This window comes from Ahaetulla prasina, chromosome 4, assembly GCF_028640845.1.
Source record: "Ahaetulla prasina isolate Xishuangbanna chromosome 4, ASM2864084v1, whole genome shotgun sequence".
NCBI classification, from domain to species: Eukaryota; Metazoa; Chordata; class Lepidosauria; order Squamata; family Colubridae; genus Ahaetulla; species Ahaetulla prasina.
The window spans coordinates 26,950,209-27,070,701 of record NC_080542.1 but is presented as its reverse complement, the minus strand read 5'-3'; the positions used below and the strand labels follow the sequence as shown (position 1 = coordinate 27,070,701).

Sequence of the window (120,493 nt, the reverse complement as noted above, 5' to 3'; positions counted from 1 at the left end):
TCAGGTCTTCAATGTTTTGCATAAGATCGACAGGATGTGCCATCCAAATCTCCAGGGAATGCTGTTTCACAGAGCTGGCATGGCAGCAGACATCCATTCTCCCTAAAGTTGGGGAAAAAAACTAACGACAAGTAGTCCTCAACTTAGGATCACAATTGGGACCAGAATTTCTATCGCTGAGCAAAGCAGCTGAGCCACACCTGATTTTACAATCTTTTTTGCCACGGTTGTTAAGTGAATCACTGCAAGTTGTTAAGTGAATCAGGTGGCCATAAAGTGAATTCAGATTTCCCCATTAACTTTGCTTGTTGGAAGCCAGCTGGGAAGATTGCGATTGGCAATTATGTGATCCCAGGATGCTGCTATTGTCATAAATGCATGCCTGTTGCTAAGTGCCCAAATTCTGATCACATGACCTTAAGGATGCTGCGATGCTTTTTAATGCTAGCACCCATCATAAATCACCTTTTTCAATGCTGTTTGAATGGTTGCTAAATGAATGGCTGCAATTTGAGAACTACCTGTAATCATTCGTGACACCTTATGATTTGCTGTGAGCTGCACTAACATAACTTCCTAGGATGAATTGGGACATCCGCACACATGGTCTTGCCCTGAACCTGCAGCATCAGCTCCTGACCTGAGTAATGCCACCTGTGTTATGCCACCTGTGTTCAGCAGCTGAGCTGAGTTAATTTCAGCTCAGCTATGATCAGTGGTAGAATTCAGCTGGTTTGTACCAGTTTGGCAGAACTGGTAGCTAATTTTTTTGTAGAGTTCGTTGAACTGACGCCTAAATGGCCAGACTAGCATGCATTCACATGGCGGCAGCGGAATAAGCAGTATCGGATCTGTGTGTGTGTGTGTAAAGTTACTAAATTAAGTAGGAAAATATAAAGGGGGGGAAGGTAGGGAAAAGGTAGGTCAACAGAGGGACTTTGCCAACTTCCTTTGTAAACACTTTGAGAAGCAGGCCACGGAGTTTTTCCGGTTAGCAAGCAATGCTCAGTTCAGCAAGTGCTCTCGAGCATGCGCCAGAAACCCAAGCAATGTTGCAGAGGACCCTCTTCGCTTGGGGTTTGAAGTTGAGCATTGGGTCAGGTCTTCCCAGGTCCTGGTCCTCCCCATGCCTTCCCATGCCACTGATTTCTGGTTGGCCTGAAGTAGGACTCATGCCTGCCGCTTCTCCTAAAATGGTGGATGAAGGTGACAGCATGGGAAGGATGGCTGGAATGGGCGATGGAACTAGCTGGCGGGAGATTCGGCTCCCGCCTGAGAGTTCATCCCTTGTATTTGGCCAACGGCCACAGCAACATGCATTCCTAAAGGGTCCAAGCAGCTGTGCTCAATAAAAGGACTGTAACCCAGAAATGCCCAGGCTCCAATGCTTTTATTAGCCTACTTTGTTCACACAATAGAGGCTGCTCCTTTATCTTTCTCTAGTTCCTGCTTCTGTTGCCTGCGGTGCCCCCCCCCAAGGGTTTCTTGTCAAATGGGACTGCACAGTTGTGCACTACACAGTGTCATACATTCATGCTGCACAAAGCCCACTTAGACAGGCAAAGAGTTAGGATTTTGAGGAGGGTCAAAGTGGATCCTGGGCGCCGTGCTGCAAAGGAGAAACGGGACATGGAGCGGCTGGTGTGAGGAAAGGAGGAAGAGCTGGGAGAAGAAAGAGGAAAGCAACCTCCTTCTTCCCTCATGCTGGCAGCTCCATTTCCCGTTTCTCCATTGCAATGCAGCGCCCAGGATCAACTTTTTTTTTAGAACAAGTTTTTAATTGATTTTTAGTTCCCCCCCCCATACACATACATAATTTATGAACAGAGTATTGGCCATATCATATCTTAAACAATTCAATATATTCAAATATATTTTACTTAGTTTATCTTAGTAAGATAAACTAAGATAAAGTTTATCTAAAGTTTAGATAAACTAAGATAAACTTTATCCATTATTTTATCAAACTTGGATATGTTTTACAGTTTATCTCAATGGCTAGATTATAGTCTGGTGAAAGAGGGGGGGGGGGAAGAGAATTTTTGTAAGTATAGTACCTATCTCTTTGTGTCCCAGATTTATATAAGCGTAGTTACCTGATTTTGTTTTTTTTTAAAGAAAATAAAAACAGAAAACGGGGGGGGGGATTTCCCAGCTCTTCTCCACTGATTCATATAATAATTTCTGCTGTCAAGTTAATCTCTCTGTCTTGATGGCAAGAGACATATCACACCCACAATGGCTCTATTTGTTTAAGGGCTTCAAGGAAAATCAGACAAACAGGCTTCAAGGAAAATCCACAAACATGGAACCCCACAAGTGCTAACCAAACATTAAGGAGATCTGCTTTCTGACTGACCAAGTTCTCACCTGACAACCAAGGAGATTCAAAGCTATCAAAGTTCACTACTCATTAATCAGAGTGGCAAAGCATTTTTGCTCAGGTGCTCTTAGCCAATTGAAACATGAGCCCCAATAATTACATAGAATAGAGGCGGTAAACCCCAGCTGTCCTAACCAGTCAGGATCTACAACCCACATTCCTGGGCCCTATGGGCGAGGCAATAATGTTACTCCCCAGCCAGTGCAAATATACAACTTCTCCATCCCCAAGAAAAATAATCCAGGTGCAGTCAGGATACACGGAAGGAATTCCTGCTGAAAACTGAACTGAAGGAAACTGAAGGTCTGAACCGACGGAAGATGGGAGGCAGAATCTGGATCATAATGCTGCTGGCAATTGGGATTGAAGGGCAAATCCGGTGAGATAATGCAAGATGGTTATTGAACTCTGGGCTGCAGAGGAGTACCTAGGAATTTAGATCCTCATAGGAGATAGGATAGCCTCTTTTAGTTTCAGATGCTATAGCTGGGCTGGACCATTTACAGTAGTTCCCAACTTCCTGGCTAGCGTGGTGAATTCTGTAAACTGTAGTTCTCACCTTTTGGAGATTATCAGCTTAGGGGGGATTTAGAAACATGTGGCTTTAGGGACCCTGGATTCAGAAAGAAGAATATGATTGCAAAGAATTTGAAGAATTGAGGCTATAGGGGCACACAGCTTGCATTTCAAGGAAGAGGTCCATGGAAGCTACCAACTGTGAACACAGAATATGGGATCTGGGATAGCTAGAGATAATTTGAAAAATAAAGTGCCCTAGCGATTAGAAAGGTGGTCTCTGTGAAGTTAATGTAATGATCTAGTTTTTCCTTTTCTTTGTGCTGGGCTACAGAGGGAGATCCTGGCTGGAAATTGTGGAATTTGTAGTTTCGATAAATCGGGAGATCACCTGATTGTGGAAACTTAGATTAAAATAATAGTTGTCACTCAAAGTTCTCTCTCATGAAGGGTGCTGACAGCTTAACATATGAATCTGTGGCTGTCCATATGTGGTTAGACTCTGACTCCCAACAGCTTTAACCACCATGTTGAGAGTTGTACCTTAGTAATATCTGGAAAAGCAGAAGTTCTGCCACATCTGAATTTCAGTTGTGAGATAGAAAAAAAGGGACTTTCCATCATATGCAGGAAAGGAGGCAAGAGAAATAAAAATGCAGAGATTCCAAATAAAAAATAAAAAGTATATATTGCAGTGTTTCTCACCCTTGGCAGCTGGAAAACGGGTAGACCTCAACTCCCAGAATTCCACAGCCAGCTAGTCTTCAGCTAAGCTGGCTAGGAAATTCTGGGAGTTGAAATACTTCCATCTTCCACTGCCAAGGTTGAGAAACACTGATATACTGAATAACCAGTAGTTGGTAGTAAAAGCACACCCTGCCTTAACAAAGATTTTTTTAAAATGGGAACTCTCAAACACTTGAAAAGAAATGAAATTAAACAGGTTAGAAGAGTAAGATTTTAGCTATAGGACTGGGTTTAAAAATATAAATAAATTCTTTACTTTCCTGAAGTCTATAAAAAGAACAAAACTTGAGAAAACCAGGTTCTTTGGTTCTTTAAAAAAACAAGGGAGGATTAAATTGAATTTTAGGCTTGCAGTTGGCCAGAAAACAAACTGTTGGATTAGGATGCTAATGGCCCCAACTGAGAGTCCCCTCTTAACTGAAAATCCCTCTAACACGTGTCCAGTTTCAAGATGAAACAATGGCCTTGAAATTACCCATCCATATTAAGCAGCTGACTAGCTAAGCAGAAACCTATGGTTCCAAACTCAACTGAGACAGATCACATTTTTACTTAAATTATTGTACAGGCCAATTTGCAAATCCAAATTTACATAAATATACATTTGTCCTCTTTCAGGTTTGTCCATTTTTTTTGATGATAGGTAAGAGTTTTCCTTAGGTTTAATGGAGATTTCTCCCTCTTTTGAAAGAGGTGTGAAATTTCGGATTCCATAGGGTTAGGGTTAGAATTAGGGTTAGAATTCTGGGAGTTAAAGTCCATACAGTTTAAAATTGCCAACAATAAGAAACACTACAGTAGCATGATTACAAAATAAACAAGAGTTGATCTTGACTCAAAAGAGGTGTTGCAACTTTTAATAGCATGTAAATAAATGTGAACTTAATGCAAAGTTGCTACTGTAAGGTACCTTTAGAGCAGGGGTGTCAAACTCAAGGCCCAATGGCCAGATCTGGCCCATAGGGTGCTTAGATCTGGCCCGCAGGGCCACTCTGGAAACAGCGGACTGGCCCGTGATGCCTCTGTCAGCGAAAACGGGACTTGGGGCTGGCGCACGTAGCTGTCCCAGGCTCCGTTTTCAGCTGTGAAGGCTTCCTGCAGCCCTCTACCAGCAAAAATAGAGTGTCCCTCCTGCCCCTCAAGCTCCATTTTCGCTGGCAAGCAAAACAAACAAAAAACAAAACAAAAGGAGAAATGTTTCCCCTTTTGCATTTGAGCATCCAAGAAGAGCCAGGAAAGGAGAAAGGGAAAGAAGAAAGACAAAGAAAAAGAAGGAAAGAGGGAAGGGAGAAGAAAAGAGAAGGAAGAGAGAAGGAAAAAGAAGAAGGAAAGGAAGGAAGGAAGGAAGGAAGGAAGGAAGGAAGGAAGGAAGGAAGGAAGGAAGGAAGGAAGGAAGGAAGGAAGGAAGGAAGGTCCTGCCTTAACACTTGGCCACCAGCAGCCCTGCTGCCCTTTCGCCATCCCCTTGTCTCCTCTTCCTGACCTCTCCTGGTGGTCCCCCATCCTATCGCTGAGGATGCTTTGATTACAAAGCCAGGTCTACTTGTGTTGAGGGGGAGTGGGCTTCCCTCTGACCCACATACTTTGCCCTCCTGCACACACCATGAGCAACATGGCCAAGGAGAACGAAAACAGCAGCATCAGCGTCGAGGAGGAGGTAAGCGCCGCCGGGCACCCCCTCTGGGAAGCGGGGCTGGGTTGGGCTGGGCTGTGAGGTCCCAATGCCCTGGAGCTTGAGGGCTGGACCAGGTGCTTGCTCTCCGCTGCCTAGGGCTCTGGACAGCCTGCGCCACTGTCCAGGGGTCCTCCATGTGGCCTGAGATGGACAACGAAGCTCCTCTAAAGGACAAGGGTTTGATGCTCTCTATGGTCTCACCTTCTTCCACTGGATCTCTCCAGCCCCACCTGGGCCTGAATCAAAATCAAACACAACCCTGATGTGGCCCTCAATGAAATAGAGTTTGACACCCCTGCTTTAGAGGATATTGAAAATCCTCATTATCCCATTTATGATAGGTCTGGAGTCTCTTGGATATCAACAATACATTATTTTACTGGATATTAGGAATAGAAAGAGAAATACTAGTGGTTGTTCTTGTTGTTGTTTTTTAATTTGGTGAATTTTGTGCATTTTTCCGTGTCTCCATCCATCCATCAGACAAATTAGGAAAACAAGTTCTAAAGTAACAATTAACAGAAATCCATTGTAGTATCAACTCTGGAAAAAAATGGTTAAATATATTTTGTTCTTTAACCTAAATAAAAACAAAGAAGCTATGAAATAAATACACAGGGTACCCATAGACTAGTTCGCAAATACTGTAAAGTATTCTGCTGAATAGAAGCTAGAATATCAGGATTAGGCGGAGATTTAGTGTGATTTGCAAATGCTATGCAGAATTTTCTTGATGTCTTGAGCATGAAACTAATACATCCAGAAATGTCTTAAAATGAAAAAAACAAAACATTTCTTTATAAAATAATAATTAAAAAGAAAAGAATTAAACTCAGAAATTTCTGCCCCTAAAGACATTCAAGGAAAACTAGTAACAGAGCTTGATTTTTACAATGATCACACTTCGCAACGCTTGTCCTCATTTGCACATTAGAAATGCCTGCCATATCTGGTTCATATTAGGGACCTAATCAGAAGCATTAGATCCAACTGACTATATTTGAAATCAACTCACTATTGTACTAAAACAGGAGTAGGAAATAATTTCCCTCTCAAAAATTGCAGGAGGAAAACAAACAAAACACAACAATAACACAACTTGTTATTGAGGGCCTGCCTTAACAAGGGGTCTTGGGACCCGGAGAGGTGGCATGCGATGAAGAAGAACCTCTGGGGATTTGTAAATAGGTTTTTTAAAAAAGGTCTTTTAAAGGGGGGGAGGGAAGAGACGGGTGGGGGGAAAACCCGTCGGGGAGGGAATGTCCAGTCCTGGGGTTTGTTCACGGTGTTTCTTCATCTGGTCCGAGGACGGGGGGGGGGAGGGCTGTGTTCCAGGTGTTGAGGGCCGTTCCATCTGTACGGTAAGTGGGAGGGGCAGATATGGCGGAAGCAAGGGGCTGTATCATTTGTTGGGAGCACGTGCTCGCTGTTTAAAAGCGATCACGTGCTCCGGCCCCTTAGTCCTTACCCGTTCCCTGGAAGGTCAAGATCCTCAGAGCTTGGGCCTCCAGTTGATATTGTGCAATGCCCGGTCCGTGGTCAATAAGGCCCCCCTGATCTGCGATCTTATTCAGGGGGAGTCCGCGGACTTTATGGGCATTAAGGAGACCTGGCTTGGCACAGAAGGGGGTGTACCCCTGGTCGAACTGTGCCCTCCGGGATTCCGAGCATTCCATCAACCGAGGGCCCAGGGTAGGGGTGGAGGGATGGTGGTTGTGATGAGGGAAGGTCTGGAGCTGAGAGAGTCCACTGTGCCTCAGATAGCCGGTTGTAAATCCCTCCTTGTGAAGTGGGGCCATAGGAATCAGATGGGTCTGTTGATCACGTACCTGGCTCCTTGCTGCATGACTACAGCCCTGCCTGAGCTACTGGAGGTGCTTGCCGGAGTGGCGGTTGAGATTCCCAGACTTTTGGTCATGGGGGATTTCAACTTGCCATCGGCCGTCTTGTCCTCAACGGTGGTCCAGGAGTTCCAGGCTTCCATGACGGCCTTGGACCTGATTCAAGTAACTGATGGCCCTACACACACTGGGGGGTCCACACTGGATATGATTTATATCTCTGGACAGTGGTTTAATGATCTGGTATTAGGAGATTTAGTGACGGAACCTGTGTCATGGTCAGATCATTTTCTCCTCTGCCTAGACTTTCAGACCGCCGCTCACCACCGCAGGGAGACGGAACCAATGCGTTGGTTCCGTCCCAGGCGCCTGATGGACCCCGGGAAGTTCCTGACGGAGCTTGGGTTGTTCCCTGAGGATCTTGCCCACGGCATGACCGAAGAACTAGTTGCGGCCTGGGAACAGGCCGCAGCTGGGGCTTTGGACCATGTCGTGCCTTTGCGGCCTCTGACCCGGCGCAGATCTCAATTGGCTCCTTGGTTCTTTGAGGAGCTGAGAGAGATGAAACACCGGAGAAGACGCCTAGAGAGTACCTGGAGGTCCAGCCGTTCCGAGGCTGATCGGACACTAGTTAGGTCTTTCTCAAAGACCTACCTAGTGGCACTGAGGGAGGTGAAACATTTCTACGTTTCCACCCTCATTGCGTCGGCAGATAACCGCCCGGCCGCCCTGTTTCGGGTGACCCGCTCTCTCCTACATCAGGAGGGGCAGGATGACCCCTTGCAGGGACATGCCGAGGAGTTTAGTGGTTATCTATATGATAAAATCGCTCAGCTCCGGGATAGTTTGGACCAAAATTGTGATGATCCAGGTGAGATGATGGAGACGCGTCTTGTCGATGTTGTTTGGGATGAGTTTGATTCTGTGGCTCTCGAGGATGTAGACAGGCTACTGGGGAGGTTACATGCCACCACATGTTTACTGGACCCTCCTGGCTGGTGCTGGCCACTCAGGAGGTGACACGAGGCTGGCTCCGGGGAATTATAAATGCTTCATTGTTGGAAGGGGTTTTCCCCGCTGCCTTGAAAGAGGCGGTGGTGAGACCCCTCCTCAAGAAGCCTTCCCTGGACCCAGCTATTTTGGGAAATTATCGTCCAGTCTCCAACCTTCGCTTTGTGGCAAAGGTTGTAGAGAGTGTGGTGGCATGGCAGCTTCCCCAGTACCTGGATGAAGCTGTCTATCTAGACCCGTTCCAGTCCGGCTTCCGGTCCAGATATAGTACGGAGACAGCTTTGGTCGCGTTGGTGGATGACCTCTGGAGGGCCAGGGATAGGGGTTGTTCCTCTGCCCTGGTCCTGTTAGATCTCTCAGCGGCTTTTGATACCATCGACCATGGTATCCTGCTGCACCGGTTGGAGAGTTTGGGAGTTGGAGGCACCGTTTATTGGTGGTTCTCCTCCTATCTCTCTGACCGGTCGCAGACGGTGTTGACAGGAGGGCAGAGATCGAACGCGAGGCGCCTTACTTGTGGGGTGCCTCAGGGGTCGATTCTCTCGCCTCTCCTGTTCAACATCTATATGAAGCCGTTGGGTGATGTCATCAGTGGCTTTGGGGTGAGTTACCAGCTGTACGCTGACGATACGCAGCTGTACTTTTCCACCCCGGGCCACCCCAACGAAGCTGTCGAAGTGCTTTCCCGGTGCCTGGAAGCCGTACGGGTCTGGATGGAGAGAAACAGACTCAAGCTCATTCCCTCCAAGACGGAGTGGCTGTGGATGCCGGCACCCCGGTACAGTCAGCTGCAACCGCAGCTGACTGTTGGGGGCGAGTCATTGGCCCCAACAGAAAGGGTGCGCAACTTGGACATTCTCCTGGGTGGACGACTGTCGTTTGAAGATCATTTGGCAGCCGTCTCCAGGAGAGCTTTTTACCAGGTCCACCTGGTTCGCCAGTTGCGCCCCTTCCTTGACCAGGATGCCTTATGCACGGTCACTCATGCTCTTGTCATTTCTCGTCTGGATTATTGCAATGCTCTCTACATGGGGCTACCCCTGAAGTGCACTCGGAGGTTTCAGTTAGTTCAGAATGCAGCTGCGCGGGTGATTGAGGGAGCCACACGTTGCTTCCGTGTAACACCGCTCCTGCGTAGTCTGCACTGGCTACCTGTGGTCTTTCGGGTGTGCTTCAAGGTGTTGGTTACCACCTTTAAAGTGCTCCATGGCTTAGGGCCTGGGTACTTACGGGACCGCCTGCTGTTACCTTATGCCTCCCACCGACCCATACGCTCACACAGAGAGGGTCTTCTCAGGGTGCCGTCCGCCAAGCAATGTCGGCTGGTGGCCCCCAGGGGAAGGGCCTTCTCTGTTGGAGCACCTACCCTCTGGAACAAACTTCCCCCTGGTTTGCATCAATTACCTGACCTTCGGACCTTTCGCCGTGAATTGAAAACGCACTTGTTTATCCAAGCGGGACTGGCTTAATTTTTTAAACTTTTGAATTTTAATAATTTTAATTGGGGTATTTTATGAATTTTATGGGTCAAATTTGACGGTTTTAAATTTTCGGCCATTTATAGAATATGTCATTTAAATTTTTGTTTTAATTTGTATATTGTACTGTTTTTTAATCGGGCTGTACACCGCCCTGAGTCCTTCGGGAGAAGGGCGGTATAAAAATCTAAATAATAAATAAATAATAAAATAAATAAATTGACCAATTTATTATGTAATTATATTAGTTATTTGTAAGGTAGGTGCTATTTGTTGGAAAACCTGAAGGACCAAGCTGAGGACAAATTCTCCTATGTGGTCACTGAGAGTGACACTGATCTGATGACACATAATCAAATCAATCAAGTCTTTATTGTTAGGTGAGGGACAAGAGAAGAGGTTGCCAAGCTTTCAGATTTTGATCATGTGTCTATGGGGATGCTGTGAGAGACACAAGTGTGAGGACCAGGCATAAGTCACTTTTTCAGTGCCGTTGTAACTTTGAACGGCCTCTAAATGAATATTTGTAAGTTGAAGACTTTGTTTATTGCTATATGCTTAAACAGTGATACTGAGTAGCCATTAGCGTTCATATCGACAATGGATGGGAAATCTTTTGTAGACTGGATGCTGCACCTGACATTTGAACACAGGCAGACCGGGGATGTAAAGTCAGTGGGGTCATGACTCATATATCAGGGGTGTGTGTGTGTCCAGAACTGATGTGGGGTCTTTTCAGTTTGGGAAATGAATATTTGAAATTGGTGGGGGGCTTTTTTCAGAATGTGATTAACCCACTTTTAGGTTTTGCTACAGCAGTTACAAGCATCTATAGCTGGCCTTTGCTCAATATGGGGAAAAAAACTATGTAGGATCAGACGAAGTTAGTATTTATAGGGTGACTAACTAAAAAAATTCCCAAATAAGACAATATCATTTTTGCACCATTGCCAAGAAAAGTTCACAGTCACATTCACGAAGATGTGTTTACTTCAAGGGAGACTTACTTTTAAAGTTTAATTTTAAATGTTACGGTTTACAATACTTGTCCTGTGATTTTCCTACCTCAAAAAGCCAGTCAGTGTAAAACAACATTTTTTTTGTAGTTGTAGTCTGATCTTTGGAAGTTGCAATCAAATCTGGTAGCTTCATGTAGTGGTAGGGGCCTTAAGATACCTATAACTGCATAAGTAATCACTGTCTTATCCATGGCTTAGATCACACAACATACTAAACCAAAACAGTCATCTTATGTCTTAATGCAGTATGTGAAGCCAACCTACAACTAACCCTGGAATGGGAGGAAGCTCAAGAAACTCACCTGCTCTTTCTCTCAGGGAATAAGAAAGATATGGGGTGCTGCTTGCGTATGACAACTACCCTGTTTCCCCAAAAATAAGACCCAACTGGAAAACAAGCCCTAATATGTTTTTTTCAGGATACCCATAATATAAATTCTAACCCAAAAATAAGCCCCAGTTAAGATTGTCAGCCAGATGGATGCATTTAGTACCGTACTTCTCCAAAAATAAGACTTAACCAGAAAATAAGCCCTAACATGTCTTTTGTAGAAAAAATTAATATAAGACCCAGTCTTATTTTAGGGGAAACATAGTAAGTGTTAGAAATTCTGTTTATATAAAGCACCACAGAGCAAACAAAGAATACTGTCACCATGTGCTTTACTACTCAACTATTTAACTATAACAGGAAACAGGAAACTCTACTTAAAACAAAAGAGCATTGAGTATACACCATAGATCCAAACTTGTAAATACTGCCATCTACTGGCTGAATACTACTGTAGGTGTTGCATAGAAATACATTCCAACAATGAATTCCAATACTAAGCAATACTGGTAGTCCTTGTTTAGTGATCATTGAAAGCAACAATGACACTGAAGAAGTAACTTATGACTGGTTCTCACACTTTTGTAACTTTTCACCATCACAGCATTCCCACGGTCATGTGATCAAAATTTGGGCCCTTGACAACTGGCATGTATTTACTACGGTTACTTGTTGCTAGTTGCAACTTCCCCAGCTAGCTTCTGACAAGCAAAGTCAATGGGAGAAGCTGCACTCGCAGAACAACTGCAGTGATTTGCTTAACAATGGTGGCAAAAAAAGGCTGTAAAATTGGGTGTGACTCACTTAACAACCATCTTGTTTAATAACAGAAATTCTGATGCCAATTGTGGTTGTAAATCAAGGACTACTCATACTTGGAACTGGAGCATTTTCAGGGTTATCATCGAATCAATCTGTCTTTTTTTTGGGGGGGGGGGACATTCCCTTTTGGGAAACAAGCACCATGGATTTGCCCAAGCTGGATGCCATTAAGCATGGGATGTAACTGACTCCCTGATTGAAGATTCCCCCTCCTGCTCTAAAATAATAAAAATCAAATATTTCTGAGATCTATGATTCAGGGATGTTGTAGATGTACAGTGAGGCAGCAATCTAGTTCTGCCAGCCAATTCCTGGTAAGATATATGAACAAAGCAAAGAGTACCAGTTCAATACACGTTCCTGTATGTTGAAGAGATAACTTGATAACACAACCCAATTCTTCCAGAATAACCCTATTTGCATCTACCAGTTCTGGCTCATCTTCCTCCCTAAAAATCAGTTGCAAATGATAAAAAACAAGAGATTGACTAGCGTTTGATTCCTCCCAGCTGGTTATGAGAAGACACCTGGTGTCTTATGAAGTGTCAACCTAGTACCAGAACACACCAGTCTATGGCTTACTCAACACTGATTAGGGATACTAGGTAGCTACAATTAGTTCATCTGCCCATCCCTGTTGCTGCCTACAGGTGGGTGATGCCCAAGTATCAGTGTTAATTAAAAAATCTCTCACTACAAGTGTAAGGATTTATCTCCCTCCTTTTATGGCTAATATTCTCTCATGTGGGTTGGTGAGAGATGGTTGAGGAATGTTGGATGAAAAATGCCAAGCTAACTCTACAGAGTTCTGAACACAGTAATGCCAGATGGACAAGAAATTTATGACTCTAATTCAATGATTTAAAATCCCAATCCAAGAAAATAAGAAACTCTAGAGTTTGATTTGCCTGTTTTTCTTTTGAAATATTCTTGTATCTTAAACATCTGTCCAAACAGCACACATTACAAGAAAGCAAACCTTGCTTGAATCTATTTCATCCTACAGCAGAATCTTGTTTCATTTTTCATAGCTCAGCAGGTAGTGTGAATCTGATCAACTATGGGTTTTTTCTAATAAATTTTAGGACCATTTTTAGGACCATTTGACCAAATAAAATAATTTTAGTTTGTAGAAAGGTGTCTGTACACCTTTCATCATCCAGAGAACTGTATTTCATAAGGAGAGAGGCTGCAAATAATCCAGTTTAAAGTGAGGAAGAATGCTAAGTGGTAAAAGGGTTACCTTAAATCCCACCCCCTCCATAAGAAAAGAATCCATATCTTCAGTTGTACCTAATTTGGGGGGGCCGCTGGGAAATCATGTGAATCTACTAGGATTTATATTTTTCATTTCTGTCCTAGATTTTTGTCAATCATTAGGCCCATTGACTTTTTATTTATTTTGTCACAACAGTATATATAAGCATAAGCATGAAGTAACTGAATAATATATAAGCATATATATGAGTATAAGTATGAAATAACCATGTAAATTGGATATAATTATAATGGTGGTGACTGATGGCAAGAATATCACACCCTCCATTACTTTTAACTCCCCCCTCTTCTATCTGCTTTCTATTCCCTGGCAGGATCCCTCTGCAGAAATTTCCATCTGTCCGAAACCGGTTTGGCCAGTCAGGGCTTCCCATCGCTGAAGTATTAAGGCGAGGTGGATTCAGGACCGGAAACCCACCAGCTACAGCTTCTGTCACTCACCAGCGTCTCCACAACTACATGGATGTATGTTTTCTTAATAGAGGGCATAAACTTATGATTAAATTTCAAAGTGTTGCAGTGGTAAATGAAGAGCCTCTGAACCCAAGTATGATGATGCCAAAATACCAAAACCTGGGGGGTGAAATCATTGGATAAATTTGAGGAGATTCAAGCCCATCCTCAACTATGGAAATGTCAACTCTTCCAGCCCAACCTACTCTGTGGAGCTATTGTTGTGGAATAAATTGAAGAGAGACCCTATGTAAACTACCATGAGCTTTTGGAAGAAAAGCAAGTTACAAATCTATCAAATAAATTAATGGGTCTATGAGGGAAGGAAACTTAGCTGCTGGATAGAGTCTCAAGAACTGTGTCTTTTTTCAAGCCATACAGAGATAACCCACAGTGGTTTTATTGTGGTTAGGTGTATTATTGGAATTCAGTCACTGTAGTTAGTGAATTGCTTGGCTTCTTCTTGCCCCTTATAATACTCAACAGATGACACTTCAACAAACAGTAATGTTGTGAGATGTACTGTATAAACCAGCTAACTAACCAAATGTAAGTGTTGCTGGGTTAAACATAGGAACCTTACAGATAGTTCTCAACTTACAACTTCAGTTGGGATTGAAATCCAATCATAAATTATTACACTTGTAAGTCAAGATACGCATATGACCTGATCCATTGTTTTTATAGCGGTCCTCAAGCAAATCACCACAGTTAAGTGAAGTTAAGTAAAGTGAACCCTGGCAAAAATGTTGCAAACATGGTCATGTGATGACCATGGGATGCTGCGATTAGTCATAAAAATGAACCAGTTGCTAAGCACTCAAAATGCAGGACCACAGGGAGGAGGAGATATTTTTCAATGGCCAGAAGTTCTTTACTGCCATAAAGTATCCATTCCAAACCCTAAACCTAACCCTCACTCTTAATGACCACAGAGATAGAACTTCTCTAGGATGATCTATCCCCAACATGGTTCTTCAGGTCTCCCAATGGTGCACCTAGTGCCATTGTAACTGAGTCCATCCTCCTTGCTCTTGGTCACACTTTTTGTTTTTTCTTCCACTTTTGTTGGAAGGCTTCCTGTGAGAACTAAGTCTTTGCATAATGTGTCCAAAATATGATAACTTGAACTCGATCAAGTACTTGTGCCTTGGGTAAAAACTTTGTTTTCTTTTTGTTTTCTTCTTGTTTATGGTATTCTGAGGTGTCTTCTCCCAACACCAAAGTTCAAAATAATCAATAATCTCTCTATCCTGCATCTTCAAAGTCTAACTTTAATTTCCATAACATGTCACAGAGAAAATCATTTCAAGCACAATTCTGATCTTTGTACATATAGACACATCCCAGCATACAGTATGAATATATTTTTCTGGTCTTCATTGATATCCTAACAAAATGCTAGCCTGTGAAATATTTCTTGAGTGTTACTTTTCTATTGTTTGCTCACTGTAGAAAAGCAGAAACCATCTGCTACATCAATAGCAGCATTGTTCATAAAGGTCATAAAACAGGGCAAAACTCACAATAAATGTTTTGCTTAGCAACAGATATTTTGGGCTCAATTGCGGTTCTAAATTGAAGACTACCTGTATACACTCATGTTCTTCCAATCCAGCTTCACTGAATATATGTTTGCTATAAATCCAGTTCCCTTTGCTATGTTCTGTACAGACTGTGGCTTCCAGTCCTGTATATAAATTTTGCATGGGACCAGTAAATTGTTCTAGGATTTCTGCTTTTCTCAAGAAATACCACAATTGGACATGGTTGACACAATCAAAAGGTCTTTCTATAATCAATTAAGCACATACTGACTTTTTTTCTAGTAAGCAACAGCAATAAACTTTCTTGGTCCTCAGATTTTTGTAAACCTAGACTCTGTCCATGCAGGCCTCTAATCTGAATGATCTGGGTGATCCTAAATACTATTTTGCTAGTATGTGCAATCAAGGATATTGTACAATAGTTTGCATGCCCTCTCAGGTCTCCTTTCTTTGATATTGGTAATAGATTAATCTTTTCCAATCTCTTTACCATTTTGTCTTTCTCCAGATTTGCTGGCATATTTTGGTTAGAACCTTTACAGATTCTTCAAAGTGTTGATTTAATTCCATATTTTAGTACTAGAGATTCTTGGAAATACCTTGAAAAATTTATTTGTTGTTGAGATCCCTAAATTCCTCTCATCTTTCTCTAATCTTCTTTGAATCAGTTACTGTATGTACATTGACATCCTTTACCATATTAATTTAAGCCTCCTTCTGAGTTTGGAAATATTTTGAAAGATTTTCCTTGGGTTTCTTTGTCAGCTTCTATCTTCAATGTCTTTGTAGATATACAGGTAGTCCTTGAGTTATGAATGTGTTGGAATCTGCCCATTCCATTCCATTACCTGGATCCGTGGGAGTGAATCTCATACCTTGAATGAGATCACTCCCTGCTTTCGCCCACACATTCGCTAATTTAATGCGTGGGCGAATGCATGGTTCATTAAGTGCACATGTGGTATCTCAGGGTGGGGAAGACCGGGGAGTGGGGGGGGGGGCTAGTGATGGAACAGGCCCTAAGGCCTCCCCAACCCACTAATATACCTCATGCTTCCCCCTTTCTGCTGCACCGGACTCACTTACCTTGCAAAGATCTGTCTCCTCTCTGCTACGGTTTCTTTCCCTTTGAGGGAGAGGAGAGCACCTGGACACGAAAAGTGTTTGCGGCACCTGTCTCCTACTCCTCTCCCCTCCTTCAACTCCTTTCTGCCACCACTGGGACAATTTTTGCCCATGGAGCCTTTGAAAACAGAGGGATTCACTCTGTTTTGAAACACCCTATAGACACCTATGAGGCCTTTGAAAATGAAGGGATTTGCGTGGTTCAGCTGCGATCGTCAGAGCCTTTTTTTTAACCTTTTAAAAGCATTTTTTTTTACAACCCCTTTGGCCAAAGAGGTGTTTTCTTCTTTTTTTTTTGCTACTGGTTCTCCGAACCACCTGCCGCTATCGCTACCGGATCGGCCAATCCAGTCCGAAATGGGAGTATTTCACCTCTGCCTTGGGGGCATTTCAAAAGGGAGTGAATCCCTCTGTTTTCAAAAGCCCCATTTGCACGCTGATGAAGCTTCCAGTCTCCATCAGATCTCTGTCTGGATAAAAGTGTCCTAGTGCAGGGGTGAAATTCTACTGGTTTGAAGCGGTTTGGCTGAACTGGTAGCAATGGCGGGTGATGGTTTGGAGAACCGGTAGCAACGGCAGCGCAAGGGTCTGCCCACCCCCCTGGTTTTAACCAGGAAGTAACCTGTTTTTTACCCTCTGCGCATGAGCAGAAAGGTTTGCACATGTGCAGAGGGTCTGCGTGTGCACATGCACTTCCAAATTGGTAGGGAAGGTAAGTAGATTTTCACCCCTATCCCAGTGGTGGCGGAAAGGAGTTGGGTGGGGGGGAGCAGGAGACAGGCACCGCAAACACTTTTCATGCTGAGAATGAAAGTTTCTGGGGTCCGTGATTTCATGCAAAAGAGGGCGGGTGCCTAGGCTCGTGCGATATTATGGCATCCAGGAACTTCCATCAACTCTCATCTCCCTCAAAAGCAAAGAAACCACGGCAAAGAGGAGACAGATATTGTAGGGTAAATCAGTCCGGCGCCGAAGGATGGGAGGGGAAGAAGTTGTGGGGAGCGGGGACTGGGGCAATAGGGTGAATGTTGGAGACCCCTGCAGTCATTCGTAAGGGTGACTAATAGCTGTGGTGCTGCAACATTTGTAATTTTGGGACTTGCTTGTAAACACTAGGGGGGGGCTTATCTTGTACCTTTGAATGGGCACTAAATGAATGCTCGTAATCCGGGGATTAGTTGTAATGACAAATACTGTTTTTTGTCTCCTTAACAGTTCTCTGAATATCTTTGTTACGTTCCTTCCTAAAATATTTATCTTTCTTGGCTTTGCTTCTTGGTAATTTTCATCCTTTGTTCTGAAATCCAACAGTTTTATTCTGTTTCTTCATCTTTGGCAATCTCTTTTTATATAATCCTTCTTTAAATTTATTCCACAGTTTCTCTAGCTATTTTATCAATGAGGTTCAGGATTATGGAAAGTGGCTGGCTTTGTTTTTCTAATGTGTTTGGCTTGGAATTTGCACAATATTGGTTGGTTGAAGAGTGGGCTAGCAATGAAGAGATTATAGGATTGGCAGACAGAGATTAGTCATTTTCCTGCTTAATGTTTGTTTCCTGGATTATACAAACCAGTTGTGGTTTTTTCCTACTCTCTGCAGCTTCCAACCACAGTCAGCATATCTAGTTTGCATGTTCTATAAATCTCAAACTAAACTTAACCTTAAAACTTGTCTTCTTTTTCTGCATCAGTGATTGGAGCATGAATTTAGATAATAATCACAATATTAAACTGTTGTCCATGTTGTCCTATTAAATTTACCTGGTTATTAATTATATTGTTCCCAAGTACAGGTAGTCCTTAATTTACAACCGGTCACTTAATGACCATTCAAAGCTCTGACACACCTGTTTGTTAGATTACTTATAATTAGATTCGAGATTCCAACAGTCAGGCCCCTTATTCAGTCATAATTGGAGGACTGCTTGTACTATTCCTTTCTATAAAAGCAAGGGCATTCCTTCTTTGCTTTTCATGTCCTGAATAGTTAAAAGTAAGATCTTCTGATTCTCCAATTCTTTCCAATTTACTGATGCCTAGTATGTTATTTATATGCAGTTCATTTCATATCTCTGTATCAAACTTTTCTATGTTCATGATTCTTGCATTCCATATTCCTATTGTCAATTCTTTTTTGCTGCTTCAGATTTTCTTTTCCTGCATGACATCAGCAACTAAACATCTGGAAGGCAACTTCCAATCTAACACTATCATAAACATCATTAGTGTTCAGAAATATCCTCACTAGTATATCAGGTACAATTTGACCTCGGGTGCTCATCATTCAGGCACTACGACATCAATCACTTCTATCTTATTTATCCATGTAGTTTTTCATAGTAAAATGCAGAAGTCGCTGACCACTGCCTTCTCTAACACAGCTTAAAATGATGCCCTTCCTGTTGTGGTTAAGGTGATCACCCATCTCCAGCATCTTCTTGTATTGCTGCAATTGAATTTAGGTGCCTGCTATTTTTAGTTGGGTAGCTGGAGTGACCTAAGGTGACCTTAATGAAAGAATACACTTGGCATACATTCCTCCAAAGAACATCACTTACCCTGCCATAATGAGGCAGGATTCAAAGATATCTACTACTAGAAAGAGGGTAAATCCTTGGTTCTAGATAATTTTAAAATAACCTTAATATTCCACCCTCCCAATCAAGCAAATTCAGATAAAAACCTTTAATTCCCATTTTGATTGCCATCTGAAAAACAAAAGACCAATATGCTAAAAAATCTGTCAATTAAATGTTGCAGTATGGGAGAATCAGCTGTGCTCTGTTCTCCTCAAGAATTTTGTATTTATTTCTTCTCCTTCTCATGCTAACGGGTTTTTTTCTGTTGACTTTGTCATGTAATTACTGAGCATGCTTGTTCCTCATTTGCTGTTCTTCTCCTTTTCCTCTTCTTTAAGATTAATGTTTCTGAAGTGCTTGAATTCTTCTGCAAATGTCAGTTTTTCTGTGTCTGGTGCTATATCTCTGTTTTGCCTTTGGCGATTGCCATATTGGATACAAAAAGATTGGCACTCAGAATGAGTTTGTTATTGGTGTAGTTACTTAATTTACAATTACATTTCCCCCCCCCCAGACCAGTGTTTCTCTTTTTTTTTTTTTTTTTTAATTCAAAAAGTTTTACAAAAATTTTTCCCCTTCCCCCCTCCTCCCTCCTTCGCAACCCTCCCCCGACTTCCCGGAACAAGCACAAGGTATAGTTAAAAGTAAAACAAACATATGCTAAAAATTTTCGTCCCAACTTAATTATACCCTACAATCATCAATTCCTAACTTCCCCAAAGCAATCAAACATAATACATCATAATCATTCAAAACAGTCTGATAACTCTTAGTCTGATATCTACGTTGAATATAGTCAATCCATTTTTCCATTCCTTTAAGTATCTTTCTTGCGTATTGTCTTTCAAAAGGCTGATATCTTCGCCATCTCAGCCAAATTGGCAACTTTCAATATCCATTCTTGTATTGTTGGTACTTCTTTTTTCTTCCAATATTGTCCTATTAGTAATCTTGCTGCAGTTATTAGATTTAAAATCAATTTAGTCTCAATTACTGTACAATCCGTAATAATTCCCAACAAGAAAAATTATGCAGGAACTTTATCTTCTTTTCAGAACATTTTGTAAAATCCACCAAATTTTTATCCAAAAGGCCTTTATGTCCTTACAAGTCCACCAAATGTGAAAATATGTAGCGTCATCACAATTACATCTCCAACATTTTGCTTGCATTTCTGGATACATACACGATAATTTTTTAGGATCTAGATGCCATCTATAAAACATTTTATAAAAATTTTCCCTCAGATTCTGTGCCTGCGTGAATTTAACATTTCTAACCCAAATTCTTTCCCACGTTTCCAATAATATTGGCTCCTGAAAATTTTGTGCCCACTTTATCATACAGTCCTTTACCAAGTCCCTTTCAGAATCTATTTCAAGTAACACATTATACAATCTCTTTATGTGCTCCTGAGACAGAGATTTTAACTGCAAATTACCTCTTTCAGTATACAAAAGATCTTTATATGTAATCATTTCCTGCTTCTGTTCTATGTTTATATTTTCTACTGTATGTCTAGGACATGCCCATATAGGAACCTTATAATTTAGTTTATAAAAGTATTTTTTCCAAACACGCAGAAGGGCATTTCTTAGCACATGATTTTTAAAGGCCTTATCCACTTTTTTGTCATAAATTAAATATGCATGCCATCCATATAACAAATCATAACCTTCTATATTCAAAATTCTGTCCTCTGTTAAATTAAACCAATCACTTATTGCAGAGAGAGCAGCTGCTTCATAATATAATTTAAAATTAGGCATTTTAAACCTCCCTTTCCGAGAATCTTGAATTATTTTCATTTTAACCCTAGCTTTTTTACCTTCCCATATAAATTTGTTAATTCCCTTCTGCCATTCCTCAAGATTCTTATCTTTCTTAATTATTGGTATCATCTGAAAGAGGAATAAAAATCTAGGTAAAACATTCATTTTAATAGCAGCAATTCTCCCAGCAAAGATAATTGCAATTTTTCCAAACAATCAACTCCTTCTGAACTTTTTGCCATAAAACCTCATAGTTATTCTTATACAATTTCACATTTGATGACGTAATATAAACCCCTAAGTACTTAACCTACTTTACAATTTCAAATCCTGTTACTTCCTCTAGTTTTTCTTTCTGTTGTCTGGCCATATTTTTATTATCACTTTTGTCTTTTCTGATTTACCTTAAACCCTGAGACATTCCCATATTGATCAATTATTTCCAACAAAGATTTACTAGAATTTATAGGGTTTGTTAAAGTAATCACCAAATCATCTGCAAAAGCTCTTAACTTATATTCATACTGTCTAACTCTAATTCCTCTATCTCCTTTACTTCGTATTTTATCCAATAATGGTTCTAGAGTTAAAATAAACAATAATGGTGATAAAGGACATCCCTGTCTTGTTCCTTTCGCAATCTTAAAAGGTTCTGTTAAGCTACCATTGATTATAATCTGTGCTGTTTGCTCTCCATAAATTGCCCTAATTATTCTTAAAAAACCATCTCCAAATTGCATCTTTTCTATTAATTTAAATAAAAAATCCCAATGCAATCGATCAAAAGCTTTCTCTGCATCGAGAAAATAAATGCTGCTGGAATAAAATTTTTCTTTTCTAAGTACTCCAGTAAATTAACAATCTGCCTAACATTATTCCTCATCTGTCTCCCTTTTATAAATCCAGATTGATCATTATGAATTCTTCGCTGCAGAATCAACATTAATCTATTAGCTATTATTTTAACAAAATCTTATAATCATTATTTAAAAGTGAGATTGGCCTATAATTCCCAGGTTTAGAACAATCCTGTTCCTCTTTGGTATCAATGAAATAAAAGAGGTTCTCCATGAGGGGAATTCTCCTAGTTGTATCTGATTAAATAATTCCTTAAGTGGACCTAACATCTCATCCTGTAAATTCCTATAATAACTAACTGTAAGCCCATCCGTACCAGGAGTTTTCTCCATTTTTAATTGTTTAATTACCAAAATAATTTCTTCCGAGGTTATAGGCCGATTCAATTCATCCGTTTGTTCTAAAGTTAAATTTTTAACCTTATATTCCTTCAAATATTTATCAATATCCCTATTCAATATATTATCTTTAAGATATAAATTTGTATAATATTCTAAAAAAGCTTTTTTAATTTTATCCTGTTGATATCTCTCTTTACCTTTGTATTCTATTTTTTCTATAGTACGTTGTTTTTGTCTTTTCCTTAAAGTGTATGCTAACCACCTACCAGGTCTATTTGCGTTACAAAAAGTATTATGTTTGGCATATTGTATATTTGTTGCCACCTGATCAGCCATTATCATATTAAATTGATTCTGTAGTAACTTTATTGCATCTTTAAGTTTTTGATCATGTGGGTTATGTATTAATAATTGTTGTTTCTTATAAATTTCCTCTTCTAAATACCTCGCTGTCTTTGTTGCTTATTTCTCTGTCTATTATTAAGATATATTAATACACCTCTCATAAAAGCTTTACTGCAGTCCCAAACCATTTCTATCGATGTTTCATTATTCAAATTATAATCAAAAAATTCTTTCATCTGCTTTTTACATTGATTTACATTATCCTGATATCTAAACAAATTTTCATTTAATCTCCAAGTTCTTCTACCCTCTTTTCCATATTGCAATTCCATCCAAACAGGACTATGATCAGACAAACATCTTGGAAATATCTTAGTTTTCTTCACCCTAAAAAGCAAATCATTAGAAATTAAAATAAAATCAATACGTGAGAAGGATTGATGCCTATCAGAGAAAAAAGTATAGTCTCTTTCCTCCAAATTCCAGTCTCCATACATCTCTTAACTCAAAATCTTCTATCATATCAAAAAAGGATTTAGGCAGCTTTGCATGTGCAGGTATCTTCTTGGAAGAAGTTCTCTTGTCCTTTCGTGTATCTATTACTCCATTCCAATCTCCCAATATAATACACGATTTATAATCCCATAGAGTCAACTTATCATATAACATTCTATAAAATTTTTCTTGTTGCTGGTTGGGTGCATATATACCAAGCAAGAGAGTCCTTTTTGTTTCTATTGTAAGTTCAATAGCAATATATCTTCCATAAATATCTGCCTCTATTAACTTGGCTGGTATATCTTTTCTCAAATAAACCACTATGCCATGTTTTTCTCCAAAGCTGAAGCAACAAAATGTTTACCTAACTTTGAGTTTATTAGGTACTTTTGATCTGATAATTTAATATGCTTTCTTGTAAGCAAATAACATCATTTTAAATTGTTTCAAATAATGAAATTTTTTTCTTCTCTTCTGAGCTAAGTTCAAACCATTGACATTCCAAGTCAAGATTTTATTTGCCATTACTGGGCTGCTGAAGCCTTTGGGCAATCAACTGAAGATCGCCCTCCCGTATCTTCGGCCGTGCACCTCCGACCGCTTCTGTAGCAGAGTCCTGAACTTTACTTTGAGTTTGTTGCTCCTTTCCTTTACGCTTAAGGGCTCCTCGTCAGTCTTTGTTCTTGTGGTTGTTCCTCTGATGGTAACATCACTGGAATCACCTCAGCTTCCACACCCATTTGAGTCTCTTGAATTCTTTTTCTATTATTTCTATTTCAAATTTCAGCACTGTAGAAAGAAAATCTTTGGCCTTAAGCACTGTGTCAATACGATATCTTCTTCCTGATAATACACTGTCAAGCCAACTGGAACCTCCCATCTAAATTGAATCTGGTATTTCTTAAGTTCTTGTGTAAAAATGTAAAGTCCTTTCTATCCCTTAACATCTTGGGAGGAATCTCTTTCAAAACCTTCAACTCCTGTTCCCTATTTTCAAGTTTTTCTGAAAAGCAACTTGCAAAATTTGATTCCTCACTGTTCTTTTCAAAAAATAAACCACAATGTCTCTAGGAAGTTTCTTTTGCCTAGCAATCCAAGAATTAACTCTATAAATTTTGTCAATTTGATAAGCAACCTCTTGTGGATCAAGTTCAATAAATTCAGCCAGAGCTTCTGATAAAATTTTTTAAATCTTCCCCTTTTTCCTCATTCAAACCCCTAATTCTCAGAGCTCCTTCCATCATTCTATACTGCATCACCACCACTTGATCTTCATTTTTATCCAATTTGATTTGCATTCCCCATTCTATTTTCTATTTGTTGATTTGACTGAACAATTTCTTGCACCTCCTCCTCCACCACCTCCAGTCTTTTGCCAAACCTTGAAAAGCCATCAAGATATCTTCTTATTTTTTATTATTCTCTTATTTCTTCTCTTATTTTCTCATTATTATCCATAATCTCCTTAAACCTTTCTTCAGACACTTTCCTTGCTCTTTAATCAGATCTTCTAAAGCTGGTTCAGAACCCTTCTGCCCCCAGTCTTAGGTGGTTTAGTAGCCATTTCAGTTTTAAAATTCACAAAATATAAGTCTAGAAACTTCTCTTTCCCTTTAAGTATAGGAGAGCTCAGTTCACTTCATTAAAATCCACACATAACATTTCTTATCTTCTTATTCGCCATTTTCACCCCTGCTCAGGCGCCATCTTTAAGAGTCAATTAAAACAAAGGAGAAAAAAAAATTTCTCTTTTTTAAAAGGTAGAAGTCCGGAAATCAAAAATACTTGCAATCCAATAATCGTCCGCTTGCACTCATTCCGTCTGCTTAAAGAGATCCATAAAGATAAGACAATTAGCAGAGATGGACACCTTCTTCTTTTCCTGTTTTTGCAGACACGCACTGAAGTCGGAGATGGCAGGAATATTTATGGGACCCGTCGACCCTTCGAGGCTCTGCTTAATTAAAACAAAGCCTCTGGGGAGGTCTACCAACATTTCCTGCGCTCTTATCTTCCCCCTTTCATCCAGGCCAGTGTTTCTCACCCTTGACAATTTTAAGATGTGTGAACTTCAACTCCCAGAATACCCTACCTAGCCCCTGTGGAATTCCCCACCTAGCAGTTATGGACTTGAACTCCCAGAATGCCCCACGTAGCATATGTGGACTTGAACACCTAGAATGCCTCAACTAGCACATGCAGACTTCGTCCACGAGTTGAAGTCCACACATCTTAAAGTTGCCAAGGTTGAATGATACTGCGTTAGACAATCAAGGTAGCCTACATGGCAATTAGGGGAGGGAACTTTTTTGAGATAGGTTGGGCTAGGAGAGAATGTCTACTCCAAAATCATTCAAGGATCTGAACTTAGATCCCCCAATTCTGTTTCAGCACCAAACTCTCTATTTAAGAATGATAAACAAATAAATAAGGACAATAACTTGATAAAACAATGTAGATAAAGACATTGGTTCAAGTCATTATAAAATGTTGACCCTTTTGTTTTCTTCTTCTTTTCTTGCTATATACCAGGCTCAATACTATGGGCAAATTTGTCTTGGAACCCCCAAACAATGCTTCAACGTCGTCTTTGATACTGGCTCATCCAACCTGTGGGTGCCTTCTTCCAAATGTTGCCTGCTACATTTGGCATGCTGTAAGACATCATACCCTCATCTGATTCTTGAGAATAGAGTGGAGGTGCATGGGGAGGAGTTGCTCAAGAGAAATGTGCATGCTAATGCACCCAAAATGTTATGCAGGCTTTTCTTAAAATCACAAACTGATATGACAGTAGAATGAACCAGATGAAAAAATTATAAATATAACTATTGTTACAGTAATCTATTCCTCTCATAGAGAAATAGAAGGATTACTTGGTCAGCCAAATTCTCTCCAATTGTCAACTTAATGGTAAAAGAACAGTTTCATCATGGGAGACTTTGGCCTGGTTCACAGGCAACATCAAACTAAAGAAGCCACTGTAATGTATAAATCCAACAGCAGGGAAGATTTGGAAGGGCAGAATGCCTTTCTCTCCTGGAAAAATAGGCCACTTTGAATCAGAACAAAACCATCCATGATTTGATCATGGATGAATCCCAGCTGGTGTCAAAACTGAGACCCAAAAAAGAAAACTAGTGTCACTGTGTGGGTTCCATTTCTCCCATCAAAATTCTCCCTGGTGGGACAGATAAGGTTAGGTATGGGTGGCCTTGTTGTGGCCCATAACAATTACAGCCTTCATCAAGATGCCTATGAAAAAATAATAATTATATTGAATATATAATGTTGGGAGCTCTCAATCCTCTCAGGTTGATAGGAGTTAGCATACCATCCACCCCGCTATGTACTTGTTTGCCCAGTTGAGTCAATATAACTACTGTTGAAATCACAGAGGTTTTTGATAGTGAGTAATCTCAGTAACTCTTGGGACTTGCTTTTCCCTTATAACCTAAGAATTCATAGCATCCATGAAAACTGCAAGCTTTTCCGAGGAGTGTTAGAACTGTGAAGCATATTGCTGATCACATGCTAGGTTTGGTCTTATTCTCAAATTAGGGGAAAGTTCTGTGAAAATAAAATCTTTTGCATCCAAGCTGACTGAGTTATTTTGGGGTGGGAGGGGGGGGAATGGTGATCATATCACAACTACCTATAGTATTCTTTTCATGTGCCAGTATAGTATAGATCATGGGTATCAAACTTGCATCATCACGTTGCCATCCTGTGACGTATCATGACTTTTTTCCCTTCGCAGAGTTGGGGTGGGCATGGCCTGTATGTGACACATCCAGCCTGCAGGCCGCCAGTTTGACACCCCTGCTATAGACTATATGTTAGGAAACATCAGTGGTATAAACCATAAAGTAGATTAGCATGGAGGGAAGGGAAGGGAATACCTAGCCCAGTCTGTTCTCTGTACACAATTAACTGCTTTTTCTCCATCAGGGGTACACAAACATTACCGTTCCCTGTTTTCCTGCACCCACAAAGCCGATAAAAGCAAATTTGAAATTCATTATGGAAGTGGTAGCCTTAAAGGATTCTTAAGCCAGGATGTCCTCAGGGTGAGTATTGGAAGCTGACAGAATCTGGTTCTCAGAAATAAATAGGTTTAATGCTGGATGGGAGGGGTTAAGAAGGAAATATAAGGGCATATTTTTCCTTTCCTGAAAATAAAATTCAGTTTTCTCCTGAATGAGATTTCTATACATTTATTTTATATTCTCTTTCTCATGCAAAGTCTCAGATCGGTAACATGCAATCTAAGACAGAATGAAATTCTTCAGTTCTTAGATAACTTTTAACTTTTAACTAAGGCGTATGAAGCTTGGGAGCAGGACAAAGAAGCAGCTTTGAAATATTTGCAGTTTTTTTTTTCCATTACATTAGATAAATAACATCAGCCTACAAATTCATGCATCCTTAAGATACCAGCTATTGTGAGGCACTGGTGTTTGGCCAAAATGTGGACTCCAGCATCATTTGGAGCTTATCATTTGGACCTTAACAAAGTCTGCCATTTTGACTTTTTGACCACCCCCTTTGAATATCCCTGCTAGTTTTCTAAAACACTGAAAACCATAACTCCTCATTGATGAACGATCAGATTGGTTATACTTAAGTAATAATAATATAATTATCTGTTATGTGATAAAAGGCAGGGATATCTACCATGTGTGGTGAAAATAAGTCAAAATGGTGGTCATGAAGACTTGATTGAGACTTTTTCCATTTTTATATGCATTGCAGTAAACTTTGACAAGTCTTATACCTGGTTAACTGATCATACGATGCACATAAAAATAAGGCAGAACCACAACAATTGTACTTGTTGTGGTTCATATCTTATGCACACCCTTTGATAAATGATACAGAAGACAAAATGCTGTGTATTTTCTTTCTCTTCAGATTGGCAACCTCACCGTTAAGAACCAGACCTTTGCTGAGGCTACCGATTTGCCAGGCTTGGTTTTTGTGGCTGCCAAATTTGACGGTATCATGGGATTGGGTTATCCCTCCATCTCAGTAAACAACATCACCCCACCCTTTGATAACATGATGAAGGCGAAACTTCTGAAAAACAATGTCTTCTCATTCCATCTTTGCAAGTATGAATCTCTCTACTATCGACATCATCTCCTCCTGATATTGTCCAAAGCAGAAGACTTCCCAAGCCACATCCCCTGGGTTTCATTTCTTATGAGAGTTTGGGGACGGGAGTCCCTTCCTCATACTCAGCAATTGGCATCCAACCTATATAGCCTTGTGCTATAGTAGCAGCACTGTCAAACTCCTGGCCCACAGGCTGGATGCGTCACACACTGGCCATTCCCACCTCAGGTTTAGCAAAGGGGAAAAAGTCCCGATACATCATGTGACACCGCCGTGATGATATAAGTTTGACACCCCTGTGATATAGGAAACATTCTCTGCTCTTTCTGAAGATCCTCAACCTTAAGTTGAGTAGGGTGTAAAATGACTGATTAAGATAAATTAGACTTAAAGTCACATCAAACTAGTAGCTCAGAACTGGTTCTCTCTTTCTCCCTCTGCCGCTGCCTCTACCTCCCCTTCCATCTTCCTTCCTTCCTTCCTTCCTTCCTTCCTTCCTTCCTTCCTTCCTTCCTTCCTTCCTTCCTTCCTTCCTTCCTTCCTTCCTTCCTTTCTTCCTTCCTTCCTCCCTCTCTCTCCCTTTCCCCTCCCATCTCCCTTCCTTCCCTCCTGCATAAAGATGAAGATCAAGCTCCTGACCTAGTGCCTTCCAGATGTGTTGGAATACACCACCTATCACTCCCATCCAGGAGGATAAGTTTGTTTTGTAATTGGTTTAATAGTCTACTTCCAACTGACTCACCAAGAGCAATATCTTGCAGTATACAATTATCAGCTGGTGAATACAACGTGAGCATTACCATATTATATAGAGTAGCGGACAACATTTTTTACATATAAGTGGGATGTTGAGCATCTCACTTGTATGTGAGCATGCACAGGTACAGTATATGTGGTACCTTGCTCAATAGTAGTACCTGTGAGAGGGATCTTGGAATCTAATGGACAATCATTTAGATATGAGCCATCAGTGTGCAGCAGCTGCTAAAAAAGCCAACACAGTTCTGGGCTGCATAAACAGAGGGATAGAATCAAAATCACATGAAGTGTTAATAACACTTTATAATGCCTTGGTAAGGCCACACTTGGAATACTGCATTCCATTTTGGTGGCCATGATGTAAAAAAGATGCTGAGACTCTAGAAAGAATGCAGAGAAGAGCAACAAAGATGATTAGGGGACTGGAGGCTAAAACATATGAAGAACGATTGCAGGATCTGGGTATGTCTAGTTTAACGAAAAGAAGGACTAGGGGAGACATGATAGCTGTGTTCCAATATCTCAGGGGTTGCCACAAAGAAGAGGGAGTCGGGCTGTTCTCCAAAGCACCTGAGGGTAGAACAAGAAGCAATGGGTGGAAACTGATCAAGGAAAGAAGCAACTTAGAACTAAGGAGAAATTTCCTGACAGTTAGAATAATTAATAAGTAGAACGACTCGCCTGCAGAAGTTGTGAATGCTCCAACACTGGAAATTTTAAAGAAAATGTTGGATAAACATCTGTCTGAGATGGTGTAGGGTTTCCTGCCTGGGCAGGGGGTTGGACTAGAAGGCCTCCAAGGTCCCTTCCAACTCTGTTGTTATATATATATATATATATATATTCTGAGGTTTTTGCGGGTGTTTGTATGTAGGTCTTTGGTTATTCGGGTTTTCTCCCGTGTAAAATTGGAAGTGTCTTGGCGACGTTTCGACGAAGTCTCATTCGTCATCTTCAGGCTTCAGCTTCGTGCTTCTGGGAGCAATGTGTGATCGCAGCTGTTTCTTCCTTTTTAACTGCTAGTGGGGGTTTGAACTGATTGGGTGGGAGCTTGACTGTGCTCTGATTGGATGGGGTTTTTTTGTGCTCTGATTGGCTGGGGGTGTGTCCTGTTTGGGTGGGGGCTTGGTTGTGCTCAGATTAGTCTGAGTTGCAGGGGGATTTGAGCTGGTGGAGCATTGCTGTTGTTTGGCTTCATGTTTGTGGTTGTGCTACATCTTCATAGTGGGTGTCAGTCTGCTGCATGTATGGATTGGAGTGGTTTGAAAAGGCTAATGTTGCAGCTGCGGTCTGGCTTCTGGTCCTTGGTCGTGCTTCATGATCAGTGTGGGTTTGGGTCTGCTTTCTGGGTGGATGTGTGGTGGTGACATCCTGTGTGGACCTTGTGAGTGTGGGTCTGGTGTCATTCCTCGTGTTAGGGACTCGTTTGTCAATAAGGGCGGGTTTCCAAATGTCTGGTAGGCGGGAGGTATCATCTCGTTTGTTCATGCTGTGTGGGCGTTTTTCTATCTCGATGGCTTCTCTGATTATTCTGTTGTTAAAGTGTTCAGTTTTGGCGATAGTTCTGGTCTTTTTAAAGTCAATATAGTGTCCTGTGGCTTTAAGGTGTTGGACCAGGGAAGAAGTTGGTTCCTCTTTTTTGACTGAGTTCTTGTGTTCTTCAGTGCGTGCACTTATTCTTCTGTTGATTTGTCCAATGTATGTGGTGGGGCAGGCGGTGCATGGGATTTCATATACTCCTTGATTTTCTAACTCAGTTTTGTCTTTGGGATTTCTTAGGCTGGTGGATATTTTTCTGTTTGTGCAGAATGCTGTCTTGATGTTGTGTTTGTGGAGGATCTTACTGATTCTGTCTGTGGTGCTTTTTATATATGGGAGGAGGGCTTTGCCGTTTTCTTGTTCTCTGTCTTGGATTTTAGTGGGGGTTTCTTTTTGGATTAGGTTGGTAATCTTATTTCTTTGGAATCCATTGGCTGTTAGTACGTTAGTGAGAGTGTGTAATTCGGTTTTTAGGTGTTGTTCGTCAGCTAAGCGTTTTGTTCTGGAGATGAGTGTCTTGGCTATGGAGTTGATCTGTGCTGGGTGGTGGTGTGAGAGTGCGTGCAGATAGTGGTTTGTGTGTGTTTTCTTCTGGTAGATGGTATGTCCTAGGGAGCCATTGGGTTTCCTGTAGACTAAGACATCCAGGAAGGGAAGTTGGTGTTAGCTTCTGTTTCCATGGTATATATAATCAAACCCACACTAGCAATTAAAAGGAAGAAACAGCTGCGATTACACATTTCTCCTAGAAGCACGAAGCTGTAAACACCTAGCCTAAAGATAACGAATGGGATTTCGTTGAAACGTCGCCAAGACACTTCCAATTTTACGCGGGAGACAACCCCAATAACCAAAGACCTACATATATATATATATATGTATATGTATATGTATATGTATATGTATATGTATATGTATATGTATATGTATATGTATATGTATATGTATATGTATATGTATATGTATATGTATATGTATATGTATATCCATTCATTCTTAACTGCCTCTCTTCAAATGTTGGGTCATTCCTTTAGTCTCTCAGCTTCACCTTATGAAGCCTTCTGCCATTGAGACCTTTTGCAGTGGACTATTTCAGTTACCAAATTAACACCCCCACCCCCAGTCAAGAAGCAGGCTGTATGTGGATGTGAGAAAGGTAGTCCTTGACTTATGACAATAATGGAACCTGCACATTACAATTGTATGTCATAACGATTGTAAAACAGATCACCCCGTAACCAGGCCCATTTTAAAAATCTTTTTTGGCAGGAGTCCTTAAGCTAATGTGGTAAAGCAAATGCCATAGTCATAAAGCAAACACCTCAATTATAAAGCAAACCCATTGTTCACTATGGGCCATTTTTGCAGAAAACTGGAAGCCGATTTTCAGGAAAAACATCGTAAATGGCCATATTGCAAATAGCCATAAATGCTGGCCGGTTGCCAAGCACCTGACATGTCGTCATATGACTATGGGGAAGGGGAAGGACCAGCTATTGGAACTATTGGTGCCAGGTTGTAAGTACCTTTTTTGGGGGGGGGGAGAGAATCTGTCATATAACTTTGAACAATCATTAAGCAATTGACCATTAGTTTGAGCACTACCTGTGGTGGGAATTGGAGTCCAGGCAAGAAAATATTGTTACCAGCCTTCCAGTAGCCACTCTCTCAGCCATCAACCCTGGAGGACTATTCCCCATGTTTCTTGGCCTTAGTCGTCTCTCCAACTGGCCAGTCAGGTTGGTTTCTTCCCTGATCCATCTGACTGATGGTGGATCCACAGCAGGGACACACTCTTGAGCTTTCCCAGGGCATCCAGGGACAGGGGTCAAAAATGTCAAGATGGAGGCTGCCAGTCTGTAGCCAAAGCTCCTCCCATTTTATTACCTGTTGTTTGTGCAATGCAAATTAAAAGAGTAAGGCTTCCTTGTGAGGTCCTGGCTACCATCTTGACTTTTTTTGACTGTTCTGGCAGAACTGAGAGTAATCTTTCTGATTATAGATGGAATTACAACTTTCATTTAGTAATCATTCAAAATTTCAATGCAATGGCATTGAAAAATGGTTTATGGAGATTTTCAGAAATCTAGGTCATGGTTGTCCCAAAGGTGCTTTTTCAAGAGGCAGCTGGACTTTCTGGTTTTTCTTTTTTTGAACAGCTGAAGAACCTTCTTGGATGAGAAGCGAAACCAGCTGCCTCTTGAAAAAGCACCTTTGGCACTGAAAAGTAGCAAGTTACCATTAGTTCTTCAGTTTACAACCATTGCAGCAGCTGGCATATATGTATAACATACATTAATCATGGCAAAAAAGCTCATAAATTCTGGTGCGATTCATTTAATAACTGCCTTGCTTAGCAATGGAAATTCTGGTCCCAATTCTGGTCATAAGTCAAGGACTATCCATACTTGATTTTCTTTTCTTTTCTAGTGTTTTCCTAGAAATTCAGGATCCACACATTTTTGACTGAAGCAAGTATTGATCTTCTCTCTGATTCCTTCTTATTGCCTCAGGTTGTTTCACTGCCCAGTCTTAGATTTGCACTTACAACTCCACACTTTATACCGTATATACTCGAATATAAGCCGATCCGAGTATAAGCCGAGGTCCCCAATTTTACCCCAAAAACTGGGGTAAACTGGGGACTCGAGTATAAGCCGAGGGTGGGAAATGAGGCACCTACCGGTTGGGGAAACCCTCCCTCCCTCAGCTGAGAAGGCTGGCGGCTCCCCCGCCCCGCCCTCTCACTGCACCGGCAGGGCTTCCCCGCGCCGACCGGTAAAATGTGAAAAAAAGAAGAAAAAAAAAACTCGAGTATAAGCCGTATATACTCGAGTATAAGCCGAGGGGCTTAAAAAAAACAAAACTCGAGTATAAGCCGTATAGACCCGAGTATAAGCCGAGGGGACGTTTTTCAGCACAAAAAACGTGCTGAAAAACTCGGCTTATACTCGAGTATATACGGTATATGTTTTTCAAAGTCTACATTTCCATGACTTCTTATGACTTTTCCCTCCTGTTGGATTGTCCTTGTAGACTTCACTTTGTCTGCCAAGAGCCTCTTTTTCTCCTCTTGTGACTCACTTGGGTTTTTGCTCCTTTTTACCTCCACATCTTCTTTTTTTCTCTTCTGGATCCAACCAGTGATGAGTTCTAACCGGTGTTACCACCAGTTCGCTTCACGCACACGCTTTGTGTGTGATCGGCACGCACGTGCTTGCTTCGCTCGCAAACGTGCTGAACTTGCACATTGCACAAGCTCATTGACTTGCTGAACAGCCAAGGCATTGCAATCTGTTCTGCTGCGCCTTTCAGCTGGGCTAAAAACAGAGGAATAAAGGTAGGTATAGCGCAGGGGCAGACAGGCAGGCCCAAATGACAGTCGGAGCAAACCGGTTCGCTGTCACTTCAACATCTCCGCTACCGGCTCTCCTGAACTGGGGAGAAGCGGTAGCAACCCACCACTGGATCCAACCAATTATAAACCCTGAGTGTTAAGGAATTGAGCAACTGGTGTCCAAACGGAGTCAGTGATGATGACATGAACTTGTAGTTTTTATATAAATAAATATAATTTACATTTACAGCAGACAAGATAGTCAGGCACATCACTACATCATGAGGTAAATCACAGAACAGCATACAGAACACACAGAAGAAAAAGGCGGTGGGGGGGAAGGGAAACGCCCTCTTTACACCCAGCAACCAATCGTAACATAGATTGCCTCATGTAGGAGCCTGCACTCTCCAATCAATCAACTACCACTCTGTGTTCTGGGCCATTATCCATTTTACTGTTCCAGCTATTAAAACATTGGGCAATCACATTCCCAACATCCAATTATTCCTCTGGCAAATTCTTACCAGTTTGCAGCAACTGCACTCATGTCCTCAAACTTTGGTGCTGCTTCCTGGGTTACACTTACTAGGTATTAGTAAACCCACCTATTCAATAAAAATTAGATGTCAAAAACATGGGATTGCATTGTAATTAAGAGTTAATAGCCTATGTAAAAACATCAGACTTATGTTTTCTGTTTGTCTTCCTGAAGTATAGCTATATTCTCAAAAAAAAAATATTGGGGAACAAGGTAATTTATCAAGAGAACTCTCCAACACCCTAATACTTTTTCATATTTGGCTTCTGGGTTCTTGAATATCTCAACCAATTAGTTTAACCATTCTACACTTTTCCAGTTCTGAAAAATTGGCAAGGGATCACTTACAACAGTGTTTCTCAACCTTGGTGTATAAGATGTGTGGACTTTGACTCCCAGAATTCCTCAGCCAACATGCTAGCTTGGGGATTCTGGGAGTCAAAGTGTACACATCTTAAAGCTGCCCTGGTTAAGAAACAGTGGTTTACAACATTATTCTTGGCTTTATAAAAACTCCATTTCCCACAAGTCATGGGTTTAGTTGGTTACCACCATGTCGTTAAAGAAAAAATTAACAGAGAATCTTAAAAAAAAATCACTATACCCCCTTCCTATATGATTCTTTTCCTGCTTTTGACCCCCAGATATCACACTGTAATGTGGATAAGAAGCTCTGTCTCTTATTGGTAGCACTAGATCAGTGTCTCTGAACATTGGTAATTTTAAGATACCTGGACTTCAAATCCCTGAATTCCTCAGCCAGCATGCCCACTGAGGAATTCTGGGACTTGAAGTCCACACATGTTAAAGTTGCCAAGATTGAGAAACGCTGCCCTAGAACTTGAAGTACATGATGTGAAAAAAGAGTAGGGTAAAAAGGGACAGAAGGAAAGAAAATAAACTTCCCTTGTAGTACAACAAAACCTAGCTTACTCAGAAGTAGGAATAGTGCCAATTCAACAGGAACCTGTTTTGGCTTGCTATGCGACCTGATCCTGTTTCTTCTCATCATCCCACTTGATGGTATTGATCAAGGGCTGTGTGCAACATCTGGATTTAATCTCAAAATCTATCAAATAAGAATCAGTAGGGTTGTCCTGAATGGCTATGTGCCTATTCCAGTGGTGGGATTCAAGTAATTTAACAACTGGTTCTCTGCCCTAATGATTTCTTCCAACAACCAGTTTGCCAAACTGCTCAGTAAGTTAACAACCGGTTCTCCCAAAGTGGTGCGAACTGGCTGAATCCCACCACTGGCCTATTCCTCTACCAAAATAACAGTATATATATATTTTTGGATGGAAAAAGGAGAATTCAAGATAAGAACTAATCTTTGTGAACTCCTGGTTCTTGGTGGCAAAATTAAGCATGCTACCAACTTTTGTTAAATGTTACCTTGATTGAATGGTCTGATCAAAGGGTTAGTACTTTTTTGCCTGTATTTTAAACTTTTATTTTTAAACTAGAACATAATTTTCTTTGGAATTGCCAATGAATGCAGGGAGGGTGGGATTAATGCTTCCTTTTCCTAATGAAAATGTCTCTCTTCAGCTAATGGGACAATTTACCTTGTGGGGAAAGAAATGTCACTTTTTTTCCTCACAATGCTCAGGTGAAGAATTACCTCTTTATCACCATCTAGTGGCTGTGTGATGTTGTACAGCCCAGGTATGGTGGTTCTAACCAGAATATATTTTTTTTTTATTTGTCACAACAGTATATATAAGCATAAGCATGAAAATAACTATATAATATATAAGCATATATGTGAGCATAAGTATGTGATGACTATATTAATTGGATATAATGATAGGAAACAATATATTGATGATATATTGTTATTTATATTATTTATATTATAATTATAAATATAATTAATTATAATTATAATTCATAATTTATATAAATATAAATTATAAGTATAGTTATATTGTTATATAATATATATATTGATGGGGAAGAACAGAATTTTTCAAACTTTATGACGTTCCCAGAATTCCTCAGGCAGAATGCTTAAAGTGCCCAAATTAGAAAAAAAACACTGGGATAGAGGAATGGAATATTGGAGGTGGGGTTGGAGGCTGGGTAGCCATAATAGAATTAGCACAGACACCTAAAGCCTTAGTAAGGGTAGACCCAAAAACCGTGAAGGGCAATTGCTGGATTGGGTTTTTAATTGTCCAAAACATTTTGATGTTGTCCTGATTTCTATTCCCATGTCCTAGACACTAGACACACTTAAAACTGATCCTGGGTGCAGCTTATAATACAATAAAGGAAACAGTTGAAATAAATTAACATACCCCGTGTATCATAATTACTCCTTTCTGCAACCATTAAAACCTCAAGACTTTAGCCATCTTGGAAAAGTGAACTTTCTTGCAGTAAATGACACTGGGGCTTAAGACATCTGTTTTAACTTTTGCAATGTTTCTCTTAGCACCAACAAGACCTCACAACAAGACAATGGAGGTGAAGTTATTTTTGGAGGCATCAACCACAATGCCTATGTGGGAAAGCTTCACTACATCCCAGTGTCACGCAAAGCCTACTGGCAGATCAAGATGGACAAGTGAGTATACCTTTAGATCCCCCATACTGGATTGCCACACATGCGAGAAATTATGATTTTGTTAACACACACACATAAAAAGCTCAGAGGGTATCTGCTTGGATAAAATGAGAGGTATCCTCAACTTATGATCACAACTGAGCCCAAAATTTCCATTGCTAAGTAAGAGAGTGGTTAAGTGAGTCCTATCCCATTTTATGACCTTTTTTGCTGATTCGGTTGTTAAGAAAATAACTGCAATTAAGTGAATGACACTCTCAAAATGCTACAACCATCATAAATACATGCTATTTGTCAAATGTCCAAATTATGATCATGTGACTATGGAGATGTTGCAATGGTCATAATTATGAGAACCGGTCATAATCACTTTTGTCAATACCATTGTAACTTCGAACAGTCGCTAATAAAACAAATGGTTGTAAGTTGAGGACTACCTGTAAGTACGCAATCACTTGTGCCAGCTTGAGTTTAGCTGCTTGCAATGACACCCCTCAACACTAGAGGGCAATGCTGTAGTATTTTAAAAAAATGACATTCAGGTCTGCTATCCTTTATTATGCTATTTTCTTTGGGGTTTTTTCCTTTTCTTTTCTTGTCCTGAGTGATATTCCTGCAAGAGCTTAAAGGCATCAGAAAGAAAGAAACAGTCCCCTCCAGCTTTCTTCTCTGATCACTAAACACAGTTTTCCCCAACCTAGTATGGATTGCATGGCCAATCTGGGCCGATGGGTATTGTAGTCTAATAAGGCAGACTGGATAGAGCAGCTTTCCCCAGCATAAATGTCCCTCAGATGCATGGACTGAATTCCATAAGCCTTCTATCAGCATCGTCACTGCTTAGAATTCTGGGTAACATACTTCACCTTCCTGAAGGACAGCAAGGTTGGGTGAAAATGTCAAGATGATGTATGAAAGATAAAATTTTAGCCAGGATTGTACATCCTGCCTTAGCGCAACCCTTATTTCGCCTGTAGCAGATGTATAAGAGATTCATTGGGAACTCTGTGTAGAAACCATTATTTATTAGATTTTTATCCCACCTTTATTACATTAAAAGTAACTCAAGGCAACAACATGCATAATGATCCTTCTTCCTCCTATTTTGTCAACAACAACAACCCTGTGAGGTGCATTGGATTGAGAGGGGAAGTCACTGGCTCAGTCATCCTGCCAGTTTTCATGCCTAAAATGAGACTAGAACTCACAGTCTCCTGGTCTCTAGCCTGGTGCCTTAACCACTGGATGAAACCAGGGGTGAAATCCAGCAAGTTCTGACAGGTTCTGGAGATCTGGTGGCAAATACCACCTCTGGCTGGCCCTAGAGTGGGATAGGAATGGAGATTTTGCAATATCCTTCCCCCAGGAGAGGGGGAGGGAATGGCGATTTTGCAGTATCCTTCCCCTGCCATGCCCACCAAGCCACACCCACCAAGTCACACCACGCCCACCAAGCCATGCCCACAGAACCGGTAGTAAAAAAAATTGGATTTTACCACTGGATGAAACTGCCTCTTTTATAGCCCATATGTAGAAAAGAGAGAATCTCTTTCACTTTCCCTGTTACACCTCACTTAATATATTTTTTTCTTCCAAAATGCTTTGGTCATCCTTACTAACAGAGGCCAGGGATGTCAATCATCTAGCCTACATTGGGCACAATTATTTTGTCTCTCCAAGGCAACTGTGAATCCTGTCCTCTGTTCCTTCTCCCCAAATATTAATGATGTTAATGAAAGAAAATTGCTGCCATTGATCTTTCTTGGCTGGCTCACTCCATGTTTATGTTAATCACTTAATTTGAACAATCAAATTTTAAATTAAAAAAAGGTCAGTTTGCAGTGACCCAGCTCCAAGCTTTAAAAGGCCATGATTTTATGAATGCCTTCTCAAACTACAGATAATGTGGTCAGTTTGCATTTGAATTTATCTGAGGGCTAATCCAATGTGATTCCAGGGCATAAAAATTTACCACCTCAACAAGAAGTTGAGGCTACATCCTCTTCCCTAACACATAAATGTATGCAGGATGAAAGTAGTGGTTGGTTTTGGAATAAAGCAGCAGACCATCAGACAATATTCCCACCAGACTCTAAAAGCGGCACAGTCCAGATACAGATGCTCCAAGAACTATGACCATTCATTTAACAACCATGCAAAGTTGTGACTCTGAAAAAAGTGATGTCTACCTGGTCCTCACAATTACAGTGGTTACACATGATCAGAATAAGGGCACTTTGCAACCATCCTGTATTTACAAAGGTTGCTGCGTTCTGGAGTTGCTATTTGTGACCTTCTGAGGGGGCTTCCAACAAAGTCAGTCCCAGTGATTTGATTAATGACTGTAGCAAAAGGCCATAAAATGAGGTGCAATTCACATAACAACCAATACCAATTGAGTCAAAGATTATCTCTTCCTCCATGTCCTCTGCTGTGGCAAGAGAACTGGAAGAAGATCCTGGGTGCAAACCCTTCAAACTGTATAGCCTCTCTGCCTCTAATGTTCTGGCAATTTCTCTCACCTCCCATTGAGCTTTTTCCCCCAATCTAAACCAAGTTTCAAATCCCTCTTCTTTTCCAAACACTCTGCTTAGGATAACCATAGAGAAACAACGCAAGGAGAAGTCATGTTGGCCATGGAACCTGCTTGAAGCTACCAATTCATCCACCCTCTGCAAGGACAGTTGCCAAGGCATTGTGGACACCGGGACCTCTCTCATTACAGGGCCAAGCGTGGACATAAAGGCTCTGCACGAAATAATTGGTGCTCAACATGCTTTCGGTGGACAGGTAAGGAAGAGATGTTCCTTTGAGGACGCATCCTAGAACAACCACATCTGAGCTGCAAATCTCCAGATGACCACTGGACAGCAGCAAGTGAGCGTCCCAAGCACCAACAATTTGCTGTCACCCAGCGGTCTTTCAAAGTTTTGTAACTCAGATCTGATAACCTTAGCCTTGATTTCATTATTTTAGCAGGCAGCTTTTGGGAGCCAATAAGTATATATGGGCCAGTGGTGGGTTTCTTACTACTGGTTCTGTGATCTGGCTTGGTGGGCATGGCAGGGGAAGGATACTGTAAAATATCCATTCCCACCCCATTCCAGGGGAAGGTTACTGCAAAATCCCCATTTCCTCCCAATCAGCTGGGACTTGGGAGGCAGAGAATAGACGGGGGCGGGCCAGTCAGAGGTGGTATTTACCGGTTCTCCAAACTACTCAAAATTTCTGCTACAGGTTCTCCAGAACTCGTCAGAACCTGCTGAATACCACCTCTGATATGGGCAATCTCTCAAAATACTTGCTGCATCTTGGCTATTCCCTAAATGGCATATTACAGAAGGCTCCCCTCCTGCCACCGTTTTTAGGGTTCCAAAACCCAATTTCACAGCTCATTTTGAAACAGCCTGTTGGCACACAATGCCCCAACTACTGCCCAAAAGGATTCATGGAAATAATGAGGATGCTAGCGGTGTATCTCAATCTTAGCAATATTAAGACATCCCAAAATTCCCCAGCCAGGACACATCCATAAATCTTAAAGATGCCACGACTGAGAAACACTATGCTAGAGGCAGGCGTTTCTTCTTCACAGTACATCTGCTTCTGGTTTATATAATCTCACTAAAAGAATATTTAAAAAATAAAAATCAGATGGATGGAATCTCCTACCACCCCAGAAAGTGCTTGAGATAAAGAGGCCCAAGAGTAGCACATTTACTGGTCACAGACTTTGCATTTTGCTCTATAGCAGACCTGGCAGAGTGACATTCCTCTTCATTCTAGAACAAACATGAAACATGCACAGAATGGAACAATCAGAGCAAGTCCCATTTTCAGGGGCTGAGGCCAAACTCATCTTTTATTCAAACTTAGCGGGTCTGCAAATGCATCTGTGCCCTCTAATAATACTCAAAAGCTAACCCTTAAAGTGGTACTGATATGAATCCTGGCGGTGGAGGAGGTGTTCACTGTCTCCTTCCTTCTATAGCGGTACCTTGGTACTCATCCTTAATTAGTTCCAGGAGGCGTGATGAGTATCAAAAACGATGAGAATCAAATAAATTTACCCATAAGGAATAATATAGTGAGTCACAAAACAGCTGTCACCGACAAGTTCTAGTTTGTGCACTGAGTACCCAACAAACAATGAATACCAGGACATAATTTTCATGTCAACATACATTGTACCATTTCAATACAACTCAATTCAATTCAGAATATACTTGGAAGGGACCTTGGAGGTCTTCTAGTCCAACCTCCAACTCAGGGAGGAGACTCTATACATTTCAGACAAATGGTTGTCCAATCCCTTCTTAAAAACCTCCAGTAATGAAGCATCCACAACTTCTGATGGCAAGCTGTTCCACTGGTTAATTGTTTAGTTATTTATTTATTCATATTTTTATACCGCCCTTCTCCGAAGACTCAGGGCGATGTACAGCCAATAAAACGACAAGAATCCCAACAAATTTAAAATAAAATATCAAGTTTAAAAAACTGATTCAATCGCTGTAACTTAAAATATTAGCTAAAATTTATCAAAACTAAAACCTTAGTAAAACCCTATTAAAACCCACTAAAACCTCCATACTAAAATCAATCAGGCCAGCCCCGCTTGGTGAAAAAAGAAAGTCTTGAGCTCGCGCTTAAAGGTCCGGAGATCAGGGAGGAGACGGAGTCCCACCGGCAGCTCATTCCATAAAGCCGGGGCCCCCACAGAGAACGCCCTTCCCCTAGGGGCCGCCAGACGACATTGACTAGCCGACGGCACCCTAAGAAGACCCTCCCTGTGGGCGCGCACTGGACATATCAGACAATGGGAGGTAACTGTCGGCAGCAGGCGGTCCCGTAAATATCCCGGTCCAATGCCATGGAGCGCTTTAAAGGTGATAACCAACACCTTGAAGCGCACCCGGAAGACCACCTGCAACCAATGCAGCCTGCGCAGGAGAGGTGTTACATGGGAGCTACGAGGAGCTCCCTCAATCCCCTGCGCGGCCACATTCTGCACTAGTTGGAGCCTCCGGATGCTCTTCAAGGGGAGCCCCATGTAGAGAGCATTGCAGTAATCCAGACGGGAAGTGACGAGGGCATGAGTGACCGTGCATAACGTGTCCAGGAAAGGGCGCAATTGGCAAATCAGGCGAACCTGATAAAAAGCTCCCCTGGCGACGGCTGTCAAATGATCTTCTAAAGACAGCCATGCATCCAGGAGAACGCCTAAATTGCGCACCAATTCCCTGGGGGCTAATGATTCGCCCCCCACAGTCAGCGGTGGAGTAAGCTGACTGTGCCGGGACACCAGCATCCACAGCCACTCCATCTTGGATGGGTTGAGTCGGAGCCTGTTTGTCCCCATCCAGACCCGAACGGCCTCAAGACACTGAGTCATCACATCGATGGCTTCGTTGGGGTGGTTCGGGGTGGAGATGTACAATTGAGTGTCGTCAGCATACAGCTGACAGCTCACCCCGAAACCATGGATGATCTCTCCCAGCGGCTTCATATAGATGTTGAACAAGAGGGGCGAGAGGATCGACCCCTGCGGCACCCCACAAGTGAGTTGCCTAGGGGTCGATCTCTGCCCCCTGTCAACATCATCTGCGAGCAGTCGGAGAGGTAGGAGGAGAACCACCGTAAAACGGTGCCTCCCACCCCCAAGCCCTCCAACCGCCGCAGCAGGATACCATGGTCGATGGTATCGAACGCCGCTGATAGATCTAACAGGACAAGAACAGAGGAACAACCTCTGTCCCGTGCCCTCCAGAGATCATCAACCAACGCGACCAAAGCCGTCTCTGTGCTGTACCCAGGCCTGAAGCCGGACTGGCATGGGTGTAGATAAACAGTTTCCTCCAGGTACTGGGGGAGTTGCCAAGCCACCACACACTCTACAACCTTTGCCAGAAAGCGAAGATTGGAGACTGGACGATAATTAGCCAAAATAGCTGGGTCCAGGGAAGGCTTCTTAAGGAGGGGCCTTACCACTGCCTCTTTCAAGGCGGCTGGGAAGACTCCCTCCCTCAGAGAAGCGCTGTTAATTCCCTGGAGCCAGCCTCGTGTAACCTCCTGGGTGGCCAGTACCAACCAGGAGGGACATGGGTCCAATAAACATGTGGTGGCATTCAACCTCCCCAGTATCCTGTCCATGTCATTGGGAGTCACAGAATCAAACTCAGCCCAAACAATGTTCTCAAGACGTGCTCGCGTCATCCCGTCCAGATCTACCCAATCTGTGTCCAACCCATCCCGGATCTGAGCGATTTTATCGTGCAGATAACTTCCAAATTCCTCAGCCCGACCTTGCAAGGGGTCCTCCCGAGCCCCCTGAAACAGAAGGGAGTGGGTCGCTCTAAACAAGGCGGCTGGGCGGTTATCTGCCGATGCTATAAGGGCGGCCAAGTATACTTGCTTTGCCGTCCTTATTGCCACTAGATAGGTCTGAATATGTGACCGTACTAGTGTTCGGTCAGATTCAGAGCGGCTGGCCCTCCAGGCGCTCTCTAAGCGTCTTCTCCGGCGCTTCATCTCTCTCAACTCCTCAGTAAACCAAGGAGCTGGTCAAGAGCAGCGCCGGGTCAGAGGCCGCATCGGCACGATGCGGTCCAAAGCCCCCGCCGCCACCCTTTCCCAGGTGGTAGCGAGTTCCTCGGCCGAGCCGTGGGCCAGCTCCTCAGGAAATGACCCAAGCTCCGTCAGGAATCTATTCGGGTCCATCAGGCGCCTGGGACGGAACCAACGAACTGGCTCCGTCTCCCTGCGGTGAGGGTCTGCGGTCCGAAAGTCCAGGCGAAGGAGAGAATGATCTGTCCACGGCAGGGGAGTAATGACTAAGTCCCCCACATCCAGATCATTCAGCCACTGTCCCGAGACAAAAATCAAATCCACCGTGTGTCCCCCAGTGTGTGTGGGACCATTCACTAACTGGGTCAGGTCCAAGGCTGCCATGGAGGCCATGAACTCCCGAGCTGACGACGATGACTCACCTACTGACGGCAGATTGAAATCCCCCATGACCATAAGCCTGGAGGTATCAACTGCCGCCTCGGCTATCACGTCGAGCAGCTCGGGCAGGGCTGCTGTCACGTGGCAGGGAGCCAGGTACATGACCAGTAAACCCATCTGTACCCCATGGCCCACCGCACAGAGAGAGACTCACATCCAGCTGTCTGCGGGACAGAGACCTCCCTCGGATCCAAACTCTCATTTATAATAACCGCAACCCCCCCACCCCTGCCTTGAACCCTCGACTGATGAAATGCATGGAAGCCCGGTGGGCACATCTCGACGAGGGGAACGCCCCCTTCTGTGCCCAACCAGGTCTCAGTAATTGTCTTAAGTATTAGGAAGTTTCTTCTTAATTTCAGGTTGCTTCTCTTCTTGATTAGTTTCCATCCATTGTTTCTTGTCCTGCCCTCTGGTGCTTTGGAAAATAAGTTGACCACCCCCTCTTTGTAGTAGTTTCTCAAATACTGGAATATTACTATCATGTCACCCCTAGTCTTTTTCTCTAGACTAGTCAAACCCAAATCCTGCAACTGTTCTTTATATGTTTTAATATCCAGTCCTTTAAACATCTTGGTTACTTTTCTCAACTTTTTCAACATCTTCTTTGTAATGTGGAGACCAAAACTGGGTGCAGTATTCCAGGTGTGGCCTTACTAAGGTTTTACAAAGTAGTACTAATATATCATGTGATACTGACTCTATGCCTCTGTTAATACAACCAAGGACTGTATTAGCTTTTTTGGCTGCCGCTGCACCCTGCTGGCTCATGTTTAAGTGATCCTCCAATTCAATTGTCCAATTCAAAGCAGTTGAGTACCAAGGTCTTCCTTCCCCTCTTCCATGAAGCTCTGATACCGTCAATATAGCACTGCTTGTTTCTGTTTTCAGTACTCAAACTTTGAGTGGAAGGCTTGCAAAGCTAAAAGTTTCCACTCTTCAAAAGATGAAGTGATGGAGGAGGTTTGTGACTGCAGACATAGAAAAAATATTGGAAAAAAAATATTGAAATGGGACTTCATAGACTCTATACCAGTGACTGCTTAGACCTCCTGGATGGTGAGAGGTGCATGCACGTTTGGCAGAGCTAAACAGGGCGACAGCTCACATGTCCACAGAGAGGGTGCTGAGTGCCACCTGTGGCACACATGCCATAGGACAGCCATCACGGCTGTATACAGATAGTCCTCAACTTATGAATGGTTGCTTAGCGACTGTTCACAATTATGATGGTACAAGATCCTTATGACCTGGATTCGAAATTCTGATAGCCACCCATTTCTTCTGCAGTCATATAATTGCATTTTGGGTACTTGGCAACCGGCATGCATTTATAGCAGCCCAAGGTCACATGAGTGTGATTTATGACTTTTTTTGCTGAAATCTGGCGTATGTTTCCAATTTCTGACAAAAACACTCATTGTGGACCAGACACCATGCAGGATTCCCTTTCAAAGGAATTTCCTTGAAGTTGCAAAGAGGCCTACAGGAGATATAGAAATGGCCTGAAGTCATTGCTTTTTGTTGTTCCTTCTCCTGCCGGCAGCAAAGTCACTGCATGGTGGCATTATGTCACCTGCTGAATTTTGCTGGACGTGACAGGGAAGAGAAAAACCAAGAAACAAGATTGTCATGTTCAACAGTGACAGTTTTTTCCACCTGTCTCAGGCAGCGAGTGTAATGAGAATCAGCAAGGGATTGGCCCAAGAGAAGAGGGAAAAAACCAGCACTTTTGTATAAGCGTGAGAGTGATATGAAACCTTTTTTTCCTTCTTCATGCCTGTCTCCCTTTCCTTCTCCCAGTACATAATAGATTGCCAGAAAATACCTGAGATGCCCAGCATCACTTTTCATCTGGATGGCAGACCCTATACCCTGACCCCCGAAGAATATACTCTCCAGGTGAGATAAGCCAATGAAATCCACAGGAGAAAACAGGGTAGCTGGGAGTGGGACTCTTAATATACATCCAGAAAACCATGTTTTGTTGGGTTCATTTTTCTGCTTCCAATGCGAGGTTTAATTCAGTTTTCACTGAAATTGATTATTTATTTAGAGCATGACATATCACACATGGAATAGCACTACATATTAACATTACACCTAGATTAATAAAACACAATAAAATATAAATGTTAAAAAGGTCTATATTCAAATCCCAATCTTTAGGCCACCCAACCAGTGAAGTGCAGCATCGTTTCTATTAAAAAACTACCTGGACTGGTATACAGGTAGTGCTCGGTTTATGACCACCACTGAGCCCCTAATTTCTGTTAAGTGAGACTTTCGTTAAGTGAGTTTTGCATCTTTTTATGACCTTTCTTGCTACAGTTGTTAAATGGATCATTACAGTTGATAAGTTAGTAACCCAGTTGTTGTTTAATGAATCTTGTTTCCCCCTTGACCTTGCTTGTCAGTGGGTCACAAAAGGAGATTACATGACCTTGGGACATAGCAATGGTCATAAGTATGAATCAGTTGCCAAACATCTGAGTTTTGATCACATGATCATGGGGCTGCTACAAAGGTCGTAAGTGTGAAAAATGGTCATAAGCAGTGGTAGGTTGCCCCTGGTTCGCCCCGGTTCTATAGAACCGGTAGTAAAACAGGCGGGAGGCTCCGCCCACTGACCTGAACGTCATCAAAGACGATCTGCGCATGTGTGCGGGCACGATGCAAACCGGTAGGAAAGGTAAGTAGAACCCACCCCTGGTCATAAGTCACATTTTTCAGTGTCGTTGTAACTTTGAACAGTCACTAAAAGTACTGTGGTAAGTCAAGGACTACCTGTATGTCCTCAACTTACAACCAGTCATAATGTGATCTATAGCAGAGGTCTCCAACCATGGCAACTTTAAGACTTGTGAACTTCAACTCCCAGAATTCTGGAAGTTGAAGTCCATAAGTCTTAAAGTTGCCAAGGTTGGAGACCCCTGATCTATAGTTAGACGTCTCACTGAGGGGAAGATACTATGCCCCATTTATACTGGGAGTTCCAGCAGACACCATGGGAGGTGTGAATCCTATTCAAGTTTGTCCATTGCTGGCATAGTAATTCAGAGCCTGGCACCTTTTTTGTGGGGTCATTTATGTTTTTCTTATTCTGGGCATTCAGCAGCCCATTTGACTTTCCATTGGGAATTGAGTTGTTAGTTGTTTGGCAGATTTTGTGCAAGTGCCAATGGGGGGCTTCCTGAATTTGCATCTTCCAGTACTGCATGTCGACCTTTCTCATTTATCTGCTTACGAAGGCACGATACACTAGTGAGGGAATACAGAAAAATAATGAACAATAAAGCTGACAATGCTGTATGGTTCAAAAGAGGAAGCCAGCAAGTTGGAGTGATTGTAATGCATCTACTTATAATCCTCATCAACAGTCAGCTGATGTCAGTCTGGCATCTAACTTACTAGTATGGCAGCTGTTAAGCCATACAGGGGCACAGTATTCTGCTGCGGAGTAGACCAATCCTAGTGCTGATGTTCTGAGTGTGGCAGCTGAAGCTCTCTATTTAGTTCCATATAATTTCTGGAGTATGTTATTTCTAGTATTGATTTTTGCTGCCATATTCTCTAGGTGTCTCTTATAGGAGAGAGTCCAGTCCAATGTTACTCCAAGGGACCTGGATGGGGATTATAGGGGAGTAAGTTGCTGTTTAAGTAGACCTTTGGGGTTTCATATGCAACTTTTTTGTTAAGGTGAAAGTAGATAGTTACCATTTTGGTTGTGCTAGAAGTGAGCTCCAGTCAGCGAAGAATTTTCCCAAGATTTTAAAATTGAAATTGTGGTACAGTTCCCTAGATTAGGTTGTCTTGGTGATGGAACCAGATCATGACCAGGGCAGAAGGTTAAGATCCTACTCAAAAAAGAGGTCCCCAAATGCAACAGTACTGGCTGAGCATATTTTGAACCAAAGATGTCCACAAAGTGTGAAGAAAAATGTCAAGATGGTGGCCCAATGCATATAAAATCAATCACACTGTCATAACTCCATCTTGATTTTTTCAACTCCACCTCATGGAAATCTGAAATCAGTGATCTCCTCATAATATCACGAATACTTAAAAGCCTATAAAATCAATGGCAGAGATTTGTTCCTCCAGAGACCATATTTCATTTTACAAATTAAAAAAATGAAACCAGAGGATACAACATGATAATGTCGTTATTTTTATAGTTATAATGTACACTGAAGATGGTATTTAATTTTGTTGTACGACGTACAATGACAATAAAGTAAACTAAACTAAACGCATTCATGTTTCCAATAAATATTTACTCCAGCTCAACTTACACAGTCTGGCATCCTCCAGTAGGGTTGGACTCCAATCATGGGGCCAAAGTTTGTCACTGGGGTCTCACTGGATGCGGCCATCTGTCCAAAAAGTTGAAAGTTCAGTTGTTGACATCTTGGATTACAAATGGCGCAAGAAGTTGAGCAAGAAGTGGAGGAGTGGAAAAATCTCTAAGTTTCTGTCAGACAGTAACCCATATTATGCTAGGAGGAAAAAAAGATTCTCTGTTCTTCAGCTGTCATGGATCATGGATCATGATGAAAATGTGAAATCTTGAGGTCCATAAGCTCATCATTCAAGTGTCTCCTTTCTTCCACAGGTGAGACAGGCAAAGGTGACTGCTTGCATCAGTGGATTCATGACCCTCGACATCCCAAAGCCCACAGGACCACTCTGGATCCTGGGAGATGTTTTCCTCCGACGATATTACTCAGTCTTTGACCGAGATCATGACCGAGTTGGCTTAGCTGCTTCTAAACAATCTTCCTGTGGTTCTGATGGAAAAGATTAAACTTCACAGCTGCAACAGAAAATTCCACTGCCCTCAGAGTGGTCAGAAAATAGTGGCTACCATTTGTTTCATGGCCTTAAGAAGCTCGGCAAGGATTTATTTTCTTACCAATATATGCATGGTTTCTGCATTCACCATACTTCATGGAATAATTCCATTTTTAAAATACAAGAACAGGTTTCCAGACATGATGATGATGGTGATGAACCATTACGTTTCCAGACTCCAACTGGAAATTCTCCTAATAGTTCCTAATATATTGCTGAGTCCAGAAGTCCAGTGACTTCACCTGTCTTCTTCTCTTCCACTTTTTCTTGCTGACCCTCTGCTTTTTGTTTCATGCATAACCTGATGTTACACATGCCAATTCAGAAGTAATTCTGTAGTCTTATTCCAAAGTAAGAGATAATAGGAATTTCAGGAGTCCTTCTCCCTATACTAAATATCAGAGAATTCAGGCATAATAAAGAAAAGGGGAGTGGGTTAGAAAAGAGGGAGATAAGAAGCCAGGGTCGCCCCATTTATTGCAATCTAGATTTCTGGATAACAGCCCTAATGTCAAAAAAGCCAAATAATTCACAGCTATTTGTGCTACAGATGGTCCTCAACTTACAACCACAATTAAGCACACAATTTTGGTTGCTAAGAAAAACATTTGTTAAGTGAATCTAGCTTTCCCATTGACCTTGCTTGCCAGGTCGCAAAAGATGGTCACGTGATCCCAGGACACTGCAATCGTCATAAATATGAACCAGTTGCCAAGTGTCCAGATTTTGATTCTGTGACCATGGGGATGCTGCAATGATTGTTAAGTGTGAAAAATGGTCATTAGTCACTTTTCAAAGTTGTAACTTTGAATAGTCATTAAAAGTACTGTTGTAAGTCGAGGACTCACCTGTACTCCTGACTTGGGCAGGGGTTTAAACTAGAAGATCTCCAAGGTCTCTTCCAGCCGTATAATTTTATGTATTTGAAATGATGTAACTCCTCTGAGCTATAAATTTAGGGATTTTGCATACAGGTGGTATTTGTCTCAGTCCTAACCCTTTAAGAAAAATCTCTGCAGCAGAGCAGGAAAAGTCCTTTTTCCACTGAGGAAAGTCAGTAATGAAACAGATTGTTCATTAGGCAGCTGTGTTCATTTAGCTGGGAGCATAGCTCAGTGAAAGAGTTATACCCTGGCATGCAAAAGCTTCCAGGTACTACAACCTCCTAATATTTTCAGAGAGGGTTGGAAGATTCAGGCCTGAACCTCAGAGAACCTCTCCCATTCTGCTGCTGAGCTACAAAACCAATGTTTGATGGCAGCTTCCAACATTTACAAATAATATTGTCAAGTCAACTTTCTTTAGCTTCCTTCCTATTTGGTCACCAGGATGATGGCTAGAAACAGTCATCCAGAGTTGCTTTTGATAGTGAGAGGGGGTCATATACATTTAATAAATAAAACAATATAAACAATGTTGTGAGGCAGGCTGGAAGAATAATGAGAGAAGGTCAGCTGAAGTCAAAATAATAGCCTCGTATGCTTATGCCTAATATGTCTGATGTTTTCTCATTGTCGTACAGTAGATTTCAATTTAATCAGCCATCAGTTGTTATTCCAATGGCTTGGGGCCCTGTTGGCCAAATGATTAAAAGACAAAGCTCATTTGTTTCTGAGAAAGCAACTAAAGCTGAATGGCATCTTCATAACTTTACTTACATTTATTTAAGTTAAAGGACTTTTGAGACATTCTTTTTTTAAAAAAATAACAATAAATCAATAACCAACTGAGCATTTCAAGGAAAAGGCCAGATATTTTCACAACAGGGTCAATTCACTTTCCTCTATCATAGATTTTTGACTATTCTGGCTGACAATCAAAGGTTTTTCTTACTTGATGCTTTTGTGTTCAAATGGATAGCTTTCAATTGGTGACCCTCTAGCAATAGGGAGTGGATTAGGTGGCCTGTGTGTCACATCTTACTCACATTCTATTTTAGGCATGTTTTCTACTACTACTGTACAAATAATATACTGTTCTACATTCTTCATTGGTTTATGCAGATATATGTGTATCTAATGCTTCATTTTTTTCTGATTCCATTAGTTGCATCAAAAGATAAGGAATTAAATAAGCGCACAAAATCATTTTCCCCTTCCTATCCAATAAAAATCTAATTCCATGTCGAATTTCTACCCTGTTTCCCCCAAAATAAGACATCCCCTGATAATAAGCCCAATCAGGCCTTTGAGTGCATGGCAATAAGGCCAAGCGCTTATTTCAGGGTTCAAAACAATATAAGACAGGGTCTTATTTTTGGGGAAACATGGTAATATTTCCTTGGGGATTACATGCATAGTTTGATTTTGCACCCGTGAGAGACAGAAATGTTTACTTTAAAATGAAACAACATGCATTCATAGGAAACAGAATTATTCATCCAACCCAACTGCATTTGAAAGTAGTCCAAGCATCTCTTCTGTCCTAATATTCACTTGTATGTCTTCTGTCATGTGGAATAAAACATTTAGTGCTTTTACTGGTGTTTTGTAGAGTTTGCAATTACAAATAAAACTGATCAGAGATATATAATCGATTTTTAGTTTAATAACTTTAACAAATGGCAACCTCTATTATTTGCTTACTATCTATTAATATTAATATAGGTAATAAAGAATCTTGCAATGTTTAAAGCAGTGTTTCTCAACTTTGGCAAGATGCGTGGACCTCAGCTTCCAGAATTCTCTAGTCCAGTATATTGGTGTGGGAATTCTGGGATTTGAAGTCCAGATTGCTTAGAGTATCTAAGGTTGAGAAACACTTATTTAAAGGATTCCTACCTTAGATGAATTTCACAACTCAGATTCCCACAGACCTTCACAACTGTCACTGGGATATGACAGAACTGTTGTGTTGTTTGTATGGAGGTGAAATTGATGTGATGCTATTGGATTATATTGTTGCTATTTGTTCAATGCTTTATTTGGGTTTTTTAAAAACAAACTTTACTCAATTTCAAATTTCAAACACCATTAAAATACAAAATAACAAATACAAAAAGGTTAAAAAAAGGCAAAGGGATTAAAGGGAAAAAAGAAGAAAAAAGGGTGGAAAGAGATACAAAAAATTGACTTCTGACTTCAGTACAGATAAAAATATATAACAAAATAACCACTTACTCTAGATTAAAATAAAAGCATATAAACAACATACAGACCAAATAATCACAAACACACAAAAGTTAGATATAAAAATAACTTCTGTTTAAACATAAATATTAAAAAATATACATCTAGTAATGATAAAAATGCCCAATATTTATATAGTTATAACAAATCTAATCATCACATTCTAAAACCAAAACTTCATTTTCATCTCACTCTACCAAGACATTCAACATGATCTCCTAGTAGAAACAAACCTAGAAAAACTTTTGTCTTTCATCAAAGTAGTCAATTTTCCCATCTGTGCCAGTTCCATTAGTTTCATGATCCACTCTTCAGGCGTGAGAATTTGTGTATCTTTCCAATTCTGTGCATATAAAAGTCTTGTTGCCGCTGTCATGTTTAAAAAAAAACCTTTTGTGTTTTCTTTCAGTCGGCTTACCTGTGATACCTAGGTTTAAAAGGAAAAATGTCTGTTGCTTCAATTTAAATGTTTTATTTTTGGTATCAAATATTCTAAATGAAAATTAGTTGAAATTAGCTGAAGACATGTTTTTATTCTTCAGGAAATGGGCTTGTAGATTTCCAAAAATTTGATGGATGATAGAAATGTAGAACATTTTTTCCCACTTACTCTGGTAGTGCTATGCTGAAAAAAACAATATCTGGTTGAACAAAAACTTTGCAATGACTGTATCCCAATATTGTTTGCAGATGAAGGGAGTGTTCCTAGATCTTTATTTTTATCTGTGTATTCTTCTAATTACTTTATTTCTGATTATCTGCTGCAGGTTTATTCGTGGCAATTAATTTGGATACCAATTTTAAACTATTATGCAGTATGCACATTTGAGTGTAAACTATCCATGCTAAAATACACTCTGTTATTTCCAAGTGATTTGTACATACATGTGTGTAGGTTTCAGTTCAGTTCAAACCTTGTAGTGGTGTGTGGGAATGACCTGGCAGAAGGAAAGAGATACTGTAGCTAGGAAATGATCAGATAAAGGAAACGGAAGCCAACACCTGCACACTAGGCAGAGGAACAAGTTCAGAAAAAATCCTTCCTAACTTAACGGGACATAAGATTCTGTTAATGTAGCCTTGCAAAAAAATGGAATTAACTCATCTTGCCATGTTTCTTGCTTGGATTACTTGGTAAAAATGACAAAACTGTTTTAGGTTGTAAGTTAAGTTCAATTCTGGAGACTTCTCTTTCCTCAACTGCATGCCCTCCAAGTTTATTAACAGCTGAGGTAATTGGAGTTCTCCAAATATTTTGAGTGTATTAGGTAAGGAAAGCATTGAAAAGGATATGGTCCATATAGTCCTCCTGGTTTTTCACATCTAGCTTTCCCAGCACACCTCACTGTTCTCTGTGCTATTGGATCTTCTGGGATCTCAGGGTTCAGCATCTGGAGGACTATGAGTTATGCATTTTTATGTTGGGTTGTTACTTTCCGTTTTTTCCCCTTTTCCTGATGACTCATCTCTCAGCTGAAAACAGCTTGAAGCATTCACTTGCTTCAGTCAGACATCACCTCTGAATCAGATGAATTGGATGCTGCAAGACAGAGACGTTTTTATCGTCTGAAAATGGAAGCATATTGACCTCACCATTGGATCCCCCTGAATGGTGGCATGTCCCCCTTATCCTGGCCACAAAATCCACACACATTTCCCTCAGAAAGCACATTGCTTTTATAGCTCTCTCTCCGCCTGGCTCCGGAGCCATCAGAGCGTAGAGCATTGGAGACAATCCCTCTTGAAGCCTTTTAGACATGGCAGAAACTACAGGAAAGTTTAGCAGCTTTTTTTCAGCAAGGAGCGGACAAGCTGTGGCTCCTTGAGTAATCAGCTGAAGCTCCCACCAGAGGGAGAAAGCTTTTGGTAACTTCTAAGCAGTGGTGAAATCCAATTTTTTTTTACTACCGGTTCTGTGGGTGTGGCATGGGGGCATGGCAGGGGAAGGATACTGCAAGATCCCCATTCCCTCCTCACTCCTGGAGGAAGGTTACTGCAAAATCCCCATTCCCTCCTCACTCCTGGAGGAAGGTTACTGCAAAATCCCCGTTCCCATCCCACTCTGGGGCCAGCCAGAGGTGGTATTTACCAGTTCTCCAAACTACTCAAAATTTTCACTACCAGAACCTGCTGGATTTCACCCCTGCTTCTAAGCCTCTTACCCTGGTGTAAACTTCTTGTATTGACAGCAAAGCCAGCAGGCCAGTTAGGGTGCTGGTTTTGGGCTTTGTTTTCTCCAAGTTATTCATATATTCTGTTCTGCTTTTCCAGAATAAATATGTTGCTTATTTCATTTAGATCCCTTTACATTACCTTTATGGTTTTTAACAAAGATGCCCCTATCCTGCGCACATGTTAGGCTGCGAGATCACCTAACAGGGTCCCTGTTCTGGCAGCATTTTTTATTCTTTAGATTTTTATCCTGCCTTTTTTTCCATATACAATTCAAGGCAGCAAACCTAATATTGTTCCTCCTCCTATTTTCTCTACAACAACACTGAGAGGTACATTGAGCAGAAAAAAAAACCTGGATGGCACCAAGTCATCCAGCTGACTTTCATGCCTAACACAGGGCTAGAATTCAGTCTCCTGGTTTTGAGCCTTAACCGCTAGTCCAATGTGCTTTACAGGTACTCCTTGACGTACAACCATTCATTTAATGACTGCTTGAAGTTAGAACGGCACTGAAAAAAAATGACTTATGACCAATCCTCATATGTACGACCTTCACAGCATCCCCATGATCACATGATCAAAATTTGGCCAGTTGGCAACCAGCATGTATTTATGATGGTTGCAGTGTCCAATGGTCATGTGATCGCCACTTGCAATCTTCCCAGACAGCTTTCCACAACCAGAGTCAATAAGAGAAACCAGATCTGCTTACTGACCAAATGATTCACTTCACTGCATAGATTTGCTTAACAAAGATCGTAAAATCAAGCGTAACTTCCTTATCAACCAATTCATGTGATCGAACAAAGGCAATAACATAACTCTGAAATTGGGTCCTAAGCAGCTTTTGAGTGGGGTCCATCATAACTTTAAACAGTTTAAATGACTGGTTGTAAGTCAAGGACTACCTGTATTCTACTCTATTTGCATGTATTCTGTAGGAAGATGAATATGGCTATGTCAAAGTTCATCTGGCAATTGAAATTATAGTTGGAGAAGATGCATTTATTTTTATTTCCTTTAAATGAACGCCCTAGTTACAACGCAAATCCTTGTTGGATAATAGTGGTTCAGGTGTTAGCCTGGAAACCAGGAGATTGTGAGTTCTAGTCCCATTTTAGGCATGCAAATTTGTACAGTGACTCCTGGCCAGTTACTCTCTCTCAGCCCAATGCCCTTTACATGGTTGTTGCTGTGAGTAAAATAGGAGGAAGAATTATTAGATGTCTATGGAAATTCCCATCATCAGGTTATGGTTTTCCCAAACATGCTTTTTCAAAAGGCAACTGGACTGGTTTTTTTTAGAACAGAATAGAATTTTTTATTGGCCAAATGTGATTGGACACACAAGGAATTTGTCTTGGTGCATACGTTCTCAGTGTACATAAAAGAAAAGATACATTCATCAAGAAACATAAGGTACAACACTTAATGATAATCATAGGGTACGAATAAGCAATCAGGAAATAATATCAACATAAATCGTAAGGATACAAGCAACAAGGTTACAGTCATACAGTCATAAGTCCTTCCATTGAGGACCTGTATACTGCACGAATCAAGAAGAGGGCCGTGAAAATATTTACAGATCCCTCATATCCAGGACATAAACTGTTTCAACTCCTACCCTCAAAACGACGCTATAGAGACTGTACACCAGAACAACTAGACACAAGAACAGTTTTTTCCCGAAGGCCATCACTCTGCTAAACAAATAATTCCATCAACACTGTCAAACTATTTACTGAATCTGCACTACTATTAATCTTCTCATCGTTCCCATCACCAATCTCTTTCCACTTATGACTGTATGACTGTAACTTTGTTGCTGGCAATCCTTAAGATTTATATTGATATACTGACCATCAATTGTGTTGTAAATGTTGTACCTTGATGAACGTATCTTTTCTTTTATGTACACTGAGAGCATATGCACCAAGACAAATTCCTTGTGTGTCCAATCACACCTGGCCAATAAAAAATTCTATTCTATAAGTGGAAGGAGATGGATAATGGAAACGATGAGAAGATTAATAGTAGTGCAGATTTAGCAAATAGTTTGACAGTGTTGAGGGAATTATTTGTTTAGCAGAGTAATGGCATTTGGGAAAAAACTGTTCTTGTGTCTAGTTGTTCTGGTGTGCAGTGCTCTGTAGCATCGTTTTGAAGGTAGGAGTTGAAACAGTTTATATCCAGGATGTGAGGGGTCTGTAAATATTTTCACAGCCCTCTTTTTGATTCGTGCAGTATACCGGTCCTCAGTGGAAAGCAGGTTGGTAGCAATTATTTTTTCTGCAGTTCTAATTATCCTCTGAAGTCTGTGTCTGTCTTGTTGGGTTGCAGAACTAAACCAGACAGTTATAGAGGTGCAGATGACAGACTCAATAATTCCTCTTTTTTTTCTTGAAGACGTTTTGCTTCTCATTTAAGAACCTTCTTCAGAAGAACTGAAATGTCTTCAAGAAAAAACAAAGTCCAGTTGCCTTTTGAAAAAGCACCTTTGGGACAAGTATTAGTTATATTTACTGCCTTAAGTTGCATGTGAAAAAAAAAATTCATATATATTTTGTACAAAAAGAGCATCATCCAGAAGGCAACAGGGAAAGAGGCAACAGAAAAATAGAAAGTCAAACTGGGTTGCTCAGATTTCCATGCATAGCAATATTTCTGTAAGTACAGTAGTTTTGTTTGTTCTATGAATTCCTGTTTGATCATCAGAAAACATTTCTTTGCTGTTGTCTTGTAACCATAGGTGGGTCTTTGCAAGGGCTGTCAGCAGTAGCGACACGTTTTTTCCAAGAGCTTCACCAATCATTTTACCCACATTGCTCAGGACTATAACTTTAATTAAAGTAGTTGACACTTCTTTGAGATACTGGCTAAATAATTGCTGAGTTCACGGGATTTCAAAGGAGAACAGATGGGTGGTGAAGGGGGAGAGGAGGACTTGTGGGTTCTTGCCTATTTCTTTCTTTTCTTTTTCTTTTTGAAAAGTGATGATGGAAGGGCATAGTCAGTGCGACTTGGAGAAATACATTGTAGGAAGAAAATGAGAGCAGATGTTTTTCATCTGACCGCTGTTTTCTGAAGCATAGAGTGAAATGAAACTGTCTGTTGCACAGAACACTGGGGAAAAGGTTAAGGGCAGGACATCTCCTAAAGAAAGTGGATATGTTACTGTGTGCTATGCTTCAGCAGGGAGCAAAAAAAAAAAAGGCAGGAGAAAGGGAACAGGGGAAAGAAAGGAAAGGAGAAAGGGGAAAAACAAGAGAAGAGGAGAGGAGGAGAAAGGAAGGGAGAAGAGAGAAGGGGAGAGGAGAGAAGGAGGGGAGGAGAGGGGAGAGGAGAAGAGAGGAGGGGATAGGGGGAGAGGAGGGGAAGGAAAGGGAAAGGAAAGGAGGGGAGAGTACGGGAGGGGAGAAGAAAAGAGAAGAGGGGGGAGAGGGGAAATGCAATCATGTTTGCATCTTTGTGTGGGCATGAATGCTGGCAGAAGGATAGGAGGTAGGCTGTTGATTTAAAATTGGACAAAAATGGGCAATGGCTCTGGGCACATCAGCCACTGACATAAAGGCCCAAGGAAGAGAGATTTAAAGGGAACCAGGCTGAACAAAGTTTTCTTCCCCTTCCTCCATTTCTTCTCTTCCATTCCACTTTAGATTGTAAGCACAAGAGGCTGAGACCTTTCCTCTCAAAAGCCATGCAGACTGATGGCTGCCTGCCCCGTTGCCCTCCATCTTTCTGCAAATATTAAATGCTATTTTAAATTTTTAAACAGCATTTTTTTAAAAGGCACTATCTGGAAAGCAATGAGAACTTCTGGCATTTTAGTTCCAATTGGCCACAACATGGGTAGGTCCTGACATTGATTCTTACATTTTTATCCCGTTTCTTCCAATATTTGGTTGTTGGTTGTTTATGTGTTGCTCTTATTTACAGTAGGTGGCAGCCCTTAGCTAATCTTGAAAGTTAAGCAGGACCCGGTATTCTTAAAACACGGATAGGAGACTACAGGGGAATATCAGAAGTGAAGGCTAGACTGGGGAGTCCAAATTATCTTTTGGAAGAAGGCAACTGTTTTTAAATTGTTGCTATTAGAACTTCATGGTTGTTTTTCTCCCTAAGGACATCAGGATTCAAGGAGAACTTCACATGGAACAGAACAGAACAGAACAACAAAGTTGAAAGAGATCTTGGAGGTCTTCTATTTCAACCCCCTGCTCAGGCAGGAAACCCTATACCATTTCAGATAAATGGTCATCCAATCTTTTCTTAAGAATTTCCAGTGTTGGAGCATTCACAACTTCTGGAGGCAAATTGTTCCACTATCAGGAAACTTCTTCTTAGTTCTAGGTTGCTTCTCTCCTTGATTAGTTTAAATACTGCCTTTCCTTCAAGGAACATAAGTAAAGCTTGTCTTCCCTCTTTTCTGCTGAGGTTGATTAGGTTGATAATTAGCAATTGACTAAATTTCACCCATTGAGAATAACAATTAGATGTGAATTTCAACCTCCATCTCCTGGGAGTGGTCCAGCGCAGTCCCCTAATCAATACCCTATGCAACCTCTTGTTGTCTTGAAGCTACCGTGTCATATTCAGATCTGGGAATAAGAAACCAGTTTCAGCCTTGTATCTAATAGGTTACCTGCTAAATTGTTGAAATTCTGGGGCTGGGAGAGCCTGTGACACACTGGGCAAAATTCCCATGATTGCTTGTTTTGCATGTTCAGCAGTTAGTGGCAATGGATTTTAGAACAGACTTTAGTTATGATGACAGAAATCGGATGTATGCCAGAAGGGTGGCCTTTTAATGCCCCATAGATTAATACCATCTTTTCTCAATGACTCTGGATGATTGGAATTGATTTTTTTTTAAAATCCTCTCAGTATTGTCTGGACTGAGATGTAGGGAGAAGAAAGAGAGCAACTGATCCTCAAACATCTGAGTGCAACTTAATCCACCAGAAGGAAAGTTGAGTTTTCTGATCATACAGTATGCTTGGGATGTAGGAAAAATGCCTCAGTTTCAAAAGAACAACAGTCCTCTTAAGAGTAACACGTAGATGGGAGTATTGTAGTCCCTTCATGTTAGGTTTTTTTATGTTTCCCGCAAGGTAGTGCACACCTCAAATAAAAGTCAGCTTCTTCCTATATATAGCAAACCCTATCATATCTTAGTCTGTGGATGTCCCCATAACCATCAGTTCAGCAGTTAAGGAACAATCTCCCCAACTCACCCCAGTATTTAAGCCTTCTTTCTCTTTAAGGTGGCTACTTTCACCATATGTACCTTTACTTTCCCAAAAGGTTCTAATGTTTTTAGAGTAGAATAGGCTACCTTCTAGGCACCATAACTTTAGATAACCTAGTTCAGAATAATCATGGAAGGATGATGGATGCATGGATGGATATTTATGTGGCAGCTCCAGGGAACATAGCACTTCAAGCCGTAGTCCCAAATTTATTCCCCATCCAGTAATCACTTGTTTATCTCTGGTGGCAGCCACAAGTGGAAAAGCTGGGGGTGGGGTGTTATTTATTTCTTTTGCAATTCCCTATGAGCAAAATTATGTTGTGCTTCTCCGAATCTCAGCTTTCCCCAATCACAGAAAATGAAACGTTCCTCCACTTCCAATCCAATCCAAAGACAGTCTAGGAGATGCCCCAAAATTCCACCTTAAGAGGTAGTGATGTCATCACAGGGTCTGCAGTACCAGAAGGCGCAGCCCTGCATCCGGAGACCAGGGGTGGAGGGGGGGTAAGAAGCAGAAACACACAAGGTGTGTGGGGGGAAGAGGCAGACAGAGTGGCTCTGTTCAGCAACATCCTGCGTCTCCTGTTCCCCCCACCACACCATCAATTATCGACTCCATCCTTCTGCGCTGCTACAGAGATATCTCAGTCCCCAGAAGGTGGTGGTGGGGAAGCATTCCATAACCTCTCTCCTGCTCCCTGATTTTTATTTTTATTTTTTTATTATTTTATTTTTGGCGGAGAGATAGGGGTAATTCCCTCCATCACGGGCTTTCCTTCTGTCTTTGTCTCCCTCTCTCAAAAATAACACTAAGCCAAAAGGGTTGGTTTAGCAGGTAAGTATGGGCCTTTAGTGGCTCTATTGGTGTGTGTCAGTGTGTTTGTTTTCTCTGTTGGGTGGCAAAGGGAGGGGGTGACTTTAGTCAAAAAGCTGTTTGGGGGGGGGCAAAATATGTGCAGGTTGTTTTCCCCCCCGAAAAAGGAGCTCATAGAGAGCATATCGGGCCAGAGACGAGGATGGGGGAGGAGTGAGAGTTTCAGCACCTGTGACTGGACAGCAGCATGTTAAAAATAGACAGAAGACAAGGATGGCTTGTGCTCTATTGATACTTACTGCTTTACCATCTTCTGGAGGATACAGGTCTGGTTTTCAGTTTGGTGGCTATTTGCCTGCTCACATCTGTGTGTGTGTGTGTGTGAGAGAGAGAGAGAGAGGGAGAGGGAGAGGGAGAGGGAGATAGGGAGGGAGGGAGGGAGGGAGAGAGGGAGAGATGGGGGGAGAGGGAGAGATCTTGATTTGTCTAATCTATGCACTGCAGTGTGTGAATGCATGGGCCATGATTTCAAGGATAGCTCAATCACCCCCAACTTCAGACCCTCCAGACATGCTGGACTACAAGTCCCATCAGTTTAGGAGAACCTTTGCTGTCTGGAAAGTATGGAGTATGGAAGTCATAGTCCATTATATTTTGAGGAAGGCAGGCAGGCAGGCAGGCAGGCAGGCAGGCAGGCAGGCAGGCAAGCAGGCAGGAAGGAAGGAAGGAAGGAAGGAAGGAAGGAAGGGTTTATATGATTGAATGGTCAGCCTGTATGAAAGTGTATCCCTGGGATTATGACTCCAAAGGGAAACAAGGTATATTGGAATTGGCACATGAGAGAAACTGCCATGCCAAAATATGGTCAGCAATTGGGAAATGTTTGCATGCATAGATGCACATGAAAAATAGGCAACAATTTGGTGGTGTCATTGCATTCCTGTATGATGATGTGTTGGTGATGTCCTCAGCTTTTGTTTTGTGTGCTATCCATTGCTCTGCTGTTGTGGTAGAGCAGAAAATGTGGGGAGAGAAAAGAGAGAGGGGGGAAGTTAGAGTGCGATTATTTCTGTAAGAAAAAGCCAATCACATTGACATACTTCCTCACAGGAAAGCACAAAAAGAAAGCTGTAAGAACCAGATGGCCCCACAAATATTAGGGAATGGAAGCCTTTAAAAATAACAAATTGGCTCCTGTCCTTGAAAATAGCCATGCACCATTGCTAGCTACATGTGCTTTATTAATATTAGTATTATTTCAATTTATAACCTATCTTTCTGTTTGGGAACGCTTATTCCAAATTCACATGAGGTTGTTGCTAACTTCCTTGCATTTTGCCTTCATCTGTAATTATGAAAAATTAAATTGCATCCAAAACCAGAAAATTTCACCTTTGAACAGACATATAGAAAAGCAATTCAGGATATTAGTAATGTGTTAATTAACTATATTTTAAAATGATAACAAATAAATTTTCATCCAGTTTTTCCCAATAAAGCTTAGGATGAAGGCAAATTGTAAGAATTTGCCATTGAGTAAATTGGCAAATCAATCCTATCTGAATATACTTAGCAGGAATCCTAGCTAGATTCCTTAGGCATTGCTGTCTACATCAGGCTGAACAGGTTGCAGATCTGAATAATAAAATTCTGAAGATGTTTCTGTGTGGAGGGGTTTAGAAGCTGGCTCCTCCTATTTCCACGTCCTTCAAGCCAGCTTTATCTCAGTGGAATACTTCCAACCTCTTGCAAAACTCCAGTGACCGTAACAGCTGGAAATGACGAGCATAACTGGAACGGCAATTAATCTGAATGCTTCATCTTATACCTTTCCTCTTTCTCGGTTATCCTTCCTAAAATATTTATATATTTTGATTTTGGAAATATACTAGGGAGCAGATTATAGCTTTCACTGTATTTGGAATGGCAAATGTATTTCAAACATGTACACACTATAAAAAATGCTAACTTTGAAATGGAAAGTGCAGGATTTTGGATTTTGGATTTTGGATTTTGGATTTTAAAAGCTGGAATCCAACATCTAAAACTCACTCTTGGTGAGAACAGTTCATTAGGAATTTAGTTATGTCCTAAATGACAGGCTCAAAATTGGGATAGCCATTTACTTTCCTGCATGTTGTTTTTATAGATCTGTTCCCTGTGCATTTTTACTCCTTGAGCAAGCCATTACATGCCATGTTGATTTAGGAACACTTGAGACTTAATTCACACACACAAGCTTACATTCCCTTTACAAATACCTAAACTCAGGTACATATGAGCATACATTTGTGTGTACGTGGACAATTACTCCATGAGAAAAGGAACAGCAATTAGTGAAACTCCAGCCTTTTTTGCCCTCCTTTGGTATTCATACAACCAATATTCCCCATCTGGCTCTTGAACAAAAATAATCTCAGCACAAACGTTATTGACAGTATATATGCACCCATTTAATTGCATTGTCATGTTTTTCCTTATTGTCACTGGTCAGACTAGGTCTCCTCTAGGTATAGGTCACTTGATGAGAGAGAAACTTGATGCTTAGCAGCTGAATTTGTGAACTGTTCATGGGGTGACATTGCATTTCAAATATATGAAAACTTAATCTGTGATGATATATATATATATATATATTATATTATATATATATATATATTATTATATATTATAGCTTATTCACACATTGAGGTTACTGCCTTGCTGGTGCTGAGACGAAAAGCAATATATAAGCTTACATTTTAAAAAAACTATTCCTAAACGTTGTATATCCCTTTGGGTGAAAGCCTGTTAGAAAACACTTTCCCTAATTCTCAAAATAAGAGAGCTGCAGCCTTATGAACTGATATGGAACAATTCCATTAAACACAGTAGAATTTACTTCTGAACAAAATGCAGGATCATGTCTGAGAGACATTTTGCAAACATCTTACTGCTGAGGTCTTATAGATGCAGGTTTAATATAGTCTGCTTAAACATCCATTGGCTAAAATTCCTCATTTCCTCCCAACTGATCTTCAAAGACCCCAAAATCCAACACTGGTCTTCAAGTGAATATGGACCTGAATTCCAGGCATCCTTCCTTCTAGGTAATGAGTAGTTCCAGATGTGCCCAGCTTTGCATTATGTGCCATTAGATCAATACTTCTCAAGCTTGCATTATGGGGTTTGCATTATGTGCCTTTAGACCAGGGGTCTCCAACCTTGGCAACTTTAAGACTTGTGGACTTCAACTCCCAGAATTCCTCAGCCAGCAAATTCTGGGAATTGAAGTCCACAAGTCTTAAAGTTGCCAAGGTTGGAGACCAATGCTCCTCAACATGGATAATTTTAAGATGCATGGACTTCAAATCCCAGAACTCCCCAGCAAGCATGCTGAGGTTGAGAAGCACTGCTTTAGACTCACAATAGAGAATGTATAAAATAAAAGGAAAGGTTATATAAACCTGGGGGGGACGGGACAGAAGCCAATTCAGGCCAAGAGAAATTGTCTAAGAATACAGCTTGCACTCATACATACATTCATACAAACTTTCTGATGTCCCTCCTCTCTTTTCACCCCACCTTGTTATCTTGACTTCTTTAATCCAGTAAGTATAACGAAGTCCTCATTCCTAGCCATGCCAACACTCTTCTAGTCCTGAGGTACATTACACACAAAAATACACAAACATATAGGAAGAAAAGTAGGGAGAAAGTGTTTTTCCTGGAAGTTCTGAGATGTGTTGGAATGCAAAGATGGCTGCACTGACAAAAGACTAGGACACTGCAGGGCTGTGATTTGAGGATTTTTGAGGTACATATAGAAGGGAATCTTTGAAAAAAAATAGTCAAAACCAATATATAGAGGAAGGGAAGGAGGGAAGACCTAAAGATAAGAGATTGAGGATCTCTGAGGCAGCGAGATTTGAAATAGAAGCAGAGGTCATGAGAGAGGTCAAAGGAAGGGGTCAAGGGCAAGGATACATGGGTCTTGGATAGAATGAGGATCCAAGAAGAATTGGGGGTGCAATTTGACCCATTGTGAGGAACAATAAGAGCCAGCCAATACTTTCCTCTGTAGGGAAAGTACAGGTAGAAAAAAGGTAAGAAGACAAAAGAACAATTGCAAAAAGGCCACTGAAGGAAGACTGAAATGACTATAACATGTAGCTAGTGGCTGGATTCACACAACCCATAACCTGGTTACTGAATTAATCAATTTTCTGGATTTGCACAATTCACCAGATCATAAATTAACTAAGCAAGCTGAGTTTTCATAACATATTAAAAATCCCAGCTAAGATTTCTTGAATTAGGCTTAGCACATAGTGCAGCTTTTAACTGCTTAGGCATGTTGGGTGCACCTAGCCAGTGAAGATTATCTGGAAAACTCCATGCTAAGAGCTTCAAGGAAAATCTGGTCATTCATAGGAGAAACAAAGCAGTGGTAATAGGGTGGATGGGTTGGTCACAGAGGGACCAAGAACTTGGGCAGAGGTAGAGTAACAGCTCTGCTGTGGATGGCTGCCTGGAAACAAAACCAAAGCATTTGCTTAAGGCAGCGACAAGGGCCGCTCAATCAGCAAATAGTGTGAGCCAGGGCAGTGTTATTCCGGAGCCAACCAGAGAGCAATGCAGAGAAAGGGCACAGAAAAAATTGGCAACTCTTGGAAGGGGGAGAAGAACTGAAGAAGAAGCAGAAAAGGAACCCTGAAAAGTGGCTCAATAAGGGGAAGATGTTGGGGGGGGGGAGGAAAGGGGAGGGAGGGACGGAGGGGACAGGGAACCTGAGAGATGAATGGGGAAATGGACAAAGGCAGCGGAAGGGCAGTGCAGGCTAAGCAGCACATTCTAAAGAGAGGAAGAGCTGGAAAAAGGAAAAGAGGGAGAGGCCCAAAAAGAGGGGAAGCCAAAGAAAGAAAGGAGGACAGAGAGGGAGAGAAAATGGAAATGAAGGAGATGAGTAGAAAGTTTGATGCCTGGAGGGCTGAGTGAAGCAGGGAATGGAAGAAAAGGTGGGGAGAAGGGAAGATTTGCTCAGGCAAAGGGTATCTTTTGCCTTGGGCTGCTCTTCCACCTACCTGCCTCTTAGGAGGAAGACCCCAGTGGTTCCTCTCTTTCCTTCAGGAAAGCATTTCCTCAAGTGATTCCCACCACCCAGAATGAAGGAATGCTGGACAGAGCTAAGAAGGAGTGAAAGAAGAAGAAGAACACAAAGAAGACAGAAGGCAGGGAAAGTGATGTGGTTGTGGGAAATGAAGGAACCAGGCAAGGGGGCTGGGAAATGTAGGGTAGGAACCAGGACAGGAAATACATGCTGGCAAAGAGGAAACCAGTAACAGCTTCAGAGGAAAAGGAGAAAATCTTTAGAAGGCTTGGGGGGGGGGGACACAAGATGGATGGATGGATGGATGGAAGGAAGGAAGGAAGGAAGGAGGAAGGAAGGAAAAGACTGAATGGAAAAGAAAAGAGGGAAGGAAGAAATGAATAAAAAGAGCAAATGAAAAAGAAAAAGGGAAGAAGGGAAGAAATCAGTGAAAATACTTAATGGAAAGAAGGAAGGGGAAGGAAGGAAGGAAGGAAGAAAAGAAGATCGAAGAGGAGACTGCAGGAAGGAGGCAAAAGTGAGAGAGAGTTGAAATGAAGGGGCCTCGGAGGGCTGAGGGAGACCTGCAAAGGGACAGAGCTGCGCCAGAAATGGAGCGGCATGTTGGCAGGATAGCGCGCAAGGAAGCTGCGGGGGTCCCCGTCGAGGTCACCAGCTTTCCGCAGAAGGGATTCCGAGTGGGATAGGAACGGGGACGGGGGAAAGCGCGGATTGAGGAAGGGAGCACAGCAGACCAGAGTGGGCCAGGCTGGCCACCGAAAAAAGACGGGTCGGCGGTGGCCGAGGGCGAGGGGTGCAGGTGGCGCGCTCGGAGTGGGTGGATGGAGGGGACAGTGGAGGCGACAGGCGGGATGAAGGGGGAGAAATCCCGAGCGGCGGATGGTGGTGGGGGAGTTAGGGTGGCGGAGCAGCGTCCGCACTCACCTTCCCTGTCCCTTCCTTTCTCTCTTTTGCAGAGCCGGGCGCTGAGCCGCGGACTCCCTCCTCTCGCTTGCCCGCCCGCCCCGTCTAGAAAGAGCGGGAGCGGGAGCGGGAGGAGGAGGAGGAGGAGGAGGGGCCGCGATGACGCCTCGTCCCCTGATTTGACACCTGCCCAGCCTCGGGGGCGGCTCCCCCCCCGCCGGCCCGGTCCGGCCCGCGCCCCCGATGCTGAGCTCAGTGTGCGTCTCCTCTTTCCGCGGGCGCAAGTCTGGGAACAAGCCGCCGTCCAAGTCATGTTTGAAAGGGGAGATGGGCCGGAACGAAGACAACGACAAGATCGTCATCAACGTGGGCGGCATCCGGCATGAGACTTACCGCAGCACCCTCAAGACCCTGCCGGGCACGCGGTTGTCCTGGCTCACTGAGCCGGACGCCTGCAGCAACTTCGACTACGACCCCAAAGCCGACGAGTTCTTCTTCGACCGGCACCCGCAGGTCTTCGCCTACGTGCTCAACTACTACCGCACCGGGAAGCTCCACTGCCCCGCCGACGTCTGCGGACCGCTCTTCGAGGAAGAGCTGGCTTTCTGGGGCATCGATGAGACAGACGTGGAAGCCTGCTGCTGGATGAACTACCGGCAGCACCGCGACGCCGAGGAAGCCCTGGACAGCTTCGAGACCCCCGAGAGCCAGGAAGATGAGGACAGCGGCGACCTCAAGCGCCTCTGCCTGCAAGAGGACGGGCGCAAGCTTGGCTGGTGGTCCAGCTGGCAGCCCAAGGTCTGGGCGCTCTTCGAAGACCCCTACTCCTCCAAGATGGCCCGGGTGAGTCCGAAGGAGGCGGGTGGGCGGGGTGGGGGTTACGGTCCCCTCCAGACAGGTCTCCTTAGAGGTCCTGTCCTCTCCCCTGCTCCATCTAGCATGACTGCTTTGAGGGTGGGCTGGGCTGGTGGAAGCGTAGCTGAATTCAACACATCTGGAGAATGTCCTGCTAGGAAAGTGTTCTCCTTCCACATGTGTGGTCTTTCCCATCTATATTTCCAAAGACCCCCCCCCATCCTTTAGAATCATTTCGGGGGAAATAGGCTCTGAGCCTGATTCTTCTGTGATTCTGTCAATTTGGTGACAAAATAAATGAGCAACCCCCTAGGATTTTACAGTTATAAAAGTAGACCATAGAAGAGACAACCGGGTGCAAGAGAGGCTCGGAGGAGGAGGAGACAGATGTGTTGGGTTATCTTTGGTGTAGCACATTCTAGAAGAAAATGTAGCACATTCGATAGGACTAGTGTCACAAAGAGAGACATGGGATTAATGTCAGCTTGGGTAAAAGGATGGAAATCCTACTCCTTCTTCCAAATAGTCTTAACTTGAATATAGTTCTAGCGCCTATAGTCCTAGCGACAGGTAGCCCAAAAATGTCCATAGAGTAATAATAGCTCTTAGGACAGCCTTCTCCAACTTGGTATTCTCCACATGTATTAACACCTTAAGACTGCAGGTGCCAGAATTGCACTGATGTATTGACACCACAAAATCCAGAGGAATTCTTAGGTTGCAATCCTAACAGAGTTGGAGGATACCAAACTCAGGGAGGGTGCTGTAGAATTTTCAGGCAAGCACCAAAATCAAGTCCCGTGTTCATAATTTGGCATTGCCATGTAAAGTATACACTCTGCAACTAGCTCAGGTTCCAAAGTGAGCTGGAGAAATGGCCCATGAAAAAAGCTACAACTGTTGTTTGATTTTGTAATTGAATCTTGATTCTCTCCACAAGCGGGCCTTTCCGCTTACAAATCCCACCCCCTTGCCACAGCATCTTCCTCACTTGTCCTTGAACCTTGAAACTGCACTCTTAGGAGAAGGGGTGTGTGTGTGTTGATGTGTCAGAAGAGGTGAAAAAAACAGAGGGGGCTGCTTGGGATAAACGGTAGGGGTAGGCATTCAGTGATTTGCTAACTTCTTTCAAGTGCTGATTGAGCAGTAAGTAACAGACAAAATACGCTCCTAAAGGTATAATCTATACCTGCAGCACTTGATATGGATGGAAGGATGTGCCAGTTCAGAGGTGTGAGTGGCGCTGAGTGAGGGGGGGAGTGAAATCATTCTAGGAGGGGGAGGATGCACCAGATGTATCTCATGCACAAATTTGGACAAATAACATGGAAAGGACATGCCCAGAAAGTGAGCAATTGATCAGGACATTCTTTTTCAATCTAGAAGCCTTTAAAGAAGTTAGACCACAATTCCCATAACCCACGCAGCTTCATGAACAGGCTACCTGGGACAATGGGAACTGTAGTCTGAACACATTTGGAGAACATCAGATTAGGGTAATATCTGATACTGAATTGGGGAACAGAGCAGATATCTACCCCAGCAGGGCAGAGCAAGAAGTAATGGATTTGGCAGTGAAAATTAACCCAAGCTTCTTGTGTCAAGGAAATAAGGTTGGAGCTTGGGGCTGGATGATTGTGTGCCCTACAGTGGAGAGAGAGAAGGTTATCTGAGTTTTGGGGAAAGTGTGCAAAAGGCCAAGGGTGGGAACGAGAGAAGTGTGTGTGTGGGGGGGGGGAATCACTGAGAAGCACAGAGATAATATGAGGATTGTGTGAGGCAGCAGAAATAGGTTGTCAAATATATGGTGGGGAGCGAAGCCCCTAAGTTGAATACCACAGCACATAAATGTGTGAATGAAAGTAGTAATGTGTAGCGGCAGGAGGGCCCTAATACGCATGCTCCAGAGTTATGACTAGCTTCTCAGTGTTAAGAGAGAATGTCTTAGTTCCCGGCAGGAGGTGCTGCTAGCCCATTACAAACTCTTTCCTCCTTGCTCCCCACACGGAGGTTTTCCGCTCTCATTTGTGTTCTCTTTGCCTTCCCTCACGGTTGCTATCAGATATATCTTCCCTTCTTAAAATCCTCCCATCCCACACAAAAGTTTGAGCCCCTCACTCTCACATACCCATTGCCCCAAGGCCAATCTCTAAGGTCTTTAAATCTTTAGACACATGAAAATCCTTTACACAACCAGAGAGAAACTCTAGCATTCCTCAGCATTGCAGTTCTGGATTCATCACTCCTCTAAGCTGAAACAATGTTCCTCAAAGTGACCCCCCCACTCCATTTCCAAACACTGCAGTTCAGAACTCCTTGCTCTGCTTGCCTGCTGGCTGGCTTCCTTGCCTCCTCTCTCTATGCAGTGAACACCCCCAACCCACCCCTCCATCAAACAGTTTTGCACAGGAACTCAAGTTGCTGCTGCTGACAAGGACCCTCACCTTCCCAGTCCCCTTTTTTGTATATTAAAAGCTTTGCTGTCTTCTGAACTGCAGAGACAGCAGGTTGAGCAGGGGGGGGAGGGGGCACCGCAGTGCAGTGTGGAAACCCCATAGTTTGCAGTGCAAAGCAGGCATTTGGCAGCCTGTGGCAGCTTCCCTCCCTCTCTGCCCCCTCCTCCTTCCGTCCCAGGCAGTGGGTCTCAAAGCTGCAAACACTGTCAGATATCCTCATCGATCCCCCCCCTCCTTCTTCCCCCACACAGTTGGGAGCACAGCCAGGAAAAGTTGCAGTGGGAAGGAAGATGAAGAGAGAAAGCAGGAATTTTAGTACCGGGAAGGGGGCCACAGTTGTGGATGGTAGGAGCCTAGATTATGAGCTGGTGCTGCATTGGGCGGGCATCAAGTCAGGAGTTTTCATAAATGGAGGGGGACTAGAGATGACCCTCTTTTGTACAATACTGTCCTCCCTCTCACTGCATTTAAAAAAGATTTGATTTACAGTTTTGGTAGCCCCCCCACCCAACTCACCCAACCAAGAAAAATAATGGGATTAAGATATTAATACCTACTGAAGACTGTGAAAGGAAACTTTGCATTGCCTAGCCTACTGTTCCTGAAATATATCAGCATGAAAAGCCTACAGAAAAAGGCTTCAGAAATTATTTAAGTGGCCCATTTAGCATTTCTTCTGTCTTTCTCCCACCCACCCCTTGCACCAACTTTCTGACATGGTAAAAAGAAAAGAAAGAGAGGCGGGCTAGAAAGAACAGGTAGACAACTAGCTAAAGGAGCAGAACAGAGGTTAGTCAGGTAGACCAAACTCTTCTGTAAAAGGTCTATCCAAATCCACATTTGTGAGTTTCCCTCTAAGAACCATGATGGATATTTTACGGCAATGCAAAGGCAGGATGGAACTTCAAAACGGTATGTTTGATAACGCTGATTGGATAGCTGCATCTAACAGCTGGAATGCTGAAAAGTTGAGTGTGTACATGAAGAGAACTCTTAGGCAGCTCATAAAGACAGCATATCTGTATATGGATCCTTCATCCCCTCCAATTATCAAGTTTTTCATCTGTTTATGTAGTTTCTCACCTTTGTCTTAACTACTTTCTTCCTCTTCCTTCCTTCTTTCCTTCCTTTCTCTTTCTTTTTCTTTCTTTCTTTTTCTTTCCTTCCAGGCAGTGTTCAATTCTCAAATTTTTAAAATTCCTTTAAAGAATATAGACAAACTGTTATTTATATCACGTGTGCCCCAGAATTACTTCAGTAAATATATACTTCCAATAATGTGGATAAGGGAATAGATTATAGAGCATATTATGCCAGTTGAATTAAATCACAGGCTGTGTATTGCAAATATAAGCATGTTACTGGAAAATAAATCCCATATACGCAGTTGGATTTTCTTCTCAGTAAAAAGTATAACAATAACAATATTAGTGTTATTGTCAAAGTTTTCTTCTCCAGAATATAAATGTTTGTTTTCATAAAATGAAGACATACACATAGGGAAAAAAATCTCACGGCTCCAGAGATTGCATTTCCTCCACACTGTGCATGGACAACTCAGTGCAAGATGGCATGAACCTCTCAAGTTATCTTTCCTTGCAGGTTCCAGTTTAGTTTATCTCCCTTTTGAGCTGAAGAATGTATAGAAAATGTAGTATAACCTTTTTCATACTCTTTAAAATAAACAGGAAATGTCGGATGTAATCCTAATAATAATAATAATAATAATAATAATAATAATAAAAATAAAAAAAAAACAACTTGGCAAAAGAAAACAAAGATACCACCAACAGTAATAAGCACCTTGGGTGCAATTTCAAAACATCTGGAGCATCACTTGAATACCACCAAAATTGACGAAATCATCATCAGTTGATTACATCCTGTGACAATAATTTTAATATTATTAAACAACAATATCTGCCTGTCCCAGATTCTTGGGAAGGACTGAATAGGTGGGCAAAAATGCCAAATGCAGTCTAAACTGGCTGGCTGTGCTACCAATCATCATCATAATAATACATTAAATTTGTATCCTACCCGATCTTAGTTATTTACAGGGTTGTATATACTCATACTTCTCTAGTGATCTTATATCCTTCCCCATATCCATTAACTATAGCTGTTGGGACCTCAAAAATTGGTAACTGCTTTTATACTGCAGAACTAAGTTCTTAGTTATGGATGATAGATAATTTGAGAGTCTAGTTCACCATCAAAATGTGCATAAGTTCATCTATATCATTTCATCAACAAAAACTTTTTGGGGTGCCCTGAAGACTTTAAAGAGAGTTGATTAATTGATGGGGGTAAAAAAATTAGAAGCTAGTCACACCTTAACAAATCACATGTGAATAGAATGACAGTAACAAAACAGTGACTGAAGAAAACAACACAAATTAAATAGCCTTAAGATCCCCTTTAACACCTTCCCAAATCAATTGACCATGATCATCTTTAAGATATTCTTTGGGGTTTTTTTCAGGATACGGTATATGCCATTTTTAAACTTTATTAGATATATGCGCAAGAGGACAGGAAAAGGGGAACAGAAATGGAGGACACAAAATCAGAACACATCTCAGAACAAATCTGTTTCCTGTTAAATGGAGGACTTGCTAAAGAAGGAGGAGGGGGAGGTCATCCAATATGCCAGGAAATGTGCATGATGGAAAACAAATGCGGACAGTTATCTTTTCCTAATATTACAACTGTTGAATAGTGGGGTTCTTTATTTACAGTAGATCTGCACTTTTGACTAAAATAAGGAAGCCAGCACTAATTTTAGCATCATAAAAAAAAACTCAGTTATTTCCCCCTCTGCAGTACCTGGCTGACCTTGGCTGATCTGAAAGAAAATAAAGAGTCACCTAGTTATAGTATTTGGGTGGGAGACCACTAAGAAATTCCAGAGCTGCAGTTTGCACTGGAAAGTTCGAAAAAAAATCAGGAAGATGGTGATAACAAGCTATATCCAAATCATTGCTAACTAGCTTGACTCAAGGTTCTCTTTCTCTTTAACATAGACCTGCAGTTAGAATTCATACCTGATATATTTCTCCTATATATTTAGTTCTGAAGTTGTACTTTGATCTAAGAGTAATTGAGGCACTCAAAATACTAGCACTCATCCAGCAGAATAAGAGCTACCGGAGCTAAAATTATGTATTTTTAACTAAGTTTATTTCTGCTTCTCTGCCTCAGGTTCATTGACAACATCATATATTTTTTTTAAAAAATTCTCAACTCTGAAAGAAAAAGCAAATCTTTGGGGTCTATAGGGGTGCCCCAACTCCCATGACCATATATATCTCCCTTCTCTCTGTTTTTCAAATCCTGAACAACCCCACTGCATTCTCTTTTATATTAATTTTTCTATTGTAATCTTCCTTGCATGATTAAACAGAGGTGCAAAATTTCTCGTTCAATTTCTCAGGGAATGTAAAGGAGGAAGGATGTGAAAGGAGATAAATAAGAGGGTTTTAAAAAGGCTTTTAATGATGCTTGTGAATAATGACTGCAGAAAGAAAATAGATTCCAAACATTGGCAAGAACCAGTTATTCTTATTTATTGCAGTGAAGGGCTCAAGAGGCATTTTGGTTCTCCCAGCACATTAGCTATACACTTCCTCACTCAGTGAACCCACAAGTCTTGACATCCAACACCTTTGTCTGAATTTAGCAGTCTCCATTTTACTTCCACAACTTTCTGAATTCAGTTCATGATCACCATTCTGACCTGCAAGACTGGCGTCCTTCCCAGTCCTCACTGCAAGCTCTCCATATTTTATTGTCCTACTATTCAAAATCTTTCCAAAAGAATCTGTCGGGATTTTAACTCATCCCTCAGACCACTTTATCCCACTTCCCCAATTTAAAAGCCAGTCATATTAATTCACTTCTCCTAGTCCTTTCTCCCCATTCCAATTCCACTGCACAGCATAGTGCTTGACAATGTCATTCTTTTTTTCCCCTCCATGATCCTTCTTTGCTGCTACTTTAAAGACTCAGAAAGAACAACTTTCCTCAAATTCAGAACCCTGCAACTCATTTCTTTCTGCTTTAAATCAACAAATATGTGGAATAGTTTGGATTCGCGTAAGATGATTACACATATTTCCATCTTGTCTTGCTTGAGAATCTCAACATATCTCATTAGGTTCCTCACATTCCCAGAAGACTAGATGCAACCCCTCATTTCTGAAAGTTCAGAAGTCTTAATTTTTCAGAAGTCTTCTTTCATCCCAGTACAACCACCCAACAACTAGCTTTTCACAGTACCCTAGATCAGGCTAAAAGCTTTCATTGTTGCACAAATCCAGCTATTGTTGCACAAATCCAGCTATTACCTTAGCATATTGTAGGAACCATTGTATAATGTTAAACCATGGTAAACTCTCCAATCTGGGTTTAGAGACTGGTATGGTATGTGGTTCCAGCCATCCAGAAACTTGCTTGACCTTAGATGGCTTTCACAGATGTTTGAAGAACTTTGTACCACTCCCCTCTTCAATTTTATTTGATTGTCTTTTATTCCAATTTCCTGTTGAAGGACTTAGTAACTAGTGTCTGATCCCTTTATTCTAAGGCTTTCCATACCAAGAAAATATTTTCCTTTCCATCTCTCCCATTGCTGAATATAGAAAAACGGCCCTTTTTGTGGAGTTAAAATTGAGCTACTGCGGGCTTCTTTATGTTGCTCTCCGTGGTACTGAGCTGCGGTATTGCATCCAGCAGTAGCAGCTGATAGAAAGAATACACAGGAACACGAACAGAAGCAGAAATATTCTCCTACTTCCAGACCTCGCTAACCGAGGTTACTCTCTCGTGCTTTGCATTAAAGATACGATAATATTAAGGATTTCACATAAGGTGTCATATAAATGTAATATTCCACTCAGCTATTACAGAGAAGGACAAAAAAGAAATAAGGCCAGTGAGGTTCTGGAAGGTAATATATGTGTGTACTGTGTGTGTGTGTGTATTTAAAGCACTGTTGAAAAATGCATAGGAAACAAGGGACATTGTAATTTCAGCATAATTACTTTCTTCCATATGAGTTTACAAATAAAAACATGGTTTGAAGAAGAACAAAGATAGGACAATAGAGTGAAATCAAAGTGGATGATGGCACGCACACACACACACACACAAAAGGAGAATGACAAAAGAGGACTGACCTCATTCTTATCCCACTTTTCTAGCTCCTGAGCTCTTTCCTTTGCTGTGGCAAAAGGAAGGATGTACAGATAATCCTCGAGTTACGATCACAACTGAGCCCAACATTTATGTTGCTAAGTGAGAAATTAGTTAAGTGATCCTTGCCCCATTTTATGACTTTTCTTGCCACATTTGTTAACTGAATCAGTGCAGTTGTTAAGTTAGTAACACAGTTGTTAAGTGAATCTGGCTTCCACATTGACTTCACTTGTCCGAAAGTTGCAAAACGAGGATCAAATGACCTCCATGACAGTGCAACTGTCATAAATATGAACCAGTTGCCAATCATCTGGATTTTGATCACATGACTATGGGGATGTTGCAATGGTCATAAGTGTGGAAAATAGTCATAAGTCACCTTTTACAGTGCCATTGTAACTTTGAATGGTCACTGAAGGAACTATTGTAAGTCAAGGACAACCTGTACAACAAACTTTGTGGAAAGAGTTGGAAAGTGCTGGGGCATTTGGAGAGGTTACCAAAACAAAAGTCACTCCTGTTTCAGCAAGAACAAAGTGGTCCCTTGTTTGTCTAGATCAGGATTGGGGGAAATGGCCCTTTTATAACTTGTGGACATGCATGGCTGGCTCAGGAATTCTGGGAATTGAAGTCCACAAGTCATAAAAGGGCCATTGTTCCCCACCCCTGATCTCGATGGAAACAATCCTGTTTCCAAAGCTTTGTTTGCTACCTTTCACTTCATCTCCTTTTGCAGCATTGATCTTCTTATCAAGCCATAATAAATTAATTAGTTGCCACATGGCTCTGGATGTTTTTTTTTTACAGCCACAGACTATTCCTCTTGGGGGGAGGGGGAATAGAGGAATTGCAAATAAATCACTGGAGAGAGATTATAGTTTAATTGCCATCAATATCCATCTGCACTGCATTTGATGTTTACATATTTCATTATCTTCCTCCCCCTCCCCCCCCCACTCCTTTTATTCATCTACTTACTTTGTTTCCTATCTCCCCATTAAAATAGATCTTCTTGAAGAATGGAAAGTACAGCTTTCAGGATCAACCATTGCCTACAGTAGAGATTTAAAGTCATAACACTACTTCGTTATATTATTTCCAGTCATAAGCTATTATCCAAATTTACCTCTAAGTGGCTAGGGGGAGAGACTGTCTTTCCAAGCAATGTTACCTGCTCATCTCTGACAGGTCTGTGCTTATTTGCCTGTTTCAAGGAATCTTACAAGCCTTCCAATATGATCTATCCATCTGTATACCCATGTTGGTCTTTCTCTCCGCTTTAGAGAAACCATCCGCCGTAGGCTTTCCAAATCTGTCTTGTTCAGCCAACATCAGTTCAGGTATTCATACATGCAGGCATCCAAGCTTAATGACCCAAGTAGATTCTTCTCGAGCAGTCTGCAACACCTCTCAACCTTCAGTTAATCTCCAAGTAAACAGAGAGAAAGCTAAAATGAGTGATAATTTAGGGTGAGTTTCTGATTCCCAGTCATAATAAGAAGGCTCCTCTATCTTAAATCTGAAACTGAAGGATGCTTGAGTTGAAAGTCTGATGATTCGGGGTTAAAAACAAACTCTGAATTGAACTTGGGCTCAGAGATTACTTTGGCTAATCTGGAGGATTTTAGCAAAATGATTCCTGCAAAGCCTGAGGCTTGCTACCCATCTTTTAATGAGACAAGCCCTAGACTTTTCCTGAATATTTAGAAATATTCATTTTCTACTCAGACTATTTCAACCCTCTTCCTCCAACCGACTCGTATTTAATCCCAAGGAGAACAATCTAAGACCACGGGCTGCCCAAAAAGCCTTAAGTACATTCATGGACTTCTAAACATGGTTAATTTAAATGTAAGTGACATCAAGGCAAATATATCTTTTGGTCCTATCCGTTATTTTTTTGGAACATGCACCTATTCCGCATCATATTTAAAGGCTAAGGGGGCCATTTAGCCTTAGTATTTCTCATTCATTTCTCTTTCCTAGAAACCAAGCAATTGCACGCACACACACACACACACACACACACACACACACACACACACACACAAAATAATATGAATCTATTTCAAGCTCCACACTCTGCATCCACATGGAAAGAAACAGAAAGACAGAAAAGAGATGTCTAAAGAAAGAGTTCCTATGTTGGTTCTCATATAAAAATGACTGACCAGGTAGTGCTTACACTTTGCCTAATACTCAAAGAATATCTCACCATATTCGTTGGATTGTGCTTGGGGTTTTTTCCCCACTCCCTCTCCTCTCCGCACAAGTTGTAGAATGGAAGCTTTGAACAACTAAATTAAAGATAAGGTCATCTCAGGGAATAATGCTGGCTAAGTAAGTCTTTTTTCAGAGATTTCAGAATAAAGTTCTATTTTTTTGACCTTGTGCCCTATACCAAATGCGCACACATATACATTTACTTTTTCCTTTCCTTCTTTTCACCCCTGCTGGATCTTCCATCTGCTACTGCAATATGTTCCTTCATTTATTTCAAAAAAGAAGGACTATTCCTGCACTGACAGAAGGGCAGTCATAGCCCTGGGAAAAGATGGAAGGCGGGGGTTGGCTAGCCAAGGCAGCAGGGCCAATGACAGTCAAAAGTGACAGGATTCCTGGGTTCCCTAGTAAGATCCTAATGGGTTGGAGGGAATGCATAAGACCAGAAATTGGGGAGTTCTCTGGAAGAAGAGAATTTAAAAAGATGGTTGTGAGTTGACCATGTCTTTTTGAGCATTTCATGCCTTTGCTGTGTGACATTGTACTGGTCTCCTTCCTGCCTCACAAACACCTTCCGGGAACAGTTACATGACTCATATCTATTCTCTTTCCCACGTATTCTGTCCCCAACCATGCTATGGTTCCCAGGAGACAGAAGTCATTATTTCCATCTGAATGATTTGGGACTCCCAGTGCTGCCTGAAGGAGGTCCCATATAGAATATTTCTCATTACTTTTTGCAAGGGCAATGAATGTAGACTACAGCGTGTAGCATTAAGGGATGAGGGCGCCATTCAGCCTGTTTCCCCAAACCTCAAGCAGCTGAAAAATATACACAGCTCTGGAAGTGGGTCAGTACCACTAGATGGTTTCTGGGAAAAGCACTCCTTTGGGACTTCAAAAGATCTGTCCTTGTTTCCCTTCCTTCCATGGAAAATGCCTTTCTTAAAAACAAGGTTCTACCCAAATAGTTTCTGTACAGTAGAAGCATCAATCTAGTCCTCGGTTTTCTCGTTCTCCTCAACTCCCTCCCTTCCCTTGAATTCCTTGGCTTTCCCCTTCATCTTTTCCTCCTCCTGCTCTCACCCCCCTCCAGTTCCTGGGCACCGCACTGCGCTTCAAAAAGGATTCTAGGATTTGTTTGTAGAAAGTGCTGACGGGACGGGAATTCTATGCAGTGCAGAAAGCAAGCAGCAAGATTTTGCCCTGCAAAAAAGGAGATGAGAGTAGAGAGTGAAAGAGAGTTTTGTACACAAGCATAAACATGAATGGAGAATCTATGTACATAGTTGTGTAAGCAAGGGCAATCGTGCTTGCATTGTACTATGACATGCATGCATTTATGGTATATGTAGCAAGCTCAAGTATATGCATAGCCTTGGAGAGAATTGTGCTGCCAAAGAAGATTTTGTTCTATGCATGTATAAAGGCATATTTGGTGCATAGCCTAGAGCTTTTCTGGGTCCATTAGAGCAAAGAGTATATGGGAGTATAAATTCATCTTTATATGAAATATAGTGTGTATATGTACGTACGTACATGTACACACAAACTTACATTAATATATAAACATACTCTCAGAAAAAGTTTGAGTGTACCAACAAACATTTTATATAGAATGTGCTAATATCTATGAAAGGATTGTGTAGTTGTAGTTAAGTGCAGATATATGCGAAACTTTGTTTGCACCTCAGTCTGCAGTAAAACCAACTTAAATTTAATTGAAATTGGTAAATACAATTCCATTCAGCAATGACCTTGTTTGTACTGTAAGCTAGATTGGCATGGTGGTGCGTGTGTAGAACCGCAGAGAGATATGCGCAGGCAACGTGTTCTGTAATTTTCAGTTATGGAAGGAATGCATAAATAGGTATAATCTCCCCAGAGCCCATATTCATATAGGGCCTATAAAATTGCATACTGTACTGAGATGACTGTGTTAAATAGTGTTGGCTGGCTATAGCTGGGAGAAACCTAATTTGTGGAAGAAGAGGATTGGAGGGTGTACGCATGCAGGTGAAGTTGAAGTGAGAAAGTGATTTCTGTACAGTTGTGCACATGAGCATTATTTCAAAGCCTGAGGGAAAGTAAATTGAAGATTACATGCAAATATTTACTTGTACATGATTGTACACGGGACATACCTCGGAGGACAGTGTCAGAGCCCACGTGGTGACAAAACATTTGGTAATGATGTAGCTGCTAAAACTCCTAGACAATCAGAGTTTGTGTGAGTTGTGTGTATACCAATGGAGGAATGTGAATGAATGTGAAATGCTCAGTATATGTGCAAGGGAGCACATGACTGTTTGCGTCATTGCTTGCTTTCACTGTTTTCTCAAGGGACTAAAATAGGAGAATGGTATAACAGAAGGTGCATGAATGCCGAGCCTGAAATCTCATCAGAATCCTTTCTGTTCTGGGCTTTTTATTCATTCATCCAAATTAGGATAGTTAAAACATTCAAAATTCTGCTGGAAAAGAGCAGAAATTTAAGCGGGAGGAAGGAGAAGTTTTATCATCTCAAAATTCCCTTGTAACAGGTTTTAAATCCCTAGCTTGTTCCCTAAATGGCACAATGATTTATGGGCAAGTTGCATAGTTCCTGTTCTTTTACAACCTATAATTCCCGGTGTGAAAATGAAACCAAAAAATGGAACAAAGTTGACCTCAAAAGAGCTGTGACAGGATCACTGCAATTCTGCCCAAAAATAAACCAAAATTCACACCAAGGGAAGAGATCTGCAACCTGCATTCACTATGCAGATTAAAGAGCAAATACAGTCAGAAGAGTGGGAAATTTCCTTGTGTTTTTTTTTTTAATTCAGGCTCAGAGTCTCAAATCAAAATGTTGACTTTTGTGTCACCTAAGCAAATTATGTACCTCCATAATGCAACTGTCAGTTGGTGAATGCTAAATAGGTGTTACATTGTAATAATAGATTCTGGTTCCTCTAAGGAATAAAGCAAGTTCTTTTTGGTTCTCCCCTCCCCAGTCATTAATTGCATCAGTTTTACAAGGTAGGTTGGACTGAAAAAAGAATAATTGGCCCAAAATCATGGAATGAATTTCACAAGTGCGCAGCTAATGGAATCCGGTTTTTCTCTATTCCACATCAGTTGAGAATTAATACAGAATGAATGGCTAGCCTAGAAGGCATCCAACCTTGTCAACTTTAAGACTTGTAAACTTCAACTCCCAGAATTCCCCACTCAGCCATGGCTGGGGGATTCTGGGAGTTGAAGTCCACAAGTCTTAAAGTTCTCAAAGTTGAATGCCTCTAGGCTAGAGCATTAGGCTATGACTGGGGAAGCATACTTATGAATCCTTTGTTTGCTATAAATTCCCCGGGTGATCTTGGACTTGTAATTTCAGAGTTTCTGAAAAACTGTTGTACATAAAGCATAGAGGAATATGGACTCACATCAGTTTCTTTGAAGTAAAGATAAGACCAAAAAAAAAAGTGGATATTGGGCAAGGGTCATACTATAGTTCCAAGAAAAGCTTTCTTCAAGGAAGACAACATTGCCCATCCTCTTTCATGAGGTATGCAGAGACAAGGCTGGCTATCCCTACAAGATGCTGGGATTCCCATGACCTCTGATAGCTTTAAATCAAATTGTAGCCCCTAAATGCTTCAGCCGTACTAGCCAGAATTGTGGGACTTCCATATCACCCTAGCTGGAGGGTACTCTAATGAAGAAGTCTGCTTTAGAAGGTGGCCAGACAAACATTCAATTGATGGCTATTAAACATGATGGCCAGCTATTGCGAATTCAAGGAGGCAGCTTTGTTTAGAGTGGAGATTTGACAAAAACTCTGCGTCCAGTCAAATGGAAAGAAAACATTGGGAAAGACGTCACACACCAAGGAACCATCATCCCAAAAAAAGGGCAGACACTAACAAGCTAGAACTGGTGTTGGAAAACAATCTGGAATTATTGGTAGATCTTTATGGACATGCAATAGATCATTAAGAGTTTTTGACTTTTATGACAGCAACAAGAAAGCATCGTATGCAACACACATACACAAACATGGTTAGCACCCTCATCCATAATAAATCATATGAATCCATTTAATAGGTTATAAAGTGTAATGAATAGAGTACAATAAGCAGATAAGCCATCTCAGGATACTACTTAAAATATAATAGAGCTCTGTAACATAGGGCGGAAAATTACTCATTGCTACATCATTTTGGGTTTTTTTCTTCCAACAGTTATTAGACCTGACTTAGATATATTAAGATGGCAGAAACAACTGCAGGGGATAGGTTACCATTTTTAAATGCTGATCCCTCCATTTGCTAAAAAAAAAACCTTCTGCATAAGAAGAAAACTAGGCTAATGCATCAGTATCTAATCTAATTGTCTAGCTATAGTATGAGGATTTTTTTTTTAATGGGCCACATTTAAAAAAATGAAATATGTCCTTCCCTGTTATCCCATGCCTCAGTTTTCCCTCACTAACAATGGGATAAGTGGGGTATTTGCTGTCTCTTGGGATAGACTTAGGCGCTATTTATTGAAGAGGAGGTAATTATTGGGAAGGGACTGATTTTTGTAGGGTAGGTTGTTCCTTTTCTAGAAGAGTTTGTTCTTTTACAATTATGAGTTAGCACTAATGTTTTCCTTCCCTGTCCTTTCCTGTTTGACATTCTCGCCTCCCTGCTGTTCCTCTTTGTCTGCTTCTTCCCTGTACGTTTGTCCTTCTGCATCTCTCCAGTATGTGGCCTTTGCCTCCCTCTTCTTCATCCTCATCTCCATCACCACTTTCTGCTTAGAGACCCATGAGGCTTTCAACCACTTCAAAAACAAGACAGAAATCATAAAGACGGGGAACAGTACCAGCATAAAGGTGGACTATGAAATGGAAACAGAACCCTTCCTCACCTATGTGGAAGGGATGTGCGTCATCTGGTTCACCTTTGAGTTCCTCATCCGGGTCATCTTTTGCCCAGACAAAATGGAATTCATCAAGAGCACCCTCAACATCATCGACTTTGTGGCCATCCTGCCCTTCTACCTGGAAGTGGGTCTCAGTGGCCTCTCATCCAAAGCAGCCAAGGATGTGTTGGGCTTCCTGAGGGTGGTAAGATTTGTCCGGATCCTAAGGATCTTCAAGCTGACCCGGCATTTCGTAGGGCTGAGAGTCCTAGGTCACACGCTGAGGGCCAGCACCAATGAGTTCTTGCTCCTCATCATCTTCTTGGCCCTAGGGGTCTTGATCTTTGCCACCATGATCTATTATGCTGAAAGGATCGGTGCTGACCCAGACGACATAACGGGCAGCAAGCACACCGTCTTCAAGAACATCCCCATTGGGTTTTGGTGGGCTGTAGTGACCATGACGACTTTGGGCTATGGTGATATGTATCCTGAGACTTGGTCAGGCATGTTGGTGGGAGCACTGTGTGCCTTGGCTGGTGTGTTGACCATTGCCATGCCTGTGCCAGTCATCGTCAACAATTTTGGCATGTATTATTCGCTGGCTATGGCCAAGCAGAAACTACCAAAGAAAAAGAACAAGCACATCCCACGAGCCCCCCAACCTGGCTCACCCAACTACTGCAAACCGGACATGCAGTCCCCACATCGCAGCAACCAGGGTGACTCATGCCCCTTGGCTCAAGAGGAGATAATCGAGATTAATCGGGCAGGTAAGGTGGAGACAGAATGGACAGAAATAGTTAAAAGATCTATTTGAATCAGATCTATATGCTGTTTGTTATTTTCAAATATCCTGCTAGGAAATTAATAATATAGGGAAGGAGGCACAGGTAGTCCTCAATTTACAATCCAAATTGTGACCAGAATTTCCATTGCTAAGCAAGGTGATTATTGAGTGAGTCGTGCCCAATTTTACAACTTTCTTTGCCATGGTTAAAACAAATTGCTGTAGTTGGTGTGAATCAGCAGTCATTAAGCAAATTCAGTCCCATCCTCCCCTTGACTTTGCTTATCAGAAGCTGGCTGGGAAAGTCACAACTGACAATCACATAATCTCAAGATGTTGTAACCATTGTAAATATGTGCCAGTTATCAAACTCTTGAATTTTGATCATGTGACTGTGGGGATGTTGCAATGGTCATAAGTGTGAGGACCTGTTGTAAGTCAATTTTTTCTGAATTGTAAGTTCAAATAGTCACTAAATGAATGGTTGTAAGTTGAGGAGTACCTGTACACAGAACCAGGTAGATTGAGGATTCCTGAGAATCATGAAGGAACATGTTTTTACTATGCTGAGTCTCACTTTTGTACCTCTTGGAAACAGAGGAGCACATCTAGAATTATTCCTGTTTCCAAGCCTTTCTCAAGCTGGCTGGAGGTGAAGAGGGTTGTAGCCCAACAGTGTCTATGATACCAAGATTGCCCACAGGTGCATATGCTAATTTGGGGCTGTGTATGGCGAGAAAGATTAATAGAAAAGTTTTCCAGGTGAGTTTATCATTAGCACTGATGCCTCTCATTGAAAACTTCTTGGTAAATGTGTGATAAAATTTTAAGTCAAAAATCAACTATCATGCGCTTGCATAGACCACAACTATCATTCTCAGAAAGTTATATGTGAAATCCCTCAAATTACATTTGTTTTTTTTTAAAATGGCTTGAATGAAGCCATATCTCACAATAAAATGTTTGTGAGATTTTAAAAATCTGGCAACATTTAAGTACGATTTGCCCAAGAATGCTACACTCATAAAATCATGTACGAGAGTGCCAAAAGTTCATGTAAGAACTTACAGCTTTGTATCACTATTTCTAAAATAGATGGATTTTTTAAAAGATCAAACATAACACTGCTTTCTTCCAAACAAAGCTGGAAGTATTATTTAATCTGCTTTGGAATGGAGTAATATAATGCATTAGGTTGCTAACCATAAAAATGAAACAATAATCTAGAACAAAAAGATACTTTAATTTCTTAAAGCAAATTATTAGCTTTTACTCATCATTAAGTGAATCTGTGCCTCTCCAGATGTTGCTAAAATTCATCAACCAGGGCAATAATGACGGATGTTGGTAGCTGTTGTTTTAATTCAGAAACATCTGGAGACCATACCTATTTAAGATCATGAAGGCATAGGTGGAAAGATCTTGCCAAGTAAGAGACACAGAATAATATTTTCTGTGGCCCAAGGATGATTTTTTAGTTCCTTACCTTGCTTCCAAGGACAGTTTCTTTGGCCTTCCTACTCATGACATTTTCAAATAGTGACATAAATGTCCTCAGGATTCTATTTTTCATTCTTCCCTTGCATATTTATTTCTTTGTAGCAAAGAAAGCAACCAACTTCCAGCCACTGAGCTGGTCTGATGGACTGCGAACAATGGAGGAAATCCTCCATCTGTATGTATGATGTTGTGTCCCCTTGAGGAAGTTGGGAAATGTGAAAAATAGAGGGCAGGACAATTTGGGATCTACTGGCAATGGAAAGCTACTTGACCTGCAGCACATCAAAATGCTTCCAAACTATTCCTCCCAGTAATCTTTCAGGAATATCTGCTGAGCTAAAACCTAATCATCTCATGTGAGAAGATCTCTATGAGCCACAACAATATGCAGACAAAGAAGACTGACATTGGATTGGTGCAGCCCTTACATATGGAAGTACCCTTTGCAAGGCATTAAAGAGGAAGTATTTGAAGCTTCTCTTTTCCTGTTAATCAGAATTGTTTTTACAGAAAATTAAAGATGGATTCTTATTCCATAAATAATAATATTCAATAAGTAATATGAGATCCCAACATCTGTGTTAAATCTAACCCAGTTATTAATCATTGACGTAGAAGTTTGTTGTAAAGTTCATTGAATATTTTACAACTGGTCCACAAAATGGAACTCTCTTACTCCTGTTTTGCAGGATACTGTTTTAGATATACCAGCTTACTTGGGGGATTGCAATAATGGCCAATATCTGTAGCTCAGGTGTAGGATAAGGGTGAGGGTTTGTGGATTCATTCACCAAGCTTGTGGGTTGGTTTCTGAATGGCTCATTACCAGGCCAGGTAACATATTCAGCGGAGTTTAGGGGATGTCAGTGTTCTTCTGTTTATAAGTGCTTCAGGTGTGGGTGTGTCAAGTGAGGCTCAGCTCTGAGTCATCAGTACAATACTCAGTATTGTACCCAGTATTGATGGGTCAGAGCTGACCCATCACAAAACCCTCACTTGACACACCACCTGAAACCCTTATAAACAGAAGAGCTCTACATCCTCTAAACTCCGCTGAAGATGTTACCTGCTCTGGTAATGAACCATTCAGAAACCAACCCACAAGCTCAGAGAATGAACCCTTACTTGGAGGTCACAGCAGAGGCAAAAGTGTGCCGAGATCAATTTTTGATCCTTTTCTCAAAATCCAAATGCCCAGCTTTAAAGCTCACCCATCACTTTCCCATGGTAGATTGGAGTTCTCCCACATGCAAAACCATAGATTCCTTTACTCATTAGCTGTGAGGCAAATGCTGGAAATATGAAGCATTTTGAAGCAAAAACCCTTTGGAAATCAAAACATATTGAGTACCAAAGCCCTCTTCATGGATTATACAAGAGCTGGCTGTTTTCCATACTGACATACTTAATGGCACTAAAATCTATTGTCTTGAGCAGCATTCTCAACTTTGGCAACTTTAAGATAGGTGGACTTCAATTCCCAGAATTCTCCAGTTGAAATCCACCCATTTTAAAGTTGCCACGGTTGAGAAACAATGGTCTTGAGTCTCCTTTCTTATCTTTATTATTAACACCACGTGGTCTTACACAAATTACATTTTATCTCTTCAGAAAAAAAGAAGGGATGATTAAAGACCATATTTGCATTAGGAACTCTTCCTAGACTGATAACCTTATAATACATTCTACAGATTTAATAATATCACCCCAGTGAAAAAAAAAGGATTGCAAAGGCCATATTTGGATTGGAAATGCTTCCTAGATTTATTTAATTTATTGAATAGAATTTGGATTGGAGGGTTAGCTATATTAAGAAGGTTGACCAAAGGCAGGGATAACCTATTATTTGATAGAATAAGGCAAACAAGGGCAGACAGCACATACTGGGGAACAGCAATGGCACTTAAGGCTACAGCTGTTCCCTTCTGTTGCAAGACAGATGCATTGGCTCAGGACCTTGGCCAGCATCCCAGGTGATAGAAGTGAAGTAATGCTCAACCAGCAATTCACTCAATTCCTGTAGGTGAAATATCAGAATGGATTCCAAACTATCTTTGGCCAAGCTTGTCCAAAAGCACTAAAGCAGCTAAAGAAGACTGTCTCCTATAAAAAATATATATTTGGGATGCAGTAGGCCAAGGCTAATGCTAAAATAGGAAGATAATAAAATATAGCCAACACCCCCGCTTTCAGCATTATTGTCTCAAAGGTGCTTTTTTCACAGAAAAAATGATAATAAAGGTTATCTTTTCAAAAGGAAACTAGACTATCTTTGTTTTGCTTAAAGACATTTTGCTTCTCATTCAATAAGCTTTTTTCATTCAGAAGTGAAGAAGCTTCTTGGATGAGTCCTTCGGGAGAAGGGCGGTATACAAATTAAAATATTCATTCGTTCATTCAAGTGAAACGTCTTCAGGGAAAAACAAAGAAAATCCAGTTGCCTTTTGAAAAAGCACCTTTGGGACAACCCTGACCTGGATGACTGAGAATCTCCATAGACCTTTGGCATTATTAAGACTGGGCTCAGTCTTTGAAATAGATTAATTTGTGTCTTCTCACTCTGGCAGAGGACTATGTAAGGGAATGTGCATTATGAAAACCTTCTCAACCTTCTCTGTCCATTGGTAGCACGATAACCAAGCACATGATCAGCATCCTAGAAAATGTGAAAAAAATTCCTCAGAACATAACTTCTTTGCAGCCCAATTGTTGGTGAATGGAGAATTCTCTGTGTGGTCAGTAATTTGAAAATAGTAGCCAATGCTCTTTTTTTCTCTCTCTCTTTCTGACACCCACACCCACAAACTCTTTCTCTCCAGCTATGTTCTCTCTTTATATTTTGAACTGCTGACTCTTAGAGGTGGCATAAAAGCTACTGCTGCATAAAAAGACCTACGTGTTGTTCCAGAAAGCAGTTTAGGTTATCCCCATCTTGGCTATGGATTTGGAAGGATTTGTCCTTCCAAAATGACTCATACATAAAGATCAAAGGGCCTGTTTTGGCAAGTCAAGCCATTTTTGATTGAGAATTATTATTATTATTATTTTTTGGTGGAGAAAAGGGGATGATATTGGCAATCATGCTCAGAAATAGGTAACTTAGATTCATAGGAACATTTTAGATCCAGTGGAATCGTTAGTGATAGAGGCAGAAACATACAAAAAATGGTTGCAGGAATTGGGTATGTCTAGTTTAATAAAAAGAAGGACTAGGGAGTGATATGACAGCCTTGTTCTGATATCTAAGGGGTCGCCACAAAGAAGGAGGAGTCAAGCTATTCTCCAAAGCACCTGAAGGCAGGACAAGGAGCAATGGATGGAAACTAATCAAGGAGGGAAGCAACTAAGGAAAAATTTTTTGACAGTTAGCACTATCAGTGAAACGACTTGCCTCCAGAAGTTGTGGATGCTCCAACACTGGGGATTTTTAAGAAGAGATTAGACAATCATTTTTTTTTATTTTGTCACAATAATAGACACAAGCATCAACATAAAATAATTACATATCATATAAGCATATATATGAGCAAAAGTATGCAATAACTATATTAATTTGATATAATGAAAGGAAACAATAGGACAGGAACGGTAGGCACTTTTGTGCTCTTATGCATGCCCCTTATAGTCCTCTTAGGAATGGGGTAAGGTCAATAGTAGATAGTTTTTGGTTAAAAGCTTTTGGGATTTTGAGAAGAGACCAGAGTCAGGTAGTGTATTCCAAGCATTAACAACTCTGTTACAAAAGTCATATTTTCTGCAAACGAGATTGAAGCGGTTAACATTAAGTTTAAATCTATTGTTTGCTCTTGTATTATTGCGATTGAAGCTGAAGTAGTCTTCAACAGGAAAGACTTGCAATAGATGATTCTATGAGTTAAGCACAGGTCTTGTCGGAGTCGGCGGAGTTCTACGTTTTCTAAACCCAGGATTTCAAGTCTGGTGGTATAAGGTATTTTATTGTTTTCAGAGGAGCGGAGAACTCTTCTTGTAAAATATTTCTGGACACGTTCAATTGTGTTGATGTCAGAAATGTGGTATGGGTTCCAGACAGGTGAGCTGTATTCAAGAATAGGTCTGCTCTGGTTAGTAGTGTAGAGTTTTTGGAAAAGAAGCTACACAAAATTAGGTTTACAAGTCTTAGAGCCTTTTTTGCTATGTAGGCTTGGAAAACTCCAAGCTCTTTAACAGGGTGGGGGTCATCTGTAAGGTAATGTCCATCAAGATTTGTCTGCAATGGTACCGGATTTCCTGCTTGAGCAGAGGGTTGAACTAGAAGACCTCCAAAGTCCCTTCCAACTCTGTTATTCTGATTTGTTGAGAAAGGTATTGAGTTTGAATGGAAAGGCGTCTGCCAAAACACGCAGTGCCTCTTAATGCCTCTTCTTTCCTTTATTTATTTATTATTTATTTTATTTATTAAATTTTTATACCGCCCTTCTCCCAAGGGACTCAGGGCGGTGTACAGCCTTTGAGTAGTTAAAGAAGATTGCTGAGCAGGGTAATTGCTCTGAGAAAGACAAGCGAATACTTCTTGTCTACAACCTTGTCTTGAGAAAGAATATCCCAAATAGCCAGGATGTTCAGGGTTGGACTAGTATATTATGTGCTGGCAAGAACAGGAAATTTACTAATAAAATCCCAGAAGCAAAGTACATTGCACATCCTTAATAAACACTGAGAGTTGGAACAGTGTTTCTCAACCTTAGTTGCTTGAAGATGTGTAGACTTCAGCTCCCAGAATTCCACAGCCAGCATGATGTGAAATTCTGAGAACTGAAGTCCACACATCTTCAAGCAGCCAAAGTTGAGAAACACTGATAGGATGTTTGGGTTCCATAACAACAGAAGACGAAAAAATCAAGAGGTAACTAATACACTTTATTTATTTCTTAGATTTATATCCTACTTAAAAAGGAGCTGCATAGTACTCCTCTCCTATTTTTCCCCAAATAACAACAATAATTGTTATTATTGAGGACCCAGATTGTTGGGGGGGCAATAGTTGACTTTGTAAAAATATACAAATAGAATGAGACTATTGCCTTATACACTGTAAGCCGCCCTGAGTCTTCGGAGAAGGGCGGGGTATAAATGTAAACAAAATGTAAACAAATAATTCTGTTGTACTTGGGTCGGCAGTGACTGACCCGAAGTTATCCAATGAGCTTCTGTGGTTGAGGATGGGTTTGAGCATGGGTTTCCTCAGTGCCAATCCCTTAACCATTATACCACTGTTTTTTAGCAATAGTTGGTTATTTTAGAGAGTGTGTTAGTTATGGTTGGTTAGCAAGGCTTTTTGAGTTCAAGATTAAAACAGGACAGCCTTGATAGAAAAATAAATAAAGAGAATTAATTCTTTCAAGCAGAACAGAGTTGGGTAGACAGGAAACTTAATAGCTCTGGAACAATCCGGACGCAGAAGAAATTCAGGTTTGTGGTGGAGGAACCCAACTGCAACCTGAAACAAAGTGATCACTACAACCACTACACATCCTTACCCACACATCTCTTTGGGGTTCACTCATTAAAAGTATCCTCAAGACAGACCACAAAGCAGAAGTGGAAGGAAGAGGAGACTATGTGATGACGGGCCTGCAGTGTCTGCAATCAGTTCCTAGCTCACTTTCCATCTGCTCCAGGTCCTTTGGGCCAGGAAGCCCATTTGCAGCAAATACAGTGGAGGAGCAAGGATTCATTTAATTTAACAGGCTCTTGGCTATGCACTGCATAGCAGGGGAGACCAAAGGGGATGTGGTTGCTGGAGCTATTGCTGTCAGGGCATGGCACAAACAGCATCTGACAACTGCAACCTCAGTCTTTATGCCCAGTTTAATTTTACCTTAGTCTCTTTTTTACTTCACTAACAGCCTTACATTTTCCACTTGAGTTGCCTGATAACCCAATGCTTTTAGGTTTCCATGGCAACAAGTTGCCTGCAAATCCTTCAACTCAATTTATGCGCTCATTTCAATATATGAAATGATTAATATCAGTGGTGAGCTTGCCTCGGAAGGCCTTTCCTTCGGGCATTATTTACTATTATTATACATGCTAATTTTTGTGGATCAAAATTGATCAAAGATGAAGTAATCTCAGCTTCTTGCCCCCTGTGGTATTTTGAGGGGCTGCCATTAAATGTAGCAGAGTGCTTATATATGGGAATTTTTATTTTCTTCCTTTGGCAACAGATTTTCTTGACTAGCCCTAATTCTGCATGTCAGGCTGCTATTCTCAGAATAGAATAGAATAGAATAGAATAGAATAGAATAGAATAGAATTTTTATTGGCCAACTGTGATTGGACATACAAGGAATTTGTCTTGGTGCATATGCTCTCAGTATACATAAAAGAAAAGATACGTTCATCAAGGTACAACATTTACAACACAATTGATGGTCAATATATCAATATAAATCATAAGGATTGTCAGTAACAAGTTATAGTCATACAGTCATAAGTGGAAAGAGATTGGTGATGGGAACTATGAGACGATTAATAGTAGTGCAGATTCAGTAAATAGTTTGACAGTGTTGATGGAATTATTTGTTTAGCAGAGTGATGGCCTTCGGGAAAAAACTGTTCTTTTGTCTAGTTGTTCTGGTGTGCAGTGCTCTATAGCGTCATTTTGAGGGTAGGAGTTGAAACAGTTTATGTCCAGGATGCGAGGGGTCTGTAAATATTTTCACGGCCCTCTTCTTGATTCGGTGCAGTATACAGGTCCTCCATGAAATTGGGTAATGTTGAGGTTGTGAATTAATGTAATCCATTTAATTATTTTTGAAACAAACAAACAAAAAGATATTCACTCCAATTCTGTAAAGGAAAGTTCATTCTAAATAAATATAGAACTGCCAGGGCTTATTTTGGAAAGATCGCTATTTGGAATGGTCATTAAAAAAATAATCTATGAACATTTAGCGAATGAGTGCTTATCTGGAAGGATCTGAGAAGAAAGGGGGAATTTAAATGTAAAAAAATCTTGGAAAACAATAATTAAAATGGTTCCAGAAGATATCAAAGATTTATTTAATGAGTTCCTTTGAGTCCACACTGCCTATGGCTACTAGACAATTACCAGAGAGATTTTTGTATCTCTCCACTACAGACCGAATTTGGCATCCCAGTTTTGGTAGCCTTAATACAGCCTTATGTGGAACACAATAATCTGAATAGCCATGGAGATAGTAACTGAATATGCATGTGGCTCTTTGAATACAGTTAAAACAAAATAGTTATACAGTGGAAGCATAATTTGACCTATGAGTCTTTACAAACTCTATACATAAATTTAATAAATAAATAAACAAATAAATAAGTAAAACAATTGTACAGATGGCTTATAAATGATTCTCAAATGACATCCATCTTCTCAGACTTCACCTTAGGGCTAGAATATCTTCATCAAAACATTTCACAAGGTTAGCAAATACTCCTCACTCCAGCTCCCTCCCCCCCCAAAAAAGGCAAAGTGTTTTATAGTACAATTCAAGGCATTGTTTAAAGTTGCAAAGAGACCAAACTAATCTAGTTTGCCATATATCGAAATTGATGGCCATGCCAATGTGGTACCATAATTAAACCATTCTTCTATTTCAGATTTAATGGAATTGATTTCAAAGAGATACAAAGAGTTGAATATGACCTGGATATCTTGCTGCTTTCCACATCTTGTTAAAGAGAGATTAATGTACATCTTGTTACAGAGAAAGATAATGTATTTTATTTTGGCTTAGTTACTGTTCAGTTGGGATAGCTTATTTAGCTTTGGGCACAAGAGCATAAGAAGGTTGTTGATAAGAAATTCTAAGAATAGCTATATAGATGCTAAAAGGGTCAAGAAGACAAATATATGAGAAAAAGTTGAGAGAACAAGATATCTTTAGGGCTCCTTGCAGTTTTCAGGGCCTTTTCTCTGGCATTAGGGAATTCCATGAAGATGTGCAACATTTACTCAGCTGACAAATCAATGCAGTCTGCAGAAAGATTTCTGGAGGGCAAGAACTATAAAATCCATTACTTTAGTTTGGGGGGAAAGCCTGGAGGAGAAGTATAAATGAGACAATTGTTCATGTGAGGAAGAATGGAAAAGTTATTCATCCTATCTGCTAAAAGAGCAGGGAAAGAGGCAATAAGATTACCGTAAATTTAGGAATGACAGAGGTTTCATGTCAGTGTAGAAGAACGTGCAGAATACATACAGTTGTTGATTGGGGCCCGAAAGCCTTCCAGAGATATTTGCTCAAAGAAACGTATCTCTTTCAGCACCGAGAGCTTGCTAGTGCTCAAGCATGTATTTTGTCACTGGGTAAATGGGAACTTTAGCTAGCATTTCAGTTGCTATTTCAATTGTTGTGTAAAAGGTGATTGCGTAAGGGTCAAAGGCTACACCCCCATTAAGTCCATCAAAAATCAGAGACTGTACCACTTGAACAAAAGCACGTCACCTAGCTCCTAATTCTGTACAAAGCAATGCCCTTCCACTTCAACAGTGTCTCAACATTTCAACGAACTTTACCCCCTTCCCTAAGAAAAATTGTTCTAACAGCATTGGATCTTTCTAGAATAACTCCCTCACAAGTTACAACATATATGACAAGTAACCTCTGATAGCCTCATCCATTCAAATGTCAAGTGATATTATCAGGTTAAAAATAAAACCAACAATAAATTCCTCCACAGCATTGCATGATCATACATACGTAGCTTAAATTAAAGATCAGGACAAGATATGAGAATGCAGCTATGGCAGCCAAATTTTATTTAGAACACGGTCTTTAAATAAAATAAATTTTCTATTTCAGACTATGATAATTCCTGAGGAAACTCAAAAACTCTTATATATGTGCTTTGCAGTAAACTGCAGTGACACTATGTGTGGTGATGTCATTGCACAAATGTGACTTACTTGAGTCACAATGTCTGATTCAAGTACATAAGTCACAGCATTTGTATAATGACATCATTATGCATGTTTTATTTACATGCTACCCATGGATACTTTTATTTGTACATTTTTAAAATTTGGTAGCCCTAGCAATTTCAGGCAGATTGTTTTCTCTCTTTCAAAATTGATTAGTGAATTATATTAAAAATGCTGTTTTGGGCTTGTTTGTTTTCAGGGAACCTTCTCCAGTACAGATTTTAATTGATTGGAAGTCCGTCTGTCATAATTTCCACTACAGGTCCTAACATTAGACTGCGATTCCTGAGGTAGATTCCTTGGGGACTTAATCATTATTTTTAAATAAATACTAGGAGAGCCATGACCTATTGGGTCATTGCTTCAGCGGTATTTCCTTATGAGACTCTTCTATTCCTCCAACAATGGCAGTTTCTAAATATACTTGAAAAGTTCTTAAAAATTCAGGGAAATATTCATGGATGTATCTGCCTTAAAGGAAGACCAAGTTGACACTTATAGCAAAGTCAAACATCAGTATAGGAAATGTTTTATGACATTTTGTATTATGTAATAAACTGGTTTATGATAATGTTTATGTCATAAATCATTTTATAAAAATTCCATGGATGTCATGGGTACCGGTTTTTGGGATGCATGCTGTGATTTAACCCACTTGAGGTACATTGGTTGAAAAGGCTTTTTGCACCATTTCTCTCAGTCACAGACACAGGAGTTTTATAGAAAATGGATGGGAACCCATTCTCAACACAAATCCTATTGAAAGAAATGATAAATACCTTTATTTTAGTGTTCCTGAGCCACAGGCAAAATCATGGCTAAATTGGTTTTTAATATACATTTACTGAACTGAGTACTGCCTAGGCCAAACTGTAATAGCAAAGCAATTAAAGATAGAACTCCCTCTTTTTCTGAGTGGGGAAATATAGTCAACATTAATTTTTGAACTTATTCTGAATAACAATATTCTGAAACTTGACTGTTAATTGCTTGTCACTTGTAATTTATAAGGAATCATTTACATCTTGGATTTGTAAGAAATAAAATTAAAATAAATGCCTCGCTTCTTAGTAATATGTACTACTTTAAAAAGGTTTAAAGTATTTGGGCTAGGAGTCTATTCACTGGAATTTTCATAAAGCAATCTGAGAAACAATTTAAATTTTCCCCTAGATTTTCAAAACATATAATGCACTTTTAAAAACATAAGAAGAGCCTGGATTAGACCACAAGCCTATTTAATCAGCATTCCTTTCTTCAAAGAGTATCAGAAGCTTCTGAGACATTTGTAAAACATGAGCATCAAATTTTGTTTGAATTCCCTACTGGCTGATATTTAGATTTAGAAAGTATTTCAGTGATCTTCTTAAATCTGCTCTACATTTTTTCTTTTCCTTCCCCTTCCCCTTTTCCTTTACAGATTCTAAGCAGAATGGTGATGCAGCAAACGCAGCTCTGGCTAATGAAGACTGCCCCACAATTGATCAGGCCCTGTCACCTGAGGAGAAGTCACCTGTCACACCTGGTGGCCGAGAGCGCTATAATCGTGACCGAGCCTGCTTCCTCCTCTCCACAGGTGATTTTGGGCAGTCACCTGATGGAAACATCCGAAAAGGTACGTATGCATACATCACCATCATTTCCCCCTGCCTATTTCTGCAAAGCTTGCATTCCATCCTCTAAGCTTATACCCAAGTACGTTATTTTTCACCCTTATCACTAATACCATCATAACCTTTGTCTTAGTAAAACATAAAGGTGTCACTTTTGGGGGATAAAGAAAACAATTGCAAATATGTAACTGACTTAAGTAAAAGCCTAATCCTGAGATCAAAATAGACAGACAATGTCCTAGCAACTACCAAGATCTCCATTTGTTCCATTCTAGTACTTTAATAACAGTATGTATTGTTCAAGGGACAGCAATATCTAGTATTACCTTTCTCAACCTGGTGCTTCCAGATTTGTTGGACCATAATCCAGAATACGCATTGTCTAAACTGATTGGGAATTCTGAAAGCTATAGTCCAGTCTATCTAGATCAGTCTTTCCCAGATTGAAAAAACCTGCCACAGTACCTCCTGCCAGAAGACAATCCGTGAACATAGCTGATTTTGAGCAGTTGAGATTTTGGGGAGAAGCTGGATTCTCTACCAGCATCACCAGTCCATTCTTTTCAAAACTCTGTTATATTATGTGCACACTTCCCCAGCTTCATTACCTCACACCGTCCCAAACAAAATTATGTTTCCCTTATCAGCTTTTGCTTTTTCATCAGTATCACCCACCCTACGACATTTTCTCCCCATAGTATCATTCTGTCTCATAATAATTGGCTGCAGTTGCTCTTCAGGTGTTTCAGGTTGTTCTTTTAAGGGATGTTACATCAAATGACAACTAGTTATTTTACAGGGGTTTATTGGAAGGACATGGAAATGACTATAAAGTGTTTGAAATTATTTCCCATTCTCCAAATTTGTATAGAGAGAGAAAAAGTAAAGCTTGGGCTTAACTGACTTGCTTCAAATTCCTGCAACATTTTCATCTGAAACAGAAATAATAAGTCTCTAATCAGAGATCTTGTAATGAAAGATTTTCCCCCATTGTAAACCTTGGGTTGGTTTTAGACTAGTGTTTCTCAGCCTTGGCCACTTTAAGATGGATGGCCTTCAACTCCCAGAATTCCTCAGCCAGCCTTAGCCTTAGCTGACTGAGGAATTCTGGGATTTCAAGTCCACCCATCTTAAAGTTGCCAAGGCTGAGAAACACTGTTTTAGACTATAAAGTTAATTAAAGACCTACTGGCCTAAGTGAAGAACCGCTAGCCTAAGGTTCCCCAAAATGATAATTATCAACCCACAGGGGCTGAGGGGAACATCCAAGGGGTTGATGTTTTTGTTGCTGGGAAAGACTGAACGCCAAAGGAGAAGGGGATAGCAGAGGATGAGATGGTTAGAAAGTGTCATCCACACAATAAACATGAATTTGGGCAAACTCCAGGAGGCAGTATGGAGAATGCGGGAAGCAGGCATGCTATGGTCTATGGGCCACAAAGAGTTGGACACAACTTAACAACTGAACAACAACAACAAATATTTATTAAATCATTCCCATATAATAAATGTTTGTGGGGAGTGTCAATGAAGAATCTGAAGCTTCATGAAGACATTGATAAGCTGGCATTTGGCAGCTCTTGTATTAGTCAGCCATAGCTGACTGTTTTGTAAAACAAATAAATTTCCATGTAAAAGAGAATCATGTTCCTTCCACTCAGCTTGCTTGCAAGTAATCCTCGATTTACAACTTAATTTAATGGATGTTACAACCACACTGAAAAAAGTGACTTATCGCCAGTTCTCACACTGATGACCATTGCAGCATCCAATAGTCACATAATCAAACTTTGGGTTCTTAGCAATCAACATGTATTTATAATGGTTGTAGTGTCCTGAGGTCCTGGGACTGTCTGCAACTTTTGGAGGGAGCTTCTGACAACCAAAGTCAATGGGGTAAGCTAGATAATAACTGCATGATTCATTTAACAGCCATAGCAAAAAAGGTTGTAAAGTGGGGCACAACACACTTAGCAACTGCCTTGCTTAGCAATGGAAATTTTGGGCTTAATTGTGATTGTAAGTCAAGGACTACTTGTGTTCTGCCCTTTCCTATTCAAAAACCTGCAGACTCCAAATCTCTTGAGTTTACAAATTCAGTATTGATATTATTGGATAGGAAATTGCTACCAATACCCATACAATGCTTCTTTCTCAATTCCTCCCTCTCCGTTTTCTTCAAAGAGTTCCCCTGTCAAATCTTCTATTGTTTTTTAGACACAGGTGAGTCTCAAGAGAGATGTGTCAGGAGATTCCAGACTGCTAATTTACGGTCAGGAAGCTGCACCCTTAGTGCTTATCCAGGAACTGTGTATCATGCTGGGAAAGCAACTTGGACCTTTATAACAAGAAGGCTGAAAACTGAAATCTCACATCTTTTAGGATTAGGGTTACAATATCTGGCTTGCAAAATGCTGGCTAGACATTACATGGTAACAGACTCTATGCTGCCATCTAGGCATCATCCAAAGTTTTACAGTCTCTGCAGTACAGGTAGTCGTCAACTTATGATCACAATCAGAATCAGAACCGCTGTTGCTAAGCAAGGTGTTAAGTGGGTCATGCCTGAGTTTGCAACCTTTTCTGCCATGGTTGTTAAATGAATGATGCACTTGTTAAATCTGGCTTCCTACATTGACTATGCTTGTCAAAACTGTCTGGAGTGGTCACAAATGGCAGTCACATGAGCCAGGGACGCTGTAAAGATCATTAAATATATGCCAGTTGCCAAGCACCCAAATTTGGATCACATGACTGGGGATATTGCAATGATTGTAAATGCAATTGTAAGTCACTTTTTTTAGTGCTGTTGTAACTTTGAACAGTCGCTAAACCAATGGACAAAGAAAATGTCTATGGAGATTTTTAGTCATACAGGTCATGGTTGTCCCAAAAGTTCTTTTTTTTTCAGGAGGCAACTGGACTTTCTGTTTTTTCTTTGAAGACGTTTCGCTTCTCATCCAAGAAGCTCATCCAGAGCTGAAGAAGCTTCTTGGATTAGAAGCAAAACGTCTTGAATGAAAAAACAGAAAATCCAGTTGCCTCTTGAAAAAGCACCTTTGGGACAATGGACAACGACTACATGTATTCAAGAGTGACTTCCAAATCAGGGTTTATTGATCAATCATCAAAAATTTTCATAATCTTTATTAATTCTATTATTCTATTCAAAAATTTCCAGTCCATGTTGGATTTTTTTAAAACACTCATGCTAACTGCATGACCAAATAACTGGTTATGAAAATATTAGGTTGCTGCTGTTGTTAACTCTGATAATTAATGATACATCTGAAATTAATATTGCTAGAAAAGTCATTGGTCATTTTTATGGAACTTTGCATCAACTCTTTGCAGTCCTTCATTCTGCATTAGGTAAGACTTGACTGTAATTGTGTTCATCTCTCTATGTGAAAAAGAATAAGAGACTGTGATCCCTCTAGTCCAGAAGTCATCATCAGTATGTTTGTGTGCTGTGTAAATTCTGGTCTAGCATCTGTCAGAAACTGATCTTAGCAGCAGGCAAACTTTCAAACAGAGACAAGGTTGCCCCTGTCACAGCAGGCAAACAGGAGGTGACAGCAAATGAAAGCTTACGAGGACTTTAATTCCACTAAGGAAGTGAGAGCTTTCATGGTATTGCATAGTAGAAAAGACCAGCCAGCAATTGGCAAGGAAGAAGCACAGAAGTGGAACAATCATCACAAAGTTCAAATTCTGACAACTGCCTTTCTATTCCAGAGATGCAGACTTTGACCCAGGATTAAGTAGATTACAAAATATTTTCATTGGCCTTATTTCTGTTGTCATAAGGGTAGGCAGACTTTTAAGTTCATCGAGTGGAATGGAGTCCTCCAGATAATCAAAGGGTCAATCAAACCAGTTTTCAATGAATGAGTCAGTTAAAACAGAAACAAAAGTTCTGAAGGCAGAAAGACAATTCCCTTTGATTTTAGGTGGGATGTGCATATCCAATACAACTGCACAGGATTCAGAGAGCCTCTTCTTCCTGATGGAATGTAGTCTGATAGTCAAATCAATATTGATGAGTAAATCTAACCACTGTATTTTATGAGCCCAACATCCAGCTAAAAAGGAGTATTGGAAATAATTTAACATTTAAAACAATAGAATTGCTCTATCTGCCTATCTATCTATTGTATTTATTTTATAAATATCTACTGTATTTATTTATCTCTATCTATCTGTATTTATCACTTTCTATCTATCATCTATCTACTGTATTGATATCTCTTTTTAGCTCTCTATCAACTACAACTATCTTCATATCTCTATCACTATCTATCTTCCATACTACTGTTTAATTGGAAGTTGGACTCATAATGCACTGGTTGGATGTACTCTTTAATACTGGTTTGTATTAAATTTGCCACCCTGTTGAAAAAAAGTCTGGATAAGCATGAAAAAAGTGAAGCAGTTATTGAAATACTATTCAGTATCCACAGGATAGACCTAAATTCATAACAAAACACCTTTAAGGCCAAAGTCTGTTCAGTATACACTATGGAAGAGGTTGCATGTTTAAATAGATGGGGTACTTTCTAAGCATATATATTGCTAGTGAAGATGAAACAAAGGGTATTTCAATTTATCAGAGAGTTCTTTATGCAGCCATGCTGGTTTCTTTTGAGAGCTGTTATTTTTCTTTTTCATTGGTATTGGGTAGACTGGGCTTTTATAATCTCATTTTTCAAAATTTCCCAAGCTTCTTGAGTTGTTTTCCCCTTGAGGATACTCATCCATGGAATCCTTCCCAAGCTCTAAGTTTATTGAAATTAGCTCTCTTAAAGTCAAAGACTCTAGCTTGACTTTTTTCTATTGCTTGTGCTTGCATAATGTTGAATTACAATATTGCATGATCACTTCCCCCCAAAGTTCCTGTAGCTTCAACACCTTCTATCATTTCATTTCTGTTAATGAAAATTAAGTCCAATATGGCTGATCCCCTAGTTCCTTTCTCTATTTCTTGGGAGATAAAGTTTGTGCTAGGTTATCAGTAACTTGTTTGATCTTGCACTTGAGAGTTTGTCTCCCAATTGATGTTAGGATAGTTAAATCCCCCATTACTACTGTGATGTGCTCCCTACATATCTTAGCTAACTGACTAACAGTGGGCAAAAATGTTACTGCTCCCGTGCATTGGCTAATTGCTCCAAATGTGCTCCAAATGTATGCAGATTAAACCTTGTGAGGAGAATAAAGTATTGTTCAGATGCTGGTTTTTATTAATTGAAGTACAAAATCTAATTTGACCCTGGACAGGCTACTAGCTACTGCACCACTGGCTTGTGTTGATTAAATGCATTTAATGAAGTTGGCTGGTAGCCTTCCAACTTCTTGTAATCAAGAAACCTTCGCACCAACGTGGCTTCCATGTTTGCTGTACATTTGCCCCAAACTCAGCTGCAATGATTCCATGAGTATTTATGTCTCATGGGTTCCTCTTTCCCAAGAACCATCCTGATTTGTGGCTAGTCACCATGTGGGAGTTGGATAGCCATATAAATTTGATCAATTGATAAACGAACAAATAAGTAGTTCTACTCAATGAACACTGATGCTATTAATGGCTATGAAGGAGTCCGTAAGTTATTGCTTGTGGTATGCATTCCCTGTGTTGACATTTTTTCAGAGGCTGCCTTCTTCCCTAGAAGAGATATTTATGCATTGCACTAGTGGTAAATATATATTGTCGCCAGTGAACATGAATATAAATAATTTGCTGTATGTGGCATTATGTAAATAAGGAGTGTCCAATCTTGGCAACTTTAAAACCTGGGGACTTCAACTCACAGAATTCCCCAGCCAGCCATGATGTCTAAGGAATTCTAGGAACTGAAGTCCAGAAGTCATAAAGTTGCCAAGGTTGGATATCCCCGATGTAAACAGTGAGGCATGGTAGCCTATTACTATCCAGTGTTGTCTCCTCGATTTGGAACCTTTTTTCACTCCAGACATCATCTGTCTGGAGCCTCTTTATAGACTAAAATCAGGTGGAGCAGAAGCAAAGTGCAATCAAAATTGAGGGGGAGGGGGACTTTGAGGGCTCTTCCTTTCTCAATCTATTTCTCTTCTGCCTCATAAGGGAGGGCTCAGGAAACAAAAATATTGTAACTTTTACCAGAGATCCTATACCTATCCAAGTAGAACATAAATACTGTTATAGCTTCTCCATAGAGTCATTGGCAAAATCCAGTATTTTCATCAAAATGACTAAAGTAGCACCATACTTCTGTAGTACCAGAGGAGCCCTTAACGCATATAGCCACACACATACAGTTCAAATGGAAGTCTAGATTGATGAGTTGCTTTCAGTGAACAATATTTCTTAGATCTGCAGGGACAGGTACAGTAACCCTCGACTTGCAACCTTTCATTTAGTACCTTTATAATAACGGTACTGAGCAAAGAGGCTCACCATCAGTACTTGCACTTACAACCATCATGACATGTCCATGTTCACATGTTCAAAATTTAGGCATTTGGCAACCAGCATATACTGTATTTTTCGCTCCATAAGACACACTTTTTTTCCTTTGGGTGGAAATGTCTGTGACTCTTATGGAGCAAATATGAGTGACAGGCAACAGCGGTGAATGGTGGCAGCGATTCCCACCATCTGGAACAGCTGATCGGTGGTATTCCAGGAGGTCAATCCAACCACAGATCAGATCAGCTCAAAGCACAGATCAGACAAGCTCAGGGAGTACTGAGGACCTTGCAATGATTTGCTTAATACCTATGGCAAAAATGGTTGCAAAATTAGGCATAACTCATGTAACAATTGCCTTGCTTAGCAACAGAAATTCTGGTGCCAATTGTGGTCATGTCAAGGACAACCTGTAAATTGCTTTTGGAAGATTTATCCCACAATTTTGATATTTTCACTGAAGAGCTTCTGAGCAGCTTCCAAAGAAACCAGCAAAGCTGGGAACGTAGTTTGGGTAATATGAAGAAGGCTGAAATTTTTTTAGCAAACTAAAATAAATGGTGCAATTAGGTAAGTGTAGGGAACCAGGCTTGCTTCTAAAGTTTTTAGTTTCTTCTCTTAAATTTTAATCTACATGGAAATGTGTTTTAAATCAGCCCCAGGCATTTGCCTATGCTCTTCAGAGCAAATAAAAGCATGTACAGCTGAGGGAAAAATTATTAATTTTCCTATTTGTACATGTGCATATTTTAAAACACATTGGAAATAAGGTCAACTGTTGTTTGACAAAACATAACCATAAAATCTTATTTCAATTCAAGGAGCTATTCCTGAAAAAGGTGACTAGACAATAAGAAAAGGTATCTGAGCATAAGAGAGTACACTTTAAATAACACTGAAGAAACTGCCTGTACTACATTTTTAAGATTAACAAACATGATTTCAAAAATAGGGGAATTCAGACTGATTTCAGTTGTAGCCCAATTTAGAAATTAAGTACTCTGTGGATCTTAATCCAAAATAAAATGAGAAGTAGATCATGATTGATTTGCATATGGTGATTAATCCACATATGCGCAAAAGAAAATTCCATATTGCTTAGCACCAAGAGCATGCAGACAAAATTTAGATATAGCTTAAGGCAAGGGCTGATAGGTTAAATCTTATATTAGGGGATGGGAGGCTATTTGGATTTTCATTTCTTTAAAAATGTTTAAAGGTTTAATTTTTCACCAGCCAGATTGACTTTTTAGAAACCACCAAAAGTCAAGGACACAGTCTGTATTTATATATTTATTTCTTTGCTTGCTTGCTTTTTTAAAAAAATTATCTATTTCACGGTATTTGTAGCCTGCCCCAAGCTGCAGACTCTGTCCAGAGTGCCACAAAGAAAAAACATAAAATAAAAATTAAAAGAGAGATCCCTCCTCCTCTCCCCCAGATAGCTACATTAAACATTAAAAAGCATGGTTAAAAGCATAGTAGGGTGGTTTTCTTTAACAGCTTTATAAAATGTTGGGAGGGAAGGCAGAGATACCCCCAGTTTTGGCCTATCAAAACTATCATCTACCCATCCTCGAAAGTGGCCAAGATAGCATTAAAAAACTGCCCACATTATTTTTATAATTTTTCTTTTTACCAGCATCATAAAGAATAGTTTTGGTTGAACAGTAGCAGCTATGTCAAGATAAGCTCTATTATTCTAGGGCAGCATTTCTCAATTTCAGTGACATTACGATGTGTGGCCTTCAATTCCCAGAATTCCCTAGCAAGCCATTAATAGAAAGTTTTCCAGTTCATTCAGATAAATGAAGATTTAGACCCAAGCAAGTGAGGGTGAACTGCTGCCTCAGAGATTAGTGTGGCATGATCTGCAACCTATCTGATAAATTGTAAACAGCAATAGATAAAAGATGTTGAGATCATTTTAGACTTCATTAAAAATTTTAAAGGAATAGATTTATTGGACAAAATTAAGAAATTCAAGCACCATCAAGCAGTCATGTTCCTATTAAAATCACAATACTCTATTATATTTAAAAGGAATGCTTAGCATAATTTAAATTCAAACTTTCATGAAACTTCCTCCAAACTTTGCCTGTTTGATATTCTCAGAAAGAAAGAAAATACTAATGATAATTTGATATTGGAACCCCTGGGAGTCCAGAAGATAGAGAAAATGGATTTCTGGATAGAAAAATAATATTTTTCTTTTAAATATTATATATTCATTTCTTCCATAGGCAGCAAAGAAAAATCATGAGCCACTTAATGATGTTATCCTTATGATACCCAAATATTGCCCCTGTAGCCTTTTTAGAGCCAAGAATGGATTTGAATTCAGATCCCTCTGAATCAAAGCTAGCATTCCTAACCATAGCATTATTCCATTTAAACAGGAGGGAAGGAAAGATTAAAAATTAAAATTAATGGAGAAAATAATAACAGCTTTCTCCGACCTGGCACTTTCCAGATTTTTTTGGGACAGCAACTTCCAAATTTTCCAGCTAAGAGTTTTGTTAGAGACCTTGAAAATTCAGGAGGGCTGTCAGGTTAAAAAGGATTGCTGTAATATGATAGAACAGGTGAGACAAGCAACAGGCTGGGAGCAGAGCAGGTAAGCGGGTAGGTCGTTTTCTACAGCCATGCCTCCCTTGACTTCATCACATGCTCATTTTCAGTGCCGCCTCCTCCTCACACCACCTCTGTCTGTTTTTCCCACCCCTGACCCCCTTTTCATCTCCATCCATTGCTCCTATCCCTACCCCTCCCTTTATTCCACTGCCCACCAAATCTGGGCCCCACAGGCGCCCGCCGCCTGCCACCGACAGCATTTGACTCCTCTGCCACCTCCTGGTACCTGCATGACTACAATGCCAACGCAGCTCCTTGGAAGCATGAGTAGAAGGCCTGGAAAGCAGGGAATTGGTGAGTAGGCTTTCCCCATTGCTCTCCATCCCCTTGACTCACACTTTTAGTTTGGTCTACTTGCACTTTGTAATCCCCTCCAAAAGAACATTTGACATCAACTCTGAAGTTTTCTCCTCCTCCACCTCCTCCTCCTCCTCCTCCTCCTCCTCCTCCAACTCAGGTTCTTGATTTAGGCTTTTGTGGTGGTAGAATAACAGCAAAAACGGGCCATAAGAACTGCATTGTCGGGAGGGAAGTCATTTGAGGAGAAACAAAAAGCAACAGCAGGCTAGCCTAGATCGTCCTGCTTGAACACTGTTTTTCATTTCTTTGTTGGTTTTCTTTTTGCAAAAGGTTTTGGCATTTGAAAGCATTACAAATGTAATCACCTCTTTCTATAGGTATTCCTCGACTTACGACCACAATTCAGTGTACAATTCTATTGCTAAGTGAGGCAGTTGTAAAGTGCATTCTGCTGATTTTACAACCGTTTTTGCCACCGTTGCTAAATGAATCACTGCAGTTTTAAGGGAATCGTGTAATTGTTAAACAAATTTGGCCCCCCACATTGACTTTGCTTGTTGGAAGCTGGCTGGGAAGGTTACAAATGGTGATCACATGACCCCAGAACAGTACAACTGATGTAAATACATACTGGTTGCCATGCATCCAAATTTTGATCATATGACCATAGAGATGTTGCAATGGTAACAAGTGTTCACACTTGTGAAAATCAAGTGTTCACACTTGTGAAAATCGCCCATAAATCACTTTTTTCAGTGCTGCTATAACTTTCAATGATCACTAAACAAATGGTTGTAAGTCAAGGACTAGCTGTAGTCTAATACAATGCTATCAGCTTATCAACTCACTGGCATCTCATTCTGTTTCATGTTTTAGCCAGCCTTTGGATGTTCCCCTCTGTGAATTAAAACAGGACAGAATCATATTCCTTTTTTTAGCACAGTAGACCACATATAACATTAAATCTTAGAGTAATTTTATGGGTCACAGAACTTTACGTAAGGTATCTCATAAGTCATTAGTAAAACCTTCTACTTAGTGCAATACAGTAGTGCAATACCTTCAATACAGTAGTTATGATTTCAGGGGGTTGCAATGAGTTAATTTGAGGGATAATTTAAAAATAACTGAAGTAGGGGCCTATGAGAACTGGATTGCAAAGCTCTGCAGAGGATGGCAGCAAAGAGATGCAGTACAGAAAATCTATTTCTTGCTTCCCTCTGGTGGTTGAATAGGGGATTGATTGTTTGATTGATTGATTGAACCCATATCTGCTATCCTTACAGAAGATTTCAAGAACTCTAATACAGGTAGTCATTGACTTACGATCACAATTAAGTCCAAAATTTATTGACAGTTGTTAAGTGAATTTTGCCCCATTTTACGTCCTTTCTTGTCACAATAGTTAAGTGAATTACTGCAGTTGGCAAGTTAGTAACCTAGTTGTTAAGGCAATCTGGCTTCCCCATTGACTTTGCTTGTCAGAAAGTTGCAAAGGGCAATCACATGACCTTGGGACACAGCCTCGGTCATAAGTATGAACCATCTAAATTTTGATAACAGGATTTTGGAGCTGCTGCAACTGTGAAAAACAGTAATAAATCATTTTTTTTCATTGTAACGTTGAATGGTCACTAAATGAACTGTTGTAAGTTGAGGACTACCTGTAGATTGAACCAATTTTTTTAAAATTTTCCATGTATACTGCCTAATTACAAGACTAATTATTATTCTTATATAATCCTGTAGCCTTTTTCCCTCAAAGGCCATTTTCTAGATCATTGACCCTGTTGCCCCCTAGCAATGCTAATTAAAAATACGCTGCTACAGTATTGGACATGGAATTTCCATTCAGCTGCAATGGCCGAAGGCTATTAAAATGTTGCTTCTGTGAGTAGGTTATTCTTTATCCTCATTAAAGCCATTTAAATTGGAAATGATCATCTTTTGTACCACTAATAGCCTCGTGTTATCTCTGTCAACCTATTTATGACTATAAAAATAGTTCTCCTGAATGAGAGACCTTCTAGTATTATAGGAAAGAGGAAAAACCTTTGTGTAATCACTCTACTGTATGCCATTCTCATTTTACAATTTTTAATTTCAGAATTACCTGCTTGTTCAGGTGAAGGACTCCAAGAGGTTTTTTTTTCCTGGACTAATCATTTTTGTACATTCTATAGAATCTGTAGCATAAATGTCCATTTAACAAGTTTATTATTTCTTTTAAGAAATTATATGCTGTACTTCACTGAGCTGTAATACATTTTGGGCTATGTTAGACTGACAACTTATAACAGACCCTTTTTATCTCAAACCTTTTTACATGCCAAATAAAGGTTAAATTGTATTTGGAAAGCTTTCGGAGAAAAATCCACTGAAAGCATTTTCTATTAATTAGCTGTGTTTCTCAGACTTGGCAACTTTCAGACAGGTGGACTCCAATTCCCAGAATTCCCTATCCAAGACAAAGTTGCCAAGTCTCAGAAACAATGAATTAGTTACACTAGTTCTGTTGGAATATTAACAGGGAATAGCATCAGGACAACCTTGTTTGAGCTTGGAAGTCAAGAAGGGTCTGCTGTGGTCAGGACCAGAGCAGGGATGTCAAACTCAAGGCCCAGGGGCTGGATCTACGGGGTGCTTAGATCTGGTCCGTGGGGCCACCAACCTGCGGTGTCTCTGCCAGCTCCGTTTTTGCTGGCAGAGGGTTGCAGGAGCCAATCACAGCCAAAAATGGAGTTTGTGACGGCCATGGGTGGCCCTCCCAAGTTTCTTTTTCACTGGCAAAGGGTTGCAGGAAGCTGTTGCAGCTGAAAATGGAGTTTGGGAGCCTGTTTTCACTGGCAGAGCACTTGGATCACCACAGGTGCCCCCAACATGAGTGACGTTCTGCTGGCCACACCTACACTGACCCCCCAAAGTCAAACACAATCCTGACGTGGCCGTCAGTGAAATTGAGTTTGACACCCCTGGACTAGAGAAAACTCAGGAGCTTCCAAAATCTTTTATTGGAAAAAGTTACTGATCCAAAAATGGTGTCCAAGTAAGAAGGGCAAGACAATAACTTTGCCCATCAATAGTTAAGATGTAGGATGGATACACAGAATACTTGACAAACTCTTTTTCTTTTACAGTAAATCAGGACCTGTTCGGTGCTGAATTGATAACTGGCATATTCATTACTATGGAAGACAAGCTCATTGGTTTTATTCAGGCAGAAAGGGTATATTACACGTATCCATTTATCACTGTAAGGGATTGTGCTGGGGTGTCTACAGGGAAGTGGTGAAAAAATAGCCAAGATGGCAGCCACAACAATGGGTTTGAAATCCTGTCTCCTTTTTTACCTAGGATCAAGACACCACAAAGTTTGAGAAACCTCACAGTACAAGTAGTCCTCGACTTACAACAGTTCCTTTAGTGATCGTTCGAAGTTACAATGGTACTGAAAAAAGTGACTTATGACTGTTTTTCACACTTACAACCATTGCAACCATCCCCATGATTATGTGATCGAAATTCAGATGTTTAGCAACTGGTTCATATTTATGACAGTTGCCGTGTCCTGGAGTCATGTGATCACTTTTTGTAACCTTCTGACAATCAAAGTCAATGGGGAAGTTAGAGTCTCTTAACAACCATGTTACTAACTTAAAACTGTAGTGATTAACTGAACAACTGTTGCAAAAAAGGTTGTAAAATGGGGGGAGGGGTTCCCTTAACAAATATCTCACAACAGAAATTTTGGGATCAATTGTGGTCATAAGTCAAGGACTACCTGCAGTGATTTCCATGTGTGTATTTATACAGAGAGCAGTGTTTCTAACCTCAGCAAATATAAAATGTGTGGAACAGGCTGGGGAATTCTGGGAGTGAAACTCCGTACATCTTAAAGTTGCTGAACTTGAGAAACACTAATATAGAGCAGTATATGCAAATACCATGCAAACCAGCAGATTTTTAAATCCTCTTTTTAAGCATTGCTTTTCTATTATTGAAGTGATGCTATTTATACTGTCACTGCAAATCTCTGTCAAGAGCTTAGATCCACAGAAACAGGCAATGTGTTAGTATCAGGCAGTTCATTTAACTGCACCCCCATTTTATATAACTCTGGGACATGGGCACACATGTACCCACAGGTTACCAGCGGAAGTTTTCCCCTCTCCAATTTCTGAAAGACAAATCATAGCAAAAAATGTATCAGGCTATCTCTTCACTCTTGTCTTGTCTTCTCTTCTATGGTATAGATAAAATAACAATTAACTATTTCAGGTTAATCACAAGCCATAACATATCATGTTAGAACTTTCTTCTTACTTTTAAATTAAGTATAAGAGTTTATTTGTGTTTAACAGAAGACCCACAAAAAACCTCAAACCCAGTAAGGAAAACAACAAAGGAAAGTGATCAAGAATGAGAAGATGTGAACAAATTGTAAGAATGTCATTTTAGGCATGCCGTTAATTTCAATCTCAGAGCTCAAGGTAGTATATTCCATACATAGATTTCTCCAGCCAGTGGTGCTCCGGATATTTGAGGCCCTCCAGAGGATGGGTTGGGAATTACAGGAGTCAAAGTTCAGCACATGAAAAGGGTACCATGTTGGGGAAAAGCTTCTTTAGTAGGCATGCAGACAAAGTTGCAGCCCCCTTTTTGTTTTTTTACACTCAGGATTAAAATTTAAAAGAGACAGCAGCAAAGCTGGGCTGAGTCACTCAAAATTTTGCCGGTTTGAGTTGGGTGCCAATATCTTCATTTCTATTCTTCTCACCTATCATATGTATAAGCACAGACTCATACATACCTTCCTAATTCCCCCTCCTCCCCCGCTCCCATGTCCTATGTGCTTTGGCTTTATTTCATTATTATCTGTTTTCATTTTCAGGGCAAATATTGCGCCTGTCCATGGAAGAGAACGATGGGGAGCCCCACAGCCCTAGAACTGAGAGTTGGGATGTCAAACAGTATCTGCCCTTAAAGCACAGAGAGGGGAGAAAAAGAGAAGGCTTTAAAAAGCAGCGTTTTTCAAACCTGGCAACTTCAATTTTTGTTGTGTTGTGTGCACTTCAATTTTTAGAATTCCTCAGCCAGCCATGCTGGCTGGGGAAATTCTGGGAGTTGAAGTCCACATCTCTTAACATTAACAAGTTTGAAAAACACCCCTTTAAAGGGATGCCATTAGGGGAACAAACTGATGGACAATGGGGCTATGGGTACAGATTTGAAGTGAAATTGGGAGGAGCTGAATTGTTGAAGGGGTAAAAAAGCAGACAAGACAATCTGTGGCTTGACTGAGCCACAGAGTAACATCTCAACACTGTCCATCAAATGATAAAGGGTTCTTGTTTTTGGCAGAGATGGGGCTTCCCTCGTGTTCTTCCCAGGGGTGGGCTGCATCAATATTTGATTCCAATTAATGCCCCATTTCATACGTCTTGTAGGGTCTACCCTGTATTCTCGTAACGCCCCGACTGCGTGAGCCAGGTACGTATCTTGTGCCATATACCTCAGCCTGCTTATTTATACGCCTGGGGGTGAATGGGGGGCATTTTCCATTTTTCACAGGCAGCTGGTTAGAGATGTCTGGATGAAGCTGGGGCTTCATGCCAGCCTCTGGTTCAGGGGTTGGGTGGGGAAGGACAAGAATCCAAAACAATTCCATCAAGCAGCCTTTAGACTTCTTGTCATGGCTTAATTGCTTATGCCAATATTTGTAGCCCCACAGGATTGAAAAAATTAAGTCATGAAGATTCTGTGCATTAGATGCAATTCTTAGGGGATCCTAGCCTTGGTTGCACAATTTCGTTGCCTAGCAGTACCATAGTTCTCACTTTATGCCTTCCATTGGATCATATTCAAACAATGTTGTTCATCCAAATTCTTCGTACAATTCTTGCCATTCACACTTTTTAATTTCCTTGTGTGTGCAAATCAGTGCTCCTCTCTTTTTTCCATGTGCCTGTTGTTTTGCATATGTTTACCTAAGCATCACTGTTATGAGCATATGCAAAACCCAAATCATGGCCAAGGAAACAAATGAGTGGCTTGCCCTGGTTGCAAAATTGAATTCTGGGTGTAGACAACAGTGTGTGCAAAAACAGGTAAGTGTCAAATAGAGTGTCTAGTGAAATGTTTGGATATCGTTGCATGCCAAGGAAGCTTAGCTTCCCATTTGCACATTCAAAACTAGTGCTAATGGGACAGAAACAATGCAATGCATTTGCATGCATACCTGGTTTGAGCTGCAGGTGAACCTAAAGGGTAAGCGTGCAATCTGCTGCTTAGTTGCATTTAATTTAAAGAGTTGCACGTGAAAATAAACTGGATAGTTTCCTTGCTTCTTAAGTTTTGCTTCATTCAAGTAATTCTGGACAATTTTACAGAATTGTACAGTAAAAAGTAAGTTTACTTGGTGTGAACGAATCTTAGAATGTGCAAACTGTTCCTGTGTAAGTAAAAATGAACCAATGAGCACAGGAAATCTGCATTTTGCACGTGCTGTTATTCCTTTTGCTCCATGCTGCGTGTCAAAAAGGGTGAGCACATGCTGATTATATGCAAATCTCTCCTTCTGCACACAAAGGAGTGAATGTTTGCTTGCACAAGCTATCCTGCTTAGCATTTCCAGCCTGTATGATCAGGTATTTGTGTCTTTCTTTGTTCCCAGCTCTGATTACCGCCTGAGACTGGCTGGGCATGTGAACTCCAGCGCTCCCTGGAGGAGGTCAGCCTTGCTCTGCTTTCACTCCAAACTCACTTATTGCTTTTGGTGTGGGGTTGGGGGTTGCTGGTGAATAAGTAAGGAGGTCTTAGGACATGGTCCTCTGTCTTTAGTCAGGATCATTTTCTCTCTCCTGCTTAGGACTGAGTTGGGGCATCACACAAGATCTATTTGGATGTGTTTGCATGACCCCTCTAATTAACTTATTAAGTCAGTTGTGGAATCATAAAATAATCAAATTAGCTAGGTTAGCATATCATTGTTAAGCTAAATCATTGTGCCCTTGTTTCTGTTCATTGTGTCATGTGAACACACCATGTGTGTAGCAGGGCTGAGCCGCAGGCATCTCTAACACAGAATAACTCTTTTGCATGACGGTACAGGTAGTCCTCAACTTACAATCTTTCGTTCATAGTTATGATGGATTTAAAACAGATGTACTGATATCACCCTTGTACCACCCCTGCAGTAACAAGATTGCAGTTCAGAGACTTGGCAACTGACTCCCATTTATGACCAGCTGCAGCATCCTGTGGTCATGTGATTATGATTTGCAAGCTCTTTTGCCAAATCGCAGCAAAAACACCTTTTGAGGAAGCTGGATTACCTCAACAACTGTGTGATTCACTGAACAATTGTGTGATTTGTTTAATGACAGTGGTAATTGCTTAATAAGCAATGTCATAAAAATAATTCTAAAATCAGGTCCGGCTTGGCATACAACTGCAACGACTTAAATGGAGATGCCAGTCTCAATTATGGTCATAAGTCAAGGACTATCTGTACTGAGTTATGAGAGAAGAGAGAGAGAGAGAGTGAGTGAGTGTTGGGTTTCCACACACTAACAAATTGCGCCAAGTTTGTAATAGATTTAGTGCAATGTTCTGATCAGAAAGCTAATGCCTCACACTGACTGAATATGTAAAAGCATGATCATCTGGTAATAGGAGCATGCTTTGTAGAATGTCCCTGGGATGACATGTTATGATTTACTACCTGCATGCAAACATACAAAAGCATTACATATACCATGCCATATAGGTCTGCAAAGTGCACGCTGGTATATGGGATGGTATACTTTACATGTATATTGTACTATATTTTGAATCATCCAGTTCCAATTCACAACAGTCTGCAGTATGTGTTCTGAAGTGTGCAGATAGGCTATACAAGCAAAACAATGGATCTCCTGGTATTCATTTGTATTGGTCTAGATCAGCCTTCTACTATTTGGTGGTCTTCAAATATATAAGATTAAAACTTTCATAATTACCAGACAGCATGAGTAGTTTAGCTAAAGAATATCAGGTTGAAGTTGGATAGGTGGATGGATAGAATGGATGGATAGTCAGACCAATATCCAATAAACGTACATACTATACTATATTTTCATAATATACTGTATACACCTCAGAATCGCATCTGTGGGTTCTGCTATTGTTCTCCGCTACTTTCTTTTAATGGAAAGGAGTATAGAAGTGTTTTTAATAAATCAAATATTAAAAAATAAAACAAATTCCATGCATATTAACAGTACCAGGGTTTTTCAAACTGAATTCTTTTGAATTCGATGGGGTTCCCTGAGAAACTAAGAGGGGGGAAAAGCCTCAACTTGAATATATAAAGTTGCATAAATAAATTATATGCACAAACTTTATTTTTTTGGCAATGTTTGTCCCTAAAGTTTTGCCTTTTGATCAGGGATTCCAATGTTTAACAGGTTCTGCAGCCTGAAAAAAATTGAACTCCCACCCACCCTCAGTTATATGACTCAGCCAGGTTTAACCTGGAACATATATTTAAATTATGTTTCACATACCGTATTCCTTCATCAAATGGCATTTTAATTATATGCATTACATTAATATTATGAATATACATACTTACAATGGTTTGACCCTCACATGCACCATCTGGAATAAACCATTTAATACAGATCATGCTACCGAGAGTCTGTTGTAAGTTATAAACAAGGAATCATATAACCAACTGTGCACTTACTTACTTTTGGAAGAGCTCCAAAATTCACATTGAGAAAGGAGAGCAGGCCTCTCCACCTTTCAGCATCCTTAGGCCGCCTCACTCCATCCCAGAACCAACACCATTTTCAGAGCAGCTACAATGAATCATGGCCCTTTCCCAAGGTGATGAGCACAATGAAATGATCCTTCCAGATCATTTCTGGAAGAGGAGGTGTGTGGAGGTGTGTGGAGGAGAGGAGAGGAGGTGTGTGGAGACAAAGCTGTGAAGCCCTGTGGGGTAGGATGTGGGCCCCGTGGGGCCCAATGGGACGGCAAGCAAGGCAGGAGTTGGGAGAGGCCTTGAGAGGCCCAGCATAGGCGGCATGTGAGCTAGAAAGTACTGCATTGCAGGCCTGGGCTTGTGTTAAGCCTCCTAGGACTTCCCCTACAGTAAGATGGGAAGCCAATAAATTTTATAAATAAAAAATAAGTACATAATGACTTTCCTGTATGAGATACACAAAATACTTAAGTCATAACATATTCTAGTTCCATGCATTTCCTGAACAGGTATATTGTCATATGAAGCAAGTGTGGGTTCCATGGTTTTTTTCTGTATTGCACGATCGGCTGTGAGTTGTGTAGCAAGCATGTAAATGGTGACAGTGAGGATCTTCTACAGGGGGAAAACAGGTTTTTAGGAGGGGGGACAGAATGGAAAGTCATGGTGGGAATTGCTTTGGCAGCAAAATGGTTTTTCAGATTAAATTCCTCCTCCTCTATATAATCTGTGATGTGGTCCCTATAATTATCAGCTTTTCTTCCTTGAGGATAAATGCATTTTTGGAAACCTGCAAATTTTTTTCCCTTTATTTTTTTCTCCCTGCATTTTATCTATTCTGGAATGATTAGGGTTGGGAGGGAGTTATATAGATGCCAAACAGAATTATAAAGTTTAGCCAGTATAAATCAGTTGAATTAGGGAAAATCAGTGTCTGGGAGTATTTTTAATAGCTTTTTTTCCGGCATTCTACTTTTGGATGAAGATGGATCTTATTTGGGGGAACCATTCCCATCCGGAACAGTAACAACTCCATTCCAGAAGTGTCCAGAGGTAGGAAATAAAAAAAATCAAGATGGTAGCCAGAACTCTGTGATTGAAGCCCCATCTCTTTTTCACATATGCTGAGACAAACTTAAAAGGGGAAGGGCTTCAATTCACATGTTTGTGGCCACCATATTGATTTTTTGACAACACCCCCCCCCATCCCCCGGACACCTTTGATGGACCTCAAATTGATAAAACAAAGGAGAGGGCTTTGTATTCCTAAATTCTGCTTCTTCAGTCCTTTGTAAATAGGAAAAGCTAAGGGGGAATGATAACCTCTGCTGCTCATCCCTCTAACAATGCTGTGAGAGCCTGTAAGGCAGTCCTTTTCAAACTTGGCCATTTTAAGATGCATGAACTCCAACTCCCAGAATTCCCCAGCCAACAAGGAATTCTGGAAGTTGGAATCCACACATCTTGAAAACAAAGTTGAGAAACGCTACTATAGGGTGTAATTTCTGAAGTGCTGGACCACAGTCAGGAAAATCAGAACTAATAGTTTTCAATTCAGGTGGAGAGCATGGGGCAGCTCATTTCCAAATTTGCTCTCCTAGAGTTCTCCCCTTGATTGTAATGATAGCAGCCAGACAACCCAGGCCCAGTAGGATTCTCATACCCATACCACCTTCTTTGTTCTGCAAGGTCCGAGGGGTTGGAGGAGAGATTAATTTATGGTACTACTGGGAAGGAAGCAAGAATTCATTTGAAGCCCGGATGGAACAATACCTACCAGCCAGCCTGATCACTGATCACGGATCACTAGATAATTACAAATATTGTTTTGATTTAAATACTTATTACTTAAGGGTTTTTTGAATCAATTATTATACAGTTCAAAGTTGAGCTTTGTTATAGAATATGGCATGGGTTTGTCGTGGTTGGTGGGTTGAGATGCAGGCTAATGTCTAAAGTGAAGGAATCAGGGTATTTCTAGACAATATTTTCAGTGGGCAATTATTCTGTCTTATTCATAGCATTTTAAAGAAACAGAAATCCAGGTGATCCTGTTTTCTATAGGTAAATATCCACTTTAAAAAAAAACATTGAAAAAATAACGAAACAGAAGTTGGAATGGTTGCACTAATGTTTTTGACTGGCTTTAGTAGGTCACTCCACCGGAAATATCTTCAACCAGATTTAGCAGTTTTATACAGCTAGTTAGTGTATCTAGTGACCCCTGCTGATCTAGGAACTGCCCTATAGCTGTCTAAATAGTGGTATGGAAGTACTGAAACAGCACACAGTTTGGTTTTAGAAGGCCTCAATTCGCACAGCCATTGTTGAGAATTTCAGGGATGGAAATCCATGCACTAATAGTGTGCCAAAGGTGGGAATAGGCACTGGTATTCAGGGGTGATAAACCATAAATCGGCCTTCCTCAACAACCGCCTTCCAATTGTGTTGAGAATGCAGCTTCTAAAGTGTGCCAAATTGTGGGAAGACTGCTCTAAACCTCCACAAAGTGTGACTTAATATAAGTAAAAAGCTGTTTTAATTAAAACAAAATAAAATCAGAGTGCCCCAGTTTGGACCGTACAGCCAGCATCTCTGCAGCTGATGAAGAATTGGGAATGGAGGAGAAAAAGCTGCTGCTTCAGAAATCATGATTATGAAACCACAGATTTTTAAATGCAGCCAACATTGGGGTAAATGGAGCAGATCTGAATCAGTGTAAAGTTATCAGTGAAGCATAGCAGAAAGTAGCTTTTTCCCCTCTGTATACTATTGAGATTGCCTGACAGAGTGCCTTTAAGTCTTAACCGGACTTGTGTTTTGTTCATTCATTCACTTCTCTCATCTCTCTCTTTCCTTCCTGACAGCACTCCCCACAGGCTATGAGAAGTCCCACAGCCTGAACAGCATTGCTGGTCTACCTCCATCTCCAGCACCCCCTTCCTTTGGCTCACCTGGTTCCGTCCGACGTCCTCGCTCGCCCATTCCTTCCATACTCTAGAGACACACCAGGAATGCTTGGGGTTAGCTTGTATGTTTGTTTCTTTAAAAAAAAGAAGAAGGAAAAAGAAAAAGAAAAGGTAATGCCAAAAAATAGGGGGGCAGAGTTAAAGGCAAAGAAAACACTCTCTGCCAAATGCATTGGAACACACGAAATGCGGGAGACACCCATACAGGTGGTGTTGCACTAAATTTGCACTTTCTGGAGCATCCATGAGAATTCTGAGGCCTGAAGCCTTCGATCCCTGTAGCTTTGAATCAGGAGTACAGCTTAAGCATCTACTGTGGGAGGAAGGGTGAGGGATGGTTTGCTCTGAAAATCCAAACACTCAAAAAGCAGGAGAGGAGATGTGTCAAGGACAAACATTGCAGGAAAGAGCCCAAGGCCCTCCTGTCTGGATTCTCTGCATCCTTCCCTTCATCCACCTTACCAGACTGCACAGTATTTCTCTGACCCTGGCTTTGCAGTTTCTCTCTCTGTTTAATGCTCTTTCCCTTTTCATCATCTTACTCAGGACTTTAATGAGCCATAGAGCCTTCCTTCCTTCCTTTCCTTCTGTTTTGTGTCTCTCAGTCTGCACCTTGTTATCTACGTTCAGTTTCTCTGTTCTTCCTATCTATCTCTGAACTTTTCCCATAGAAAAATCTATCTCTCTGTTAAATCTTCCCTCACAAACAACATGTTTCCAGTCTTTCTATTCTCTCTCTCTCTTAACTTTCCTTATTTCCTTAATGAGCGGTTCTGGTTCTTTAAACACATGGACCCTTCACCATTCCTCTGAAGAAGGCCATCCACTCATCTGCCTTGGGTCTTCTGTTTTTCCTTGGAATTGTTCTTCTGTTCTGTGCATGGATCTTCCATCAATCACAAGCAATAAGGTCAGACTCTCCCTTCTGCCTGGATGCATGATAACGACTTTCCTATGATGTAGATAATCCAAGAATAACCAAGTTCCCACAGATGAAAGAGCTGAGGGTAAGCGCAGAGACCAGGATGGAGTCTGGGAGAAGGCAACTCCAGCATCTGACTAGATTTGAAGGAGAAGCTAGAGAACCATCCTCCTTCTTTTGCCTCTCTCTCCTTTCTTCTCTTTTGTTTGTCTCTTTTTCCACACACAGAAAAGGACAACGGAGCACTACTTGTTGAGGTGGGTGCTTTCACTGTGATTTTTTTTCCTGTTTCCGTCCAAAGTTGAGATGGGATGCTCTTTTGATCTGATTGCAAAAAAGAGAGAGAGAGAGAGAGTGGGGTAAACAAAGAGATATGAGAACAACAACCAAGAGAACGCAGGAAAAAGAAATCTATTTTTCAACTGAAAAAGAATAACCGCAGGATCAGAAAAATTATTGGCAACTGCAAGGGAAAGATATCTTCCCTATGTTTCTTCTGGAACAAGAAAATATAGGACATGTCACTGAGCACTTGAGTATGGGACACCTGGTTTTTTCAAAGCAATGATGCTGATACAGACAAAACAACAACATAAGGAATAGCACCACCGAGCTAAACTATTTAGAATCTGCATTTTCCAAGCCAGCATGTATTTGCATGTAATACTGTAAGCGACAATATTTAATGTTATATGCAAAAGCAAATGAAAAAAAAATGACAAAAAAGAACTACAAAAAGCAAAAAGAGATATATTTTCCTTCAGGACTTGCAATCCCCTGCAACAACAAACATCACCAAATTTAGCAAGTACCGCCTCCCCCTGACCTGTTTCCATCCTGCAAGGGGGTAAGAAGCACTGCACATTGTAGGAGGTGGATGTATCCTAAAGGGCTTTTTCCTTCCCTGGGCATGTATCATGGATGGCGATAAGATGCTGGCAGAGCGAGCCCTTTGTCCTAGAGCAAAATCCAAGAGCTTCTCGTTTGTTAAGAAAATGTTCATATGATTTGAAATAATGCAAGGGGGAAGAGTAGCTTATACTCATTGCTAATTCAGGTAGTAAATTCCAGTGGAAAAGACAGTGCGGGGCAGCAAGGCTGGCGTTATATTATGTGGACATTGAGGAAGTAGCTTGGCGGGAATATAAAAGGCAGGAATTTGGTCAAGCTGGGAATAAGACATTGAGAAATGCTGTACTACAATCCCATGTATATAAAGGCGTTACCTTTAGCTGATATATATTTTAGCACAGGAATTCTGTTTCATCAGAGTGGTGTAATACTCCAAGCGGTGTGTTCCTTTTGTAGATGTTATCTTATTGGAGGCTACCAATCTTCAGTGCCTCGGCTTCCATTCAAAACCTGTTTTCCTAGCAATTAATTGTAGGAGAAAAATTAAGCACCTCAATGTGGTTCAAAAATATACACAACCAGTCTGGTTACCTTTTTTTTTTTTAAATGAGTGATAAGATTTGCAGATTTGCACAGCTCAAGTTTTCCAATGAATGCACTTTTGAGGAATGCAAAATACCATGTTTTGCAAGATGCTCAGGACCGAAGAGGGAACTGTAAGCAGCATGTTAGTTTCTTGAAGTTTTTTAAAACAATTTCTTAAGTCTACCCATCCTGTGGGCATAGTTATGGAGTTGACTGTACCAACAACATATGTCACAGGCAGGTTGATTACTTTGGCAGCAAAATATATCTGGCATGTTATCAGAGTGTAAATTAAGTGGTGAGATTTGTAACTGGAACAACATGGATCATTCCATAGGCAGTCTAAAAAATGTAGCTTTCTAAGGCCAAATATCACAAGTAGCTGAAGCAATAGTTGTCCCACTATCATGTATTGTTCTCTTGCCTCTTGTTGGCAGGCTTTTCATTGACAGGCTACAGGCAACGAATGGCACAAACCAAGCTATTCTGTGAAATACAGTCAGTCAACAGTGATCCCACTGTTTATGTTATTGGTCCATGCAAAGTCTGTGAACATGACTAAATGCATCACACCATCTTTAGTATCTGAATGGCTTCTTAGCAAAGGGATAGCTATCTCCATTAAATAACCTTCTTTATGACCTTATGGTTACAATAACCAGCACCAGTAGCTACATATCATTACGCTAGGTGGCTGTTCAACTGTCGGAGAACTAATAAATTATCTGAAGGACCCTCTAGAAGCACTTCTAGTATAGACTTGCTTCTTTGTTTGGTTATATTGATGATCTGCCTTCTCTTCCATAGCCTTTCCAAACACCCTATGAAAGTGTGATGGTACAATTTGTAATATTCAGTAGTAAAAATAATTAAAGCATAAATTGCTTTTCTTTTTTGTTAGTTGTATTAAAAAAACATTGTTTAGCTTAGACCAGCATTTTTTTAAACTTGGCCATTTTTAAACTTGGCCATTTTAAGTTGTTTAAGATGCTAACTCTCTAGACAGCAAATCTAGGAGATAAAGTCCATATATAGTAAAGTTATCCAGTTTGAAAACACTAGCTTAGAAGACCATGGCTCTCTAAATTGCTTTTTCTCTCTAGCTAATGGCTACCACATATTAACAGATCAAAGGAACTAACATAGTGAACAGTTGAGATAAAAAAATACAGAACTCTCTGACATGCCATCAGATCAAAAGAATTCATGTTCTAGATCTATGTTAATATATCATTATTTCAACCTACACTTGAAAAGACCTTGTTTTCTTGAAATACTTGACCTAATGCCCAATCTACATCTGCACTTGTAAAAAAAAGTGCTAGTCTTCACTACTATAGTGGCAAATCTTTGAATGAAACAAGGATGATTAAAAAAACTAAAAGTGAAAGGAAGTGAGATTGAAATATTTATGGACAGAAAACAAATAGAGACAAAAAAAGTATTTAAATAATACTGTCTCTTCTTATATTCTTTTTTTCCTCTTTTTTATTGTTCCATAATACAAATTTTAAAATCTTTAATCTTCCTTCCTTCCTTTCTTCCTTCTGTCCTTCCTTCCTTCCTTCCTTCCTTCCTTCCTTCCTTCCTTCCTTCCTTCCTTTTTTTCTCTGAACTAGGAATTTCTAGTCTCTATGGGGCAAAAGTTCTTAAATTAGCATAAACAGATAAAAATAAAAGTATATTTTGGTTTATGAAGCTATGTTTGTATGAGTGAAAAGAATAGTTAGAGTCTTTTCTTAATCTATTTTTTAAATTGTTCCCATTGAAAATATTTTTTGACTAGTCAGATTAATGGAAGGATTTACAATGTAGTCAAGGTTGCTAAATTTGTGTGTGTGTGTGTGTGTGTGTGTACATTGTTTTTATAACTTGATGAACGTATCTTTTCTTTTATGTACACTGAGAGCATATGCACCAAGACAAATTCCTTGTGTGTCCAATCACACTTGGCCAATAAAATTCTATTCTATTCTATTCTATTCTATTCTATAACAATAAAATTGATCTCTAATAGATATGAAGGATATCTGGAAATGATTCTGCAATGAAAGAATTTAATATACATGAGACGTAGTGACAATTGGATGAACATCCATTAGACTCAAATGGAATAAAAACTGTTTCACCTTGCTTTGCAAATTTATAGTTGTAAAATCTTTAGGCTTGTTCACTGATTTCCTTTCCTCTGACTGCATATGAGGACCTCTTTAACCTACTTTTTGAAACTAACTATGGTTCCCCATTATATCTCAACTTGGAAATCACAGTTTTCTTGATAGACTTTGTTAAAAGCCTTCAGATCAATTTAGATGTGATAGGAAATTGTGGTTTGTTCCAAAACAAGGGAACAGAGCTCCCAGAATTTACAGGACAGAATGAGGAAATGCAAATCTCATTGTACACAAATTATTTTGTCATTACAACTGAATCAGGCAGGATTTTATTGAAATAAATATTTTTTTAGTGTATTTTGATAGCTTAGATAGATAAGGCTGTAGTTTCTACATAAGTAAGAAAACACTAAATACATTATTGAGTTTCTACAATTTGTTCCTCATCCATAAAGTTATTATTCTTAGACTTGATATATGTCAGTTAATGTAGCATAATAATTAAATTAGTTAAGATTTTTGGTAGAAATAGTTATTACTGTATTTTAAACTCACAGCATAATTTCTATTTCAGCATAATTAGAATCAATAAATAAAACAATCAAATTAATTGCCCATCATACTATATTAAAATCCCTTAATTAAGAAAGCTATATGGCCAATTGAAACAATATTGTCCTGAAAGACAATAAAGATGAAAAGCATTTTAGTACGTTGATGAAATAACAAAAATATTTCCTGCCATATGTATTCATTTGTTTCCT

At 40.6% G+C, this 120,493-nt stretch overlaps 2 protein-coding genes and 1 long non-coding RNA gene across 3 annotated transcripts; 2 read left to right on the top strand and 1 right to left on the bottom strand.

Moving 5' to 3' along the window:
* The first annotated feature begins 2,594 nt into the window (after window positions 1-2,594).
* Window positions 2,595-49,729, top strand: LOC131198464 (cathepsin D-like). Its single transcript, XM_058183135.1, has 9 exons — window positions 2,595-2,762; window positions 13,416-13,566; window positions 25,152-25,275; window positions 26,571-26,689; window positions 27,534-27,733; window positions 36,354-36,485; window positions 39,080-39,275; window positions 45,297-45,395; window positions 48,109-49,729. Exons 1-9 carry the CDS (start codon window positions 2,704-2,706, stop codon window positions 48,298-48,300), a joined length of 1,272 nt encoding a protein of 423 aa, XP_058039118.1. The 5' UTR covers window positions 2,595-2,703; the 3' UTR covers window positions 48,301-49,729.
* Window positions 49,730-49,882: 153 nt separating this feature from the next.
* LOC131198465 (uncharacterized) lies at window positions 49,883-112,558 on the bottom strand. Its single transcript, XR_009155091.1, has 3 exons — window positions 112,271-112,558; window positions 70,105-70,221; window positions 49,883-51,902 (listed from the first exon to the last, which is right to left on the bottom strand). It is a non-coding gene; the product is annotated as an uncharacterized LOC131198465 (long non-coding RNA).
* On the top strand, window positions 65,954-115,288 carry LOC131198463 (potassium voltage-gated channel subfamily C member 1-like). Its single transcript, XM_058183134.1, has 4 exons — window positions 65,954-66,553; window positions 81,173-82,106; window positions 93,964-94,158; window positions 115,167-115,288. Exons 1-4 carry the CDS (start codon window positions 65,954-65,956, stop codon window positions 115,286-115,288), a joined length of 1,851 nt encoding a protein of 616 aa, XP_058039117.1.
* Window positions 115,289-120,493: the final 5,205 nt, after the last annotated feature.

What these genes read in the sequence shown, in the direction of transcription:
- LOC131198463 (XM_058183134.1), top strand. Translation starts at nt 65,954, where the DNA reads ATGCTGAGCTCAGTGTGCGTCTCCTCTTTCCGCGGGCGCAAGTCTGGG. An exon ending in AATCGAGATTAATCGGGCAG is followed by an intron (nt 82,107 to 93,963) that starts GTAAGGTGGAGA and finishes TTTCCTTTACAG; the next exon opens with ATTCTAAGCAGAATGGTGAT. An exon ending in TGATGGAAACATCCGAAAAG is followed by an intron (nt 94,159 to 115,166) that starts GTACGTATGCAT and finishes CACTCCCCACAG; the next exon opens with GCTATGAGAAGTCCCACAGC.
- LOC131198464 (XM_058183135.1), top strand. Translation starts at nt 2,704, where the DNA reads ATGGGAGGCAGAATCTGGATCATAATGCTGCTGGCAATTGGGATTGAA. An exon ending in GTCTCCACAACTACATGGAT is followed by an intron (nt 13,567 to 25,151) that starts GTATGTTTTCTT and finishes GCTATATACCAG; the next exon opens with GCTCAATACTATGGGCAAAT. An exon ending in AACATGCTTTCGGTGGACAG is followed by an intron (nt 39,276 to 45,296) that starts GTAAGGAAGAGA and finishes TCCTTCTCCCAG; the next exon opens with TACATAATAGATTGCCAGAA.